The 144179-nt window shown below is 41.7% G+C and overlaps 4 protein-coding genes across 7 annotated transcripts in view; 2 read left to right on the top strand and 2 right to left on the bottom strand.

Moving 5' to 3' along the window:
- Positions 1–50772: 50772 nt before the first annotated feature.
- Positions 50773–53391, bottom strand: med31 (mediator complex subunit 31). The gene is made up of 4 exons (XM_056262356.1): positions 53267–53391; positions 52936–53010; positions 52616–52712; positions 50773–51305 (listed from the first exon to the last, which is right to left on the bottom strand). Exons 1-4 carry the CDS (start codon positions 53286–53288, stop codon positions 51089–51091), a joined length of 411 nt encoding a protein of 136 aa, XP_056118331.1. The 5' UTR covers positions 53289–53391; the 3' UTR covers positions 50773–51088.
- Positions 53392–54995: 1604 nt separating this feature from the next.
- slc13a5a (solute carrier family 13 member 5a) lies at positions 54996–107131 on the bottom strand. 2 transcript variants are annotated; one of them, XM_056262163.1, is made up of 12 exons: positions 106912–107129; positions 97195–97323; positions 96802–96938; positions 96537–96724; positions 83538–83721; positions 83295–83417; positions 82983–83195; positions 81746–81852; positions 74255–74376; positions 71955–72116; positions 55665–55802; positions 54996–55451 (listed from the first exon to the last, which is right to left on the bottom strand). In XM_056262163.1, exons 1-12 carry the CDS (start codon positions 107017–107019, stop codon positions 55326–55328), a joined length of 1737 nt encoding a protein of 578 aa, XP_056118138.1. In that variant the 5' UTR covers positions 107020–107129; the 3' UTR covers positions 54996–55325. The 2 variants fall into 2 exon arrangements, with proteins under 2 accessions (XP_056118138.1, XP_056118139.1); XM_056262164.1 differs by lacking the exons at positions 54996–55451; positions 55665–55802 and adding an exon at positions 62227–62655 and having other exon boundaries at positions 106912–107131.
- A 6370-nt stretch (positions 107132–113501) lies between these two features.
- serpinf2a (serpin peptidase inhibitor, clade F (alpha-2 antiplasmin, pigment epithelium derived factor), member 2a) lies at positions 113502–128256 on the top strand. 2 transcript variants are annotated; one of them, XM_056262159.1, is made up of 8 exons: positions 113502–113529; positions 115103–115174; positions 115312–115504; positions 115858–116001; positions 116161–116349; positions 126854–126996; positions 127119–127317; positions 127488–128256. In XM_056262159.1, exons 1-8 carry the CDS (start codon positions 113527–113529, stop codon positions 127931–127933), a joined length of 1389 nt encoding a protein of 462 aa, XP_056118134.1. In that variant the 5' UTR covers positions 113502–113526; the 3' UTR covers positions 127934–128256. The 2 variants fall into 2 exon arrangements, with proteins under 2 accessions (XP_056118134.1, XP_056118135.1); XM_056262160.1 differs by lacking the exon at positions 113502–113529 and adding an exon at positions 113960–114067.
- Positions 128257–138795: 10539 nt separating this feature from the next.
- serpinf1 (serpin peptidase inhibitor, clade F (alpha-2 antiplasmin, pigment epithelium derived factor), member 1) overlaps positions 138796–144179 on the top strand; it is a 15489-nt gene continuing 10105 nt past the window's right edge. The window contains exons 1-6 of one of the 2 annotated variants that reach the window (XM_056262162.1): positions 138796–138930; positions 139929–139992; positions 140074–140263; positions 140398–140553; positions 141151–141354; positions 141666–141805. In XM_056262162.1, the coding sequence (XP_056118137.1) occupies positions 139930–139992; positions 140074–140263; positions 140398–140553; positions 141151–141354; positions 141666–141805 (753 nt within the window). In that variant the 5' untranslated portion in view covers positions 138796–138930; position 139929. Of the gene's footprint in view, positions 138931–139270; positions 139308–139928; positions 139993–140073; positions 140264–140397; positions 140554–141150; positions 141355–141665; positions 141806–144179 lie in introns of those variants that run through there. The other variant, XM_056262161.1, reaches the window with a different exon arrangement.

The following is a 144179-nucleotide window of genomic DNA, read 5'->3' as shown; positions in this document are numbered from 1 at the left end:
TCGGGCCATCCCTAATGTCTACCCTATCAGCACAAGTGGAAGCATATATATGTTCTCTGTCAACTCACCTAAACATTCCTTGACAGTTCCAGCATCCCTCCACCACCCCGACTCCTCACTCCTGGCTTATTTTCACAGTCAGGAATACGGGGGGAGTACTCTGGGTTCGGGCCGCATACCGAGCCCGGAGCCCTCTCCTCGGACAGCACGCCAAACATGCATTTTATTCTATCTGACTTATTTGTAAGTGTGAACTCGTGAATATTTAACCTTAAAACTCACTTTAACACCTACATGCTTAATGATCTTCAAGGGAAACGACTGTTAAATGACTGCTGATTTCTGCAGTTATACCTTCTTTTCTGTGTTTTCTAATTTCACAGAAAGAATCTGTAAAGTATTACGTAATATTTTAAGTAAAATTACACATAACACTGTAAAAATACAGACAATTTCCTTTAAAAAAATGTAAAATTGATGTGAAACCAAAATACAAGAAATTACCTGTAAATTTAATAGTGGACCTTTAAATTACAGCAAAGATCTGTAAAATATATATATATATTTTTTTTTTTTACAGTGTGGTCAAATCTGCAGTCCACAGCAGGACTAAGGTTTGTCCATACAGGCTATCAGGCTGGGCATCTTTCTCCTGTTTTTTTTTTTTTTTCAGAGTCAGTAGAAAGGTCTCTTCAGTGTCCTAAGTTATGGGAACTGTGACCTTAATTGTCTACTGCCTGTAAACTATTAGTGTCTTAAGGACTGTTCCTGTGACGTAGAGGCTGAGGCGGTCGGATCCATGTGCAGTAATTTATTGATACAGGTAAGCCAACAAAGGAAAGCAGTCATAAAACTCAGAAGCCCGTGGCAAGGGCAGCAGCAAACTCAAACACAGCACACTGGTTAGGGCAATCCAAGAAACGTACGTCAAAACAGGCAAAGGTCAGGGGCTCGCAGCATAGGTTCAAAAACGAGTTCAGAGTCCAAGTCAAAATATCAGAGTAATACGAGAAAACGAGCTAAAGACAGCATGTAGGTAAAACAAGACTTCACAAATGAACAATGAACAGAGCAGACCAGATAAAGGGGGGCTAAGGGTACACAGGTGATACTGATGCAATGATGGGGTGGTTAATCAGGGGATAATGAGCAGGGAAAGATAAAGGGAAATTAAGTCCTAATACGCAGGAGAGAGGGATCTGGTGAAACCAGGAGGCGGCGTCGTCGAGCGTTCTGTGACAGAAAAGCAGCAGTTAATGTGGGGTCCAGGATATCCTGAGACCTGACCCAGGAGCGTTCCTCGGGACCGTACCCCTCCCAGTCGATAAGGTATTGTAACACCCCGCCGTGACGTCTGGAGTTCAGGACCTCTCGCACCCGGAAAGCCTCCGCACCGTCCACCTCAATGGGGGGAGTCTGCACAGGAGCGATCTCCTCCCAGCTCCTCTCTCTCCTGGGGGCGACAGCGGGTCTGAAAAGGGACACATGAAATGTAAGTGAGATCTTGTAATGAGCAGGAAGAGCCAAACGAAAAGAAACTGGTGTTATCTGACGAAGAATCTTAAATGGTCCGACGAAACGAGGAGACAGTTTCCTCGGGAGCTTGAGACGGAGATCTCGCGCAGAAAGCCACACCCACTGGCCGGGTCGATACCTGGGACCCCCACGCCTCCTCCGATCTGCCTGATGCTGATAATGGCGGACGGCACGCTGCAAGTGAATGTGAGCAGCATCCCAGGTGGCCTCGCTGCGCCGGAGCCATGCATCTACTGCTGGGAGGTCGGACGGCTCCCCGGCCCACGGGAAGAGTGGAGGCTGGAAACCTAAAACACATTTAAAAGGAGTTAGACCAGTGGCAGGCTTTAACAGGGAATTCTGGGCATACTCCGCCCAGGCCAGAAAGCGACTCCAGTCCTGCTGATTCTGGTGGCAGTACGTTCTCAGAAATCGAATCAGATCTTGGTTTAAACGTTCAACCTGCCCATTGGCCTGAGGATGGTAACCAGACGTTAGACTGACATTGATATTGAGCTTGGAACACAACTCTCTCCAGACACGGGAGGTAAACTGGGGACCGCGGTCAGTGACAATGTCCTCGGGCAAACCAAAGAGACGAAACACCTGGTTGAACAGAGCCTCAGCAGTTTGTAAGGCCGTGGGCAGGCCGGTCAGGGGTATGAAACGGCAGGACTTAGAGAAACGGTCTACCACGGAGAGGATAGTAGTAAACCCCTGTGAGGGAGGCAGATCCGTAACAAAATCCACTGCTATGTGCGACCAGGGGCGTTGTGGTACTGGCAGAGGTTGTAACAGTCTAGCGGGCTTGAGATGGGAGGATTTAACAGTGTTACAAACAGAGCATTGATGAACAAACTTTATGATATCAGACTGGAGTGACACCCACCAAAAGCGATTGGTAACTAGCTGTATAGTAGCCGCGATACCTGGATGACCCGCGCTGGGGGTGCAGTGAACCCACTGAAGCACACGGTGGCAGAGCCCTGGAGGAACGAAGAGACGGCCAGCGGGACATTCAGGTGGAGCGGGATGACTACTTAGAGACGCAGTGATTTCAGAGATGATGTCCCATTGGACCGGAGCCACGATTAGAGTAGTGGGAACAATGGGTTCAGGTTTAGATTTCTCACAAGGACCGTCAAACTGGCGGGACAGGGCGTCAGCTTTGCCATTCTGGGAGCCCGGCCTGTAGGTGATCTTAAAATCGAATCTTGAAAAGAACAGGGACCAGCGAGCCTGGCGAGCATTCAGACGTTTAGCTGACCTGATGTACTCAAGATTCCTGTGATCAGTGAGCACTGTGAAAGGCTGACGAGCTCCCTCCAGCCAGTGCCTCCACTCCTCAAAGGCGGTCTTCATGGCCAACAGTTCGCGATCCCCCACGTCGTAATTGCGCTCAGCAGAATTAAGCTTGCGATAGTAGAAGGCACATGGGAACATTTTCACCGGATCTCCATACCGCTGAGATAGGATAGCCCCCACTCCTGTGTTCGATGCATCCACTTCAATGATGAACTCCCTCTCAGGATCCGGGTGACGGAGAATAGGCGCGGAAGTGAATCTTTCCTTGAGCTGAGCAAAGGCCGCAGTACAATCCGCTGTCCATACCCCCCCCCCCCCCCCCCCCCTCGAAGCAGAGATGTGAGAGGGGCTGCAATCACACTGAAACTGCGGATGAATCTGCGGTAAAAGTTAGCAAAGCCCAAAAAGCGCTGCAGCTCCTTAACTGAAGAAGGTTGGGACCAATTCACCACGGCTCTGACCTTGCTGTAATCCATTAGGACTCCGTCTGCACTGATGATATAGCCCAGAAAGGAGATACGTGTCTGGTGAAACTCGCACTTGGAGAGCTTGGCATAGAGCTGGTTATCGATCAGGCGCTTGAGGACCGCACGGACATCCTGGACATGCTCTTCAAGGGAATCAGAATAAATCAAAATATCATCAATGTAGACGATAACTCTCTGATGTAACATATCCCGGAAAATGTCATTTACAAAAGCTTGAAAAACGGAAGGACTGTTTGAAAGGCCGAACGGCATTACCCGATATTCGTAGTGCCCGGATGTAGTAGAAAACACCATTTTCCACTCGTCACCACTCCGTATGCGAATCAAGTTGTATGCGTTGATCCTTGTATGCGTTGATCCTGATCCTTTCCTCCCGCAGAATGTTCAAACACCTCCCTAAATTGGGTTAGAAACTCATTATAAGAGGGGAAAGAGAGCTGACCTCCATACCAGAGTGCAGTAGCCCACTCCAAAACCCGGCCGGTGAGTAGAGAGCACATAAAGGAAACGCGGCTCTCATCAGTGGAGAAGGACTGTGTCTGCTGGTCAAAATACAAGCTGCACTGCAACAAAAATCACTTACAGGTAGAGGGTGAGCCATCAAATTTCTCCGGAAGGGATAATTTGGGGTGGTTTGAATTGTTACCCACGGCAGGTGGAACGGGAGCAGATGCAGCTGGACTCGGAGCTTGACTATCAGCCGCGCTCGGCGGGGATAGTGCTAGGACTGATCTCACAAGCTCCTCGGTGAGATTTGTCAATTTTACCAACTGTTGCTGATGGGCGGCCAGTACACTTGCTTGAGTGGATACCTCGGAGGCCAATCGAAGGAAATCTGCTGGATCCTGTTGTAGTGAAGTCTTCTGTGACGTAGAGGCTGAGGCGGTCGGATCCATGTGCAGTAACAAAGGAAAGCAGTCATAAAACTCAGAAGCCCGTGGCAAGGGCAGCAGCAAACTCAAACACAGCACACTGGTTAGGGCAATCCAAGAAACCTACGTCAAAACAGGCAAAGGTCAGGGGCTGGCAGCATAGGTTCAAAAACGAGTTCAGAGTCCAAGTCAAAATATCAGAGTAATACGAGAAAACGAGCTAGAGATAGCGTGTAGGTAAAACAAGACTTCACAAATGAACAATGAACAGAGCAGACCAGATAAAGGGGAGCTAAGGGTACACAGGTGATACTGATGCAATGATGGGGTGGTTAATCAGGAGATAATGAGCAGGGAAGGATAAAGGGAAATGAAGTCCTAATACGCAGGAGAGAGGGATCTGGTGAAAAGGAGGAGGCGTCGTCGAGCGTTCTGTGACAGTTCCACATGTGCATGTGCAATAATTGTTTATGGTTCAATGAACAAGCATAAAAAACATTGTTCAAACCCTTTCCAATAAAGATCTGTAGCTTATTTGGATTTTTACAAAATTATCTTTAAAATACAGTAGGCTATCCTGAAAAAGGGACTTTAAAACTATAAAACTATAAAAAGGGAGTTCTCTTACGAGAGGTTCTCTCGTACTGCGTAATATCTTACGCTAGGGGGAAAACCTCTTTTCCTCGAGATATTGAAGCCAAAAAATTATCCTTAATTTTGTATTAATGCAAAACGCATTGCAACAGCAAGCAGACATAGGCAAGGCGGCTTAGCGCGCCTATTGGCTGGCCTGTGGCAATTGCAGCAGCCTATCCAGAGAGGCCATTCAGTGACAGTCCAATGAGGGCGCTTCGCGCCCATTGCGTCACGCTGCCGCCGTAACGGGCATGGCCTAGCCTTATAAATACGGCTCGATGGGCTGATATACTCTGATTTTCATCTCTTCAGCGAAGCGTTCGCACCGCTGGATCCAGAGTGAGAAGCCGCGCCGTCGAAACAGCTTTCTGCGGGACGAGCCTCTGCAACTGAAGTCGCTGGCCTTCACCTCGCCGCCTTCAGCCGCCGTTCCTGCTACGCTATCCGGCGTACTATATATCCTTTACTCTGCTCTGTATGTGTGTGTGTGTGTGTTCGCCCCGCGACTCACTATCATCTAAAAGAGCCGCGTCTTTTTAAAGATGCCATCCTCCTGTGGCTCATGCCGAGCCCCACTCAGCGACGGGGACCGCCACGTGATATGCGTTTCCCGCCTGGGAGAGGATCGTGCAGCTCTCGCGCTCGCCGACGGCGGGTGCCCTCACTGCGAGCTATTGCCTATGGTGACTCCCAGGACTCGCCTGGCATTTTTCAGCGAGACTGCACTTCCACCCGCTACAATGCCGCGCCGTAAAGGCACCGTACTCAGCGGGTCCCCGAGCCTTCTCCAGCCCGTGAAAGCTCGCCGGTTCGCCCGCCAGCTTCACCGGCTTCACTCGAGTCGCTCACTGACGGATAACGGCCGCCGCGCGCCGCCGCTTCCGCCATTCATGACGACGAGATAGCTGCATCTGTAGAGAAGGCCAGCTGCTCTATCCTGGCGTCGGACAGTGAGGATTGGGCGAGCTCTGTGGACCTCCCCTCCTTCTGTCCGCGAGTCTTCAGGGAAACGGGCCAGCATCAAGACCGCGGCTAGCTTTCTCTACGTTATAAGTAAACGCCCCCCATGGGCGTGCGTCATCGGCAAAATGAGGAAAGAGTGTGTTTTAGTCCCGCCGAGGCCGGACTAATTTCCATTTCTTAAACATGTCTCAGCTCCTCTTAGTTTGAGCGGCTGTAAATGTCAATATTGCAGCAACGAGCCTGTTGTATAACACGCACGCCTGCAAATAAACGCCGACACACACAAAACGCTGACGCTCTCTTATCTGCTCGAGTTAATGTTGTTCCCCCTGTGGCTCAGTGGCGGAACTCAAAGCCTTCGTGTGAGAGACCCGTGTTCGATCCCGGCTCTCGCAGCAGATACAAATTTAGTCTCGCCGCGGCCAGACATCCACCGAACTTTTTGCTCGTTCAGTTCCAGAAAATGCGACTGTTCCAGTGTATTTTGCAGTAAACAAGCCGGTACCACGGCCCGCTTGCCTGCACACAAATGCCGTTTCCACGGCGACCCAGAAAAATAATTTAAGCATTGTATTTTCTGGTATTCCGGCCACAGCCGATGGTGTTATGAGTGTAATAAAATGCCCACAGCCCAGTGTTCATTTCTACACACAAACACAGCCCGCAACGGTACAGGGCTCGCACAAATGAAATCGACACATGTCAATTGTGCATTAAATGTAGTGAATGTGCCCACAACCCAGTGCCCACAAACACTACACACTGCATGTACCACGGTTTCTGTAAAACGAAACCAACACAAGTCTTCCTAGCCTCCTAGGGAAATGCCGGTGTTTCAGTCTCGCCGCGGCCTGACTTCCACCGAAACTTTTCGCTCGTTTAGTTCCAGAAAATGCGACTGTTCCAGTGTATTTTGCAGTAAGTAAGCCGGTACCCGCTTGCCTGCACACAAATGCCGTTTCCACGGTGACCCAGATAAATCACATAAGCAGTGTATTTTCTGGTATTCCGGCCACAGCCGATGGTGTTGGGTGTAATAAAAATGCCCACAACCCAGTGCTCATTTCTACACACAAACACAGCCCGCAAAAATGCAGGGCTCGCACAAACAAAATCGCCTCATGTCGATTGTGCAAATGTAGTGAATGTGCCCACGTCTCAGTGCCCACAAACAATACACACCACATGTCCCACGGTTTCTGTAAAAACGAAACCAACACACATTCAGTCAGCTCAGGCCGACGGTGTTTTCAGTGCAGTAAATGTGCCCGCTGCCCCGCGCCCACATTCACTCACAGACATGTTAAGCCCCACGGGGCTCGCCCCGCTCTCTCTCTCCCTCAGCAAACTGCTATAAGGGATTTGAGCGCGCCCAGGGTGCCCGTCACGATCGGCGTGCCCCCGCCTCACACACTGTAAACACAGTGTCTGCGTCAGTGTTGTAGTCGAGTCACCAACTGTCGAGTCCGAGTCGAGTCTCGAGTCCCAGTGTTCGAGTCCGAGTCCAAGTCCGAGTCACCAAAGAAGAGTCCGAGTCGAGTCCGAGTCGAGTCACCATTACCTGAGTTCAAGTCCGAGTCGAGTCTCGAGTCCCGTGTTCGAGTCCGAGTCGAAATTATATACACTTAAGCCAAATCAAGCAACATTTTTCAGGCACTCTTTCTTGCAGCTAGAAATGTGTTTGATATCACTAGAATTGCCTTTGACCTTATCAAATCATTGTCAACTAGCTGTGGCACGATTATTTATTTAATTGTTTAAATACATTTTTGGATGATCAGTCAACTGGAATGGATAAAGAAAACAAAAAAGAAAGCCTAATTGGACAGAGGAGGAGAAATGCATTCTTCTTGACGAATATGGTAAAAGAAAAACAATTTTGAAATTTTGAAAAGCAAACTAAATCCCAATGTAACTGCGGCAAAAAAAAACTCAGAAAATACAGTGCTATAAGCAGTTGTAACTCCGCAGAAAAAGAGTGGTTGCGATGTGTGACATAGTCAAGGTTGCCGTCTAGTTTGTTGGCTAAAATAAACATAATTGTGTTATATTGTATGATAAGCGGGATTAAGCGCTGAGCGCGTCCGATTTTGGCTCAGCGCCAGCCATAGCACGAAAGCACAGTTTAAATCTGGTACCTTTAAATGTCACGTCACTGTACATTCGCTCCTTAGTGGTCCGCTCAGCTGCTGCAAAGCGTGCCAAAATCAAAATTGCTGATTAGATGTAGAGGAACTTATCTAGTGTTAAATGAGTGTTACGTTAACTCTCTCACGAGAATGCAGCGTAAAGTGAGTGACGTCAGTGAGTGTGTTGTCAAGCAAAGAGAGCGAGCGGTAGCAGTGTCTGTGAGGGAAAAAATAGATCACGGCCGGTCTTGGACCCCGAAACAGGAAAAGTGTAACATCTTATATCATTTTTTTATAACCTATTTAGTCAGAAACAATGTCATTCATTTGATAAATGCTCAAGTCCGATTTTATATATTCTCGAGTCCGAGTCCAAGTATAGTCATCAGTCCGCGAGTCCGAGTCGAGTCACGAGTCCAGAGCATGGAGTCTCGAGTCGGACTCGAGTCCAGAGAATAAGGACTCGAGTCGGACTCGAGTCCAAGTCCAGGACTCGAGTACTCCATCACTGGTCTGCGTTACAGCACGCCGGAGCTCCCTTGCCGTCACTATGTTACGGCCAGAGCCCAAATCTCATTCTACCCCTAGCTATTCACGCGAAAGTGTGGGCACAGCTTCCCGGGGTATCAGAATGGGTGCTGAACACTATAAAAAGAGGCTATTCGGTACAGTTCGCTCGACGCCCCCGCCGTTACATGGCGCGCGTCAAATCCACGGTGAAAACAGAAGTAGCACATCTACTTTGAGCCGAAATAGCGACACTATTGAGCAAAGGGGCATTAGAGCCCGGATCTCAAGCACAGAGCGAAGGGGGTCTGTAGAGCAGATATTTCCTGGTACCAAAGAAAGACGGGGGTCTCAGACCCTTTTTAGATCTAAGACATCTGAACAGAGCACTTATTAAACGCCAGTTCAGAATCCTCACAACCAGCAAAATCCTCGCGCAGATTTGCCAAGGGGACTGGTTTATGTCAATAGATCTGAAGGACGCATATTTCCAGACACAAATAGCGTCACGTCACAGGCGATTTTTGAGATTTGCCTTCGAGGGCCAGGCATATCAATACACAATCCTACCGTTCGGCCTGTCCCTTGCACCCCGTACATTTACAATGTGCATGGACGCGGCGCTCGCGCCTCTGAGACTTCAGGGCATGCGAGTCTTGAACTATTTGGGCAATTGGCTGATTCTAGCTCGATCTCGTTCAAAGCTCATAGAACACAGGACCATGCTACTCGAACACCTCGAGAATCTTGGTCTCACAGTCAACTGGGCGAACAGTTCGGCGTTTCCCAGCCAGGAAATATCCTTTCTGGGCACAGAGCTGAACTCGCTGTTAATGACAGCACGACTATCGCCAGAGCGCAGACTGAACATTCAGCGCTTTGCGAAATCCTTCCACTGCGGCACTATAGTCCCGCTCAGGAGGTTTCAGAAAATGCTGGGCCTCACGGCCTCAGCGTCATCAACACTCCAGCTGGGTCTGCTTCGCATGCGCCCACTGCAGTGGTGGCTGAAAGCACGAGTGCCGCCTCGAGCTTGGGCCTCCGGTCAGTTTCGCCTCTGGGTCAATCAGGAATGCGTCTCAGCCCTGAAACCTTGGGAGGCGAACGACTGGTAGGGTGTAAACCTGGGGACTTCCTCGAGTGTGCAGGTAGTGTCCACGGACGCCTCCACCTCGGGATGGGGAGCGCTGCTCGAGGGCAGACCGTTCTTCGGCCAGTGGTCAGAACGGGGGAAGCTCCTACACATAAACTGTCTAGAAATTATGGAAGTCAATCTCGCGCTGAGGCGCTTCTGTCCCCGAATAAAAGGCCATCACGTCCTAGTCCGCTCGGACAACATGTCAGTGGTGGCCTACATAAATCGCCAGGGCGGTGTCAGATCCCGAAACCGTTGCAGGTTAACGGAACGGCTCCTGGTATGTGCCCAGGACAATTTTTGCTCACTGAGAGCAGCACATGTGCCTGGTCACCTGAACTTGGGACCAGACAGATTGTCCAGGAACAATGTTCCAGCAGGGGAATGGTCTCTGCACCCGCAGACGATCCTTCTGCTATGGGAGACATTCGGCAGAGCGCAGGTAGACCTGTTCGCGTCTCAAGAGAACGCTCAATGCCCGAAGTTTTTCTCCAAGAGCAGGGAAGCGCTGGCCCACGTCTGGCCCCGCTGCCCCCTCTGTGCTTTTCCCCCCATTTCGCTCCTGCCTCAGGTGTTGGAACGAATAAGGGAAAACGGATGCTCAGTGCTCCTTGTGGCGCCGCTCTGGACATACCAAGCACAGTTTCCAGTCCTGATGCAGCTGACGAGCACTGCCCCATGGCGTATACCGATGAGGAAGGACCTCCTCTCTCAAGCCAGGGGTTCAATCTGGCATCCCTACCCGGAGCAATGGTCCCTGCACGCATGGGCCATCAACGGGCACCCGCAAACCTCCCCGAGGGAGTGCTGAACACGATCACACAGGCTAGAGCACCGTCTACTAGGCGACTCTATGCCTCAAAATGGTCGGTGTTTTCTGGATGGTGCAAAGCCCATGACCTTTCACCTCCAGACTGCAGGGTCAAGGAAGTTCTTTCCTTCCTTCAAGAGCTAATGGATAAGGGCAGAACCCCATCCACGCTCAAAGTATATGTGGCGGCCATAGCTGCGTTCACAGAACCTGCTACTGGCCGATCACTGGGAAGAAATGATCTGGTCATCCGCTTCCTTAACCCTCTGGGGTCCAAGGTGTTTTTGGGGTCCTTGAGATGTTTTGACATACTCTGACATTTGTGCTTTTTTCAGTTGCTTATAAACATATTACTGGCAAAGGTGTAATTACACTCTATTTAGCACAAACAGGGCTACCATAATGTGTTATCAACATGTATGTACATTTTTGTATTTTTGAGAGAATATTGTTTATGCGTGGTTATTGAAAAAACTAAAACTTAAAGTTTCTGAAATAAGGCCACAAAACACATACTAAATATCTGTCCACAAGACTTTTGACTAATGGATGTTGTGGCCTAGAGTTTTTTCTTCAAAATGATCTGAAAATCATCCTGCCTTATTATTCACATAAAACAATAGATTGGTTTAAATTTAAAAATGACACTTTTTGTTTGGAAAGGCAATATGCGCAGGGGTGTGACCTGCTGTGATTCACACCTGAGAAGACAATGGGCCCGCATAATGAGCGCATAATGGGGCTGCATACTAATGACCCTTTCATTCAGGTGTGTCACTGAGCCACAAGAATGCAATGACAATATATATATATATATATATATATATATATATATATATATATGCCTATATAATACAAAATTGGTTCACAGTTCCAATTATTTATTTATTTTTCAAATTGTGCTTGCAAATTGTATAATATCAAATGTAAAAATTTATAGTAATTGTGCAGTTAATTATCATACTGTTTTTACAGAAAGTTTGGGAATGTATCCCAAATGTGTCACTAATAAAACACAATACAAATAATTTAAAGAGGAGGCTTATATTGAGCTTTTAAGATTTACCTAAGATTTATTTATATGTAGCCTACATATATTTTTGCCATTTTAATAAAAAGGTTACAATTACAACAACAATTAAAATTTAACTATATTTCAAATGTAATCTTTCTTTGTATTATATACTAAAGTATACATTTTATCATACATATTTCACAGTTGCGGATTAATTAGTTTGAATATAGCTTACAATCGAACAAATACTATAATAACATCTTAGCAAACAAGCTTATTTGATGTGGCAGTATTTTACAGTAAAAACGACATCTTGTCTTTCATATGTAACATATCGTTTTTATGATTAGGACATATAAATGTTAATTTGCAGTTTAATACGTTGCTTATACAAAAATATTTTATTTCAACATATTTCAGTCGATTTTTACTCATCTCAGTATTGGAATATAGTTAGGTAAAAGCTGTTCATTCATTCACACACAAAAACGCGATTCAAACAGTCTTTTTGTTTACAGACACTATTCCATTTCGCGATTAGCACAAAGCACTTGAAAATAAAGAATGTACCTATTCCTCGGCTGGATCCGTTGCTCCTCCAAATGAAACTACCTGTAGCCTACTTCTGAGGTATTTTTTTCCAGGATTATTATTAAGATAGTACTATTATTCCTCACAGCGTCGTAAATCTGAGTCTCTTTCGGTGGTTATCCAGCTGATGTGGGCGTGGATCGCCTCAGAGCATTTGTGTTTGAATAGAGCGCGCGCTCCGTGGGCGTGGTCAAATTAACTTTAATGAGCTGAGACGGGAACGACTATCATCTCTCTCTTTTCGTACAGATTACATAAAATGAGAAATTTTTTTTAAAATATAAATTACTTCATTTAAAAGAAGATAATTCAGGCTTCATGCCTGTGTGCCTGTATACCTGTTTGACTGAGTATTTGCAGAGTTACAGATGATTTTTCGGACGCGTTTCAGAATGGACTTCACTGACAGAGAGAACGCAGAACGCGCATCATGTTTATTTTTCTTTATTAGGCGAAAAGCACAACACTTTGTTTTTATTATGAGGTTCCACAAAAAAAATACAAACTTAACAGGATCGAATGATGTACAACACTTATATGTAAGATCAAAATTAACAGAGTAATTTGAGTCTCTTTTGCACTGATAAGGAAAAAAGTGAGCTGGTATCGCCGGCGAGACCGCCGACCCCAGAGAGTTAAAGGAGCTAAGAGGCTGAATCCTCCCAGACCCCCCTCAGTCCCCACATGGGACCTTTCCACGGTTCTGGAAGCCATGAAAGGTGCCCCATTCGAGCCAATCCGCTCGTCGGATATGAAACACCTGTCATTCAAAACAGCGTTTCTCATCGCTTCAGTGAAGCGCGTAGGGGATCTGCAAGCGCTCTCTGTGAGCGTGACATGTCTGGAATTTGGGCCAAATGACTCAAAAGTCATACTCAAACCGAGACATGGATATGTTCCCAAGTCTCTCAATACACCGTTCAGAGCCCAGGTTATCTCCCTGTCCGCTCTGCCGGTTTGTAGCGAGGAAAGGGACGTGAGCTTCCTTTTGCCCAGTCAGGGCATTAAGAGCTTATGTGTCTCGCTCGTCAGCTTTCAGACAGACTGAGCAGCTTTTCGTTTCATTCAGCGGGCGTAATAAAGGAACAAACGCTTCGAAACAAAGCCTATCCAGATGGATAGTCGATGCCATAGCGCTGGCATACGCGTCATTGGGCCTCGAGTGCCCTATAGGCGTTAAAGAGCATTCCACGAGGGGTATGGCCTCGTCGTGGGCTTGGTCTAGCGGAGTTACACTTCAAGATATCTGTATGGCGGCAGGCTGGGCCTCCCCGTCTACATTTATCAGGTTCTATAACCTGGAAGTACCCGCCTTACAGGCCAAGCTGTTGTCGGTTAAATAAGTATTATCTGCCCCGATCTTCGGCTCAGAATGCTGCATTCGCTTGAGCACGGCTCACGGCCGACTAAAGCTAACATGGGCAACTAGACCTGTGATTTTTTTGCACAGTTCAGGCTGAATGCTTCACCCTGGCTGTGTGGAACACTTAAGTGACTAGCTCCCTTAGGATGCTAAATGTTATTGAGAATGATGCTTCCAGCCTCTCTTCTCGGACTCTGTGTGAGTCCCTGGTGATTGTGCACTATATGAGCCCCGGGCACATGCCCTTGGGACTTTGGTGTCGGATCCCAGCGCGCACGGCATTTTGCATTGTGTTCTCCTAGTGTAAGATATTACGCAGTACGAGAGAACCTCTCGTAAGAGAACGTACTCGGTTACTAACGTAACCTCGGTTCTCTCTAGAGAGGGAACGAGTACTGCGTATCTTGCCGTGCATGCAGTACGCTGGTTCGCTTCAGCAATGAAAACCAGAGTATATCAGCCCATCAAGCCGTATTTATAAGGCTAGGCCACGCCCGTTACGGCGGGAGCGTGATGCAATGGGCGTGAAGCGCCCTCATTGGACTGTCACTGAATGGCCTCTCTCGATAGGCTGCTGCAATTGCCACAGGCCAGCCAATAGGCGCGCTAAGCCGCCTTGCCTATGTCTGCTTGCTGTTGCATTGCGTTTTGCATTAATACAAAATTAAGGATAATTTTTTGGCTTCAATATCTCGAGGAAAAGAGGTTTTCCCCCTAGTGTAAGTTATTACGCAGTACTCGTTCCCCCTCTAGAGAGAACCGAGGTTTCGTTAGTAACCGAGTACGTTATACAGTATGTGTGTTTGTGTGTGGATGATGAAAAATGGCCCACCTCTTGAGTCGCTTTTTTCCAGTCTAGTTTGTAAATGAGGATGATGAAGAACAATGACTGTAGGAAGACACACTCCAAAAAAAAACAATCCAAAGACATAACACCAGAGAGAATAGACGTGAGGAGATTGATGGACGTGTTTAGTGTGGCACTTGAGTTTATTGGCTCAGTTACAGTAAAATAGTGTACAGCATTGAGCAGTTGTGTCGTTACAAACAGCATCAGAAAGAACATACAGAAATATTTTATGACATCTACTAAAGTATGTAAAGAAGCTGCATTCACATTTAGAAAAAAAAAATTGTGTTCTAAAATTATCAGGGCAGCATTCAGTCTTACAAATTCCAGATTACTATTTTCAATATTTCACAATTATGAAATAGCTTTAATATAGCCAGACACTTTCTTACCAATTATGACCATATTGAGAGCAAACATCAGAGACACTCCAATTGGGAATCCCACAAAAATAATGTCCCACAATGTTACAAAGATCACCAAACAGCTGCTTTCCTGCACCTCTGACAATGCCACCTTTAATAGCCTACAATCAAAACACATTTGGGTGATTATCAAAAGGAAAATATCAAGATATATTCACAATATTTGTGAAATACAAATAGCAGGCCACTTACTCAACTCAACTCAACTCAGATTTATTTATATAGCACCACTAAAAACTAAAAGTGTTACAAAAAGAAGCTTTAGGTTTCTTTTTTAATTCATGTATCTATAAAGAGGTTTAAAATCAATATACTTACGGAAGTGGCATCAAATAGATAAAAAAAAGCCATACATGATCATGACCTGTGAAACTCTGAGGAGAATTTCCCTGCAATATAGAGAGATAATGAGACCAGTTATAATGCCATTCTCCATAATTTGATCCTGATTTAAAGAAAAACGCTGACATAAAATACAAAAACTGTACACAACATAATTCAACAGTCACATGTGTTAAATGTTTTTAGAATAAAAAAAATATAGATAATATAGATAATATAGATAATAAAATTCCCATGTGGACTACTATGCATTGTTCAACAGTAACTTTCTCTGGTAACTTAGTCATCTCTGCTAAAGATGTATCCAATAATGTTGTTAGTACCTCCAATTATTGTTGCAATCACACAGGAAACAAGTACTACAGCAGCAAAGAAAAGAAACATATGAGTAACAATAATTTCAGTGATTATCATTTCATGTTTCATTTAGACAATAATGGATTTAACACCCTGATATCTTATATCAACAGGTTTCCAAAAAAAAAAGACATGTTCATCATCAGTTAAAGCTGTTGGCATGACAACATACGTCCACAGACTAAAGACACTTGGCTTGTTTAGTGTTTCCAGCTCCAAGAGCATTTCCCACCCTCACACTTGCTGCCACTGCAAATCCCAGTGGAAACTGAATGACAAAGAGAAAACAATGACTTGTGTTCAAATGCTACCCAACTCAACTCAAGAGTCAACTCAATGTAAAAAAAAAAAGATCTCTCAATTTATCCAGACTAATCCTAATACACCTCCATTCAAACAGTTGGCATGTTTTTTTTAAGTGTTTTTGAAAGAAGTCACTTAAGCTCACCAAGACTGCATTTATTTGAAATACAGTATACAAAAATACAATAAAAACTTAAGTTTTTAAGTTGAAATAGGTGGACTTTATTTTACAGGGTGTGCAATATTATTGCAATTTGAAAATGACATGTTCCTTTTCAAGGGGACTCAATGTTGTGTCAGAAGGTTGACGCTTTGGAAATGTATGTGTGGAATATCACTCCAATCTTATTGGCCAATCATAGTCTCGTGATAAATGATTGTGCATCCCGGAAGCTATAACTCCAGGACCAAACATTATCAGCTTACGTGTCTTCAGTAAGTCTTCCTCTGTGTTAATTTTGAGTGTTATTTGGTGTTGTTTGTCACTATTTAATTAATGGCGAATAAGCAGCAGTTTAAGATTCCCTGCCCATGCTACATTACGGGAGGTGACACGCTCTGTTTGTGTTCTGCTTGGGAGCGAAGCATTCACAGTCAGCTCTCGAGGCGGCTGACTGTGTTCATTGTGAAAGGCTACCGCTGAGAATGCTCTTCTCCCGTGTGGCTCTCTTTGAGAAAAGAGGGCAGGCAAGTGCCCGAACACGGGTATGGGGCGATGCTTAGGATTGATGAGACACTTGCAAGTTATCTCTCCTCTGAGTCTGCATCGTCCCTAAAGGCTTTGACGCTACCCGCAAAGCCATGTAGAACTACTTTGTTTTTGGTGGGTAAAGCCTATGTGGCATCAAATCCGGCAGGGGCATGTCTGCCCACTAAGGCTTTGCTACAGACATGTCAGGCCAGTCTGCTTAGGGACTTGGATGAAGGCGAGGGGAGGGGCCCTGATGCTAATAAAAAGCTGGGCTGGGCTGATGCTAATTTAGCTCTCTGCACTGATTGTGATTATATTGGCTGGTTTCATAAAAGTTGATAAAATTGACAGGGTATCTTTGCTTGGTGGATTTGGAAACAAGTCTTGTCTATTTCGAAACGTAATCGTGTGCATCTCTGATGATTGTATTGTCCGTGTGTTAAAAAAAAACATAGATTAAACACACTCGCAACAGACACGTAGGCCTACACCCCAAAGCGGAGGCGTTATAGCATTGCCAGCGGCACAGAGCGGAGTTTTGCCGCTGTAGTGGACACGCACCGTCAGGTCTATGGGCGATGCAAGGCGCTGCTGACGCGAGCCCCGAGGCTAGAAAGCTCTTGCCCGTTCTAGAAAGGATACGAATGTACTTTTCGGATGTAGGTAACAATATTAAACAATGTATATATTTCTTTCATTTGATTGGTTCAACCGCCACCCATCCGAATTTAATTAAAATATAATTTTTCGTCACGCCATCTGCCCGATCCGCGGAGTCCGAGGCTGTAACCGCCAACCGCGCATCTCTACATGATATGCTTGGGGTTGACACTAAACTCCAAGAAGAGTGTGCTTTATGGATTGATAGCACGCTATATTGATGTGGGACTCAACTACGATCCAGGCACGTCTGTCTCCTGTTCATATCTAGTTGATTCTTACGGCTGTAGGCAGAATCAAGCTAGGCAAAGCTATCACTGGAAAACAGTTTCAGAGACTGTTGGAACTCATGGCAGCTGCATCCAACGTGATTACTTCGGGGCTTCTTCACACAAGACTATTGTAGTGATGCCTCAAGACTAAGGTGTTTTCACAAGACCAAGGGGTTACATGCGGATGCCTTGGTTCCTTGGTTCTTGGTTCAAGGCCTTGTGCTGGGGGCATCCTGTCATCAGAAAACACTAACGACAGACACTCTAAAAACTCTATAAACACTAAAAAACACAGGGTTAAAAACAACCCAATTTGGAAAGGACAGAACACATGTTGGGTTAATTTTACCCAGCAAATTGGGTTGTTTATTTAACCCAGCATAATGGGTTGATTTAATCCAGCATAGTTGATTCATTTTTACTATTCATTTTTACTTCATACATGAATTAATGTCTACGGATTAACTTAAATCCTCTAAACCTTTAAAAAATACTCAATACAACCACTGGCTTGCATGATAATTCCTTTATTTTCAATCATATTTTACAGTATAGTATATCTTAAATAATGTTTAATACAAATTGCCAACATTTAAGCTCGTTTAACAAATATTATATGTAAAAATCAAACATAGCTGTTGTTGAACTTACTAGTAATTGAAGTGTAATCGACCAGTCTCTGTAGTTCCATTTCCACCGTAACGTGCTGGATCTCATGCCGGCTCTTGTGTCATGTTCAGCGGGGGAACTTCTAACTTCAGACCGTGGTCCTGAGTTTCACTCGTAGCCGAAATATGCGGCAACTGGCTCCATAACCTGGCCATAAACAAATAGTGTACAGTTCTGAGAACATATTTTAATATCTGTAGGGTATCTGGACTGTGTCAGTTGGGACTCATTCAAATCCTACATGTAAAAAGCTTTTAACATTTGACGCGCGTCTTGTAATTCACCAGCGAGCGCCAGAAAGTCTGTTCCTAATGGCGTTTATTGACACTTTCAAAGCGAACGTGAGTGAAAACAAAAACATCCATAAAACAAGCGATGAGCCAGCATCACACAGACGTTATAATCTCAAAACCTTCCCCCTTTCCGGCAAGAAGGAACGTTGTAGTTTTCCTCCCATAGAGCATAATATTATAAAGAAAAAGCTTAACGTCAATGCAGTAAGACGGTGATATTTAAACTCAATAGCCAATACACCTTATTGAACATGCAACGCGCGATTGCACGTTAAGCGTTTTATTATGGTTTTCTATGGGTGTTGTTCATAATCTCATGTTATCTGTTTACCTCTATAAAGTATGCTTTATTAATAGGGTGGGCCTATATTATTGTGTACTAAATTTGGTGCTTCAATATCACTCTCATTAAGAGTCTTAAATGCGGAAGAACGCTTGATTATGCTGCCGTTGTCTGTTTTAGCAGAATACTGCCATCTAGTGGTAGAAGGTTTTCTCAGACAGCTGTGTGTGGATCGTGCAAGGCGAAACCCGCGAAATGAAAGTCTCAAAATTCAAATGAATCAAATAGGATCGACTCAGAAACGAGTCAATGAATGCACGCGTGTCACCTGATCCACAACTGCACATCTTGTTGCATGCACAAATTCTGGCCTACATTAATACAAAATCGAGGTTTTGTATTAACAACTATGTCTCTATTTGTACAAAATGCTGCACATTCATGTGATTTTGGATTTTGCACACACAAGTTGTATTGTATTAGTTTAAATGTAGTGAAGCACATTTGTGAATTTGTCAAATAGATGGGTATTGTGCACACATTAATAAATAGCACCAGGCCTATTCATTTGTAGTTGTTTGTGTGTGGGTTGTGAAATGCTTAAAAACCGCGAAAAGAAAGTCTCAAAATCCAAATGAATCAAATGAGATCGACAAAGAAAAGACGTCAATGAATGCACGCGTGTCACCTGATCCACACATGCACATCTTCTGTGTTGCATGCGCAAATTATGATACACTAATACAAAGGAAACCATTTGTATTCACAAAAATGTCTCTGTTTGTACAAATTGCTTCACATTCATTCAATTTAGAATTTTGCACACGCAAGTTGAAAGGCATGGATAAAACATTTCTGCAACATGTATCAAGTTCATTGATAAGTGTGCTTGCACGTGTTAATCATTTTGATACTATAATCATCTCATAATTTTCCATGTCAATGAATTTGCCCAGAGAGGCGGAGTCGCGGGCGCGACCATTTGAAACGTGACTTGAATCTGACGAATCTGATTGGACAATGACTCATAATGTCTAGAACACTGAAAACTACTTTTGCTGTGATAGAATTTGTAAAAAAAAAAATCCTCTTTCTCCCAGTTGGTAGTGCGTCGCCCAAATCGCCCCTATACACCATCCGCCCCTGGCTTTGAGCAATTGCGCACAACGTTTAATTTCAGCGGCTCTGATTTCCTAAGATACTTCCAGTTACGGGATTTCGCTAGGACCCACTCCCCTCAATTCCCTCAAATCCCACCCCCTAGTGGCATAGATCTAATTATTAAGGCTGAGACTTTATCCAAAGGCCATATTTCTTACTTCTATAACCTACTTTCCCCATCTTCTGATTCTGTTGTCAATAAAATTAGGACCAGCTGGGAGAACGAACTGCAGATTTCCTTGTCGGATGACTTTTGGGAAAAAGCCTTGCGAGCAGTCAATTCTTCCTCCAGCTGTGCTAGGTTTAGTCTTATTCAATTTAAAGTGGTACATAGGATTCACTTTAGCAAGGCCAGGCTTGCCAAGATTTATCCGGGTGGCCCGGATGAGGGATGTAATAGATGTTCTCAGACCCCTATGTTCTGGTCATGCCCCAAATTGTTAAACTTTTGGCAGTTATATTTTGATGCAATCTCAAAGATTTTGTTGCTGAGGATCTGTCCTTCCCCCCCATATAGCGATTTTTGGCAGGTCTCCGGACGGACTCAAATTGACAACAATTCAAACAAATGTTATTGCCTTTACCTCTCTAATTGCTCGTCGGAAAATTCTAACTCTATGGAAGTCACCCTTACCACCGCCGTTTAAAGCCTGGTTATGTGATGCATTGTTTTTTTTTTAACTTGAAAAGATAAAGTTTACTCTCAGAGGCTCAACTGATAAATTTTATTCTCATTGGAAACCACTAATAAATTATGTAAACCAACTTTCCGTTAGGGAAATGTCACTGTAGTGGCGTATTTGGTATCTGTCTGCATAGGTTCCTACCTCGTCATACCTCACTGTCTGCCCACCAAGCTACTTTATATGGGAAATTGAACCAGAACCCTCAGGATTCCTGCTGATCCATGAATCCTAGCAACCTGGCACAGAGTCCTGGGTGTCGGCAACTTCCCCCTTTTTTTATATATTTAAATTTTTTTTTTTTTTTTTACTTATTTGGTTTATTTGTTTATCTAACTGGCTAGGGAGGGAGGGGGGGGGGCTGTGGGGGAGGGAACCATAAAATGACTTAATTGTTCATTCTAAAATTGTTCATTCATTAAATGGAGACTTATATTGTATCATGTTGCAAATATTGTTTGAACGCTGTATCCAATAAAATATATTAAAAAAAATAATGCAATCCCTGGGTTGTTATGTCTGACCCACGATCTGGGTAACACAAGAAAACTACCCAAAACACTGGGTTGTTACGTCTGACCCAGAAGCTGGGTAACAAAAAAAGACCCAAATATCCTAAAAAATTACCCCCCAAAAATGACCCAAAAAGGCTCAACCCAGGATTTGGGTAGAAAAAATAAGCAAAGATTTTTTAGAGTGTAACCCTCATATCCTGTTAAGAATGACTTTGCCGTAAATGTACAGTCCCAGAAACCCAATGATGAGAAACAGCCGGTGGTATAAAAATAACCAAAAAGGACCATCTTTGTTGATTCCAGCAGAACAATCCTATCAAATAAACAGATTTATATCCTTTAAAAGACTCACGAAGAGACTTGCGGTGGAAAATAGGGACTTTAACATAAAACACAACAATATTCATCATATGTGTCCAATATTGTTATGACATGAAAGAAAATCAATTAACTAAATACAGATAGTTTGCAAACCTGCCAAGAATCCACCAATCTCATATGTCCACCACTCCACACAAAGCATAAGCATGCTGGGAAGAGCCAAGCGAATGAAGGCGCCCCATTCCTACAGACAGTCACGAGACCAGCCTAATGGAATGGAAATGGAAAAGGAAATGGAATGGAAATTGTTTTATTTGAAATCGGGACAATGCACAAATAAACATTAAACTTATTAAACAAGAGAGTATGTCTTGGGCCAGGTTATAGCAACAATTGCTAATTTCCACCTCTAGTCCCTGGGCAGGTATGACAAATTTAAAAAATAACTATTTTAAAATAAATATTTCACAGGATTATGGATAAAGTGATGTCCATTGTAATTACAAACAAACAGATTAGCAAAACAGAAACAGGCAGGCCATCAGCCCATTTACTCTCTGTATCACCCCTCCCCTAGCCTGGGAAAACCCAGACAACTTCCGGCAAATTTAGATTTGCTCTGAAAGTTAGTCTGGCAAAGAGCTCATTCAAACCCATTTCCAATCCTTCGAAATCGAGGCACCAATCAGAAACATTGGGGCGGGCTTTACACGATGACGACAGCGCTGTGATTTTGAAGCAGATTTTGTAGCCTACATTACAAAAATGGATGCCGCCGTCGAACATCACTCGTTCGAATCAGCTATCGCGTCTGTTTTAAGCGATTTGAACTTTTCCTTTTTGTTAAAAACCGAGCAAAGAACAACACTCGGAGATTCTCCGCCGCTCTGCATATGTCATCTCCTTCATCGCTCTGATTGGTTTTAGGTCTATCCGCGACGTCCGTTGGTGACGCCCCTCTGGAAATGATTTGTCCATAGCCGCGTTTCCATTACAGATTTGAGCAAAACTTTTGCGATTTTTTCTAAATATCGATAAAAAACTATTGCGAAATGACGGCGTTTCCATTAACCGATGTTATGCGACTTTGGACGTTTGTAGGTTTATACTAAGCACATGTGAATAGACGTGCAGCCACCGCACAATACATTATTATTATTAATGGAAGGAGACGTGGTGTGTTATCCAAGCATTAATGGTAAGGAAAGACCCTAATACTGTGAACGGCACATGAGGTGTTTCTGTGTGTTTCTCCCTCATGCTCCAAGGTCTTGATTGTGGCATTTCTTTGAGGTTTAGAATCCAGTATTCCTGCAATTCTTTTTTCTTTTATGAATTTAATAAAGAACTTTGTCTCGTATTCTGTCCAAACGGTCCGTGTACTTTTGCGTCCATTTATTTTTCCTTTTTTAACCCGTAGCCTAATTGAAAAACGAAAAATTAACGGTTGTTGTATTTTTAAAGCGCAAAGTTGAACAACAAATTTTCAATTTGAACTGTAGCCTACTACACACCAAATGCTGCGCAAAAAAATAAATATAGACGAATTTTCAGATTTTTGTTTATGACTTTTTGCCCCTTTATTAAACATTTAAAATATTCACAAATTAATATGAAAAAAACGTTGATTTTACTGGTTTTCTAAGGCCAAATTAGAACCCGATGATATTTTTCCCGCAGTGCTGAATAAGAAGAGCCATGTCTCTGGAACCATAGCCTACAGAGAGGTGATTTATAGGTGATTATAGGCTAATGATATAACGAGGCATTTTAATTGTTTATTAATAAACTAGTGTTAGTGCCGACTGCAAACATATTTTCATCTCCACTGTAAAGCGGATGCGCCTTTAGAGAGAAATGCACCTTTCATATGGATTAGCCTACATAATCAGAAGGTATTTGCTTTCGATTTGAATTTGTTCGTTTAAAAGTGGACATTTCAAGCTTTAGCCTACATAGGCTATATTTTGTTTCAGTTCATTTCTGAGACATGTTCCAGTTCACGGAGATCATGAAAGCGCGCCTGATTGTTTTCTTTTATTTTGCAAAAGAAGAACGTTTTCTTGTTATTGTGAGTTTACACAAATAAAAGTAGTTGCGGATTATGTATTATTATTTTCTGTATGACCATAAATGATAGAGTATTTTAAGTTGTTTCCACTGTTGACAGGAAAATGCAAGTGTTCGCGCCCGCGCCTCCGTCATGCAGTGCGCGCTCCACACTTCGCACAAACCCTAGGATATACGTCAAAATCTTGTGTTTATTTGTGATAATCTTAGCCCTGTATTATTATTGTCTAACCTGTATTATGAATGACATTTGACTAGGCTATAATAATTATGATTATTATTATTTGCGTTTATAACTATAAATGACTTCACTTAAGACAGTAATATGTTTATCATAAAATAATTGATGAATGTATTATTTTTATATAACCTATTACAATTTTGGAAAATGAGTTTGTGTTATATTTCTTTTTTTGTATGAGAAGTCTTTTTTTGCTATTCTATTATAGCCTACTGAGCCCCCCCCCCCCCCCCCCCCCCAAAGTCCAAAAAAAGGACTTTAAAGATACAAGTAGCGGGCTAAATGTAGTTTTTTAGAAAATTCAAGAAATTACAAAGAACTGATATTTACAAATCTACAAATCTAACCCTGAGATAGGGAACGAGTATTGCGTAGCTATACGCAGTGGGGGAAACTCCTTTTCCTCGATTTACTGAAGCCTATATGTAAAACGCATTTGCAGCTGCACAGCTAACACACTGAGCGTCTGACCCGCTCATAGGCTGTGCTGCAGCAACTGCACATCCAATGGCGCGGGCGAATCTGACGCACGACCAATGAGCTAGCCCAACGTCAGAGCCCGTCGAGGGGGCGTGGCCCAGCCTATATAGACCCCCGAATTCGCCATTATAGCAGGTTTATACGACTGAAGCGACAACTTCACTAGTTACCATAGTGCGGCCGGCTACGCAATACTCGTTCCCTATCTCAGGGAACTGAGGTTACGATAGTAACCGAGTAGTTCCCTTTCGAACGGTCACTTCGTATTGCGTAGCTATACGCAGTGGGGACACCATGCAAAACGCCGCACCCTGAGTAACTGGTTGCCCTGCTCCTCAGGACCCCTGAGCTAACAGAACAAGCCAGAACCCAATAACATATGCATATACATGTATATATAACAGACCAGACACAGTCGGGTCTGAATAATATATATATAAGTCAGTAACAACTAACAGAATATACTAACAAAACCAGACACCGTCGGGATTATTAGTATAACCTTACTACCGGCCGAAGCGGGTTTATATAATATGTATGTGATTATGCACAGTAATTTTTGTAGATAAGACCGGCCACTGTCAGGTCTCAATCATACCGAAAGCACCTTCGCCTGTAGGGAAGGTACCTCCATATTATAGAACTTCATAAATGTGGAAGGCGAGGACCAGCCGGCCGCATCACAAATATCTTGAATGGGAAAACCAGATGACCAAGCCCACGACGAGGCCATACCTCTGGTCGAATGGGCCTTGACACCTATGGGGCAAACCTGGCCCACTGCGGTGTAAGCCAAAGAGATGTGTTACGGCCAGCTCGTTTTGACCGCACATAAAGGGATACAAGTACAAGAAAATTACTTGCAAGAAGTTTTATTAGCTTACAACAAAAGTGTAAATAACTTAAGTTAACAAAGTCTAGGGTTCAAAATCATAAGGGGACAAAATCATAATCCAGATGGGAAATAAGAAAAGGTTGGTAAGGTCTGTAAACAAATATAAATGTCGCAAAACAAGTGACTCCTCCAGAGGCTGCCAATCCCCTGGACGAAGTGGTGTGGAGAGGGTAGGATCCAAGGTTTTATCCTCTCCACAATCAAACCGAAAGCAGGTAACAGGAGTGTGCAATCTCCCACGCCCTCCTGAAGAACACCGCCCCCAGCAGGCGAGCAAGGGAAACGCAGGGTCGTAACACCTCCCTACAAAAAAAAAAGATTCGGCAACGAATCTAAAACAAAAACAAAGGGAAAAGACAGTTAAGCACTACCCAGAACAAACACAATAAAAGTTCTGGTGCTCTAGAGGTATGTCGTCTTCTCTTCATTCCTCAACACCTCTGGGCCCTAGAGATGCAAAGAAAAGAATGGACAATACAAAAATTATGTTACACTCTAGACAGTGCGTCAGCTATAACGTTGTCTTTTCCTCGAATATGTTTGATCTCGAGATGGAAAGGTTGTAAGATAAGACTCCATCGCATGAGTCGCTGATTTCTATTTCTCATCCGATTCAAAAAGACCAAAGGATTATGATCCGTATAGATAATAATCGGTGCAGAAATTGATCCTAGATATATTTCAAAATGTTGAACAGCCAACACTAGAGCAAGAGCTTCTTTCTCAATGGTAGAATATACCTGTTGATGTCGGTTAAGTTTCTTAGAAAAATAACTTACAGGATGTTGAACCTGGTTCGAGTCCTCCTGCAGGAGAACAGCACCCGTACCACAAGCACTTGCATCTATTGCAAGAATAAAAGGCTTGGCAAAGTTTGGAGCTGTTAAAACAGGGGCACATGCCAGCAAAGCCTTGCAATTTTCGAAAGCTTGCTGACAAGGTTCAGTCCACTGGAAAGACAACTTCGGACTCAATAAATCAGTAAGAGGTGAAACTACATTGGCAAAATTTTCGCAAAAACTCCGATAATATCCCACCATTCCAAGGAACCGTCGGAGTTCACGACGAGTGGTGGGAGCGGGAAAATTACAGATAGCTTCGACCTTAGTCTCAATGGGTCTTACACAACCATTTCCCACTATCTTACCTAAATAGGTAACGATTGCCTTCGCGAATTCGGACTTAGCGAGATTAACCGTAAGATTAGCTTTGGCTAAACGAGAAAACAGTTCTTTGATCTGGTCAAGATGTTCAGACCAAGATGAACTATACAACACAATGTCGTCAAGATATGCCTCACATCCTGACATTCCATACAGTATACGGTTTACGAGTCGCTGAAAAGTCGCAGGTGCATTTCGAACCCCGAAAGGCATAACCGTATACTGTAGGAAAGCATCAGGCGTAACGAAAGCAGATAATTCTTTCGCCCGACTAGTCAAAGGCACCTGCCAATACCCCTTCAAGAGGTCGAATTTGCTGACATAACAGGCAGAGCCAACATGATCGACGCAATCATCAATTCGAGGTAACGGGAAGCAGTCCGGCTTTGTCACAGAGTTGAGTTTTCGATAATCTGTGCAAAAGCGATATGATCCATCAGGTTTATTTACTAAAACACAAGGGGAACTCCACGAACTAAAACTACATTCAGCCAGATCATGAGCAAGTAGATAGTTCACCTCTTGTTTCAGCAAATCTCTTTTAAAAGGATTGACTCGATATGCGTTCTGTTTAACAGGACACGAGGCTCCTACGTCGATATCATGTTCTATGATAGAAGTACGACCAGGAACATCACGGAAAAGAGAGGGAAATGACATCACCAACTCAGTGACATCACTCCTCTCCTTCTCTGTCAAATAAGATAGATGAGAGGACAGGTTAAAAAGAATCTCTGAGTTTTTCAGTCGCCCGTCAACTTTTTCTCGAGAAAGAAAACCCTCGTCCTCATCAGCATTCTCCAAAGAATCTCCACTCGTTTTGTGTGAGAGAGGAGATGATTCTGAAAGAGAGTCACAAAGGTTTACCACATTGACAGAACGAACAGGAGCTGTATACAATTTCAACAGGTTACTGTGACAAACTTGTACTTTTTTCCTCCGGTCAGGAGTATTCAACAGATAATTGTTATCAGAAAGACGTTTAACTACACTGTAGGGGCCTGTAAATTTAGCTTGAAACGGATTAGCAGGTAGGTACAGCAAAGCAAGTACTTGATCACCCACCTGAAATTCTCTTAACTTAGCTTTCCTGTCAAAGCGTTGTCGCATCTTTAGTTGAGTCTTACTCAACTTCTTTTTAGCGAGAGCTCTTGCCTCATATAATCTACGCCGAAATCCGCTCACATAATCCGAAAGGTTTTCAGACAGTCTAGGTAAACGCCACTCCTCAGCTAACACAGCCGTAGGTCCTCTCACCACATGTCCGAACACCAATTCATTCGGGCTAAACCCAAGACTTTCTTGAATTACCTCACGTATCGCTAACAACATCCATGGCAGACCTTCCTCCCAATCTGCATCGAGTTCCACACAATATGACCTTAAAAGGGACTTCAGGGTTTGATGAAACCTCTCAAGGACTCCTTGACTCTGCGGATGATAAGCGCTAGAAATATTGTGATTTACTCGAAGTTGACGCAGGGCTTTTGAGAACTGTTTCGACATGAAGTTTGAACCTTGATCGGACTGAATGACTTTAGGAATTCCAAAGGTCGACATGAAATTAGTGAGAGCCTTCAAGACAGATTTTGTGGTGATGGACCTTAACGGATAAGCAGCCGGATAACGAGTAGTCTGACACATAACGGTTAGAAGGTATTGGTGACCAGTCTTAGACCGGGGCAAAGGACCAACACAGTCAACTACCAGATGTTCAAAAGGAGCGGACACGACGGAAATAGGTTGCAACGGAGCAACAGGAACTTTTTGGTTTGGCTTACCGGTGATCTGGCATGTATGACAAGATCGAATATGTTTTGCCACATCCCGTTTCACCTTAGGCCAATAGAACTGTCGCAAGACTCGATCGTACGTTTTACGAACTCCTGTATGACCAGAAAGTCCTTGATGAGCCAAATGCAACACAGAATCCCTCATTATAAAAGGAACCACAATCTGATTTTTAGGTTCTTGAAAAACATCTTTATGCAGGACCACTTTCCGACAAAGCAGACCATCATCAAGAAAGTACGAAGAGGAGAGAGGATCAGAACATTTCTTAAGCTCTACTTCAGAGAATAAAGTTTTAAGACTGTCGTCGCTCTGTTGAGCTCTAATCAAATCCTCTCGAGACATCTGGAACAAAGAAGTCAGAGAACAATCATCAACATCAGAGAGATCAACATTGGTTTTCTCAAGAGTGGACAGAACCTCTGATGTATCGTTAGATTCATGTCGCAACACTGTCGACTCTCTCTGGTCAGAAGACAACGAAGAACAGGACTTCAGATCTCTCGGCTCAGGACATTTAGACACATCTGATCCGGAATCACCTGTATGAACAGTATAGAAGAAGGTATCATGCAGTGGAACTTCAACTTGACTTTCAGATAATGGTTTAGCCATTGATCGAGTAACTGCACATGCTGGAAACAAATCAGGAAATTCTTTGCCATTTCCCACATCAGATTTCCTAGGTGTAGATGCTATTATGGGTGGAGCTGCCACATCACTCCGTCCCCAAACATTCCCACCAGCTAAATCATTTCCCAGAATGAATGTAATCCCAGGCACTGGCAGTGCAGCACGAACACCAACTACTACTTCACCAGATACAACGGCAGATGAAAGATGGATGCGATGCAAAGGCACTTCAACGAACCTCATCTCAAAACCTCGCACTAGTACATGAGTTCCAGTAGCGGTTTCAGAAGTCAAGGGTAAAATTCCCTCTAACAGAAACGACTGCGCAGCCCCTGTATCTCGAAGAAGACGCACTGGCACCGTTTCATTTGAACCAGGCAATGACACATTTCCCTCAGTGATAAAGGGTGTATAATCAACAGAAGTTATACCCTGATTAGCAGATTTATCACTGAAATCAGATAAATGACAATCTTTCTCACCACAAATGTCAACAGTAACTGGTAAGGTAGAAACCAAAGCAACAGATTTCGACAATCTCTCTTTCTTCTTGAGTATCAGACAGTCAGATATTTTATGACCAGGCTTTTTACAATAAAAGCAAACCATGTCTCGTGAGAGTACAGGTTTACTAAAATATTCAGCATCTGTCGACTTAATATTCCTACTCAACACAGGAGACTTTGTCTTAGGTTGAAAACAAGACTTAGACTTACTCATATTGTTGGTTTTAAGACCGACTGAACTGAATGACCCATGATGGGTTAACACAAATTCATCAGCCATGATAGCAGCTTCAGAAAGTGTATTCACCTTATGTTCAGTGAGATGTGTAGCTACAACATGAGGAACACAATGTTTGAACTCCTCTAAGAGTACTAATTCCCTTAACTGCTCTTTAGTTGTAACTTTCATTGAAGTGCACCAACGATCAAATAAGTTCTCTTTTTCTCTTGCAAATTCAACATGAGTACATTCATCAGCTTTACTCAAATTCCTAAATTTCTGACGATATGCCTCAGGCACGAGTTCATATGCATGTAACACAGCAGATTTCACAACATCATACTCACCACTCTGTTCCAATGAGAGTGCTGAATAAACTTCCTGAGCTTTACCTGTGAACACACACTGTAATAATAAAGTCCAAAAGCTTTTCGGCCATTTCATGGATAAAGCAACACGTTCAAAGTGATAGAAATATTTATCCACTTCCTTTTCAGAAAATGGCGGCACTAACCTCATATTTCTGTGAACATCAAACACAGGTTCACCTGCATTCGCATGCTGTTGTGGAACAGGAGGCACATTCGCTTGTGAAGCTTCAGCTGTCTTTGCTGCTAATTCTAACTCCAACTTTTTTATCTCAAATGCTCTCTCGTCACGTTCCCTCTCTAACTGAAGCGTTCTCTCTTCACGTTCCTTCTCTAACTGAAGCGTTCTCTCTTCTAAATCAAGCTCCATTCTTCGCATAGCTAACTGATGATTTAATTTTCTCTCTTCGAATTCTCTCTCTACCGCTCGCTCTTTCATAGCGCGATCATCACGTTCAGCACGAATTTTCGCGGCATCTAAACACAATTGCTTCTCTTGCAAAGACAATTCTGGAAATTTCGTCTCACTTTCACTATAAACCTCAGCAGGAGTAGACACAAACGATTCACTAGGAGTAATTAACTCAGTGCTTACCTCTATAACTCCTCTATCAACAAGTGACCGCTTCAGAGTAGTCACCATTGTTTCCTTCAGCCTCTTCTCTTGAGAAGTAAAATCGACACTGAAGCGTTCGGCGATTTGCACCAACTGCTCCTTTGTACAACTCTCAAGCAAAGCTTCTGATGGACACGCAAAGAAATCTTCTATCACCGAAGACATTTTGTTCGTATATGTATACGCACAATCACAAAACGAGACCACTAACTACCACACGTGAAACGCTGTTTACCCGAAATACAACTCCCATAAGCCACTACTTCAAAACACTACGTCACTGTATTACGCAACGCATGCTCGTTCAAAAAACTTCTAAAGACTTCCCACAAGTCAAAACACAGTGTACGCGCGAAAATAAACCGCACTATACACAAAAGCGACAAATTATCCTCATTTATTTTTGCAAAATGGATTTACCATTTATAATATGAGAAAACTCCAGCTCCTAACTCAGAAAAACACTAACTAAATCCTACCTGGTCTTCAGAGATGTACCGGGCTCGAGGCGACATTAAACGCTGAACTCCGCGACAATCAGTCAAACTGAAAGTCCGGAAGCGTACCCCCTACAGAGAGTTAATCTCCACCCAGGATAACCTCCAAAAACAAGAAAGGCAAAATAACAAAACAAAACAACAAACAGTGCTCCGACGGAAGGATTGTATTCACAATCCAGCTGGAAACACTCTAACTCACCAGAGTTCTCATTTATAAAGGAATCCATTCACAAAAACATACACACATACAACCCATACTTACCAACGTTTCCTACCCCCATAGGATCGCGGACGAGACTCCCAATTTATGTTACGGCCAGCTCGTTTTGACCGCACATAAAGGGATACAAGTACAAGAAAATTACTTGCAAGAAGTTTTATTAGCTTACAACAAAAGTGTAAATAACTTAAGTTAACAAAGTCTAGGGTTCAAAATCATAAGGGGACAAAATCATAATCCAGATGGGAAATAAGAAAAGGTTGGTAAGGTCTGTAAACAAATATAAATGTCGCAAAACAAGTGACTCCTCCAGAGGCTGCCAATCCCCTGGACGAAGTGGTGTGGAGAGGGTAGGATCCAAGGTTTTATCCTCTCCACAATCAAACCGAAAGCAGGTAACAGGAGTGTGCAATCTCCCACGCCCTCCTGAAGAACACCGCCCCCAGCAGGCGAGCAAGGGAAACGCAGGGTCGTAACAGATGGCATCCACTATCCATCTAGACAGTCTTTGCTTAGTGACTGGATCAACCTTAGATCGGCCCCCAAAGCAGACAAACAGCTGTTCTGATTGTCTAAAAGACGCAGAACGCTCCAAATAGATTCTCAACGCCCTGACAGGGCAGAGAAGATTAACCTCCCCATCCTCGGCAGAAGGGGGAAGGGCTAATAGCGTAATAACTTGTGCTCTAAACGGCGTTGAGAGCACCTTGGGTACATAACCATGCCTGGGTTTGAGAATGACTCTGGAGTCATCCAATCCAAGCTCCAAACATGCAGGACTCACTGAGAGGGCCTGCAGATCTCCCACTCGCTTGATAGATGCCAATGCCAACAGGAGAGCAGTCTTTAGCGAAAGTGGTTTTAGATCAACCGACTGGAGCGGCTCAAAAGGTGGTCCCCTCAGGGCCCTAAGGACCGTGGAGAGGTCCCAAGGCGGCACCGAAGGGGGCCTGGAGGGGTTAATCCTCCTAGCACCCTTTAGAAACTTTACCACCAGGTCATTCCTTCCTAGTGATTGGCCAGCCACCAGAGCATGATGCGCTGCGATGGCTGCCACATACACTTTGAGCGTGGACGGGGTGCGGCCCGCGTCCAGTAGCTCCTGCAGGAAGGAGAGCACCACCGAAACCTCACATGACTCCGGGTCAATACAATTTCTCGAGCACCAGCTGGAAAAACCCGACCACTTTAAAGCATAAAGGCGCCGAGTAGACGGGGCCCTTGCTTCAGAGATAGTGCTTAAGACCCTGTCAGGAAGGTCCCCGGATACCCGTTTAGGGGCCACACATGGAGGGCCCATAAATCGGGTCGGGGATGCCACATCGTTCCGTTGGCCTGTGTGAGGAGATCCTTCCTCATCGGAACAGGCCAGGGGGTCGTGTCTGACAACTGAACCAGTTCCGGAAACCAAGGTCTGGATTTTCAGAGAGGAGCCACCAGAAGGACTGGGCATCCGCTCTCCCTGACCCGCTCGATAACCTGTGGGATCATCGAGACGGGGGGAAACGCGTAAAGGGGGCGGCTGGGCCAGAGATGAGCCAGCGCATCCCTGTTTTCCGAGAAAAACACCCTGCAGTGGGTGTTGGCTCTCGAGGCAAAAAGGTCGACTTCGGCCTTGCCGAACCTCTCCCATATTAGTCTGACCGTCTGAGGGTTCAGGGATCACTCGCCTAGGGGAGTGTTGCCCCTTGAGAGCATATCCGCGCCCACATTCTGGACGCCCGGGACATGCGCTGCTCTCAGAGAGCTCAGATTGGCTTGTGCCCACATGAGGAGGTCCCTCGCCATAGCGTACAGGTTGCCTGACCTGATGCCACCCTGGCGATTTATGTAGGCCACCACAGACACGTTGTCTGTACGGACCAAGACGTGGTGACCCCTGAGGTTTGACAGAAAAGCTTTCAGGGCCAAACCAACTGCTTTCATTTCCAGACAGTTGATATGTAAGCTCTGCTCCGTGCTCGACCAGAGGCCGGAGGCAGGCTTGCCCTCGTGCAGCGCTCCTCAACCCATGTTGGATGCATCTGTAAAAACCACTTTCCTCCTGGAAACTATCCCCATGGTCACCCCCTTGCGGTACCAGTCCTGAGCAAACACCCCTGATTCACCATAATGCGCAGGCTGCCTGACTGCCATGCATGGGTTGGCACACGGCGTTTCAGCCAGTGCTGCAGCGGGCGCATGTGCAGTAATCCCATGTGGAGTACTGATGATGCAGCTGCCATTAGACCAAGCAGTCTCTGAAACCTCTTCAGAGGCGCGCGCTCGCGCGCCCTGAATGCGGCTACCAGTGTCTGCACAGAGAGCGCGCGCTCTTGAGTGAGCCGCGCTTTCATTGTCACCGAGTCTAAAACCGTGCCCAGAAAGACCACAGTCTGGCTGGGGTTCAGTTCGCTTTTGGCAACATTGATTGTGAGACCCAGGCACTTTAAATGACTGAGAATCAAATCCCTGTGAACTATTAGTTCGTCTCTCGACTGCGCTAGCACCAGCCAGTCGTCGAGATAATTCAGCACACGCACTCCCTGGCTTTTCAGCGGGGAGAGCGCTGCATCCATACATTTCGTGAATGTACGGGGTTCCAGAGCCAGACCGAATGGCAGAACGGTGTATTGATATGCCCTCCCCTCGAAGGCGAATCTCAAAAATGGCCTGTGACGAGGGTCGATCTGAATATGAAAGTATGCATCTTTCAGATCCATTGAAACATTCCCCCGGGCGAACCTGCGCGAGAATTTGTTTGAGTGTTAACATTTTGAAAGGCCGTCTCATGAGAGCCCTGTTCAAAAGCCTCAGATCTAGTATGGGTCTGAGCCCGCCGTCTTTCTTTGGAATTAGAAAATAGCGGCTGTAAAACCCCGAATACATTAGCGCGGGAGGGACTGACTCTATCGCTCCTTTTGCTAATAATTCCTGAACTTCGGTGCGAAGAACGTGATTCACGCTGCTTCTCACTGATGTCTCGATAACCGCCTGGAATTTCGGGGGTCTGCGAGCGAATTGGAGCGAGTAGCCTCGCTTTATAGTGTTTATGACCCAACTTGACACACCAGGGATGGCTTGCCAGGCCATCACTCGTGTGGCTAGGGCGTGACACACTGAATGGGGGGGACAGCCTAACATAGGGGGACCTGATACCCTTATAATGTGATTTGTGCACATACTGAGTGTTTGACTGACTGTATAGGCTTTTGCCCGGGGGGAAGTCAGTGTTACAACAGGGCGGGGGCCGCCTAGTGAAGGGGGACCGTGAACCCGTGTGTTGTGATTGTGAAAGACGCGCAGACGTTTGTTTGCAGAGACGCGCTCACTGCTGCGGGCCTGTTTACAATAATTAAATCCCCAGCCGCCTGAACTGAACAGGGAGCTGTGGGAAGTTTTGCTGGTTTCTTCGAGGGTGGTCCGGCAAGCGCGAGACACGAGCCCTCTCTCTTTCCCCTCCGTGCTAGGACGACTTCGGAGGCGCCTGGTCGGCCACGGTGCTGGGTCGAGGGCCTTGACGCCTGGGGAGCGGGTAGCGCTTCGCGGGCCTTGACTGGCGCTGGCTATCAGCCGCAGGGCGGGGCTGAGAGGCCTGTTTCGCCGGCTTGGCTGGATGAGGCGAAGGCGGCGGCTTGGGCTTGCTGGACGCGGAGCTCGAACGTTTCGGCAGGAAGTGTCGCATGGCCTGGGACGCTTTCTGTGCCTCCGTGTACCTCTCCTGAGAATCCCTTCACCGCCGGGCCGAAGAGACCGGAGCTGGACACCGGGGCGTCGAGAAACCTCGTTTTGTCGGCCTCCTTGATTTCGGTGAGGTTAAGCCACAGATGGCGCTCGAGCACGACCAAACTAGCCATATTTCTGCCGATGGCCTGTGCTGTAGACTTAGTAGCACGCAGCGCTAAGTCCGTAGCACTCCTCAGGTCCCGAAAGGTCTCCGGGTCCGGGCCAGCCTCGTCTATGGACCGGAGGAGTTTGGCCTGGTAGACCTGCAACACGGCCATCGTGTGCAGGGCCGATGCAGCCTGACCGGAGGCGGCGTACGCGCGTCCAGCGAGGGCTGAGGTGTTACGGCAGGGTTTGTTGGGATGAGCGGCTCTAGCTCGCCAGCTAGCTGCAGTGTTCGGGCAAAGATGAGCTGCCACGGCCTCTTCGAGGGGCGGCAAAGACTCATAACCCTTTTCCGCTGCGCCATCCACGGAGGAGAGCGTCGCGGAAACTGCGGATCCCACACGTGCTGAGTATGGAGCGCGCCAGGCCTTGGTTAGCTCCTCGTGGACCTCGGGGAAAAATGGCGCCGGTTTGTGACGCGGGGCCTGCTGGCGCCCCTCCAGAAACCATCCATCCAGCCGACTACGAGGCGGCTCCTCGGGCGAGGCCCACTCGAGGTCGAGGTCCGCGACGGCCTTCGTCAGGATCCGAAGCATTTCGGCGTACGAGTTCGTCCTGGTCGCTAATCCACTGGCCACCGATTGAGAAGCGGTGACGGGGTCGAGAGAGCCCGGCCACTCGTCCTCAGAAGCGGCGATGGATAGGCTGTTGTCGCGCTCGAGAGATCCGCCGAAGGAGACGAGGCCCGCCACGTGTGTGGGGGGGGGGGGGGGCGCTGGTCTCCTGCGAACAGGACCGGTGATGGCGTTTGAGTCGGAGAAAGTGAAGCACGCGGGGACGCGGCCGGCGTGCGTTCACAAATCTCCATACCCTCCGGTTGCCGTTAGCTGCGACGCTTCTTCTTCCTCGGAATGGAAAGCGTGGTTGAAGCGGCCTCGCCGTCCCGGGAGAGAGCTAGCCGATTGCGCAGCACGGAGATAGGCATGCTGTCGCAGGCCTCACATCCGCCGGCAGAGAGAGCATTCTCTGCGTGGTCGACACCCAGGCAGGAAATGCAGCTCGTGTGCTGGTCTGCCTCGTGCAGACGGCCTCCGCACGTGGCGCAGGATGAACGAGGCATACTGAAAAGAATTCACAAAATAATAATGCAAAGGATATAGGATGTCGCCGGATAGCCACAGGTGAGACGGCGTCAGGAGACAATCGACGTGCAGGCGAAGTCTGCTGAAGAGAAGCTCGCTCAGGCTGAAAGGCTTGTTCGACGGCGAATACACAGTAAAAAGCTCAGGGACATGTGTACTGTCGCTGAAGGAGTAAAATCTGCTATAATGGCGAATTCGGGGGTCTATATAGGCTGGGCCACGCCCCCTCTACGGGCTCTGACGTTGGGCTAGCTCATTGGTCGTGCGTCAGATTCGCCCGCGCCATTGGATGTGCAGTTGCTGCAGCACAGCCTATGAGCGGGTCAGACGCTCAGTGTGCTAGCTGTGCAGCTGCAAATGCGTTTTACATATAGGCTTCAGTAAATCGAGGAAAAGGAGTTTCCCCCACTGCGTATAGCTACGCAATACGAAGTGACCGTTCGAAAGGGAACTGAGAGCGCGGATTAGGATATCGTGGGTATAGGCCTACAGTTTATTAATCCGTGGGCACGATTTGTTAAACTGATCGAGGGAACAGTTTGTAGGCTACTCAACCGTGAGTAGGCCTACGGTTTATAAACTTGAGGGGACGGATTGCAAAACCGTCGCCACAGATTTTTTTTCATTTAGGCTATTTTATTTTTTCACAGACGCTCCATATTATCTAAATGTTCCGGGTCAAAATGAAATGCAGAAATCAAATTTCGCAAAGTTGTAGGCCTATGTCAATTAGGCCTATTTGATTTTCAATTAAATAAGCAATAGGCTATAAGGAAAATAAGTTTGTATGTGAATATTTTTTCGGATATACAAAAAAAACTGTGTCATCAGCATACATAACAATATTTATGCCCTTGCAGACCGAAGGCAGGTCATTAATATATAAGGAACACAATAGAGGCCCTAAAATTGACCCCTTGAGTTCCTGCGCCGGTAAAAGCAGCACACTTCGCCGGTCTAGGGATGTCAAGATCAGCCGTTTGGTAAATGTCCAAAGACCTCGGTCCAGGATTTGAGTGGACATCCCCGCACAAAAGGAGGATTGCGCAAAGGACGATGGCTGGGCCTAGCTTTGTTGACACAGATGTTGTAGAGTGTCCATGCAGCAGTGTCCATGCAGCTCACTTTGCACACACCTCGCTCGACCTTCATCCAGGATATTTGAGTATAGGATATATGTTCCATTTATTTGCACACATTGTTTTCGATTTATCAAGTAAGATTTTATCCAATTTTGGACAATTAGAAATATCGTATTTGACCAGTTTGTGTATCAGTACCTCATGGTTAACTGTATCAAAGGCTTTGCGTAAATCTAAGAAGACTGCTCCCACCACTCCTCCTTGATCTAAGCTAATTTTAATTTCCTCAAGGAAGTAGCAGCATGCAGTTAGAATTGTTTTTTCCTGAAACCAAATTGCATTGGATGGAAAAAAGACTTAGAGTTCAGAGACTTGTGCGAGACAGTGCGAGACTTGGGATCAAAGGTAGACAAGATTCAGGGTGAGACGCGACAGATGAAGAAAGATCTAAACATGTGCACAACAGAGCAGCAAAGCCTCACGTTGAAAATCGCGGAGTTAGAAGACAAGTCTCGCCGTAATAATGTGCGTTTGGTGGGACTGCCGCAGGGCCGGGAAGGGGATGATCCAATAGGATTCCTTCAAAAGATGCTCCCTATCTGGATACCCGTGCTGAAGAAGAAAGGACCGATCGAGATCGACCGCGCGCACAGAATCTACGGCTCCGGTAAATCCCGCACTTTGATCTTTCGCGTGCTACATTACCAGGACCGGCAGGCGATTCTCCAGGGAGCCAGGGAAGTGACGAAAACCGAACCAATTCGTGACCAGGAGTTCCTACTGCGTTTCTTCGCTGATTACAGCGGGTTTACCTCCCGTAGACGACAGGCCTTCAGAAGTATTCAAAAGGAATTGCACACGCTTGGAATTCAAAACTTCCTGATATACCCAGGCATCCTTCGTGTCAGTTTTGGTGGTAATCAACACTCATTTGATTCAGTTAAAAAAGCAGAGGAATTCTTAGTGGAAGCGCGTAATGCCCCTGGATCGGGTGCCAGACGTAAACTGTCCTTTTATGGGCCAGCGCCACCTCCAGAGTCTATGGGTGAGTAAAACGAGTCATCCATGAATCGGTTAGGAGTGAGTACTCTGGTAATGTACAGTGCAAGTAACGATTCATTTCAGAGGAATCCTGTTATTTATTTAGTTTATTTTTTTCCGGCTAAATCCGTCAAACATTTATATATTATTTCATTTATTTTATACATATGGCTGTCACTACTGTTTATACTATACTCTATGTTATACTACATACTTCATGTTCAATGGAAGAGGTTGGTTGACGTTCTGGTGAACGGCGGTGGATGTTGTCACGGGCCCTTATAACGTTGGGGGATTTTGCGGTCTCTGATAGGTTTTTTTTTGTTCATTTTATTCCTATTTATCTCTTACAATGTTTTAGTTTTGTCACAGGTCAAGCAGATAAATTTTGGGTTTGCAAAACATATTAAAATTTGCATCATTTTTTGATTAGATTATGGATAAATTAAAAATTATATCACTCAATGTAAGATGACTTAACAGTCCGAATAAGCGAGCCAAATTCTTGATCTACTTGCGCAGGAAAGCAACTGATATCGCTCTAATTCAGGAAACTCATCTAAAGAGAGCAGACGTTCCGAGATTACAGAACAAATTTTATAGAGTTGCAGCCTTTTCTACTGATAACACTAAAACTAAAGGTACAATTGTTTTGATTTCTCGTAACTGTAACCTCAAAATTGACAGTGAAAGTCAAGATCAATCTGGCAGGCTTGCATACCGGTATTTTTGTACAAACATTAAGGGGAACAAAATAGCATTTGTATCAATCTATGCCCCTACAATATTTGAGGCAATTTTTTTTCCACATGTAACTAATCACTTGCTTTCACTGATAGACTATTCTCTGATTATCGGAGGGAATATGAATGCGGTGATAGACCCTGTATTGGATAGATCTTCCTCCTGCAGTCAAGTTCAGCTTAATTCCTCGACTGCGCTTAATGATCTTGTAAAAGCGCTGAATTTGGTCGATGTTTGGAGATCTGGGAACCCCTTGAGTAGAAACTATACCTTTTTCTCGAAACGGCATCTCTCTTATTCAAGAATAGACCATTTACTGTGCTCCAAGGAACTTCTGAACTATTTTGACCAGACAATGATACTACCAGCTATTCTTGCAGATCACAATTCTTTAATGGCAGAATTTGAATGTGCTCCATCTGTTGAAAGATCTCCGCGGTGGTGTTTTAATATCTCTCTTTTACAGAACAACCAGTTCGATAAAGACTTCAAAGCCGGTCTGTCTGAATTTCTGTCATTTAATATTGGTTCGGTTGAAGACCCCATATTTGTCTGGTAAGCTACGAAAGGTTTTATCAAAGATTTCTCTACAGCCTTTGCCACTAATTTAAAAAAGACGCAGAATCAGAGAATTGACCTTTTAGAGCAGAATTTGTGATTCACAGAACCAGACAGACCTATTACTTCAGTGGTGCTAGACCTAGCAAACTTCTAGCCTTAAGATTGAAGCAAAATCAGGCGAAAGGACTGGTTAGGAATAGCAGAGAAATTAACTCCTCATTTTCTGATTTCTTTTCTAAACTCTATACATCCGAACTTAATCCCACAGGTCCAAGTTGTACTGCCTTTTTGCAGTCTCTTACTCTACCTCGACTTAGTCATGAGAAAGCTGATTTTTTAGGACAGCCAGTTACATTGGAGGAACTTAAAGGGGCATTACAAGGTGCTAAGAAAGGCAAAGCGCCAGGCTTAGACGGGATCCCGGCAGAATTATTTCTTAAATATTTTGATCTACTCGGCCCTGTCTTCCTGACAGCCATCCACGCGGCAGTAGAGGTTGGAGCCTTTCACCCACAGATGAATACGACACTTATATCGCTGATACCCAAAAAAGGGAAAGATCATTCGGATTGTGCAAACTACAGACCCATTAGTTTGCTTAACACCGATATAAAAATGTATGCCAGAATTCAAGGCGTTTGACAGGCTGGAGTGGGACTACCTCTGGTCTGTTTTGGATGTGTATGGCTTTGGCAAAGGCTTCGTAAACATGATAAGAGTTTTATATAGAAACCCCACAGCCTCTGTTATGACAAATGGAGTACATTCTCTGCCGTTTAATTTACAGCGAGGAACAAGACAAGGGTGCCCTTTATACCCAATGCTATTTGACCTGTCATTCGAGCCCCTAGCCCAACTGATAAGACAGGAAAATGTCTGTTCAATTTCAGTTAACTCTTGCAAACAACATTTATCACTCTTTGCAGAGGATATTTTACTGTTTATTTCGGATCTTCAAGTTTCACTTCCCCAGATACTGAAGGTATTTGAAAAGTTCAGTATGCTTTCTGGGTACAAAATTAATTGGGATAAATCCTCTTTGCTTCCACTTAATACTATGGCTAAGAAAGTTAGACTACCATGCAATATTTCCATACAAACTTCAATAAGTTACTTAGGCATTGTTGTTCATCCCTCTCTCCATGGTATACCAGATGCCAACTATCTACAAATTCTAACTAGGGTTGAACAAGATCTCCAAAAATGGACCTCGTTGCCACTATCATTACACGCTAGAATAGCAAGTGTTAAAATGAATGTTTTGCCACAAATCAATTTTCTCAGTTCCATGATTCCGTTACCTGCACCTAAATTTTTTTGGCACAAACTCAATTCTAAAATTCGTAAATTCATCTGGATTGGCAAGCAACCCAGATTGAAATTTGAAACACTGCAGCGGGCAAAACATAATGGAGGATTAGCGCTTCCGAACTTCGAACTGTATTATAGGGCCTCTCAAATTAAATTCATTAAGGATTGGCTCAACCCGCTCTCTAGGGTTCCTTGGAGAGCGATAGAGGAGAGCTTAGCCGGCAAACACAGGCTACAAGATATACTGTTCTCTGGGCTAAACAACAAGCAATGTATGCAAGCTTTTGGTCCAATCATGGCCAACACAGTAGTCAATTTTAAACTTATGGAAAAATGTATTCATTATTTGCATATTTGGCACACCCATACACCCATTTGGTATAATAATAATATCCGTTCGGGAGGTACACCCTTTTTCTCTAGAGAAAGGATGCAGAAGGGCATTTATACATTGAAAGATATTGCTGGTCCTAAACGCATGTTTTTATATTTGCGCCTAAGGTTGGCCATGAAGGCCTATGGGGTGCTGGGGTGAAACACTTTCCACACACCCGATCATTGCTTGGTTTGAGTTGTCCTCTTCTAGTCACTTCACTTCACGGATGTATGGGAAGGCCTTAGAGGCTACAGCAGATCGCCTAGCTATACAGCACACATGGGAAAGAGACTATGAACAAGAGGAGGGTGTCACGGACTGGGGAAGAGTATGGCAGAACATTTTTACTTCATCTAGGAATCCTAATCACCAACTGATTCATTATAACTTCTGTCACATAACTTATTGGACCCCACTCAAAAGACATCGTATTGACTCCTCCTTCAGTCCCCTTTGTGATAAATGTCCTGACCAACACATTGGATCCTTTTTCCATATGATGTGGGAATGTGAAAAGGTTAAAAAAATTTGGATTGAGGTATGTGCTTGTTACGTAACACAGGAGAAGGATGCAATAGCAAAAACGCTTTATTAGAGGTAAGTATTTAACTGGTCAGAGTCACAAAAACACAGCAGGAGAGGAATGGAGGATCGGGCAGGATCCAGCGCTGATGTAGAGTGACGCAGGGACCTCGGTGAACAACCAGTGCAGTGCTCCCAGTCCAGTGAAGATGATCCGTGAGTGAAGTGAATCCATGGAAGTGCGAGGAACTCGAAGAAGAACGAAGACGAACAGGGAAATCCACAGGAGGCCAACAATACTCAGGAACAGGAACACACCGGGAGAACAACGATCTGACAACATGAGACACCAGTTACTGAACATATAAAGGGTAAAACAGATTGAAGCCAGCTGGCGCTGCTGATCATTGCTGATCAGTGACCACGCCCACAATTACACACACACACACACACACACACACACACACAGCAGCACGCAAGACGAGAGAGAGACAATGAATTCATACACCGTGACAGTGCTATCTTATCGAAAATCATTGAATATCCGAGACCGGTGATCCCCTCTGTATTATTACTGAATGAAGATTCTTCTAAACTGCAAAAAATTGTCTGGCTGGCCGGTTTAACATCTGCAAAAAAACTCATAGCTCAACACTGGCTCCCACCACATACCCTGGATGTATTCAAGTGGCTGATTCAACTTCGGGACTTTATAATGTTAGAAATATCCACAGCTCGGGTGAACTCAGCACAAATCTCAACATTAAAAATCTGGACTATAGCTTCTGAGAAGGTTTCCAAGTATATTGTGCAAAGCAATGATCAGGACTCAGATTGAATACCCTAACACTTTATCCCACGTGTGTTTTTTTTTATTATTATTTTTTTTAAAATGTTTTTATGTTTTATCATTCCTGTGGATGTTTTTCTGTTGACTTATCTATCCATTATGTACCCCATTGTAAAGAGACCGCGGGGCGGGGTGTGAGGGGAGGGAGGGATTGGTAGGTGGGTAGTTGATTTCATCTGTGTTTTCCTGTTCTCATTCTGGCATGTTCATTGTCAAAAATGAAAAATAAAATGGCTTAAAGGGGTCATATAATGCCATTTTTGTACAAGCTAATATGATTCTTTATAGTCTAAATTAAAACTTTGTAATATACTTTAATGAAAAATTATCATTAGTATTGTAAGAAAACACTTATTTTTCCTGGTCAAAAACAGCTCTGTTTTCAGCACGCCGTTTCAGTTGCATATGACTATAAATGATCATGAGCTTTGCCCACTCCGCCCCTCTGTTCTGTGCATACACCGTTTGTAACACAATAACCATAACGCGTTGTTCATTATAGACGTGGGATTATGAATTATATTGAGAACGTCGTACATAGAAAACATGCCGTAATGTACCCTGAGTGTAAACCTTAGACGCATTCATTGTGAAGCGTGCAGCTAGCGATTTGCAAAGATTAATGTAAATATTAAAGGTTAATAAAACGTTACACTCACTTCAGTTGTTCTGGAGGTTCAGCAGGAACATGAATAGTTGCTACCGATCCTTTTTTCATGAGCAGCTTCTTAGCAAAACCAGCTTTATACTGACCCTCCTTTATAAAGCAGTCTAGTGTGAAATGATTCGCGCAAACATGAGAGCATTGACGTTGATCGTGGGGAATATTCCCTTCGAAAACAAACTCAGCCACTGCATCTTCAGCGGTTCGGATTTAGGAACATTAAAATGACTGCTGTGTTCCTTATTGCACCCAAGAACAGAACACCACAATCGCTTAGACGCCATTCTGCTCATAGAAAGTGCTCCAGCATATCAACAATGACCGTGCCGGTCCGCGCGGACTATTATTGACAGCTCGCTCACGAGCGAGGGCGGGTCTGTGTTGAGACGCTGCTGTCAATCAACAGTCGTGGGAGGGGCGTCCGACCGTGTGACGTCACGGTCGAACGTCTTGATTTGAGACAGGGGAAAACATATAAGGAGATTAAAAAAAAACTCTAGCAGGATTTTTATCATTTTATGATGGTTGTGTACAGGCACTGCCAACACACATTTCAGTACAATCAACATGTCAAAGTGCATGTACCATTATATGACCCCTTTAAAAAAAAAAAAAAAAACAGGTGCATCACCAAAGTAACATGGTGTAAGGACGTATTGATTTTAACAGTTTTTATATCGTCGAGGCACCCAAGTTTCATGTCGTATTTTATGATAATCTGGCGGTCTCCCAGTATGGTTTAGGAGAGGTAAGACAGCAGTACCTGCCACTCTGCTGCCATCTTGACTTTCCATTCAGAAAATCCGTTCCGTAATGGTGTGTGCGAGGCAGACAAATATCAGCAGGATACGTGGGGCAAATACAATTTCAGATAATAAAAAAAACACAGACTAATTAACAACAAAATTAAATTAAGACAATTTTATTATATTACTCATGTCGTATAAGATGACAGCAATTGAATATGAGGAAACTAGTCATGTGGACTGTTCAATAAAACTAGTAAATTCAAAAAGGTGTGCTATCAGGCATTTTTAGGATGCAGAACGAGTAAACAGACCTCTGCAAAACTGAACAGCAGAGACTCACCATCCCAGGTGTCTTTATGCAGGCCCATACATTGGATGCACACACAGAGAACCACGACCAAGGAATACTGGGAAATTGCATTCGCAGCAGCAGATCCTCTGTGAACAAATCAGGATAACACACAAATATGAGGTGAATGAAGAAAACAAGAAAACATGGTCTCTAAACATGAGATAAACCGAATCTAGACAGGTTCTTACGCCACACCAAGATCAAGCTTATGAAGGAAGATGCAGTTTATTAAAGCGTTGAGGATGTTCCCTGCTACTCCTGTGACGACCTGAGGCCAAATAATACCCTAAACAAATATACAAACAAAAACAGATCCTCAGCCTCACAGCAATATATACTCAAACAGCAGAGCATGGCGCTAGCAAGTTCATGAGTTTGATTCCCGAGGAAAGCATAAAATCATTAAGTGTCCAACTTAGATATAAGTTGCAAATGTATAAATGTAAGAACTTCAACAAAATGGAGGTAACCTGATTCAGAAGATACAATCCCTGCAGCTGATACATAAATACAGCCTGAATATAAAATAGGAAATAAGGAAAAGGTTGTTGGAAAATGGTAGGAAAACTGAAAAAAAAATAATAATAATAAAAATAAAAGACTGTCATTATTTACTCACTCTCATGTCATTCCGAACCTGTTTTTTTTTTCATGCATTTCTTTTTCTTTGTTGTGGAATTTAAGTTATTCACTGAAAACCATATAGGTTTAATGTAGCATTAGCTTTGAATAGATGATGATAGAATTTTCTTCTTTTTTTGTGTGAATTTTAAATGTCCCTTTAAAGACTTTCTAAATGTTTTTAAAGATGTTACTTAAGCTCACCAAGGCTGCACATTGTGAAATATTATTACTATTTCATCATTACATTGCATCATTACTCCAGTCTTTAGTCACATGATCCTTCAGAAATCATTCTAATACTGATTTGGTGCTCGAGAAACATTTCTTGTAATTATCAATGTTGAAAACTGTTGTGCTGCTTAATATTGTTGTGGAAACCATTATGCATTTTTAAAGAATTCTTTGATGAATCGAAATTTCAAAAGAGCAGCATTTATTTGAAATATAAATAGTTTGTAACATTTGAAATGTCTTTACTCTCATTGGAATCAATGTAATGTGTCCTCCTTGGTGAATAAAAGTGTTAATTTCTTTCCAAAAAAAACTTACTGACCCCAAACTTTTAAACGGTAGTCTACATCCCAGAAAGTTTAATACTAGTGTTAGATAAACAACAAGATAGTAATATTCGAGATAAGCTCCTGAAGCTACAAAAGCTTTTGAATGTTTGTCTAAGTGGTATACTGTTTTTATATATATATATATATATATATATATATATATATATATATATATATATATATATAAAGTTACAGTGTTTGCAGAGAGAGAGAAACAGAAACAGAAACAATCACACACAGTTAAAGGAACTCCACAGACACTGGCTTTAGGTCCATGTGACTGCCACATGTCACTGCCACAATGTTGACAACAGACTTTATCAGCACAGCACTCAGGTAAGTTTTGCTAAACAGAACTATAACTTAATGTGTGTTGAATGTGTCAGACCTGGCCACAGTGGGACTCTGCCGGACAGCCAGCAGGATCGGCTCTGTGTTAATGAGAAGTGCCCAGCAGGGGAAACAGGCCAACAGGAGGATGAGAATCCCTCTCTGCAGTATCACACCCACCCGCTTCAGATTATTACCCCCAAACGTCTGCAGGACACAATTCACTTAAAATGACAACTGAGCACAAATGACACTTACATTACTGAACATTGACTATCATACCTGAGAGATGAGTGTATCGCATACAGACGCCAATCCAGATCCGATGGAGATGCCAGACACATTAATAACCTGTGAGCAAAAGGGACACATTTATAAAGGCGATGGGTGTTTTAATGAATGCCGCTATAATGAAGTTATTTTGCGAACTCACAACAATAGCCAGAGCCACACCGGCCAGTTCAGTTTTCCCCAAGTGTCCACAGAACACAGTGCTGATGAAGCTGATCAGAAAGATCATCAGCTGAGATATAAATTGCATTAAGAGGAGAAACATTCAACAGTATAATAACAGCTAAAGTTTTGCCAAGTTAAAATTCATTACATAAACTTAAATTGACTCTACACTGCATCTTTAAGGGATAGTTCACCCAAACATGAACATGAAGTACTCACTCTCATCTCGTTCCTAACTTGTAAGACTTTCATTCATCTTCAGAACACAAATTAAGATATTTTTAAAGAAATCTGAGAGCTTTCTATCCCTCCATTGACCGTACGCAACTACCACTTTGACGCTTCAAAAAGTTCATAAAGAGCTCATAAAACTAATCCATATGAATTGAGTTGTTTAGTCCAAATTTTCTGAAGACTCGATCGCTTGATATAATGAACCGATTTAATTTAGGCTTTTATTCACATTTAAAACTCGATCGCTTGATTTAATAAACAGATTTAAATTAGGCTTTTATTCACATTTAAACATTGATCAGCAAACATAAACAGAAGCTCAATCGAACTGCTTGACGCAGGTTCAAACCTCTAGCAAAAGCTCAAACGTGCTGCGTAACATGAGAATGAACCTTATTGGTTCTTTAAGAGGCTTTTTATATTTAAAAAAAATAATTAATATACATATTTATATTGTATGTGTGTGTGTGTATGTGTTATTTGTTTGGCTCAATAAAGTTCTTAAGGTGCAGTTAAATAAAATGCTGAATAATTGTATTTTTCATCCAATTGATTTAGATCACACTGAGTAACTCTTAAACTTTTGACAAAGTCAATTTAATAAACTCACCACTGGTCCAGCCAGTTTTAGCAGCTCTATAATTTCTTCTTCTTACTGGCAAAAAACACCTGAGTTTTCTTCGAAATTCAGTAACAATCCGTGAACTTGAAGTCGACTGAGCATCATTGCTTCTCGTGTTTTGGGTATTCATTTATCTGAGTTTCTGTGTTAATACTGTCCGTTTCCATTACTGAAGCATGTCCCCTGTAATCACAAAGCATTAACTTTTACTTTGTTAACCATAAATCTAATACATCTGGATACAAAAAATACATTCAATAAAAATAATAATAATAATAATATATAAATATATATACCTTAAAGGACTACTAGGCAGACCTTTCAAGAAAAACACTTTGGAAACTGTCAGACATTAGCTTCTTCCTTGTGTAGTACAAAAGGTTATAACAGCAGTCACTGCAGGTCAGGTTTCATTAAAGGAACCCCAAAATAACATCCACTAAACACTAAAAGCTCCCTATACACTCGTAGCAGGCAATGCTGATAGTCATGTGAGCTGGTAGTTACATTTGCATTATGAAAACCTTGCAGTGCAGATAACATACATTTTACTGTAGGACTTTTATATCTAGGACGCTTTTGTATCTAGAGATCAAGCACTCATGTATTCACTGAAAAAATGGTAACATCTAAATTAACTGGTCTTATTCAAGATATCATATTATTTAACATCACCGAACCAACATGTGTTAAATCAGATAGAAATAGTTTTTTAAGGTCAGGTTCAGGTTATCTCTTTTTACAGTGTAAGACATAAAGGAAATGTACATTGAGGCACCTTTTTAGTAGTTTAATCATATGCTGTGCATATTTAGTTTTATAAATGTAAAGGAAAAAGTGAACAACATGGTCAAATCAAAGCAGTTTCCAGAGCTGATGTCAAGAGTCCAAGCTGGACACTATAATATTGAATATTATAATTAAATGTATTGTTCCAAAAGGGTAAAGCTGAACTGTAATTGATGAAAAAAGGCCCCTAAATGATAATATATTCAGTAGGGGTGTCCCCGACTAAGGATTTTCATAGTCGAATCAGATTCGTCAAGTCCTGCCTATAGTCGACTAATAGTCGAATCATGTGTGTGGTGTTGGGGAGGGGGCGGGGCTTTAACATTTTAAAGCCGCGATGTACAGAACATCACACAAAGATATAGAAGAAAATGTATAAAAACATTTTGGATCAATAAAACTAAGAAATAACATAAAAAACTGCAGAAAGGCCACACTGCAGATAGGATTTGCATTTCACATGCAAATCAAATTAAATCGGCTGAATTGCCTGTACGAGCATGCTCTACAGCGCAACATCGATGCACTGAAAAATAATCAACAATTAAGAACACAATATACATTTATAATAAATAAAAATACAAAACGAAATAAGTCAGAATCAAGTCACAAGAAGCAGAACAAATGTGTGCAAAATGCCTAAAGTGCAGGGGAACAAATATTCAAAACACAAGTCACAACAAATAGTTAAATTAGATCACCCTGAGTGATCAATTAATAAAATAAAAATAAAGAAATTATTAAAATAACGAAAGTATGGCCAGGATTGTCAACTTTGTCTTTTTAACTGCAGAAACAACAATAAACGCTAAACTGGAGCGGCAGTCTTTTTAGCTAAACGTGTTCACAGTATCCAAAAATCAAATTAGAACCGGCTGAAATGTTTTGAAATCACTTGTACCCATACCTGATCGAAAAAACAAAATCCAGTCTTTCACTCGGCCTGTGTCCGTTTGAGTCTTTTCAAATTGTGTGCGCGGATAAAATACATTCTAAAACGCTTAAACGCTGTGCTTCATCTCAGCAGCCACTGGAGGTCTTTCTTCCACCCTCTTTCAAGTTTGTAAAAGGCCTGTTGTGTTGGTTACACTCAAGAATGTGAGGTTCTTGTGGTCATGTAACATAATCCTGACATGGTCCTATGAATATTACTGATGTTCATATGTAAAATGTTAAGGAGTTCAGGGGACAGAGGCTCTGTCAGATCATATTAAAGGGATAGTTTACCCATTTACTCATTTACTCTCACACAAGCTTCCAAACCTGAACGAGTTTCTTTCTTCAGCTGTATGCAAAAGAAGATATTTTGAAGAATGCGTGTAACCAAACATGGCATGGTCCCTACTGACTTCCATAGTGTTCCATAGTATTTATAAAATTATAAACAACTAGAAACGTTCAAGTTTCAAAATGTAACCATTTCAGCAACTCTTCTTAGTAACACTTTACATTAAGCTCACATTTGTCAACATTATTAAATGCATTAGCTAACATGAACAGTGAGGATTATTTTTTAATTCATTTATTAATCTTATAACACTTCATAGTACACGTACTTACAAATCATTAATAATCTATGAGTTCATAGTTAATTCATAGTTAATACATTGCAATCACTATATTGTTAAAATATCAGGCTATATACAAATAGTGAGTTCTTCATTCATTGTCACTGTAATTAAAATAACTATTATTGTTTAATCAGCTTGTAGTAGAGGAATTGTTAATTGGTTATTAGGAGTAAATAGTTCTCACTTTAGCTTAAGCCACGGAAAATGTCATTAATTAAGTGCTTTAAACCAACCTTTACTAGGCATTAATTGCATTAATCTTCAGTGTTCATTAAAATGTTTACAAAAAGACACACACACACACACACCCGCTAACAAACAAACACACACACACTTTAGTTTAGGGTCCAAATCTCGCTATTATCTGGTTGAGTTTTAGCATGCATATTACTAGGATTTTGGCTGTTTATTAGTACTCATAAAGCACATATTAATGTCTTATTCTGCATGCCCATATTCTACATCCCTTAATCCTACCCAATGCCTAAACTAAACAACTACCATACTAACTATTAATAAGCAGTAATTAGGAGTTTATTGAGGCAAAAGTCATAGTTAATAGTTAGTTAATAGCGAGAATTGGACCTTAAACTAAAGTGTGACCATTTATTTAAGGAACACTTAATAATAATAATGCAATTAATACCTAATAAAGGTTGGTTCAAAGCACTTAATGAATGACATTTTTTTTTTTCATTTTCCATGCCTTAATCTAAAGAGAGAACTATTTACAGTTATTAAGTTAACAAAACATAAAATAACATTATCTAACTTTACATGAGCTAATTAAACAATAATTGTGTTAATTACAGTGACAATGAATGAAGAACTCACTCTTTGTATATAGCCTATTATTAATATATTAACAATGTAGAGACTATTAATTATCTATAAACTAATAGTTTGTAAATGATTTTTAAGAACTGTATAACTATATACTTATAAATAGTTACCGCTAATCTTTGTTAATGTTAGTAAAAAAAAACAATTCTTAATTGTTATTCATGTTAGTTCACAGTGCACTTACCAGTAAACAAATGCACTTTTGGTTTTAAAAACCTATTGGTAAATGGTGGAATTAACATTAACTAATAATATTATTACATGCTGTAGAATTATTCTTCATTGTTATTTCATGTTAACTAAGTGTTACCGGTAATACTGTACAGTAAGTTTTAATTTGTTAACAGTTACCATATTAACTATTATGAACTAACAATGAGCAACACATTTGTTACAGTATTTATTAATCTTTCTTAATGTTATGTAAAAAAAAAAAAAAAAACAGTCGTTCATTGTTTGTTCATGTTAGTTCACACAGTGCATTAACTAATTTTTAACAAATACAAGTTTTTAATGTATTAGTAAATGTTGAGATTAACATGAACTAAAATTAATAAAATCCTGTTGAAGTATGTTCATCGATTCTTAGTTCATGTTAAAGTAGTTAACTAATGAAAACTTTCTTGGAAACTATTATCACCATGTTATCTTTTTTGTTTTTTTTGTTAAGATAAAGTAATACAATGAAGTAATACAAATCTTTATTTTGGATTTGGGTTTCTGTTTTTGTCCAAAATGCATACATATACATAATACAAATATTTATAAGATAAAGCATGTGGCAGGTGGAGCTAGAAACTGTAAGACAAGACATACTGCTCGACGACAATCTATTTCACTCTGCCCTTACCTTCTTTTGAAGCTATTTTACCTTTCTCTCCAGTCGTATATAAACAGACACAACATTAGGAATTTGGGATAAAGCCCGTTTGAAAATGATTTTTTACAAAAATGCTCCAGTGAAAGAGTAACTGGCAGCAGGAGCATGTTAACTGCCTCATTTGGAGGTGGTGTTGCCATGGGATGGAGCCTGTGGCTGCTGTTGCTGCTGCTGCTCCACGAGCGCTTGCTGTAAGCGCGTGCGCTTCCGTGAGTAATGCTGCCAGTGTAGGATCTGCTGTTCGTCTATGAACTTGGCACACTGCGCATTCACCAGCTCCTTTCGGAAGTGCTCATACTGCAACAGCTCTAACATGTGCAGACAATGAGGATATCTAAGGGGAAAAAGATTAAGATTTAAACTACATGAGTCTAATATGTCAATCACATAATCACCATGAGAGGAAAATTAATTTATTGAGAATCATTGGAGAATCGACTGTGTAGATTTATACTCCGCTGCCCCTACAGAACACACCATTGTGAAATGTACCATCAACTGTCCTGGCTGACCCCACCAGATAGAAGGCGTTTTCATTGGTTACAATTTATTTTTAAATGTATTTATATGGATTACCCTGCTTATTTAAAACAGTATTTAATTCCATTTAGGTCATCTCATAACTTGCGTCATAATAACCAAATTTATTTTCTCATTCCTCAGATCAATAAAGAAATAAGATATGCATTTCAATATAAAGCACCATACGAATGGAATAACCTTCCAAATTCAATTCACTCTTTAACTTCTTTTTCAATATTTAAGGATCACCTAGCTCAATATCTTTTGAATATATGTAATTGATTTTTATTTTTTTTGACTGGAGTCATTGTAACCTATTTTTGGCATAGTACATACATTTTTGTCTGTATATGAGTTTATTTGTGTCTAGATGTGTGTTTTGGTACATATTATATGTGTTTACTTTGTTTAGGGATGAGTGCGTCACCTTTAGAGAGTCTTGGATGAGTGAATGTCTTGTTTGTTTTGGTTTTGTTTATATATTTCTGTATTTACCATTATTGTAAAGTATGTTGTTTTTTTCTTATTGTGTATTTTTTTTTTTTTATTCTGTTTTTTTTTTTTTTTTTTATGTCATGTCATATTTGACACGTGTTGTAAGGTCAGTATTTGTATCTAGATTCGAGGACCCCCTCGAAAAAGAGATGGTTCATCTCAAGGGGTTATTCCTCCTCAATAAAATAAATGTAAAATAATATAGATGAGATCTGTTGGGGAAAGTTACATTTAAAAGTAATGCGTTACAATATTGCGTTACTCCCTAAAAAGGTAACTAATTACATGTAAAGTAATGTTAAATTATTTGCGTTACTTTATCCCTCCATCTGACTGAGGCTCAAGCTCTTCCAGCCTATATAACATACAACTTCCTTTTCTTTTAAAAACACATTTTAAATATTTTTTTATATTCTGACCACTTGGAATATGCCGTTTTTTTTTTTTATTAAGTTGATAGTGGTTTTTTTTTTTTACTTTTGTACTTTTTGTCTGTTCCCATACATGCATGAGTGTCTACATCATGGAGAAGACACATTACTTTAATCGTGTGTGTGTGTGTGTGTGTGTGTGTATATATATATGTGTAATATTAGATCAGTAAAAAATTTACAGCGTAAGACTTACTTCAGGAATTTAGCATATTCTGGTTCTTTCCAGTAAAGTAGATACTTCAAGTAATTGACAAAAGGCTTCTCTCTCAGGTAACCTCGTTGAGCCAGAACTGCAGGATAAAAAGCAGGATGTTATGACATTTTTAAATGCACAAAGCATGTGGGGAAAAAAGCATTTATAAGACATATCTACGAAATTGAACCATAGAAACAAAATTAGCTTAGATTCAGTGATTCAAACTGCTATAGATGAACCAATAACTGAAATATATGAATCACTGTAACAAAGTATTTAAAATATAAGCTTGTAACAATGTCAATGTTTGTTCTTACAGTTCAGATAGTTTGGGTTCGCTAGGCACTGAACAAACTCCAACTCCAGCTGGAAACGGTTTCTTGCCTGCTCCTCTGCGAAAGTATGATTTTAAAAGGTTATTATTATTTATATAAGGTTATTTTATTATTATAAAAAAAGCTTGAACGAAAATGCAACATATTTCAGTACAACCACCCCACGTATGAATTTATTTTCGCATAATGTAAATGGCATACGATACACCTATTTAATAAACTATTGTCACAATCAAATCAAACTCGTTTGCAGTCGTGCGAAAGAATATTAGTGAAATAACACGTTCATAGTCAACGTCAACAAATTACAAACCTGTTTCCATAATCCCAGCCATGACAGACGACGGGAGAGAAAACTATGTTGAAATATCTTGAAAATGTCTATATTTAAACGGATCTATAGAGAGATTACTAAACCAAAATATGCCGTTTTTGTTTGGGAAGATCTACGGAGACGCCATATTTACCAGAAAACCAGTGCGGGTGTCGTAAAATTTTCCGTCGTTCTTTCTTCTTCTATGGATTTATTGGCGGGTTGCATACCAACTTTATGGTGCATACCGCCACCACCTGTGCTGGAGTGTGAAGTGATTTCAGTCTAGATGTGTGTTAAAAGATGTCTATATTCTATTCCAACCACTATGCTTAATTAATTTTAAAACTGATCTTACAATTAATTTCAATTGCAAATGAGACCAGACAGTACTTTGAAGCTGCAAGTAGGGAGAAAAACATGGTATGGCTAATGGCTATCGTCGATGAATTTAAACATTAACATTACAGACAACTTAAACTGCTAACTCTTAGTTAACCATTAATATATTCTGTCAAACAAAGTTGCGAAGATGTCAGTCACAGATTTGATGAAATAATGTAATTTGTGTAGCAAATGGAACATAGATATAATGGAATAGGTCATGCGTATTTACACTTTCATGACGTAATCGAAACCTACTACAGCGCATGCGTGTTCAAACGTGAACTACGCAACGAATAATCAGTCTCTCAAACAGGCCTAACTACATTACAATAATAGCATTGTTTATCCTCCAGCTCGCTTTTTTTGTGCTCCTGTGTTTGGAGATGTGAAATGGCGTAAAGCTTGTTGAACAGTGAATAAATTATATTTTAATAACAAAGTAAAATAAGTCTCTTTTAAAATAATAATCCAGTAAAAAAAAAAAAAAAGAAAGTAGGCTACTGGAACGCGTAAAATTATATATTGATAACTCTTGTTATTTCTGTAAAGATGAAAAGCAAACTATAAAAAAAAACAATAAAAAAAAAACATTGCATACTCAAGTTTAATTTTTTTCATTTGCATTGTATGGTCTGAAAACTGAATTGTGAAGCGTTACACGGACCTGAAATGTTCCCCTATTTTTAATTTTCCTCTTGACAATAGATGTCACTAAATCTCATTTGAGCACATTTCTTGAATGGCAATGCTTTTTCTAATTTTAATACTTCATCTGGTCATCACTCATCAATATCCATTAGGACTTTACCAGGCATTGTAGATTTAATGTGATTACATTTAATGCAGTTCATTTTTGACCAACACAATTTGTATATAAAATATTTATTTTATGGGTAATGGGGAACAGAAGCTTATTTCAATACTCACAGAAATATAACATATAATAGCAAATATGTTTCGATTTCTACTGTTTCCTCATATGTCCAAACAATCTGGATGAAACATCATAATCTTCTATGCTTAACTTGTTACAAATTACCTTTAAACATTTTTTTTAAAGTGACATATACCCCATCTTCCCCTACTAAAACCAATGTTAATTTACGTATGTGTTCCTTTATAAATATCCCTAAAATGTCCTTAACATAATGTAAATTTGATTTAAAAACACAAAAGTATACTGATTTAAAACATTATGCAGGTAAAGGAACAAACAGTGTAAATGTATTAGTAGAAATATGAAAAAAAAACTGTATTTTAATTTGCATTATTAAATTTACATTGCAATAGTGAGTTTTAATGAATCTTGAATAATCACACTGTTCTGTCAAAACTGCCCTGCATGTGTACACAGTTGTCCACTGTTTAGATATCTGTGTTTAAAAATCCACATGGTATTTATATGATTCTAGCCTTTTGGCTTTCCACATATTCTATTGAAGCTGCTTTTCAAGCAACTTTATTATATGATTTCATTATGAATTTATACAAATTTATATTAAAAAACAACAACTGAACTGCACAGTCACAGCACAAGTGATGACACACACTATCATCTCCAGTGAAACCAGCCACTGGCTCGGACCCTGCCTGGCCTCCTCCGTTGGAAACATGGTGAGAATAGTGCTGAATGGTGCAGTTTGACAGCAGACAGAAGGAGTGGCTCAGTCTCTCACACATCTGTAGTGTTTGCCCAGCTGGGAAAGGTGTCTAAACTGAAGATAGCTCTGCCCCAGCTGTTTATGGCTAAGGTAATGGAGAGGATGCCGATGATATTCATGACAATCCCTGTCCTGGCCTGCGGACAAAAGCGAATATTTGGATAACCGACATTAATGGTTCTACATTCACATCAATAATGTTTTTCCAATTTTATTTCTTCATTTCATTTAATCCAATTGCCAAAGCATTCCATTTGCTTCAGATATCGCTGTGCATTTTGGATTTAATCATTTACAGTTGTGTGACGGTTCATTTAAAAACATTTTTTTTATTAATGGCTAACACTCACCATGTCAGACACTTTCAGGTATCCGTATGAGAAGACTATGGCGTTTGGAGGGGTGGCCACTGGCAGCATGAAGGCAAAAGATGCACTGAGGGTGCAGGGGATCATGACATACAGAGGGTTGATATGTATAGACTGGGACTGAAAACAAAACAAAAAAACAATGAATAAGACCAGCTTATTTTACTGAGACATATGGAATTGGATTTAATGCTATGTATTTAGTCCCTTAGAAATATATTCGAATAATAATTAAATATAGGCCTATGTATAGTAATAATGAGAAAATACATAGGTAGAATAGTTAAAATTATGTATTTAGCTGCACTCCGACCAGTCCGACACAGCAACATCGGCTCAACAGTCAGTAGCATATTATTGCAGTAGGCCTAGTTATTTTTCAGACAAGTTTTGAAGTTTTTCTGTGCATGTTATATCAGAGTTCTAGCTTCCTGTGTTTAGTAGTGATGGGAAACAAAACATTTCGAAACTTTGAATCAATTGAACCAATTTTCACAAAACGATTTTCTGTTTAAGCACTCGGAAACGCCACACACTGGTGACCCCTGCTGGTCAGAACAGTGTGAATGCAACAAAAACAACTAAATCATGCATTAACAACAACAACAACAACAACAACAACAAAAAAACACCTTTTACAAACCAAATACAAATGTTTTATTAAAAGTATAATCTATTAAATGCAATTAACAAATCATATAATGACCTTAAATATGAAATGTCTTTATAATATGTGTTATTTCATCAAAGTCCCCCTGTAGTCAATCATGTTATCCTTTAAAACTCATCTATGATCACCAAAATGACATATTTTGTGTATGCGGATCTATGAATATGCAAATTAGCCCCACCCCCACTCAATCTTCTTCCAGTATTGTCTAAAGTTTTAGAGAAGATTGTCTCAGGACAACTTGTGCACTATCTTGAGACAAATCAGTATCTGAGTCCTCTGCAATTTGGATTCAGGCACAACCATTCCACAGGATCCGCTACTTGTTTATTAACTGAAAACACTAAACAATCACTTGATAAGGGAAATGTAGTTGGTGCAGTATTTTTAGATTTAAAAAAGGCATTTGACACAGTAAATCACAACACCTTAATTTCAAAATTAGCTAAGTTCAATTTATCCAAACAGTCATTGTGCTGGTTTGATTCATATTTAAAAGGCCGTGAACAGTGTGTTGTGATTAATAATGTGAGATCCACTTTTCTTAAAATCAAAACAGGGATTCCTCAAGGCACGATCTTGGGACCCATACTCTTCAGTCTCTACATTAATGACTTGCCAGATGTAGTATGTCCAGATATAGGTCTACAGATGTATGCAGATGACACAGTGGTATATGCATCTGGTAATACCTATATTTCTGTGGCTGACAAACTAATTGCTAACTTAGAAAAAATATCATCTTGGCTGACCTCATCTTGTTTAACCTTAAACACCAAAAAAACAAACTCTGTCTGCTTTTCCATTAAAAAACTACCTCTAACACAACTTTTGAACGTAAAAATTAATGGGGAACTTATTGAACAAGTACCTGAAGTGACAACGCATTCTCATCCCAAAGCGTAATATTTTGACTCTTTTGCCAAAGCGTCTATATCCAACGCATATGGCACCCTTTAGCGTCAATATAACACGCTTCGGTTTTGGGTAGGTTTAGGTCTGGGGTAGTGTTAGGGTTAGACCACTAGGAGGCGCCATATATCTGCGTCTCATATGACGCTATACCCTGCTCCTGGAGAGCTACTGTCCTGCAGATTTTAGTTCCAACCCCAATCAAACACACCTGGACCAGCTAATCAAGCTGTTCAGGGTTACTTGATAATTACATGCATGTGTGTTGGAACAGGGTTGGATCTGAAGTCTGCAGGACAGTAGCCCTCCAGGAGCAGGGTTGGTGATCCCTGCGCTAAAGGGTACCTTGTGCGTTGGATATAGACGCTTTGGCAAAAGAGTCAGTAGTACCTCGGAATAATTATAGACTATCAGTTGAACTTTAAAAGTCATATTAAGAAAATCTGTAAAACCATTAAGGCCAACTTGAGCTGTTTTATGATGATAAGAAACTGCTTGACTCTTGACTGTGCTTTTATTTTTTTTAATTCTATGATTCTAACACACATATCTTATGGCTTAACCACATGGTCTCAAGCTCATCAGTCATCAATCAAAACCATAGAGTGTCTTTATAACCGTGCCTTGAAAGTTCTGGACAAGAAGAGAATAAGGTACCATCACTGCCAAATTCAAAGCAAATATAAGATTTTAAGTTTTGCTAATTTTATTTCCCTGCATCTGGTTAAACTGGTCTTCAAATGCTTAAATGACGCTGCTCCACCACCGCTTTGGAAAACAATAACAAGACAGCAAAGTAGTACTAGATCAATCACCCGTTCAGTGTCAAAAGGCAACTGTAGGATCCCTTTTCGAAGAACATCATTTGCCCAGGCTGCTTTTTCAGTTAAAGGGGCAAAATTATGGAATTCTCTGCCAGACCATTTGAAATGTATCCCAACAATAGCCTCCTTAAAAAAAAAAATACAAAATCGTGGTTAATTCAGGAACAATATTGCTCTCATACTTAGTATTTACACTTTGCTATCTCTGTATATTTTCTGTCCTTTTTTATAATTTTTTTATATTTTTTAATTGTAATTTTCTTCTCATCTTTTTAATAATGTTAAACTGTATTTTTGATCAAAAAGCCCTACTAGGGACAAGTGTCGTGAATTAGCTTTAGCTAAAAACACTATGATACATACATCAGATGACTGTTAAAGTTGATCTATGTTATTTGTGTCTGTCCCTATCTAAATAAACTATTAAATAAAAAATAAAATAAAAAGCTCAGAGATCCAATCGTTGACGATCATACGTTGACGTGATTGGTTACAAGGGGCCCGTTTCAATAAGGAGGTTCAACCAACTCTGAGTTAAAACTTGAACTCTGAGTTGACTTACCCTGAGATGGGAAACTCTGAGTTTTCGGTTACAGAACAGCTGAAATGAGTAAGTTCAATCAACTCTAAGTTGACTGACTCTGAGTTAAGCGCGTTCACCACAACTATAAAAAGCCATTATCAATGGAGCGCAGATATTATGAGTCACCATGGTAACAGCGCCAGACAAAAAGAGGTCTGTATATTTCTCACCAGCAGTACGCAAACAATTTTTTTTAAGCAACACGGCAGCAGTGGCGATCGAGAGAGTTAGTTTGGGAGAAAATAGTTGCTCGAGTCATTGCGTAAGTTTACATTTTAATTACTGTTATACAGTGTTGGGTGTAATTAGTTTAGTTTATTAAAGGGATTACTCTTAATTCTTCTGTAGCCTAATATAAAGTTAAATATGATGTCATTGCATTAAATACTGCATAGAACAATTCTGTATAAAACAATAGTCGATTTAACATAACATTTTTAAAAGGTATATTTTTAATGTTACCTTCTCCCTCTACACACTTTGGTCAATTCAAGAATAATTCATGCAATTGTATATTGTTAATTTGAAAGCATTAAAAGTGCAGTTTTGTCTCTTTTTGTATTGTTCAAGTGGTTGAGGTTGATATGGGATTTATAAAGTAATTAGTAATAAGTAGACCAACACTTTCTAGAGATAATTATTACATTAATCTAATTACACTGTTGAAGATGTCATTTGTAGTTAGTAATTAATAACTATTTTAGAGTAACTTACCCAACTGTTATCAGAGGTGAAACTGGAAGAACAGTATGTTATTCAACCTAATTTTAATTGCAGGCATTAAAAGAACATGGCAGCAGCTGAAAATGAAATATTAAAACATAATTCAATCAGGTAAGCCTTGAGCATATCATGGATGTAGGGTACCTGACTTTACAAACATTTGACATATTAAATAACTAAATAGCATCCAGTGTTTAGCAGTGCAAAAGCATTTTTGACACATTTTTGACCCTTTAACACAATCAAATATTCATTCTCATTTGACTTCTTCTCAGCCAACAGAAAGAAGGAAGAGGCTCACAAAGATGGAGATGAAGATGCAGAGCAGATAGAGATGAAGATGCAGAGGAGATGAAGATGCAGAGGAGATGAAGATGCAGAGGAGATGAAGATGCAGACAGGAGATGGAGATGAAGATGCAGATGGAGATGCAGAGCAGATGAAGATGAAGATGCAGAGGAGATGGAGATGAAGATGCAGATGGAGATGAAGATGCAGAGGAGATGGAGATGAAGATGCAGATGGAAATGCAGAGCAGATGGAGATGAAGATGCAGAGGAGATGGAGATGGCCCTGAGCCTGAATGCTGGAAGGCCAATGGCTGAGGGACTTCATCAGAGCCAGTCACTCCCGAAGATTCAATTGCCTTCATAAAATGTATAAGAGGTCTACATATGTATTATTTTTTATATAGGCTGTTTTTGATACTTCCATATATTTTACTTTGGGTTGGTTTTTTTGTTGCTTCAAACCGATTCTTATGGTAATATCTGTCTTTTGGAGCCTCCTGTCCCAACAGAACCCCAGACAGTTGTAAATACTCAATACACCAGAAATTATGACAAATAGTATTATAAAATGTGCTAAATCAAATGCTCATCTTCACAGGACGATGGGGATGAAGAAACAGTTTCTGCTGCCACAGAGAGCCCTACTAGGAAATGTTAATATTGTCTACACATCAAACAATCTACACATTCAAATTTCTTCACATTATTTATGTAGAGTAGCCTATAGAATCTAAGTTTATTTCTAAGTATAAACGGATATTCTTATCTCTCTTCGTCACCAGAGTGTGGAAGAACAGCAGGAGGAAGGTCCATCAACTTCTGGTGCATACATGATGTAACTCTAATCTACTGTATTTTCAGTTGCCAGTTGAGAAGTTATATAGACTTCATCTTATTAAAAAAAATGGAAAAAAACAGCAATGAATAAATGTACCAAAAGAATGAATGAGGTGTTTAAACACCGCTTTCTCTTTAAAAAAGGGGAGGAGACCGAAATAAACTCTGGGTTTACTGAAGTAAACCTGCTCCCGACCAGCTTAGGTTCACAGAGTAAGTTACCATGGTAACTGACTCTGAGTATAAGTTACCTCTCTTTCAGAAACGGGCTTGACTTACTCTGCTTTCTCAGGTTTGACTTACCTCCCATTCTGAAACAGAAAACCCAGAGTTTCCCTCATTTCAGGGTTAACATACTCAGAGTTTTCACTTAACCTCCTTTCTGAAACAGGCCCAAGGTGTGACGTCAGAAACACCAGTGATTTCAAACTGCGTTTTTAAGACTCTCTTTGGTTCCCTGCAGATTTAAGGACTCAGCAATGGTCTTTACACATGGTTTGTCTAAACACCACAAAGATAAACAATACTAAAACCTTGATTTTCACCACAGGGGGACTTTAAATTGTAGGGATTGGTCTATGGTGAGCTTGGTTAATCTGGCCAATAAGAGACCAACTAAAACTCTTCCTTTTTATTATACAAATGTGTAATTGAAAATTGATAAAAAAAAAAAAAAAAAAAAAAAAAAAAAACACATAGACAGAAATAGCATCCACTAGTGGCGAACAATTGAAATGTATCTATCATATCATTTAGTTCCTGTTTCCTTGGTTGCCCTGGTTTCTGTATGTAGTTGCTGACTGGTTCGTCGCCTAGTCTTGAGTCTTTGTTATCTCTGTGAATTATATTGTTTATTAAAAAAAAGCTGCAAAAATTTCCATGTCTACACTTTCTTCCTGCCTGAATGTAACAGCATACTTTTAAATAGAACATTTAATTTACAATAAAATAAAATCATTTCTTTATTGCCAAGTTTGCTCAAACAAACAAGAAGCTTTCAATTCGGCCTGTATAATCGGCCAATAGCTTGTTTTCATATGACGTCACGCCACTGCGTTGCCATGGCGCGAAATGCAAATGGAGGGCAGGAAGTGATTTGCTGTATTTAGAAAGCACTATAACAAACTCAAAATGCCTATGTTTTGCGTCGTTTATGGTTACTTAAATCGGTCAAACCACGATGAGTTTTTATCGTGTACCAAAAGTTGTTGTTCATAAGGGGGGAAAATGCAAGAAATTGACCGAAAAACTCTGGAAAAACGGCTTGCAAACCTACGTCTGCGGTCGGGAGGAGCCGAATGGGAAAATACCCGTGTGTGCAGTGATCACTTCGTCAAAGGTGAGTTAATACAACTTAAGTGGCTATGTTTGTGTAACGTGTAACGTTTCCGAACTTTGTAAAGTCAAAGTATGTCTGTAAGACGAGGTAGTTGCTGATATCTACCGCCTCGATAGCAGGAAAATCTTTCAATTCAGTTGAAAAATCGCTCCTCTTCATAACGTAAGGATCACGTCCAACATATATTTGATTTTTTGTTTATATCTTTCTCTTGTAATAGCGTGTAAAGTAGTACAGTACGGACTTTCCTCCATCTCGTCCATTGCGCTCTTCACTCCCTGCCCTCCATCTGAATTTCGCGCGTCATCATAATCACGTGACTGAAACCCAGCTATTGCAGACAGGCCGATGCAGTTCAGGAAATATATTCGAAAAGTCATTATTGTTGATAGTCGTTATTGTATCAAAAAACCTTCTACTTTCTACAGTGATCTGGCTCTGTTCTCAAAGCTCAGTTGTGTTGCAGGTAACAGAGGAGAATGAACAATGCTGGCACACACAGAGGACCGTCTGCGTATCTGCCTTCAGCAACGAGTGAATTAGCGAGGAGTTGAAAGCCCTCGATCTTCCCCCAATGCCAGTTCTTTCTCATTCTTCTTTTCTCTTTCTTTTTCTCAACCTGACAACAATGACACATCTCCATGGTTCTCCCATATGAGCCACTTCAGCTTACAAATCCCTCCATTCACAGGCTCTCTTGCATAGGCTAATTCATGAGAAGAGGGCAGGAAGTGCCAACTGCACAGCAAGAGACAAGAAAGGTGAAACCCAGTGAGAGATTTATGGAGGAAGAAGCTGTGCTTATTAAAAGAAACCTTCACAATTAAGCAACTTGTTCATTTATCTCTGGTATAATATAAATGGCAGATAAACAAATAAATCTTTAATTCCCTTTAAAATCCAACGTGAATGCAACATGTGAGTTTGAAAAAATGTAGTTATATCTCTATTGCAAAATCAACATGAAACAAACGTTAATAATATTTCAATCAGTGATTCAGATCTATACATTGGACACACCAGCTAAATAAATACAATTAAGTTGCTATTAATGACTACACATCCACACACATACACACACACACAGCCATTCAAAATTTGAAGTCCGTAAGTTTTTTTTTTTATTCAGTATAAAATGTAATTTTGTCCTGGCAATGTTGAATTTTCAGAAGCCATTACTCCACTCAAAAGAACAGCATTTATTTGAAATAGAATTTTTGTAAAAGTCTTTAGAGTAATGGTTAAATCAAATTAATGTCCTTGCCAAATAAAAGTATTAATTAAAATGACTTAAAATGTATTAATTAATTACTTAAAATATTCCTGACCACAAAAAAAATAAAAAAAAATAAAAAAATGCTTAAAAGCCCACTGAAGTGCCTTGAAACACACAGCATTATTCAATGTGTTGATGTAATTTCCACTAAAACAGGAAGACGGGGACGGGACATATCGAGCAGCTCCTCCTCTTTTTAAAAATAGCCAATAGCGTTTTGTTTGCATCACAGAGCCACTGAGCTCGGTAAAGCCGCACTCGGTAAAGCCGCAGCTCGGCACTTACATTACATTTCCCATACAATTCAGTGCATTTACAGTACATCAAAATCAACACATTGGAATGCAACTTTACCCATTCAGGTAGCACACACACACGCATGCACGCACGCACGCACGCACGCACGCACGCACGCACGCACGCACGCACGCACGCACGCACGCACGCACGCACACACACACACACACACACACACACACACACACACACACACACACACTCACTCACTCACTCACATTGAAATGTAACTTTTTTTAACACTAGGATTTTCTTTTAACATACATACATATACAGTGGCATTTGGCCAACATTACACACTATATCACACTACAATTCACTGTTCAAACATTGAAACTTTCAGACAATGAATTAACTTTATGTAAGTTGCATGTAGTCATTTTCTTGCATACACATGGCATGTTCACATCAGTGGTCAGTACCTTATTCAGATGATGACTTGCATTGGATGGAGTCCACCAGGGATGCATAGTACGGGCAATAGCTACTCATAGCCAGTCTAAGACAGGCCTCCAAATGATCGTCGGTCAGGGTGGAGCGGTATTTGGATTTGATAAATTTCATATGTGAAAAGGTTGATTCGCACAAGTAAGTAGACCCAAACATTGCAGTCAGTGATGTTGCACATTTTCTCATGTTGGGATACTTTTCTTCTGTGAGTAAACTCCAGAATTGTTCATGGGCTCTAGACTTCAAGTTAATATCCGCTTGTAGTGTCAAGATCTCATCTTCAACTTCAGCAGAACTGAGCTGAAACATTGTTGCGATTTTGGAAGCGAGGACATTGACCTCAGCATTCTCCAGAAAAGGGAAGCACATAAACGTGGCAACTGGCTCGAGTAGGGCGAAGTCTTGAAATCTCCTGTCAAAGTCTGACAGGACGGTGTCAATCTGTTCTGCATAACATGCACTGTCAATCTCTGTTAAGTCCTTCCCTTGATTATTCAGCTCAGATGCAAGGTTTCTAAAGTTCCCCAGATCATGGCGTTGGATCTTTGAACAAAGCAGTTTAAGTTTTCCCTTAAAGGCGTTCACTGTGCTTATCATATCGATCACGATTTTGTCTTTGCCCTGTAATTCCACGTTCAGCTCATTGAGCAAGATCAGTTAAAAACGCCAAATCAAGCAGCCAACGATCATCAAGTTGCGTGTATTCCGCATGTTTGTTGTCATGTAGGAACTGCTTTACCTCGGGAAGGAGATCGCGGAATCGTTGCAGGAATTTCCCCATACTCAACCACCTTACCTCCGTGTGAAGCAGTAGGTCTGAGTGGTCGCTGCCAGTCTCCTCAAGATGCAAGCGGAACAGTCGTCTTTGAAGAGATCTAGCACGGATAGAGCAGGCTACTTTGTTTGCTATGTCCATAATTTCTTTCATCTTCAACATTTTCGCACACAACGCCTTGTTGGTGTATGATACAATGATAACTTAAAAAATCAGGAAACGCTTCATCCTCTTGGCATTTGGCAACAAATCCATTAGAGCGGCCGATCATGGAAGGCGCACCGTCGGTGGTGATTCACACTAATTTACACACTGGAATCTTATTCTTGTCGATAAAGTGTTTGAATATCTCAAAGGTGTCATCCCCTCGTGTGTGTGCGTTCATATGCAGAACTGCTAAAAGTTCCTCTTTTGCAGTCATGTCGTGGAAGACCATTCGAATAAAAATGCACAATTGGGCTTTGTCTGTGTTGTCCGTAGACTCGTCCATCTGTAGCGAGAAGCACTCGCAACAGTCAATGTCCTTAGCAAGCTGCTGCACTAAGTTGTCGCCCATCATTTCGCATCGCCTGGTCACTGTATTTCTTGTCAACTGAACAGCTTTGACTGCAGACATTATTTCTGTTTTGTTCGTAAAGTCTTTAAATAAAGAATCCACAGCCTCAATGAAGGCTTCCTTCACCATTACTCCATCCTGGAAAGACTTTTTGTGCCTAACGATCGTCTGACTCACCCGGAACGATGCCTCTGTTGCGGCCTTCGCTTTCGCTGTTGGCCGAGTGAAAAGAGATTGCTGTCCAAGAAGCTGAGACTTCAACTCTCTCACCTTTCTCTTTCTCAATTCACTGCTTGGAGGAAAGTCTGTATCAAAGGTTCGATGAACCATTCTAAAGTGTCTCTCTACATTCCCCTTCTTTGGAAGTGCAAAGCTGGATCGACAGATCAGACAGACACACTTTGAGTATGACATCGTAAATAAGAAGTCATCTTTCCCATTCCTGATGGAAATGGTAAGTCTTTGCTTTTTTAAATTATTTTACTCCCTCATTCATTGTGGTATAATTTTTGTTTGTCTACAGATAATAAACGAGCAATAGCGAAAAGCAACGGTAAAACGATAGCAATGGCGCATTTCTGTAGTCGACTGTCGAGATCAGCTCTACAGAATCTTTGGTAGATATGTTTATGGTTGTTATAATAATGTAACGTAGTGTAAAAAACTTTCTAGCAACCAGCAGACTGGCCTGTCTACACGTCAATCAGCGGGCACATGGTAATATAATGACATGATAGGATGGATTGCTTTTCTGAAAAGGAGCGTTTTTTTCTTCTTTTTTTTTACTTTTATTTTAGTTCTGTGAGCTACCATCATTGGCTCTGCGATCGACCAGTCAATCGCGATCGACGTATTGCGCACTCATGGTGTAGTAGGTTGGAAATTCTACATGCTTAGTTTTATGTAAACAGACAAGAAATGTGTAGAAAGATGTATGTGTATTTCATGCTAGTGTTACCGTTCATGTTAGCAGAAATATAATGTAATGTGTTAATAGGTGTGTTGGGTTATATTATTTTGTTACATATTAGTATTTTGAGCTAAATCAATTTTGATTATGTGGAAGATCTGTTCAATTATTTTGATGTCATATGTACTTATTTTCTGTAAGGGAGAATGCTTTACATATTGTATATTGTCAGTTGGTTATGTCATTTTTTGTTTATTTGTGAAATGTTTAGTATTACCGTAAAACTTCAAATAATAGCCGAGTCCCAAATAGACGCCTGTCTCTTTTACACGCCTGGTGTGGCTGCAGGTTTGGGTAAATAAAGGCCGGTCTCAAATGGAGGCCTGGTCTGTTTTTTTAGTTTCGGGTTGTATTTAATCCTCTCAAACCGTCAGATCGTCCGCTTTTTGGCGGTCGCCAAAGCAAATGTTTGTCCCTCCAAAGCCTTTTTTGATCGATGAGTGATGCAGAATAGAATGACTGCTGCGCCTGACAGGGCGCGTTACGATCAGGGAGAGAGGGAGAGAGAGAGAGAGCGAGAGAGCGCAACGGCCGCGCGCACGCACTCTCACGTCTTCAAACAACAAGATGTCTTGCTCTCTCTCCCTCGCGCATATTAAAATCAATTGACGCGATAGTAAAAGGTCGGAAGACCGCAGTTTCACGTGAATAAGAGACAGGCCTATACACTCAATGAACAACATCTCAACACTAAATTATAAAGGCCTGTCTCATATAGACGCCTGTCTCAAATACAAGCCGGTGAAGTTCTATGATTTGGTATAATAAAAGCCCGGGCTACTATTTGAAGTTTTACAGTAGTTTAACATGCACTTTAAGTTGAGATTTGAAGATAATGTGGCTGGGACTGTATGTGACAGAAATAAACGAGCTCTGGCTTGAGAAAGACGCTAAATTTGGTTCTCTCTCTATTAATCCACAGTGGCTACACCGTGCTTCCTAGCCTGTGTAACCTTTGCTGCCGGTCCAGATTACCCCTAGCTCTGGCGCCGGTAACAATTGGGGGCTCGTCCGGGATCTAGCGTCATTGCCTGGTGAGGTGGGTGCGAAAAGGACGAGAACATGTGTCCAAAGCTTCAGGGAAGGCTGCAATCCAGTGCATCATCCAGAGAGCTGAGGCCACCTGTGTCACGTCATAATGGCCACTGTCACCACACGGCGGGCGCTGGTATTTAAGATCCAAAGACACTTTCCCACTTGAGTGCAGGTCAGCTACTGACAGTTGCCAGTTCAGTTGATGACGGCGGTGTAACTCGCGACCTTGATGACCTGAGTGAACCAGAACTGTATGACCTGATTGTTGACTACTTAAAAAGTGAGAAATTGAGTTCCTCCTCGATGACATGCTGAGGGACCTGCTGGACACAGACAATGGAGTGGGTGGAGCTAGCCAGGCTGCCCCTCTTGAGGAGGAAGATGCAACATCGCACCAGCAGGGGCGCTCCACTCTACCTCATTCCGACCTCGACCAAACAGACACATCCTTTGTCAGTGAGAGTTCCAGACATCTGACTGCATTTAGTACACCCTGGGGGCTATACGAGTGGATCCGCCTCCCATTTGGCCTTACCAACGCCCCGGCTGCCTTTCAAAGGTGCATGGAGGGAGTCTAAGGGATGACTGCTGCTCTCCATACTAGGATGACGTGCTTTGCTTTTCTAGGACCTTTCAGGGCCACGTTGAAGACCTGAGGCAGGTGCTCTGCCGCCTGTGAGAACATGGTGTTAAACTCCGCCCTAAGAAATGTGAACAATTTAAAAGTCAAGTCAGGTATGTAGGGCGCCTAGTGACCAGTGAAGGTGTCCAGATAAATCCTAAAGACATCGAGGCAGTCCAGCATTTGAGGGACAGAGAGCCGAAGAATGTAGGATAAGTCAGAGCCCTCCTAGGATTTCTAGGCTATTATAGAACCTTCATACAGGACTATTCTGGGATAGCCATGCCACTTTTTCAGTTACTGGGAAGTCCTACAGAGTCTAGCCAGAAAGTGCTGTCACACTTGGTTGACATGCTGATAAGTCCACCCATCCTGGCCTACCCAGATTTTGATTCACCCTTCGTCCTTCACACCGACGCATCAAATGAAGGTTTGGGGGCGGTGCTCTATCAACAGCAGGGAAAGGAACTCTGTGTCATTGCCTATGGTTCGAGGACACTGACGCCAGCTGAGAAAAACTACTATCTCCATTCCGGCAAGCTCGAGTTCCTCGCATTGAAGTGGGCAATTTGCGATAAATTTAGAGATTACCTCTATTACGCACCAACCTTCACGGTATACACGGATAATAACCCCCTTACTTACATCTTGAGTACCGCCAAGTTGAACGCAGTTGGACATCGTTGGGTGGGCGAATTAGCTGACTTCCATTTCACCATAAGATACCGGCCAGGAAAATCAAATACAGATGCTGATACCCTGTCACGATATCCAGTGCAACTTCACGACCACATCAAAGAGTACACAGAAACAATGCCCCCAGATGTAGTCTCTGCTATCTGGCAAGGGGACAAAGCCATGAGGGACAGTGACGTGCCATGGGTGGCGGCGTTGCAGCTGCATGCTGATGCTGATGCTGATGACACATCTCATGAAGCCATTCCAGTTATCACTCCAGAAAATGTTAGAGCTGCTCAGAAGGAAGATGCTCCAATCTGTGAGGTGATAAACTTGAAAAAAAAGAGGATGGAATCCAAATGATAAAGACAAGAGACAAATGGGGCGAGGGACACGCAGACTAATCCATGAATGGAACAGACTTATACTTGATAAAGGAATTTTGTACAGGCAGATAGGACAACGGAAACAGTTGGTCCTCCCCAGTAAGCTGAAGTCAACCGTGCTGAAACATCTGCATGACGACATGGGGCATGTTGGCGCAGATAAAGTCATCCATTTGGCGAGAGAAATATTTTATTGGCATTTCATGCAACGTGAAATTGAAAAACTACGTCATTAGTCAGTGCCAGTGTGTCAAACAGAAGCGGCCTTGTATCCCAGAAAGAGCACCTATGGGTTCAATAACAACCAGTGCCCCCTTTGAGCTCATCTCTGTGGACTATCTCCATCTTGAACAAAGTAAATGTGGCTACGAGTATATCTTAGTCCTGATCGATCACTTTACTCGCTTTGCACAAGCCTACCAGACCAAGAACAAGTCCGGCAGAACAGCAGCTGAGAAGATCTTTTATGACTTCATTCCACGCTTCGGGTACCCTGAAAAGCTACATCATGACCAGGGCCAGGAGTTCGAGAACAGCCTTTTCCAGAGACTTCAGCAGCTGGCAGGAATTGCTCATTCTCGAACCACCCCCTATCACCCGCAGGGGAATCCCGTTGAGCGTCTTAACAGGACACTTCTACAGATGTTCCGCACACTGCAAGAAGAGAAAAAGGCTGAATGGAAGGACCACCTACCCCACATAGTCTATGCGTACAACTGTACAAGACACGAGGGAGCAGCCTATTCACCGTTCTTTCTTCTATATGGGAGAGCTCCCTGCTTGCCTGTGGATTTGCTCTTCGACTTAAAGCCTGAACAAGAGCCACAGTCCAGACAACAGTATGCACAGAAATGGGCTTCTCGCATGCAGTAGGCATACAAGATCGCCTCAGATAACAGTGAAAAGTGCTCAGCTAAGGGGAAGAAGTACTATAATCGGCATGTTAAAGGCATTGTGCTTCAGCCTGGAGATTGGGTGCTTGTCAGAAATCTGTCAGAAAGGGGTGGCCCTGGTAAACTTTGTGCATACTAGGAGAAGAGAATCCATTGTGTTGTTGAAAAGATCGGAGACGGACCTGTGTACAGAGTTCAGGCAGAGACAGGGGATCGAACCCTTTGTGTCCTCCATCGTAACCTTCTGCTACCTGTTAATGATTTGCCCTTAGAACAAGATGAGCAGAGTCAGCGTGCACCCAAGAAAAGACAAAAACAGAGAGACAATCAGACAAACAACAGTGAGACAGTAGAGCAGGAGTCTGAACATTATGATGAAGAGGAGGAATACACATATTGCCTCAGGACCATACCTGTGTATGGAAGGAGTAGGATCAAACCCCAGATGCCCCAGTCTAAACCAAACAATGGACTGAGTACTGTAGCTTCAGAGTTCCAACCAACGAGACAAGCAACAGAGACAGCTCAAATGCAGCAGCCAGATGAACAGTGCCTGACACAGTGCAGAGGCCAGTACCTACTGCCACGCTGGCTCAGCAGAGCAGGATGTAATGTGAATGCCTTATAAAATGTTCTGTAGTATTGTAAGATGATTTCGAGATGTGTGTACAGTGTGTAGTAAGGTTCGTTTTGTAGCTAACTGCTCCGACGAGCGTCGTCACGTTAAGAAGTTTTTTCATGAACTTCAGTCTCACACGGTAGTTTTTGTAAGTGTGAGTAATTAATATTAACATTCTGCAACAGACGGAAATGTGTTCTAAACGTTGTTAAGAGTTTTAGCCAGCCAGTAGTGAGTGAATGGTCAGGGGAAAGATACCATATTCAAACTAGTTCACATCGCTGGTCACGCTAGTGTGTCGTGGTACCGCCATATTGTTACGTGCTGCGGTTAAGTGCAAGTGGAAGAGAGAGTTACGTTCAAGAAATGTGTAGAAAGATGTATGTGTATTTCATGCTAGTGTTACCGTTCATGTTAGCAGAAATATAATGTAATGTGTTAATAGGTGTGTTGGGTTATATTATTTTGTTACATATTAGTATTTTGAGCTAAATCAATTTTGATTATGTGGAAGATCTGTTCAATTATTTTGATGTCATATGTACTTATTTTCTGTAAGGGAGAATGCTTTATATATTGTATATTGTCAGTTGGTTATGTCATTTGTTGTTTATTTGTGAAATGTTTAGTATTAGTTTAACATGCATTTTAAGTTGAGATGTGAAGATAATGTGGCTGTGACTGTATGTGACAGAAATAAACGAGCTCTGGCTTGAGCAAGACGCTAACTTTGGTTCTCTCTCTATTAATCCACAGTGGCTACACCGTGCTTCCTAGCCTGTGTAACCTTTTCTGCCGGACCGGTCCAGATTACCCCTAGGTCTGGGGCCGGTAACATTCGCGCTGTGGCGATTCGCGTGACACATAGTGAAACCAGACCTCATTCGCTCCAATGGAAAGCATATTTACACTGTCAGAATCGTTCCCTATCCCCTGTAAAAAGTGCACTGTAGAAAAGGTAGTAAATGTGTGAACAACTGACCGATTTCAGCTGCAGCTTCAGTGTCTATTTATAGGGGAAGGGACGCTTCAGATTCTAGAGAGCATTTCATTGGGCAGCAAATCTGATGAGACTCTGAAGTGCAGCGTTATATGTCATCAAAACCATTGATCCACATTGACTGATGTGAGACTGTACGTTTTGAATGCTTAAATCTTCTAAATGCGAATTTTGTCACTGTTTTGGAGCACACTAGCTAATAGATGACAGTTAGGCTAACATATTTATACTAAAAGACATTAAAAAAAAAATCATGGGGACTTTAAAACAAAACTGACCAGTGATCTTAGACTTTTTGGCCTAAACTGAATGTCAGTACTTAGTTATTGGAGAGAAAAAAAATGAGAAAAAGTCATGCAAACTGGTTGTGGTCAGAAGTTTGTCAGACATTTCCATAAATGCCTGCAGACTTTCTTTCCATTTTATTGACTGCGTCCTGTGCACCTTTCTGCGACTACAAAGGTGTATGAGGAGCATGCATTTATTTATTTGTGAGCTTCACAGTTTAAGAATATAGAATATTAGATGCGTACGTACCATAGATGCGAGTATAGGCAGAAATAATGTTGCTGTGGCAACATTGCTGGTGCATTCAGTGAAGGTAGCTATCATCAGACACACGACAATGGCAATCGCCCAGGGAGGAATACTCTGAAGAGGCGACAACTGATCTCCAAGCCATTTTGACAGCCCTGAGACCTGAGCATTGACCCAGATAAAAGTAAACAAAAACAGAAGGCATGACGATTGAAGCTGACATTTTATATGGTGTTTAATTAAGAACTGCAGGTTATCTTTAGTCTTTCTCATCTCCTCTCATTGAAGCATTATGTGTTGGCTTTCAAGCAGCTCCCTGTTAAACCACTAAGATATGGGTGATATGACCAAAATATTTACCACGATATAAGTAATTTTCAACCACATTAAGGAACAACATCACAATAAAGTGATCCTGCCTGAAATCAGAGATGTTACTAATTGAAATAAAAGCCATACTGATTTTTCTCTACACTGTTGAGTAAATGACTGCAAATTGCATTTGGAAAATGTTAATCTTGGATCAGTCTCTTTACCAACTGGATTTTTTTTTTTTTTTATCACCAAAGACAAATTGTTGTCTCTTTATTGATAGTGTTCGAGAATTGTACACTCTTGGTTAGAACAAAACCATCACATAAATCTCTGTTCACACTTTATATTAGGTGTCTTTAACTACTACATTTTCATTTATTAATTTTGCAGACGCTTTTATCCATTCCAAAGTGACTTACAAATGAGGAATACAGCAAGGGATTCACCATAAAGAGGCAAATACAAGAGAGTGCTCATAATACAAAGTTTCAGACATTGCTTAAAGTAGCAAGAGCAAGAATAGGGAGGGATTCAAGGAAAGTGCAAGCATACATTTATTTTATGATGAGTGATAATTCACCCAAAAATAAAAATTACCCCTATGATTTACTCACCCTCTAGCCATCCTAGGTGTATATGACTATCTTCTTTCAGACAAACACAATAAGTAAAAAAAAAATGGAATTGCTCTTCCAAGCTTTATAATGTAGTGAATGGCGGTGCTAATTTTGAAGTCCAAAAAAGTGCATCCATCCATCATAAAAGTAATCCATAAGACTCCATGGGGTCAATAAAGTCCTTCTGAAGCAAAGCGATGGTTTTTGTATGAAAAATATCCATATTCAAAACTTTATAAACTAAAATAACTAGCTTCCAACAGACGGCCTATGCAAGCTGACTTACGACAAAAGAACCCCTGACACGATGTATGACGTAGGATGTAGGAGTAGCGTAAGCTTTGACATCTCTTGCGGTTCAAACAATTAGGGCTGGGCAACAAACTCAAGTTCCTCTTCTATTAGATCGAAATCCTCTGACATTTCTCTATAAAAAATTTCGTTTTAAACTTCTAATTTGTGACCTGTGTTTTGCTCTATCCTCTGTGCTTCCACGTTCATCGGTATGTCATGCGTCAGGTCAGAGGTCACTCTTTCGTCGTAAATCGATGCGTACGGCCGTCTGTCGGAAGCTAGTCATTTTAGTTTATAAAGTTTTTAATATGGATATTTTTCTTAAACAAAAACGCATCGCTTCGCTTTAGAAGGCCTTTATTAACCCCCGGAGCCATGTGGAGTATTTTTATGATGGATGGATGTACTTTTTTGGACTTCAAAATCTCATCCTCCATTCACTCCCATTATAAAGCTTGGAAGAGCCGAGACATTTTTTTAATAACTCCAATTGTATTCATCTGAAAAAAGAAAGTCATATACACCTAGGATGGCTTGAGGTTAAGTAAATTTTCATTTTGGGGTGAACTATTCCTTTAAGTCAAGGAAGAGATGAGTTTTCAGCTGTCTTTTGAATATTGTCAGGGATTCTGCATTACGGATGAATTACAGAATTAATTACAGATTTCATTACATGCAGGTATTTATTAAATATAAGTACAATGTTCAAACACGTATGTAGACAATAAATGCATTGTATCAAATTATTAATTTAAAATGTTAATATACTGTATAGTAGTTAAAGAGACTTAATATACTATGAGAACAAATCTAATAAATACTTTTGAACATCAGACTTTTTTTTTTAGGAATCGTTAAGCCTTTTGCATTAAACAAAAGCAATATTTTAATATTTTAATAGAACAATACAGACCATACTATAAATACAACATACTAGATCAAAATTTTGGAAGAACATTATTATTGTCATATTGCCCAACCCTAAAACTTGCTCTGTGGTAAAGCACTAAGGGCTATACAAATATACTCTCAATCAAATACACAAAGACAGATTTTGAAAAGCATATGTTGTACCTCACTGCCCTTAGCCAGGGCAAAGCCTCCTCCCAGCAGCAGGATGATGCTCCAGGGCATCTTCTTCTGTGCCACATTCCATGTCAGCAAAGCTGGAGTCGGGCCACTGTCTTGCTGGGGCACTGACATAGACCACAGTCATATTTATTTATTAACTTTTTTTCATTGACTTTTTTATAATAATAATAATAAAAAAATAAAAATAAAAAAAAAATCAACAAATTCTCAACAGCACTCTACTTAATGTCATTAAAATACAGAAAAGACATGATTATTTTGCAGCAACAACAACAGCAGGGGGAGGGGGGGGAGGGGGGGGGGGGTATTCAGATAATGTGGAAAAACAAGATTTGAACAATGATACCAACAAATATTAATATATATATACCGGTATATATACAACCCGAATTCCGGAAAAGTTGGGACGTTTTTTAAATTTGAATAAAATTAAAACTATACGACTTTCAAATCACATGAGCCAATATTTTGTTCACAATAGAACATAGACAATATAACAAATGTTTAAAATGAGAAAATTTACACTTTTATCCAATAAATGAGCCCATTTCAAATTTGATGCCTGCTACAGGTCTCAAAATAGTTGGGACGGGGGCACGTTTACCATGGTGTAATATCCCCTCTGCTTTTCAAAACAGTTTGAAGACGTCTGGGCATCGAGTTTATGAGTGTCTGGAGTTTTGGTGTTGGAATTTGGTCCCATTCTTGCCTTATATATGTAACGTAAGAACTACGGAAGCAATTGCAAGTAACAATATTTATTGGCAAACTCGGAACACAGTCCACAGACAGGCAAGGTTGAAAACTCAGTACACGATCCACAGACAGGCAGGTAAGTGGCGCAGGGACTCGATGGTCAGATGGATACAGTGCAGGTGAAGTGAGGTGACGATCAACAAGACGAATCCAGAACATCCACAGGGAACAGACAGGAACAACGAAGGATACTGGAACGTAGAGGGATCAAACACCGGACATCACAAACAACGATCTGACAATGGAGATGAGAAATGGGTGAGATTAAATAGACCGGGATGATAGACTGCAGCTGGTGATGAGTGATTACTGAATGAGCTCTGATGAGCAGCCACGCCCCTCTAATCAGCACACACACACATGTAACAACAGAAACACGAGACATGAATGAGACATAGGATTTACCCACCGTGACAGTACCCCCTTCCCTAGGAACGCCTCCTGGCGTTCCCAGACTCCCTTACCTGTCGATTGTAATCATCGATAAGGGAGTGATCCAGAATGTCTCTAGCTGGCACCCAACTTCTCTCCTCCGGACCGTAACCTTCCCAGTCCACCAAGTACTGTAATCCGTGTCCCCTCCGTCTCGAGTCCAGAATACGATTAACCGAATATGTGGATTCCCCATCTACGAGGCGCGGCGGGGGGGGGGGAACCGGGACTGGCGGATTAAAGCGAGCATAAAAGACGGGCTTAATTTTGGAAACATGAAAGACGGGATGGATTCTCCTGTACACTGGAGAAAGATTCAGGCGGACTGTCACCGGGCTAATGATTTTGGTGACAGCAAACGGGCCAATGAATTTAGGTGCAAGATTATTCGAAACGGAACGGAGAGGAATATCCTTGGTAGAAAGCCACACTTTAGAACCGACGACGTATACGGGAGGCTTCCGCCGGCGGCGATCGGCTTTGGCCTTGGTGCGCGCCCCCACTTGGAGTAGAGTCTCACGGGCTCTCGTCCAAGTGCGATGACACCTCTGGACGAAGGCGTGGGCGGAGGGGACCGCGACTTCGGATTCCAGACTAGGAAAAATTGGTGGCTGGTAACCTACACTACACTCAAATGGTGATAGGCCCGTGGATGACACTGGCAACGTATTGTGGGCGTACTCCACCATAGAAAGTTGCTGACTCCACGAGGAAGGATTCTTGGACACTAAACATCGCAACGTTCGTTCCAAATCCTGGTTGGCTCGCTCAGTTTGACCATTGCTCTGGGGATGGAACCCAGAGGACAGACTCACAGTCGCCCCCAGAAGTTTACAAAACTCTCTCCAAAATTTGGATACAAATTGGGGTCCTCTGTCAGAAACCACGTCTGTCGGGAGGCCATGAATCCGAAAGACGTGGTCAACGACAATGACCGCTGTCTCCTTGGCTGAGGGTAATTTGGGCAAGGGAATGAAATGGGCCGCCTTCGAGAACCGGTCCACCACGGTCAAAACTACCGTGTGACCCTGGGAGGGTGGGAGGGCGGTAATAAAATCTAGTGCGATATGGGACCAGGGTCTCGAAGGCACCGGCAGTGGTTGGAGTAACCCGTCCGGAGATCGATTGGAAGTTTTACCTGTGGCACAAACTGAGCAAGCCAATACAAAACTGCGAACATCACAAGCCATGAGAGGCCACCAGAATCGTTGCTTGACTAAAAACATAGTACGATTGACTCCTGGGTAACAAGCCACATTGGAACAGTGACCCCACTGAATAACGCTGGACCGTAAACTCTCCGGCACAAACAACCGGTTCGGTGGGCAACGAGTCGGAGGCGTTACCCCTTCTAAGGCCTTCTTGACCTTCGATTCGACCTCCCATGTGAGTGTAGAGATGAATAGATTCTCAGGTAAAATGCACTCGGGAGTAGACGGGCGATCGGAACGGTCAAAAATGCGCGATAAAGAATCGGGTTTGATGTTTTTGGAACCCGGGCGGTACGAGAGAGTAAAGTCAAAACGTCCGAAAAAAAGAGCCCACCGAGCCTGCCTGGAATTGAGTCTTTTAGCCGTACGAATGTATTCCAAATTCTTGTGATCGGTCCAGACGATAAAAGGTACCCCCGACCCTTCTAACCAGTGGCGCCACTCTTCCAATGCTAACTTGACTGCCAACAACTCTCTGTTGCCAATGTCATAATTGCTTTCGGCAGGGGACAAACGATGGGAAAAAAACGCGCAAGGGTGCATCTTGTCATCTGAAGGAGAGCGCTGGGATAACACTGCACCTACCCCCACCTCTGACGCATCGACCTCCACCACGAACTGACGTGATGGATCAGGGGTTATCAGGATGGGAGCTGAAACGAAGCAGCTCTTCAGTTTGGCAAACGCAGCTTCTGCTGCGTCTGACCACCTGAACGTCGTTCTGGGGGAGGTCAAGGCAGTCAGAGGCGCGGCTAGTATGCTGAAATTGCGAATAAAACGGCGGTAAAAATTGGCGAACCCCAGAAACCTCAGTAGGGCCTTACGGGAATCAGGACTTGGCCAATTTACCACAGCCTTAACCTTGTCAGGATCCATGCGCATTCCCTCAACCGAGATGATGTGACCTAGGAAAGGAACAGACTGTGCATGAAACACGCATTTCTCCGCCTTGACAAAATGCCCATTCTCTAACAACCTCTGAAGCACCTGTCGTACGTGTTGCACGTGTTCCTGGAGAGACGATGAAAAAATCAATATATCATCCAGGTAGACATACATGAATTGATCGATCATGTCTCGCAACACGTCATTGACAAGTGCTTGGAAGACCGCTGGGCTATTGGACAAGCCGAAAGGCATGACCAAATATTCAAAGTGCCCCCTAGGGGTGTTAAATGCGGTCTTCCATTCATCCCCCTCCCTAATGCGGACCAAATGATAAGCATTTCTTAAATCCAATTTCGTGAAGACGGATGCTCCTTGCAACCTCTCGAAAGCTGAAGACATCAATGGCAAAGGATATGTATTCTTTACCGTGATGTTGTTCAGCCCCCGGTAATCAATACAAGGTCGCAACGATCCATCCTTCTTCCCCACAAAAAAGAACCCCGCCCCCGCAGGAGAAGAGGAAGGGCGGATGAACCCTGTTGCTAGAGAATCAGAAATGTATTTCTCCATGACCTCTCTCTCTGGGACAGAGAGTGAATATAATTTGCCCTTAGGCGGAGACGTACCTGGCAATAATTCTATAGCACAGTCATAGGGACGATGTGGAGGGAGAGAATCAGCCCGAGACTTACTGAACACCTCCTTCAGATCCCGATACTCTGTGGGCACGTTAGATAAATCCACTGTCTCCTCCTGTAACACATGAACAGAAACAGACGGACAAGCAGAGACAAGACAGGACTTATGACAAAAGCTGCTCCAAGCCGCTACGGATTTGAGTTGCCAGTCTATTTTGGGATTGTGACGAGTGAGCCATGGGTGACCAAGAACTATGGGTGCAAGCTGAGTGTCCAGGATGTAGAATGAGATGGTTTCTGAGTGATTGCCTGATGTGGTGAGGATGATATCTTCAGTAACCAGAGATATGGTGGGGAGTTTCTGACCGTTGAGGGCGTGCACTGCAATCTGATGGGTGAGTGGTTTGAGGGGAACTTGGTGCTTGAGTGCAAAGTTGTGATCCATGAAGTTACCTTCGGCGCCCGAGTCCAGAAGTGCATGACAATCGTGACGGTGGTTGGACCATTGGAGTCTAACCGGAAAGGAGAGTCGATGTCGATGAGGTCTTCTCGGCGGAGATCCCACCCGATAGTAGCCTCATACTTACTACCGGGCTGGGCCTTTTAACGGGCAGTTGTAGGCAAAGTGTCCCGCTCCTCCACAGTACAAGCAAAGGCCCTGGGATCTCCGCCTTTCCCTCTCCTCCCGGGAAAGCCGGGCTCGACCTACCTGCATGGGCTCGGGATCGTAGACGGGGCTGACCGCGTCCCCACCTCCAGCACGGTGACCCTCCGATTCCGCCGAAGAACGGTAGTTGGGTCCTCTTCGCTCCACACGAGACAGTCTGGCGTCCACTCTCAGTGCTAGCGCGATTAAATCGTTGAGTTTCGGTGGTAAGTCCATGGCATAAATCTCCTTTTGGACGCGGTCAGCCAACCCATGCAGGAACATATCCCACTGCGCCTCCTCGTTCCATTGGCTCTCCGCCGCCAGGGTCCGAAACTCGATCGAGTAGTCCGACACGGATCGATGTCCTTGACGTAACTCGGCCAGCAATCTGGCCGCTTCTCTGCCTCCCAAGGCACGGTCGAAGACCCGTTTCATTTCGTCGGAGAGCGCTTGGAACGAGGTGCAGCAGTCTTCCTGGTTTTCCCACACCGCCGTTCCCCATAGTGCCGCTCTCCCAGTCAGCAGCGTTAGCACAAAACCCACTTTAGTTCTTTCCTCCCGGAAGGTTCTGGGCTGGAGAGAGAAATGCATGGAGCATCTAGTTAGGAAAGCTCGACAAAAATTGGGTTCACCTGAGTATGTCTCTGGGGCTGGTAATCGTGGTTCCGACTGGGAGGGGTCCACTGGTGGTATTTGGGGAATCGGAGGTGGGACCGGCGCAGCGGGAATACGCAGCTGTTGGACTTGCTGGGTGAGCCCGGACACCTGCGCCACTAACGCCTGAACAGCACGAGCGGTGTCGTTGATATTTCTCTCTTGATTCTCCATCCGCCGTCTGCTGTTATTGACGAAATCCTCCAACGTCTCAGGATTGTCACTCGCTGCTTCCATTTCTGGTCAGATCGTTCTGTAACGTAAGAACTACGGAAGCAATTGCAAGTAACAATATTTATTGGAAAACTCAGAACACAGTCCACAGACAGGCAAGGTTGAAAACTCAGTACACGATCCACAGACAGGCAGGTAAGTGGCGCAGGGACTCGATGGTCAGATGGATACAGTGCAGGTGAAGTGAGGTGACGATCAACAAGACGAATCCAGAACATCCACAGGGAACAGACAGGAACAACGAAGGATACTGGAACGTAGAGGGATCAAACACCGGACATCACAAACAACGATCTGACAATGGAGATGATAAATGGGTGAGATTAAATAGACCGGGATGATAGACTGCAGCTGGTGATGAGTGATTACTGAATGAGCTCTGATGAGCAGCCACGCCCCTCTAATCAGCACACACACACATGTAACAACAGAAACACGAGACATGAATGAGACATAGGATTTACCCACCGTGACAATATAGGTTTCCAGCTGCTGAAGTGTTCGTGGTCGTCTTTGACGCATTTTTCGTTTAATGATGCGCCAAATGTTCTCTATAGGTGAAAGGACTGCAGGCAGGCCAATTCAACACCCGGACTCTTCTACGATGTAGCCATGCAGTTGTAATAGCTGCAGTAGGTGGTTTTACATTGTCCTGCTGAAATACACAAGGCCTTCCCTGAAATAGACGTCGTCTGGAGGGGAGCAAGGATGGGCAACTTCGGTCCTGGAGGGCCACTCTCCTACAGAGTTTAGCTTCAACCCTAATCAAACACACCTGAACAAGCTAATCAAGGTCTTCAGGAGTACTAGAAAGTTACAGACAGGTGATTTTTTCAGGGTTGGAGCTAAACTCTGTAGGACAGTGGCCCTCCAGGACCGAAGTTGCCCATCCAGCTTTCAGCATTCATAGTGCCTTCCAAAACATGCAAGCTGCCCATACTGTATGCACTTATTCACCCCCATACCATCAGAGATGCTGGCTTTTGAACTGAACGCTGATAACACGATGGAAGGTCTCCCTCTTCTTTTGCCCGGAGGACAAGATTTCCAACAAGAATGTCAAATTTGTACTCGTCGGACCATAGAATACTTTTCCACTTTGAAATAGTCCATTTTAAATGAGCCTTGGCCCACAGGACACGACGGCGCTTCTGGACCATGTTCACATATGGCTTCCTTTTTGCATGATAGAGCTTTAGTTGGCATCTGCAGATGGCACGGCGGATTGTGTTTACCGACAGTGGTTTCTGGAAGTATTCCTGGGCCTATTTAGTAATGTCATTCACACAATCATGCCGATGAGTGATGCAGTGTCGTCTGAGGGCCCGAAGACCACGGGCATCCAATAAAGGTCTTCGGCCTTGTCCCTTACGCACAGAGATTTCTCCAGTTTCTCTGAATCTTTTGATGATGTTGTGCACTGTAGATGATGAGATTTGCAAAGCCTTTGCAATTTGACGTTGAGGAACATTGTTTTTAAAGTGTTACACAATCTTTTTACGCACTCTTTCACAGATTGGAGAGCCTCTGCCCATCTTTACTTCTGAGAGACTCTACCTCTCTAAGACGTCCCTTTTATAGCTAATCATGTTACAGACCTGATATAAATGAACTTAATTAGTTGCTAGGTGTTCTCCCACCTGAATCCTTTCTAATTTTTTTTGCTTTTTCAACCATTTGTTGCCCCCGTCCCAACTATTTTGAGACCTGTAGCAGGCATCAAATTTGAAATGAGCTCATTTAGTGGATAAAAGTGTAAAATGTCTCAGTTTAAACATTTGTTATGTTATCTATGTTCTATTGTGAGTAAAATATTGGCTCATGTGATTTGAAAGTCTTATAGTTTTCATTTTATTCAAATTTAAAAAACGTCCCAACTTTTCCGGAATTCGGGTTGTATATATATATATATATATATATATATATATATATAGCTATCAATTAAGTTATACTATCTACACTATAGCTTAATAGTCAAAAAAGACATCAGCTAAGCAGGTGTTAAACTGACCTGTGTCAAAGCTCTGTGCTCTCCAGAAGCACAAACGCGGAGGTTTAGAGGGGAAAACAAAAAGCAGGGCAGCTACAAACACCGCCACTGTGGCATCTGTCACAAACCTGCACAGAGGAGAGCCATGAGGTTGAACAAGGGGTTAGAGGTCATAACACAACAGATAATTTAAAAGTGTTTGTGTGCAGATTCTATTATGTTCTGTTCTTTTTTGGTTCAGACCTTTCACCTAGAGAGAATCTCAGTTCACATTTTTAAATCCTTAAAATCCTAGCATGTGACTGTCATCAGGAAATGTACACAAATGTTGTTTGCAATGTGGGGCAACTCCATTCACATTTTTGCTGGACATTTGACCTACAAATAAAGGTACACGCCACAGCTGATAACAGGAGAACACGCTGTGTGTGTTAACCAATGGTTCAAATTGACAACTGAAATTTACATTACTTCGTTTGATTTTAGAGGCATTTTGCCCATAGACCTGAGGTCATTCTGGAATGGATGTTAATGTTTTTTCAACATTATGTCTATTTTGTCATGTTTTTGTTCAGTTTGGAGGATCCTTAAAACAAAGTTTGTTTACCCTCAAACGGTATCAGAGGACATTTCATTTCACAGTGCACAAAATATGTAATTGTGTTTCATTGCAATTAATGATAAGCAGGGTTTGATAGAAAATCAAGCCACATTGTAAAGTGATGTTACTTCGCAAAAGTATTATTATTTTACAATGTTCTGTAGAAAATGAGAATGGCGTCCTTGCAAATGTTGCCTCAACAAAAATAGGCATAGTTTTAACGGTAAGAGACTGTAAAAATGCCACAGTAAAAACCTGTTAATTGGTTAACAGTACGTTTTTACATTAGCTTGTAAAAAAAAGCTACTTGTGATGAGCTTTGATTCTACATCTGGCTTTCTCATTAACATCTCATTACCATGTTTTGGTGGTTGTTAGTATATTATAAAGGTACAAAACAGAATTGACTACTTCAGTAGGTTGGTATTTAAAATTACAAGTTAATACACACAGACATGCACGCGCGCACACACACACACAAGCTAAAATTGCTTAAAAAACATACTAAAATCTGCATTCCTCAGCATGGTTTGAGGTATCATTCATATTTGTAACACAAGATACTCATGATGAGCAATAGTATTAGTTATGCTTGCCTTAGCAAACACCACTAAAATGGTTTCTGTGTCTTATCAATGATAGTGTTTTTATCCTTACTCTTTTTCAGCATTGAAAAAGTTTGTTGCCCAGCCAGCCACAAAGCCTGGCTCACGAGTGAACCAAAGCACCACCAGGAGGATGAAGAGGGCAAGGACACTCAGCTCCCCAAAGGTCATGGGCCCAAGACTCCGGTGCTCCTCTTTGATTACATTATAGGCAGCAATCTCCTTCTCTGTCTTCACCGTCCCACAGCCCCATGTCTTTCTGAAGCTTCATTTACACAATAAATGTTAGAATAACCTACTGTATATTATATGATAGCATAAGCATGATCCAGCTGAGTTTAATTCATTAGGAAATGACACTCACTTTAAACCCAGAAATACAATCTGTAGCCACAGCCAGGCCAGTATGAGCATGATGATCATGTTGGGGAAGGCAAATCCAAACCATGATGCAAAGTTTATGATGTCAGGGTTGTCTGGGAATAGTCTGTAGGTCAAACAAATGTTGATTTAATATGCTTATTAAAAAAATAAGTAAGAGGTCAGAATGTAATATGGTATGTTTCTCTCATGCCTAGGTGAAAAAGCTCTAATGTGAGGTACCTACTGGTTCATCTGTCCCATAAGAACGAGGTTTGGTCCAGTGCCTGTGAGCGTGGCTGTCCCACCAATGCTGGCTGCGTAGCACACACATAGCGTCAGGCCTTTACACATCTTTAGTTTTTCTTCTGCGTCTCGAGAATGCTCTTCTGGGTCGGATTCAATTGAGAAGCTGTGGCCATTCAGAACCACTGAGCACAATAAAACAGAAGTTTCGGTACAATTTGAAACCTTTACATCTCGCCTGTACAAAACATGAATAAGCCATTGAACTGCGCTGAGAAACTTTACAATGTTAAATATTTTTAAATGATACCAGTCAATTTTGGCAGCCCTAAAATATTAAAAATAAAACATTTTAGGGTTACACATGTAACCCCGGTTCTGTGGAAAAGACCATTGAGAGGATTAAGAGCGCTGTAGCGCTTAACGTCTTTTGGGACTTTTATTATGAAAGTGCGACGTGCACGAGCCCGGAAGCTAATAATCCCTCACGGAGCGAAGCATATCACCTCAGATATCAGTTCGCATGCACGGGCGCTGGAGAAGACGAATAACATTGGTTATTGGCCTCGGATCGAGTGTAGGCTATATTGTGCTGCTGTGCGTCTTATAAGAGTGAGTATAGGAATCCTACTGTTTGCTGATCTACGTTCGTTGTGATTTTATGATGCAATGTTGCAGTTAACGTCCGTGTGGGCCATGGCACGATGCCAATTCGCCCGTGTTATACCTCATAACTGTCGTCAGTGTTCATAGATGATGTTTATAATGTTTAATAACTCATGTTGATAAATAATAACCACAAAACGATGGATGATATAATTGTGAGTTATATAAGTAACATAATGCTTGTCAGTATGACGTTATATCTTGTGTTCATGCATGGTTCATGTATGAGGGGAGGAGTCAAATAGTTTGTGTATTAATGCTATGATAATGTGGCATATGTAACGGAGCTAACGTAGTCATTTGTAATAGCGTTGCTGTTATTAGAGTGCTGTTCTTTGTCTTTTACAGGGAAACCACATCAAAATACCAGCACAATTCATGTTACACTCCCGTCAAATCAAGACTTAACACCTACTCATTAAGCTAACAACATTACTTCATCTTTTCTTCCACCTGTGCCTTTTGTGCCCACATCCCAATTATTGATTGCTCGCTTGACATTCTTCCACACTTCGTAACAACTGTTAATTCCTCAGAATTCCGGAAACAACCTGCTTTTGCCAGAGAAGGCCCAGATAATTCACTGTCACCCATAAAGCCCAAAGGGCCTATTGCAGACCAAAGCCGCCTCCTCCGTCACTGGACGTTCAGTAGGGTCTATGTTAGTGGTTGACTCCCCCCTCTGATGTTCATCTTGATATCCTTGTCATAATAAACCAGTTCAAGTTGATCACTTGTATCTCTGTTGTGTTCTGACCGACACACCTAGTACACTGCTAAACACACCTGAAACCAGTCCTTATCATATATCAAGGTAGTCTTCACTACACTTGTGGTCCTTCGAGCCGGATAGCAGCTGTGCTGGGAGCATGGAACAGAGAGAGGAAGCATCGTGGGCCCCATCCTCTAGGCCCAGACGGCACTTAAGGCAGCCATTGTATTTGAGGGATTATGAGGTCAGTGCAGTGCGACCAAAGATAAGTGGCCCACCACATGTCAGCCCGGTACCACACACGCCTAGAGGGGATGAGTGGAGTTCGCAGCCTCATGTGAAGTGGAGTAGGCTCCCCAATGCACAGGACGATTATTCCACAAGCCTTGAGGAGAGCATTAACATCCCAAGCCTAGGATGGCCACATACCCCTATGCCCTACACGGAGGATGAACCGAGCAGGCTACACGGAGAGAGCATGCAGTACAGTTTCGCCTCACCACATGATAACAGAAGGGAATCGCGTGAGTTAACAGCCTCAGCCAGAGTGCTAGGAGCAGCGCAGCAGGATCCGCCCTCAGAGCCATGGCCGGTGCCACCCCTTCCATTACCGGGTGACTCATTAGTGCTTGAGGAAGAGGAGTATGAAGAGGGATTGCCACCTCCACCATGGCCTTCGCATGACTTTCCTCCACCGCCTGTGGCTGCCGAGGAGCAGCGGGTGGTTACCGTCATAGACCGAATGATGAGCGAGTTACAGCTAATGAGGGACAGTATGACTTCCAGCGTCACAGCCCACACTCGACCACAGTCTACCCCTTGTAGCTGGAACCACCCTCAGCCTAAACAAGGTCCCGAACAGCACCACACCCGGTCCTACACCCCGGGGCCAGCACCCTACATGCCCATCTCACGTCCGCAGCCCAGTATGTATCGCACTGATGCGGAATCCTCAACTCAGTACCCAGCCAGGCCTGATCCGAGCCAACTACACCCTGCTCGAGGCAGACAGTTCTCGCCAGCCTCAGTGACTCTGGGAGGAGGAGAGTACAGGGGGCCAGCGCCAAGAATTCCTTTCTTTGTCCGTAAGGATCCGATGGAGTTCTCTCGGCTTAAACTAGCCCTAGCAAACCTGCTACCTGCCGATGCTACAGAGCTTTTTAAGTATCAGATTCTGGTGGATCACATGAAACTTGAAGAGGCCTGTCTCTTTGCTGACTCCTTCATTAACTCGCCTAGGCCATACTCTGACACCATGGCAGCCTTGACAGAGAAGTTCGGCCAGCCGCACCATGTAGCCTTGCAGAGGATAGCTGCAGTGATGGATTCGTCTGAGATCAGAAGAGGAGATGTAGCTGCCTTTGAGAGGTTCTCTCTGCATGTACAGTCACTCGTGGGTATGTTACAGACACTGGGCCCAGATGGAGAAGTTGAGCTAAGGTGTGGCTCACATGTGGCTAGACTTCTCACCAAGCTTCCGATGAAGATGAGAGCGAACTTCAGGCGTCAGATGTTCCATCGTCCTGGACACACTCATACGCTGTTCGACCTGGCAGAATGGCTTCGATACGAGTCTTGGTGCCAAGGGTACGACAACCCTTCAGACATCCGTATCCAAGGGCTGGCAGGATACCGAGCCGATAAGCGACGCGGCAAGCCAGCAGCTACAGTGCTACACGGAGCAGAGGGCTATTCGTCTAACCGAGCAACCAGACAAGAGAGTCAGAGCACATCTACAGCCAGATGGAAGAGCAAAGCAAAACCCTACTGTCCATACTGTGAGGGTACAGAACACTTCTTAAATAAGTGTCCTGATATTCAGAAACTCACCAGGGAGGAGGTCATAGTGTGGATCCGAGTCAATAGGAGATGTTGGAGATGTGGGAGGGCACATCAAGCGGCCCAATGTGACCTCAAGAAGCTTTGTGATGTGTGCCAAGGAAAACATCTGAAAGTTCTGCATGACGCCAACGTACGCTCTAAGGCTGGGCAGCCAAAGGCTGAAAGTTGTCTGGTAAGTACCGGTACAGAAATTCTTTACCTGGACAGACCATCGGCCCACTCTCGTGTTCTGTTGAAAGTCGTCAGAGTTCTCCTGCGCAATAGAGACAGGACACTAGACACTTACGCAATTCATGACGATGGTTCCGAGCGCACAATGCTCCTCCCCGAGGCAGTTGATAAATTAGGCCTGCAGAAGAAGCCTGAGGATCTTGCTCTCCGCACGATTAGGCAGGAAGTCCAAACTCTGAAGGGTGCTGCTGTCTCGTTCAAAATCTCATCCTCTACTAATCCCAAGGGAGTATTTCGGATAGTGGAGGCCTTCACCTCTCAACGCTTGGGTCTAGCGGACCACTCCTACCCCATCGTCAGCTTGAAAAGGAAGTACAAGCACCTGGCAGATCTCCCCCTCGAGGCATTCGATCGCGTTAAGCCACTTGTATTAATTGGTGCAGACTACCCCCATCTGCTTAACCCTATCGAGCCGGTGAAGATGGGCCCTCCTGGAGGTCCGGCAGCCATTCACACGAGACTGGGATGGACGCTTCAAGGACCCGCACACCTTACCCAGTGGGCATCGAGCACCCAGCAGTGTCTTTTCACAAGTGTCTCACCTCAGACAACAGAGCTGATGCAGAATGTGGAGATGCTCTGGAAGATGGACACACTGCCATACCAGAGCTGTAAACTAGTAATGAGGTCGAAGCAGGATAAGGAAGCGGTGGAGCTCCTAGAAGCCAAGACAAGGCGAGTACAGGTGGCAGGTATCCACAGATATGCCACGCCCCTGCTACGGATGCGAGACATTCCCCCGCTCCAAGCTCCTAAGGAAGCTGTCCTACCCAGCCTCAGAAGTCTGGAGAGACGCTTGGCCCGGGACCCCCTGCGAGCCGACGAGTACTGTGGAGCAATTCGCAAGTTGGTGGAAACTGGAGCGGTTAGGAAGATTGACTTAAGGGAAGCCTCACCCACAGAGGAGTCGTGGTATATACCTCACCACTTAGTGAGCCATAACGGAAAGAGTCGTTTGGTCTTTAACTGCTCCTTCCAATTCCGAGGTCGATGCCTTAATGATACCCTCCTTCCTGGACCAACATTGGGAGCCTCTCTTCTGGGCGTTTTACTGCGCTTTAGGGAACATGCGGTAGCAGTCAGTGGTGATATCAGAGGCATGTTTCACCAGGTTCAGCTCTTACCAGAAGATCGGTCGCTCCTCAGGTTTATCTGGAGGGACATGAAGCGAAACAATCCCCCTGATGTCTTCGAGTGGCAGGTCTTACCGTTTGGCACTGCGTGTTCACCGTGTTGCGCTACCTTCGCTCTCCAAATGCATGCAAGGGAACATGGAGGGCCAGGGGAAAGGGTCAAGCATTCAGTGGAACACTGTTTCTACGTGGACAATTGTCTTCAGAGCGTGCACACAGCGGATGAAGCTAAGGAGCTGGTTGACCGGCTCAGGGAAGTGCTAGCATCTGGAGGATTTGAGATCAGACAGTGGGCCTGCAACATACCTGATGTCCTCAGGCACCTACCTGCAGAGGCGAGGTCCGGCAGTATGGAGCGATGGCTTTCGCACGAGGAACCTGGACATTCAGAACCTGCCCTCGGACTCAGCTGGCACTGGGAGACTGACACCTTAGGCTACAAGAGCCGGCCTCTGGAGTATGGAGCACTCACAATGAGAAACGTTTACAAGGTGCTGGCCCGACAATATGACCCCCTGGGATTCATTGCACCTTACACGACCCGCGCCAAAATGATCGTCCAGAGCATGTGGGACAAGCCGCGTGACTGGGATGACCCACTTATCCCTCAAGATCTGCAGAAGGCATGGAAGGAGTGGGAATCAGAGTTACACCTGCTGTCACGCATCTCATTATCCCGACACTATGCCTCGGCCCAAGCCGATCAGATGGTTGCTTCTAGACAGATCCACGTGTTCAGCGACGCCTCTGAAAGGGCATACGGATCAGTCTCTTATCTGAGAACAGAGGATACCCAGGGACGGGTTTACTTGGCATTTCTGGTGGCTAGATCCCCGACGGCAACATTCCATTCCCCGTCTCGAGCTCTGTGGTGCCTTGACAGCTGCCCAGTTGGCCAAGACGTTAGAGAGAGAACTGACGCTGAAGACAGATCAGACAATCCTCTGGAGCGATTCGACAACAGTGTTAACCTGGTTACAGTCGGAGTCATGTCGCTTCAAAGTCTTCGTGGGTACACGTGTCTCTGAGATCCAGGAGCTAACAGGAGAGAGTACCTGGCGCTATGTCGACTCCGCACAAAACCCGGCAGATGATGTGACTCGTGGGAAGACATTGTCAGAATTGGCAATGCCTAATCGCTGGAGCCAAGGACCGACCTTCCTCCTTAAGGGACCTGATGAATGGCCATCCTCACCGGGAGGGGCACCAGTAGAGGATGTCACGGAGTACAATAAATCTGCTTCATGTGGAGTGGTATCTAAAGCAGATAGACATGAGATTCAACTGGCCCAACCATACGGGTCCTGGAAGGATATGGTTGAGGCCGTAGCGCAGGAGGTAAGTGGGGCGGCAGACCGTGATGAGTCCGTGATAGCGGAAGACTACCGGCAGGCTGAGATGACTATCTACCGAAGAGTTCAGGCTGAGTGCTTTCCGGAGGAGTTGCGTCACCTAAAGGCCGGGAAGACAGTACTTCGAAGTAGTCGTCTTCTTGCCCTGTCCCCGGAGCTGGACCCCGACGAGGGAATCATACGAGTTGGAGGAAGACTCAGACGTGCTGAATGGTTAGACCCCGCATTCAAACATCCTATTGTCCTGGACTCTTTGCATCCAGTAACGAAACTCCTTATCCAGGATTATGATGCACGCCTCTGTCATCCGGGTCCCGAGCGAGTATTCGCAGAGATGCGCCGGGTCTTCTGGATTCTCCGTGGCAGGGAGGCAGTTCGGAGGGTGCAACACCAGTGCAAGGAGTGCCGGAGATGGAAATCTAAGCCGTTGATCCCGAAGATGGCTGACTTACCCGTAGCCCGTCTACGCTTATACAAACCGCCGTATTACTCTGCGGGTGTCGACTGCTTCGGGCCCTTTCAAGTTAAAATGGGACGTCGCTCAGAGAAGAGATGGGGCATCATCTATAAGTGTCTGACTACACGGGCTGTGCATCTGGATATCCTGCACAGTATGGACGCAGACTCCTTCTTGATGAGCCTCAGGCGGTTCATCGCTCGCAGAGGGACTCCAGCTGAACTCTATTCCGACCAGGGTACAAACTTTAAGGCAGGGGAGAAGGAGCTCCGTGAGTCTTTTAACAGCATGTCTCCCAACCTCCAACGACTCCTAGCCAAGCAGAAGATTGATTTCCACTTTAACCCCCCTGCAGCTCCTCACTTCGGGGGAACATGGGAGAGGGAGATCAGGTCTGTCAAGACTGCACTGTACACCGTCATAGGAGTTCAACCTATCTCGGAGGAGGTACTACATACTACCTTACTGGAGGTGGAGGCAATACTGAATACCAAACCTTTGGGCTATACCTCATCCAGTGCAGCTGACTTGGACGCTGTGACTCCTAATGTCCTCTTGATGGGGCGGCTTGATGGAGCACTACCTTCAGTTGTCTACCCTAAGAGCGAGGGACTAAGCCGGCGGAGATGGCGACACAGCCAGGTTTTGGCAGATCACTTCTGGGCACGGTTCATCAGGTGCTACCTGCCAACCCTCCAATGCAGGCAGAAGTGGCATGGTGCCCCAGTTGATCTTACAGTAGATTCAGTAGTCCTGTTGATGAACCCCCAGTTCCCCAGAGCACTTTGGCCAGTGGGCAAAGTGGTTAAAGTACATCCGAGTGCGGATGGTCATGTGCGGTCCGCGGACGTACAAATCAAAGACAAAGTATATACCCGGCCAGTTGCTCGGCTTATTACTCTTCCCGTCATCCCAGATGGTGAGGAGTATGAGGAGTGCCCTCAGGTGGCTTCAAATTAGGATGAGTCTTTTACATGAGCAAATTGCACGCAATTTGGGGGCGGCTGTGGAAAAGACCATTGAGAGGATTAAGAGCGCTGTAGCGCTTAACGTCTTTTGGGACTTTTATTATGAAAGTGCGACGTGCACGAGCCCGGAAGCTAATAATCCCTCACGGAGCGAAGCATATCACCTCAGATATCAGTTCGCATGCACGGGCACTGGAGAAGACGAATAACATTGGTTATTGGCCTCGGATCGAGTGTAGGCTATATTGTGCTGCTGTGCGTCTTATAAGAGTGAGTATAGGAATCCTACTGTTTGCTGATCTACGTTCGTTGTGATTTTATGATGCAATGTTGCAGTTAACGTCCGTGTGGGCCATGGCACGATGCCAATTCGCCCGTGTTATACCTCATAACTGTCGTCAGTGTTCATAGATGATGTTTATAATGTTTAATAACTCATGTTGATAAATAATAACCACAAAACGATGGATGATATAATTGTGAGTTATATAAGTAACATAATGCTTGTCAGTATGACGTTATATCTTGTGTTCATGCATGGTTCATGTATGAGGGGAGGAGTCAAATAGTTTGTGTATTAATGCTATGATAATGTGGCATATGTAACGGAGCTAACGTAGTCATTTGTAATAGCGTTGCTGTTATTAGAGTGCTGTTCTTTGTCTTTTACAGGGAAACCACATCAAAATACCAGCACAATTCATGTTACACTCCCGTCAAATCAAGACTTAACACCTACTCATTAACCCTCTGGGGACCAGAAACGCGCCGGCGCGTTTTGCTCGTTTTTTTTTCACATAGCAGAAAAATAGACTTAAAGTACTACCATCATTTCTGTTCATATAGAGTTAAGAAATATGAGAAAATAATCTGTTAAATGTCTACTTTTTTATGTGCCCACATACAATCGAAATAAAATATTGTGCTTTTGTAAAATAAAGAAAATAAACAGGGTGTGCGTTCTGCCTCTCGGGTGAACTTTTTTTCTGGAGCACGTCTCTAATCTTCAACACAACTCAGCTAATACTATTCACCCAGCCATAAGGAATATATCTTTTAAATCATTTGAGTTTGTACTTTTAAATGATCCGATTCAAAACTAAAATTATTATTCTCCGTTTATGTCATCTATATAAAAAGAGAGACGTATCAGCCCATCTCATTATCGTTCTCTCAGCTGATTATCTCTGGTAATGTGACACGCCCACAGAGAGCACGCGCTATTCAAAGGCAAATATGTGAAGCAACACATTGAGACGCGTTAACGCCCATAAACTCTGAAAACACACATTATTTTTTAGTCAGATTAATCTACTGTCGTCTTGCGCGGCTGTATGAGGAACAATCCTGGGACATTTACCACTGGGTTTATTTCGAGGATGAACAGATTCAGCTGAGAAGTAAGTGTTTTTTGCAAGTGCTTTGTTCTAATCGCGATATAGAATAACGTAGTGTCTGTAAACGGAAAAATAGCATACTGTTAAATGTGAATCATGTTTGTGTGTGTGTGTGTGTGTGTGTGTGTGTGAATGAATGAATGAATGAATGAACGCACAGATACGCACTGTTACAGACTAAATAACAGACAACATTTCGTTGACTCGTTTTGGATAAAGTTTTTACTCTAAAATAGACATCAAATAAGCTTTTTTTAGGAGTTTCTGCTCATATGTTAAATATATAGTATGTTTTGTCAATAAACTAATCAACTAAGATGTTATGGTGTTTGTTCAAGCTATATCAAAATAATGAATCCTCAACAATGTTTAATAACTCATGTTGATAAATAATAACCACAAAACGATGGATGATATAATTGTGAGTTATATAAGTAACATAATGCTTGTCAGTATGACGTTATATCTTGTGTTCATGCATGGTTCATGTATGAGGGGAGGAGTCAAATAGTTTGTGTATTATTTGCTATGATAATGTGGCATATGTAACGGAGCTAACGTAGTCATTTGTAATAGCGTTGCTGTTATTAGAGTGCTGTTCTTTGTCTTTTACAGGGAAACCACATCAAAATACCAGCACAATTCATGTTACACTCCCGTCAAATCAAGACTTAACACCTACTCATTAACCCTCTGGGGACCAGAAACGCGCCGGCGCGTTTTGCTCGTTTTTTTTTCACATAGCAGAAAAATAGACTTAAAGTACTACCATCATTTCTGTTCATATAGAGTTAAGAAATATGAGAAAATAATCTGTTAAATGTCTACTTTTTTATGTGCCCACATACAATCGAAATAAAATATTGTGCTTTGTAAAATAAAGAAAATAAACAGGGTGTGCGTTCTGCCTCTCGGGTGAACTTTTTTTCTGGAGCACGTCTCTAATCTTCAACACAACTCAGCTAATACTATTCACCCAGCCATAAGGAATATATCTTTTAAATCATTTGAGTTTGTACTTTTAAATGATCCGATTCAAAACTAAAATTATTATTCTCCGTTTATGTCATCTATATAAAAAGAGAGACGTATCAGCCCATCTCATTATCGTTCTCTCAGCTGATTATCTCTGGTAATGTGACACGCCCACAGAGAGCACGCGCTATTCAAACGCAAATATGTGAAGCAACACATTGAGACGCGTTAACGCCCATAAACTCTGAAAACACACATTATTTTTTAGTCAGATTAATCTACTGTCGTCTTGCGCGGCTGTATGAGGAACAATCCTGGGACATTTACCACTGGGTTTATTTCGAGGATGAACAGATTCAGCTGAGAAGTAAGTGTTTTTTGCAAGTGCTTTGTTCTAATCGCGATATAGAATAACGTAGTGTCTGTAAACGGAAAAATAGCATACTGTTAAATGTGAATCATGTTTGTGTGTGTGTGTGTGTGTGTGTGTGTGTGTGTGTGTGTGTGTGAATGAATGAATGAATGAATGAACGCACAGATACGCACTGTTACAGACTAAATAACAGACAACATTTCGTTGACTCGTTTTGGATAAAGTTTTTACTCTAAAATAGACATCAAATAAGCTTTTTTTAGGAGTTTCTGCTCATATGTTAAATATGTTTTGTCAATAAACTAATCAACTAAGATGTTATGGTGTTTGTTCAAGCTATATCAAAATAATGAATCCTCAACTTTGAAATATGTATGATCAAACTAAGACATTTATGGAGAAATTTTTTTCTTTTCAAGATGTTTCCAACTCTAACTTTGAACTTTGAACTGAAATAAAACCATGTCTATATGGTGAAGGGTGTGTGATAGAAGTGTCCAGACGTATGCACCCTGTATTTTCCTTATATAAATCCAAACAATCTAAAAGCCATTCTTTTTTAAATCTCCTCATTCTTTGTGCAAGGCTCCTGTAATGATATGGCCTGATAGCACCTAATAGGGCCATTATGGGAGGGTCTTTGTCTTTCTCAGGTGTGGAATGCCACACATATTAATGAGAGATCAAGCCTCCTGCATAAAGCTTTCTCAAACAAAACACGTCATTAAAAGTGTAAAAGACTTTATTGACTTATCTGAATGAGTAGTCAGGATGATTCTCACATAGTTTTGGAGCAAATATTCTAGGCTATGTGATACAATTTTCAAAAGTCTTGTGAAGAAATAATCAATATGTGTTTTGTGGTCTTATTTCAGCAACTTTCATTTTTATTTTTTTCAATAACCACGCATAAACATTATTCTATTAAAAATACAAACATGTACATACATGTTGCTCAGATCTCATGGTAGCCAAGTTTGTGCTATATAGAGTGAATTTACACCTTTGCCATTAACATGTTTATAAATAACTGAAAAAAGCACAAATGTCAGTGCATGTCAAAACATCCCAAGGGCCCCAAAAACACTCTGGTCCCCAGAGGGTTAAGCTAACAACATTACTTCATCTTTTCTTCCACCTGTGCCTTTTGTGCCCACATCCCAATTATTGATTGCTCGCTTGACATTCTTCCACACTTCGTAACAACTGTTAATTCCTCAGAATTCCGGAAACAACCTGCTTTTGCCAGAGAAGGCCCAGATAATTCACTGTCACCCATAAAGCCCAAAGGGCCTATTGCAGACCAAAGCCGCCTCCTCCGTCACTGGACGTTCAGTAGGGTGTATGTTAGTGGTTGACTCCCCCCTCTGATGTTCATCTTGATATCCTTGTCATAATAAACCAGTTCAAGTTGATCACTTGTATCTCTGTCGTGTTCTGACCGACACACCTAGTACACTGCTAAACACACCTGAAACCAGTCCTTATCATATATCAAGGTAGTCTTCACTACAGGTTCCCTGAGAAAGCATGTGTGAATTAACGCCACATTTATTGGTCGACGGCAGTCCGATGATGTCAAATGGAGCCTGACTGTGCGTTCACACCGGACGCGAATAGCGCGTCAAATTCGCGTCTACCGCGTCTAGTTTGACACTTGACCACTTTGTGTTAATTTGCGCGTCAAGAGTGAAACTGAAGTTTGAAGCGAAATTTACGCGCGTCGGATTCGAAACCTGTTGGCGGCCTTCTTTTTTATTTTGATCGAGCATTCATCGGGAGAGTCACCGCTCTGTATTTGCTCTGGAGAGCAGAACAGCGACGTAGGGATCATCGTCGCCGTATTTGTTTCCACCAGACCCTTCGGAGGCGAACCCAGTTTGGCGAGTTTTACCATTGCTCGCTCCAGGAGCTGCGCCTGGATGACGGCCGCTTTCAGCGATACTTCCGCCTGTCCCGCGCCCAGTTTGATGACCTGTTGTCCCGCATCGGAGCGAGGATCACCCTCGCCCTCACCCACCTAATATGTCATTTATTTTTGTGTTGATGATAAATGCAGCAGCAAGCAGCTAGGCTCCTGATTGGTTAACGCGGCGCGAATTGACGCCAAAGTTCAGATTTTTCAACTCGGTCGGCAGACGCGAATTCGATGCTAAGTCAGTTGATGCTATGGGAATGTTAATACCCACTGTACGCCATGCTGACCAAAGACTGCCTGTGCGCTGTGAAGTTCACCAAGCACAATATTGCCAGGCTTAAGCGCTGAATGACTCGATGGGCCTCGACCCAGAGAAACCTAAATGCGTCAGCAACCAATTAGGACCCATCCTGTGACACTACAGCCTTGTTCCCTAGAAAGCTCAGTATTATAGGCATTAGGAAAAAGCCCCATAGCCTCCATGCTTAACCGTTAATGAAACGGGGACTCCTGCATTAGACCAGTGCGAGCCACAGCTACATAGGGATAGGGAGTCGCTCTCAGCAATTCTACGTACTGTATAATCAATCCAGACCTGAACACAAGCCTAAGGGAGCTGCGATAACCCACTACATTATATCAGTCTGCTCTTATTTCTCACAGCCAACTGCTTAACACCTCCAGCTGTGCTGGAGGGAGGACAACCGAAGAGTGAAGGGGTCGCATCATCTCACCACAACCACTAGTGTTATTTTAGTATCATACTATTATATTTGTTTTTAATATGTATTATATCTGTTATATATATATATATATATAACAGATATAATACATATTAATAACAAATATAATAGTATGATACTAAAATAACACTAATTAGAACCCCACATCAGATAAAAAGTGCATACAATCTTCACTATTTATGTCTGAACTGGGTAGTCATATATCTTCAAGATATATTAAGATTATTTCTCACCCTGGGTTTCATTTGGTTTCTCAGTATTTTTCTCTTCATTCTCTGGAATGGAGGTCTGCTCTTGTTCTGCTGTGCTGTTGAGCTGCTCGAGCACAGCTTGAACGATAGGCACCATCATGGCTGTTGTGGCCGTGTTACTGATCCACATGGAGAGGAAGGCCGTTACTCCCATGAAGCCCAGCATCAGCCTGCAGAAAGGCAGAAGAGGTATTACTGAGACTGCTGTTTTAAATGAGCATATTCCCAGAAAATTTTAATTGCTTACAGAGCTGGTCGTACGCCCACGATGAGCAACACCCGGAGTGCGATTCTCTTGTGTAGGTTCCAGTGTTCAACAGCTACAGCCACCATCAGCCCACCTAGAAACAGCATGTTGGTGTCCTTTAGGTACTGCATACATACCTATCATACAGATATATAAAGTTTGAGTCACATACATAATGAAACAGCAAAAAAAAAAAAAAAAAAAAAAAAAAAAACATCTATATGAAGATCTTCATTCCTTTAGGATTAAGATTATAAAAGTATGATGAAGAAAAATAACGAGTAAAAATTAGTGATGTATAGTTAAAAAGAAAGATATACGTTAAGGTAGGAGACATTACTGAAGGTAAAGTCAGTTATGCTAATAGGATGGTTAATAGGACCTGAAACCTACATCTTTGGACTCCATGATTCTGAAGAGCGGAAAGAGCACAGCAGGCAGGAGAGCAGTGATAGCCAGTGGAAGCACCTCTGTACACCAGTACACTGCCATCAGTGCAACTACATAGGCACATCCAGCCTCCTGCAGATGAAAAACAGAACACAGCCAGGAGTATGAATATATGAAACATTCAAAAGTTTGGAGTAATTCCGTTTATATTAACACTGAAGACTGGATAAATGGCTGCTAAAAATTCAGCTTTGCCATCACAGGAATAAATAACTTTTTAAAACATATTAAAATAGAAAAAAAGTAGTTTTAAATTGTTATAATATTTTGCAATATTACTGTTTTACTGTGTTTTAGATAACATAAATGCAGCCTTGGTGAGCAAGCATACAGTAGTGCACTGTAAAAAAAAATGCCAGGAATTTACAGGATTAAAAAGTATTATTTTACAATAAATTACTGTAGTCAGAAATTTACAGTTAAATGAATCATGCTGGGTAATTTTCTTATTAATTAGTGTTAATCAACAGCAAAATGATGCTGACATCACAGTAATTTACTGCTTTTGTTTTACTGTGAATTCACATTATAAAGTTGTCTTTAACCATGCCACTGTAAGAAATTATATTGCTTAGTGCTGTAATTGTTTTGAAGTCACCATAATGGTGATTAGTGTTCCATTTGCTTTGGATCTTGGACCTTGTAAATTCAGATTCAGATTTCTAGCCAAGTCAGAAGTGTGACAAATGAAAACATTTGTTAAAACAATGGCAAGCTAGAATATAAAATAAGCTAATTGCCTGTTTTTAGGTTAGTCAAATTATACTATTATTAACATTATTTCAGCATAATAATTTATCAATATCTTACTTCAAATTCATTATTGTTTGTAGATGGATATATTTCAATAGTAAAGCAGCTGCTGAGATTTAGGCTATCTTTGAAAGGTGTGACATTATCTTGCAACACAATTTTTTTTTCTTCCATCACAATGATGCACAGACATCAATACTCGACAAACAAAACACAACAATGGTAACACTCAACAATTAATAATAACATTACAAAATAAACAAACACAAACTGTTAAAAGTTAACCAAAAATAAGTTAAACAGATAAAACCAACAAGAATCAAGAAACTCCACCGCATAATCTATTCATGCCGCACTGCATGCTGGGTACCTTCATAGTACATATACACTGTAGAAATACAGTATGATATTGTAGATTTTATAGTGCAGTTAGATTAAGAGAAGTCCTACTGTGGATTACTGTGAAAGTAATTATTAACCTCCCTGGTATAAAAAAAAAAAAATTTGAAGTATACTTGCAGCCAGACTAATTTAGTAAACTTCAAGTGTGTTAATGATTAGTTAACTTGAAGTGTGCTATTTTAAAACAACTAATTTTGAACTAAGTATATTTTAGTTGTAATTAAATTACAACCTTGATGTTGATATTTAACAAATAAAGCATAACATTAAGCATAATGTTAAGCATAACCATAAAGCATAACTTATTATACTTAGTAATTACTTAGTATACTTTAAGTATATGCCTGAGACTAAATATCTGCTTGATTAGTGATATTAAAGTGTACTCTATTTGTGTTACAAGTACATTACAAATTAAATACGAATGTCTTCGAAACATACAAGCAATATACCATAAGTGTATTTATATATATATATATATATATATATATATATACATTTTTTTTTTTAAGATTTCATTTTGGCGTTTTTGCCTTTTTATTAGGATAGGACAGTAGATAGACAGGAAGAGAGAGAGGAGAAGGGATCGGGAAAGGTCCACGAGCCAGGACTCAAACTCGGGTCTCCCAGAGCACAACGGCGCTAAATGTCGGCACACTTGCCCACGAGGCTATCGACGCCTATAAGTGTGTTATATTTGAGAAATGCTCAGTAATACTCAGTATACCTTTGGCTTATTCCAAATACTGCAAATTGTCTACTCTGTCTTCAATAACAAAATGCACATTAATTAACAAATAATACTTAGCTATACTTCGTACTAAATACTATTGTATACTATGTATTTTGAAAGTATACTTTCAATGCATTGTTACAATTATCATTTCCAGCACACAGTTAAAATATACCTAAAATATATTTTTAATAAAGTGCAAATAAATACACTTTTAAAAAACAAACTGAATTTTTACCTCAAGTATAAAATATATGTTTATAAAATATACTAAAGTGCAATTATTTTAAAGTGTGTTAAAAGTTGTATTGTGAAGTAAAAGCATGATGCTAATATACTTTTAATATATTTAACGATAGTACAATTTTTGTTAGTATATTTGTAACTAACATTTTTCTATTGAAATTCCTTTTTTTAATTCCCTTTTTCTATTGAAAAAGGGAATATATTTCAAATACAATAAAGTATACTTTTTTTCACTAGGGCTGGAATATACTGTAATTTCACACAAAAAAATGTAACAGTGTGGCCAAAAGTGATGTCTGGAGGGGATATTTGGTTTAATGACCCTACAAGTTTGAATAAACCATCAAAATATGAGGGAAATATTTTATATATAAGTGAAGAACACAACAATAAACTTGGTTAAGGTACTTGTCTAACAAAATTATTTACCGATAAAAAGGCAAACTACAGCTATGTTTTTGCGTTTGTTCATAATTTCTTTGTATTAAAGCCTGGCCTAAAATTATGTCCCCACAATTTGGCATGTTTCACTCCATTATTACAAATAAAACAATTGACTCCAAGTGCAACTACAAAATATGCTTACAAAATCTTTAACAATTTTGTATTAATATTTGAATAATCGGTGAATATGCCAATTTACATAAAGGCTGGACATCACTTTTAGCCTGTATATCTAACAGTTTATATTCATATTTGAAGGGAGTACCTCGCAATTGGATCATTATATTTGGGTGTCCTTAATATGAAAAACAAACACATCTGGAATAAGGAACTTATCCAAACACTGTTAAACTTTTCATCAAGGTAATACAAAATTGTAATGTGCAACTGTCGGCATTGTTTTATGGATTTCTACATGTAGCCTACTTGGATGCTATATGCTTTGACTTAAGAAGGGCCTGAGGTGCAAAGTTCCTTTCATTACTCAGTCACTCAGAAACACTCTACTGCAAAAAGATCTGATAACAATCAGACAAGTGTCAAAATAATGCTATAAAGACCTTAACATATTACACATGATCTAATTATGAAACATTGCTACTGAGATGAGACTACATTGTGACATAGGCTGTTGTGATTAGGCTATATGACCTGCATGCTGTTGCTGAATGATAACTTTTTTACTTTTTTTAACATTTTGTTACTGTTGGTGCTGTTTTTAATTAAGTGATTGTGTGAAAATAATCATGTTTATAAAGTAACTAAATAAGGTTGGTCTACCATTTTTTTTTTCTAAACTAAAAAGTGAACATGTGCAGTTGTTGCTGTAAGGAGGTATTTCTACCTATACATTTGAATTGTGTGGTTGTAACCTAATTCAATCAGGTTTATAACGTTAAAACAAGGGAATGCTGTTTTAATTTAATTGAGTTACATTGACCCAATGTTCAATTTCCAATAAAGCTCCGGAAGGACACATTCGACACATGCGCACTACGACTGAACACCAGACCTAGTATATAGTCGTGGCAGCTACAGGACATCTGCTCTGAAGGACAAAGAAGAAGAAAAGGTTTGTGTTTGGCTGCTCCTTGCTGACCGGCGAATTTTGCTTCAATGAGAAATTGTGATTTGGGGTTATTATACACATTATGTTGCATCAAAGTGAAAATCACAATTGAGATTATAAAACAAACATACTTCAAGTAAATTGTTCAATTTAATGAATTAAAATTAGCTAAAGTAACACCATTTAACATTTTGTCACAACTTAATTTAAATGTGTTCAATCCACGTAATCTATTTTACTTCATTAATTTGTGTTAAAACTACATGAATAATTTTTGTTGACACAACTAACTGGGCTTCGTTTCCCAAAAGCATATAAGCCTAAGTAGAGCTTAGCTCATGGTGCTTTTGAGAAATGCAGCCCTGGCAGTGGATCTGTAGTTCCCAGCAAGCTTTGGAAAAGGACTGCATTAGGAGAATAAATTTAGGGATTAAGTGTTATTTTATGTGTTTTTCAGTAAAGGGAAAGATGTTTCCCTTTAAGTTTATGTTAATGTTTAATGTTCAGTAATGTTGGACATTTAAATGAGTTTCTAATAGGCCTATTGAATGTTGTGGTTACCATTGTGCTGAAGAGTAGCCTAGCGTATGTGTTTAGGCTAGGCACTCAAGTCTTTAACACTTATTATATATGACACCTGTCCATGCTTAGTGGATCCATTTAAATTGTGTGTATTATAATAATTGATAGTACATATTTGATATTTAAGCCTATATGTAAATTAAAGGGGTAGTTGATTATGATTTATTTTCTAACTAGTTAGTGTGTAATGTTGCTGTTTAATGTTAGTGTGTAATGTTGCATCCATTAACAACATCTGCAAAGTTACAATGCTCAAAGTTCAAAGCAAAGGGAGATATTTTCTTTTAAAGAAATTGCTTTTTAAGGACTACAACAAACGGCTGGTAGGGACCACACGAGCTTCCTCCCGGGTAAAGGCGGGCATACACTGTGCGATGTCTGTGTGATTTCAGCAAGGTTACCTACTCGCACTGAACAAGTAGATCGCATGCGATGTAAAGCCAAAGCTCAGGATTTACGTGCTCACACTATATGGTCCGAACGTCGAGCTGCGACTTGACTACTCACACTAGGCTTAGGCTATTATAATTAATTTGCCACGCAATAATTTCATAGCACATCACAGCATAACCAACGCGCTGTGAGGATAATAAAAGATTACATAGAAGCTGCTCCTCATTGACAATTATCTAAAACATTTAGGTCGATTACAATGAATTATAGGCATATAATTCAAATTATCAACCGTCTATAATATGTCCGAACACTGCAATAATTAGTCATCAATGAAAATTAAAAACAGCTTTGTAAAATGTCTACTCAGACGGAATACTTTATAAACTGAACTCTGTTTATTAGCTTGCTTATAGAGCTGGTAAGTCCCGCCCCTTCCGCTTACCCCGCTGGACCTCTAGGTTAAAAAATCGTCAATGCAAGTGAATGAGAGAAATTAATTATTTTCTAATCCCTTTTGAATTTTGCAATGAATGTGAACATATGTTGTCTGTTAATTTTTTATATAATTTTTAGTGTAAAGAATGCTACAATTTAGCGGGTAGAATTTTCATGCGGTTAGACTTTGTGTGAGAGCACTTTGTGGACTACAACTCTTCGCTGCTTTCGACGCTTTTGATATACGTCACCACCACTAGCACACGGATCCCGCTAAACATGCCTGTGTCTTTGGTCCACTTCATGGTGAGATTTGGGTACAAAACACACAGGCATCTCGATCTAATTCCTTAGATTATCGCACCGTGATTTGTGGAGGGAAAATGTGTTATGCGGTGACGTCACATATGCGACGTGAAGTCTTTCTCGTTATGTTTATTCCACAACTGCTAGCCAAAGAATCATACAATATACTGTCAAACTCGTTACATGAGAAATTATATAAAAAATTCACAGACAACATATGTTCACATTCATGGCACAATTCAAACGGGATCAGAAAATAATTATTTTCTCTCATTCACTTGCATTGACGCTTTTTCAACCTAGAGGTCCACTTGGAGTTTTACGTATGGGCGGGGGACTTACCAGCTCTATACAGCTCCCAGTCACCAGTATCCTAGCCTGGTCTCCGTCTCCCGCCACCTTCTGCGCATGCGCCGTATGGTAACCAGTATGGTGGCTACAGAGGCACATTCAACTACAAGCGAGCATTGGGTGAATGCTCTACAAGCTTCATTTCAAAAACATTGTTTCAAATTAATAAAAGAGGCACGGTGTAGATACATCGCAGGTGGCTAGGAAGACGTGGGTAATATATGGTTAATTCATTTTGCAACACGAACTGGAGGTAAGCAACAGTAATTTGTAGCTAGTTTGAGCTACAGAACTTAAAGATCTCCCTCTTTTCGTTTTCTTTCTTGCTGCAAATGAAATGGTTAAACTTCTGTTTTCGCGCAGGCGCGGTGAGGGAAAAAAACACTGAGTTTAGGGCAATTGGTTCGTAGCTTTGCTTCAACTGTGCGATATAGTCAAGACTCACGAGGAGCGACCAAAATTTCTAACATGCCAGAAATTCATCCAAACATCCGATTGCCGGTCTGGAGAGGCTAATCGCCTCTCGTTTCTCCCTGTACACTGCACGACAAACGACGCACGACAAAGCTGAAAATCGGCCCGACCCCGTAAAAGAGTCGCATGAGTCAGAAAATCTCACAGTGTGGGCTATGCCCGCCTTTAGTGACATCACGAACCCTAAAATGTACATAAACCCCGCCCCCAGGAACGTGATTTATTATCATGACAGAATATGCTAATCAATGACTAGAAGATAACTACAAATAAGCTACATAAATTCATCAACTAACCATTCAGAAATGTCCTGTTGCATTCTACTTGTTGTCACTTCTTCTTACACGAACCCGGCAAGAGCATGTCAAACCTGTAGGTGGTAGTGTAACGAGAGGCTCAAGCCCACGTTAGCCAATCGAACGAATCAATTTGCAAGGTCGCACTTTTTACGCAGGTGCAAGTTCTGTCACGTTACGTCGGCTGCCTAAAACTCAGTTTTCTCAGTTTAGGCCTACATGCAAACGTGCAAACGAAGTTTTCCAAAATCTCGACTCTGGCCGGAGTTTTTAGAAAGAATAGTTTTCAGAGGCGAATTCTCCGTTTGCGTGTTAACGAAGGGCACTAACGAAGGGCACATCTGTTCATCATTGTCCGACTCCGGTTTGAACATAAAAGGCTACAAGTTTTTAAAATTTTCAGTTCATGTCTGTGTGAGTTAAAGGAGAACTCCGGTGCAAAATGAACCTCGGGTGTAATAACAGACAGACTAGAAGTACAGACTAAATCGTTCCCTGAGATTTGTTTTCATGATAATCGAATGTAAAGAGTTTTATCTCTAAAAACAGTTTAGCTTATAACGCTAGTATATTGGCATAGAGTAAGCAAAAAGAGATCGCTAGTTAATACCACTAACAAGGCTCAAATTAGCCCCACACTAACACGGCAGCATAATGAGGGTCCTTACATGCAAACCGAAGCATTGAGAACTTTGTAAGTGTACAGACAGTTTAATAAGAAGATACTTTACACAGACAGTACAGTTAGCGCATACAGACAGGAGCCATCTTGGAAAACAGTCTCGACCAATCGAACCACGAGGGTGAGCGAACAGTACGTGTAGATATTGAAGATAAGATAAATTATATTTATTTTTTTATTTTCTCTGTTGCGTTAAGTGCTTCTCTTATGCGCTCAGTGCTTTCTTCCGGAAACAACGGACCATATGAGATTCCAAGTCACAGTTCAGCTCACGTATCACCGTGTTCGTGGTTTGACTGATCGAGACTGTTTTCCAAGATGGCTCCTGTCTGTATGCGCTAACTGTACTGTCTGTGTAAAGTATCTTCTTATTAAACTCTCTGTACACTTACAAAGTTCTCAATGCTTCGGTTTGCATGTACGGACCCTCATTATGCTGCCGTGTTAGTGTGGGGCTAATTTGAGCCTTGTTAGTGGTATTAAAGGGTAACTAAACCCCTGGTCAGAGCCTGACTCCACCCACTGGCAATATTTGAAAAATGCTGGAAAAGTGGGCAGAGCCCAGCGGAGATAGAGGGGACGAACTGAGACCGCAGTGAGGGATTGATTGACAGCTGCTGTCAAACTCGCAAGACGGCAAATTGTATTTGAATGAAACGAGAGAGCGCGTCCGTTGTGATGCATGGATTTGCACTGTGTTTATAATGCGTTGCTATTGACGACGGTCAGAAGGAAATGCCACAGAATAGAATCTTGCCTTAAAAAGTGCATAGAGCTGCTTGTTTTCTTTGTTGTTTGTTGATTTTCAAATATAAAACTATCCTGGGGTGCGTTTCCCGAAAGCATCGTTAGCCAACTATGGTCGCAAATTCCGTCGTTACCAATAGAGTTCAATGGGATTTGCGACCAACTTGCGACCATAGTTGGCTAACGATGCTTTCGGGAAATGCACCCCTGATCGTTTTCATTACTCGTAATTCCAACTCCTGACTCGCTACAGTAGTTTTGACGGAACCAGATGCTTTTATACCAGGGGCTGCCAAGGGCGTGGTGAGCTCGCACCAAGGGCGTGACAGAGTTACGTCAGAGAGTATCCTACGTCAGAGAGTACCCCTACTGCAGGAGCTTTCCGTTTAACCTGAAGAGGGCAGCACTCATACGTTTTTACACCATATATTTGAAAATTAAAATACTTTATACCCAAATGTCAAAAAATGTACTCGAATCAAAGAACAGCATTTATGAAGCTCCATTCTTACAGTTCATTAACTAAAAAAAGTTGTTTCAGTGTTTAGTTACCCTTTAACTAGCGATTTCCTTTTGCTTACTCTATGCCAATATACTAGCGTTATAAGCTAAACTGTTTTTAGAGATAAAACTCTTTACATTCGATTATCATGAAAACAAATCGCAGGGAACGATTTAGTCTGTACCAATGTGTTATTACACCCGAGGTTCATTTTGCGCTGGAGTTCTCCTTTAAAAGGACACAAGCTCCGCCCTCTGTTCCGGGAGCATCATCTCATTTGCATTTAAAGGGACAGACACACACACACACAAGAAAACGGTTCGTTTTTGCTCACCCTCAAAAAGTGACAATTTTAACATGCTATATAAAAATATCTGTGAGGTATTGTGAGCTAAAACTTCACATACACACTCTGGGGACACCAAAGACTTATTTTACATCTTTTGAAAAGGGCATTATACCACCCCTTTAAATTAAAAACTAAGTTGGACCAACATATATATATTTTTTATTGACTAACATAATGAAGCTAAATATGCTAGTATAAGTTAATTTGACCTTAACCAACTAAATTGTGTTGACCCAACTAAACTGATTTATTTTGAATGAACTAAATTAAATTGTGTGGAAAAAAATGTATTCAGTTAAATTAACTAAGGGTAATTCATTATTTTTTTAGTGTATTTACATCAAGGTGGATCATCATATAAAACAAAAAAAGATGATATCAAACTTTGTTTTTTTCAGGTTGGTTGAATTCAGTTATAATAATCTTAAATCATGTAGGCCTATTTCATTTCAACAAGACCAGTTATTGTAGATGTTATCACATAAAGTCTACATTTTCTAAGTAGACCTGTCAAAAAAATTTTAGTGAGACGTTCTTATAATGATTTGTTAGTACAAAAAAAAACTTTTGACAGTAAAGGGTTAAGACAAATATAGGGCATTGTGTGTTTGTGGTGAAGGAATGTGTCGCCCCCAGTGTTATGCATGGTCTCGTACCCTTGCTCGCAAGGCACAGAGAAATCCGACTGAAAGAACCTCGAAAGATGCGTAAAAAGTCCAACTCAGGGTCTTTCTCGACTCTCTTTCGCATGTTTTAGACACGCTTGACTGTCAAATCAAATCACTCACTGGCCAGTGAGAACGACACAGCATTTATATTTATGGATCTTCAGCTTTTCAGTTAATCACATTTTTGCCTATTTAAAACTACATGCATCATACAATTAGCCTCACCTTTGTTCCAATGACAAGTGGCAAAGGAAGGAGAAGGAATGGGGTGCAAAAGAGAATCAGTCCATTTTTCATCCTCCATATAAGGTTCAGAATATGTGAAGCCATCATTAGGCCTGTGGGTTTAGGATAACTTAACAAAGAAAAGTCCAAACGGGAGGAAAGTAGGCAAAACTTCTGTGTACTGATCTGTGGACAGTGCAGGGGATCGCGCGCGCTCTCTCTCTTTCTCTCTGTCTTTCTCATTCACACACACGCGCGCACACACACACACACACACACACACACACACACACACACTGGAGCGCATAATTATGCGCGTGCGAGGTTTGTACCGGTCCTCAATTCTTAAATATTAACCTATGAATTTCATCACCAAAGTTTCGTCAACATACCTTACTTGTCAGAGTCAATCAATCGCATGCAGGTCTGGTTTATTCAATATACCTGACAAACGATTTAGAGAGGAATCTTATGTCTTGGTCAGTCATCCAAATTACACATTAAAAATATAGCTATTTTCTGTCTTCTCAACAGATTCATGTAGGACCCTCAGGGACCAGGCTCTAAACAGCAGATAGATATATGCTCTTAAGTGCTTCTTCTTCTATCTTTAACATCTCCTTTACTTTTCACAAATCCCAAAATTCATGATTGATATTTCTCACAAAGTAAGCGAACACAGCCCGAATGAACTAGGAAAGTGAGATTGGATGGGGGAGCACAAGAAGAAGCTCTTATCTGAATAGAGTTGAATGACAGGGAGATAAACAGAGCTGCCTTTGCTGAAACTCTACACAGAACCAGCAGGGAGTCAGACTCACAGACCTGCTGAGATACTGACAATAGTTCTCTGTGAGAGGGAAAGGATGAGGTTTCCTCAAGTCAGTGACTTGTGGGAAATCCTGATGAACCCAAGTTTTGTGTTTCAGGTGAACTTTTTGCTGCTGCTAGGCTGTAAAAACAATAAAATAAAGTGAAACATCAATAACAAGACTGATCAACAGTCATAAAGGGATTTCTTATTTATGATACAGCCAAATTATGTAATAAAAGAAAGTTAAAAGTGGTGGATCAAACTCGACTTTGGACAGTTTTAATGTATTCCCCAATGGTCACAAATGCATACAAGAACATCTTCATGTTTTATAGATTTACAGCATGGAATTGTGAAATATTTAACAGACAAAACAAAGACAATACAAAGTACACAATAATGTCAAAGGAACACTAAACCAAATCCAAGTCTCGTTTGGGATAGTGACAGCTTGGTGGAACAATCTATTGGTCATTCTTCTTGTCAGTATTTTTCATCTGGTCTATAACTGGAACTTGTATAGTGTATAATGTTTTTTATACTCCTATTCAGTTCTAATTGGACTCAAATTAATTAATTCAGAATATAGAATTGTATCTAAAACTGGAATTTGAAGTATTGGAATTAAATTGAACTAACAATTACAACTGAATATGTACCCAAAAAAGTATAAGTTTTAAAGTAGAAAAAGACCCAGCTGACAAAAATATGTTCTAAGAACGTTTTGCTAATGTTACCATGAAGAAAATGTTAAATTTCTCTAAATGTTAAAATTTTTAAATGTAATATATATATATATATATATATATATATATATATATATATATATATATATATATATATATATATATAGGTTATGCAAACGTTAAGGGAACACTCCATCTTATCATTTCGCAAATGTAATTTGAACATTACTTTTGAATGTTCTCTGAACATTCTCAAAGAAGCATTAACAATTTTAAAAAACGTTAGGCGAACATCCAACTAAATGTTTCAGGTAAAAATCTTCCATAAACGATTTTTGAGAACTTTTTGAAAACATTCTTAAAGACCAGATAACTTTGAACAAAAAAATAGTTGACGTTACTGTAAGTAAATTAGTTTATAACTTTGAGAGAACCTTTCCACAAAGTTCTGAGAAAGTTCCCTGTTAGTGTCCACACACCATCCACTCAGCCTTCAGCACCAGATCCGCCCACTCGTTCATCATCACCGGAATTCTAATCACCTGCACCTGTTCACCCTCATCAGCCTCACCATATCAAGCCTGCACTCCCTCCAGTTCACTATCTGGTCTTGTCACACGTTACACAGACTCTTCCTGCTCTCACCAGAGATTCCCAGCATTCCCGTACCTGATCTTCGTCTTCATCCTCATCTTCTTCAGTAGTCTGAAGTCTGCAGTCTTCGGATCCTCATAACCTCCCTGTGTCTTCGTTTCTCGATCTACATCATCCTCAACCTCACTTCCTTCATCTTCATTTGCGTTACAGTCAGCTAAGTCCTACGTGTCATCTACAATCCTTCACCTGTTGTGTTCTGTTTTGCTCCCACTCTGTCAATAAACTCTTGATAATAAAAAAAATATTTTACATCCACCATCTGTTCCCTTCTGTGTCATGGCAGTTAGCTAGGAGAGTTTGAAGGTTTTACAGAATTTATTGCAGGCCCGGTTCTATAATTACATTAATCTTGCAATAATTTATCAGATTTTTATTTAAATCATGATTCATAAGTTATTGATTGAATTCAAAAGCAATTTTTGCAAATTCAGAATGATTCAATACAACGCATTTAACAGATTTTTAAAATACTTTCTCATAATGTGTCTGAGCAAGAAAAAGAAACTACTAGTACGATGCGTCGACAGGCCGTGGTGGAATGTTGGGTTCAGAGGTTGGAGGCGGAGCCAGGGGATCCTCTGGTTTAGGCGGAGATGGTGGCCTGAAGCACCGAAGCGGATCCACACACTTCAATGCAGGAGATGAAGAGGGGCAGAAGGTTACCAGAGGAGGCGGGGCTGAGGAACTGGCAGTTTGAGGAGGCAGGATCACAGGAGATACAGGGCTGGACGGAACCAGCGGGGTAACAGGCAGTTAGGGGCTGGATAGAACCAGCGGGGAAACAGGCAGGTCAGGGCTGGACGGAACCAGCGGGGGAAACAGAAGAGTCAGGAGAAACAGGTGAATTACCTCCTCAAACAATAGTCCAAAAAATGTTCCAGCAACCATAGTTATCCCGTCCACCACGGTGAGGTTGTGGGCGGGCCTTTCCTCTAAGCTCTCAAACTCCACTAACACTCCCTCGGCAGCACACAATGTAGCGGGCTCACGCACCTGGTCAGATACACCTTGTGGATCAGGCTCTGGGGCGATGACTCCTTCCGTCCTGTCTTCAGGCTCGGGCTCGTCAATCGTGGCAGGCTGAAGTCCACGGTTTGCAGTGTGCTCTCGTGTCTCCACTGTGCTGGTCGTCGGTACAGATGGCTGGTCTCTGGAAGTAGAGTGGGGCTGGTGTGGTCCACTGCCAGGCTGATGGTGAACGGAGAGGCGTTGTTCAGCACCAGCACCCACTCCACGAATGCGGTGAAGTCATCCCTCGGACCGCCCGCTGGAATGCGTGCTTTGGACCGCATGCTAATGCTGGCGTGGCGGTCTCCCTGCTCCAAGCAGAGAAGCTGGACGGCGGGTAGGTTACAATATAACGAGCAGGTGTGATGACTCAAATGAGTGTCCATGACAACTGATGACTGGCAGGAAACTAGGAACAAGAGTGTTGGATCCAGGGTGGTACTGACGGCAGATGAGATTTCAGAGCGATTCAGAGAGATTTTCAGGAGACGGCCATGAGGGAGACGATCCACAGCGATATTGATAGAGGGAGGAGCCAATGTGGTAATTTGAGCCTGACCGACTGAGGTGATGGCAGGGAGATGGTGAGGCCCAGGCGCCGTCCAATGGACCGAGAGACCCAGCGACCTCACTGGACCTGGAGAACAAGGCGGAGTACCAGCAATGAGAGGCCGAGGTGAAGCTAGTGGGCCGTAGGACTGAGGCGATGCCGGTGTGAGTGAGGACCGCGGTGCAGCCTGAGAGATGGAGGAGCCAGATGGAGCCGTAGAAGTGGAGGGATGGAGCGCCCCCGGAAGTGTGTGGCGATGGTGGAGCAACAACTGACCAGGGCGTAGCCGGTGGGACGAAGGAGCCTGGTGGAGCTGAAGGGATGACAGACCCAGGTGGAGCCGAGGTGGCGAGGAGCCAGAGCGGAGCCAACTGGTCGACGATCCGAGGTGGAGCTGAGGGCTCAGAGGGACGCGGTGAAGCCATGGAATCATCATGCCATGTCGGAGCTGGTGACTGAGAACCCCAAGATGGATCCGGGTTGCATGGCGGAGCCGAATGGCTGAAGGAATCCAGCAAAGGTGGGGCAGAGGGAATGGCTGGCTACAGTGGAGCGAACAGGAGAGGAAGGTTGGGTGTGAGACAGACTTAGGGATAGACAGGGATGTTGGCGACAAAGACAACACTGTGCTGGACAGAACCAGTGGTGATAAAGAGACGTTAGTGCAGGAGCGGACCAGTGACAGAGAAGGTTCGTGGGTGGGCTGGGTGGGCAGGGTGGGAAGAACTACCGCCATATTCCAGTCTATTAGCCATTCTTCCTCTTCCAGCTCCACTAAAACTCCCAAAGGCAGGAATGAAATGGCCGGCTCACACACTTAAGACGGGACCCTCAGGCATGTCTTTACGAGTCGGACTTTGCAGCTGGCACTGACTCCGTTACAGGCTTAGACCCAGGCATGATGTCCGTCCCAGGTAATGTCTGGGTCTCTCAGTCTGAGGTAGGCTCTTGTTCCTTATCCGCTGTGGGCATGGTCTCTTTGTCTGTCTCTGGGGTGGTGATGGATGGTACGTGGGGCTGGACGCTGCTGGCGGGATCCTCTTCTACCTCGCCTACAGTAAAAAAAATATCCGTAGACCCAGAGGGTAAAGTTAATTCGGTCAGCGTCCAGCAGGAATTTCCCCCTGCATCACCAGCCAGATCTCATCGTCCAGTCTGATACCAAACCCCTCCATGAGCACGATGACATTGCAATGGGCAAGGAGGCAGTATTCTGTAAAGTTGTAAGTCTAAAGATGAAGAGGAGAGGCAGAGAAAATCAAATATAAGTCCTTATTTAAATAAAGTAAAACAAAGTAAACTCAGGTAATCCAATGGGAAGAGACAGTAATGAGACTGCGTGTAGAACACAACACACAAACAATATACCAGACACCTGAAAGGACATCCTATTTAAGTTCCTCTTTGTGCTCCTTTCCAGCCCGTTCTCATCCTTTGGCGTCATATAGGTGACGCCATATGACATTTTAACGAAATGTCCAAAGCGTCACATGTATGACGCCAAAGGATGAGAACGGGCTGGAAAGGAGCACAAAGAGGAACTTAAATACACAGTGATAATGACAATATAATGAACAGGTGTAATGATTGAATAAGTGTCCATGACAACTGATGACTGGCGGGAAACAAGGAGCAAAGGAAACACAGGAAACAGGTAACTGATAAATTCAAATTAAAAGTCCATGAAAACAAAACTAAACACACAGATTGTGACAACTTGAAAAACAAAACAAAGAGTGCAATATGCCGCTGAAATATTTTGCTAAAATATTAGCTAAAATATCAGCAAAGCTGAGCAAAACTATTCCATATTTCACTAGAAAAAATACATAATTTTTTATTTTTATGATTTTTCATGACCTGGAAATCACAATGTTAAAATTCCCTGAGATTTTCCAGGACCAGTGTATCACTGTATCAATGGTTTGGACGTTTTGACTAGTGACTAGAGTACATTATGAGACAGCTGTCATTTGCTCATGTGACAGTCAGTTGCCATCCTGAGACGACAATATGTAATGTGTACAAGCATGTAAGTACTCTGTGAAAAAAATATTTTACGAAGATATAAATAAAAGAAAGATTATTGGAGTATGTTTTACTACTTCAGTCTTTTAACTTCAAAAAATGAATTGGAAAAAAAATTATTCAACATGTAACTTGGTGGTTATTTGTAAAAAATAAAAAATAAACAAGTAGTCTATACTAATGAGCTGATGAGTTGTTTTAGGTGTGTTAGATGAGGAAGAAATTCAAAATGTGCAGTGGTTATATACAGAAGATATATAGACAATGGTTCCCACAGTCTTCAGATATCTATTTGTTTAGCTGTGGCGCCCTCTAGACTCCTAAGTAGTGCATAACATTTCCAATGTCCTCATTTTACTATTCTAAAGCATCTAGCTAAAATCACACAGCTATTGGGCATTAGTGCTATTGGACATAAGTTACACTACTGTTGTATGGTGGGTTCTGGAAGTGACCTGTTGATGAACATTGTTCATTTAAGTATCAATGACGGATCATTAAGATTCTCTCATTTATTTTGTATACTGTAATATTATATATTTAAAATGGTACATAAATATGTTTGTGATAATTTCAAGATCTTGTTAATTGTGATCATTGATATAACTACCAAAAGTTATGAATATTTTAATAACCATTAATGACTTTTTGCAGGTTGAGGCCTTGTTCTAGATTAGTATGGTGGGCATTGAGTCTAATGGGGCGGGAGTAAGAATTCAAGGTTTTGTGTAGGTGGACAGCTGGAACAGTACAGGGTGCACTGGACAAATAAAGTCCATTTGAGGGTTTTGAAACTACTTGCAAACATTACAAATTCTAGTAGTACAATTGTGATTGAAGGGTTTAATAACATCCTGGAAACTTTGCAATAAATGGTTTGTCACTTTAAAGTATTAGATACATATAATTACACAAAAGATTATCAAAGTTAGCTAGAGATAATCTATTTATATAAGTTTGATCATTAAATAATTGTTGTTTGTTATTTTTTATGGTCAGGGAATTAACAAGTATTTTAGTGCAATGCCTTTTCTTAGTTCATTCTTTTGATATAATTGAAAATAGGATTATTTTTAATATTGTTTATGTCCTTGGACACAACCTCATTTAACAAACAACTAAATAATTGTTTGTTCTTCCTTTTTAGTTTTTAGTTTTTTTGGTGATATAACAGTTTTGGATTTCTATCACAAACTGAATAATCTCTATTTTGGTCGTGATATGGTGGGATCCTTGACCCAGGATCACATATATTAATATTTACATTTAAAACTAAATGGTGACAGAAGTCAGTGGATGATGAAACATTAACCAGCAGCACAGTGTCTGCGAGCATTCTACTCCTGTCATCTGTTCTGGATCTACATCATTCACTCTCCCTGTATTTATCACCACTTTCCTGTCAAAATTGTAGTAAGTTTATCTTTTTTTTAATAAGTTATCAATTGACTAAATTGTTCATCGTCATCTGTGGCTTATCTCATAAATAATCTGAAACACAGGCGTGCAAGAAACAAGCTATGATAAATGTGGAAGTCTGTTTTTGCATAGCAAATTTTGAAAATTATCTCAAATCACATAATTTAAATATAATAATTTATACATTATATGAATTCCATCATAAAGTGTCAACAAAAGGTTTCAAATTTGTATATTTTAATGTGTAGCACGTATAATCGTATGCTTTTTATGTGTTGACATTCAAATATTTTTGAAAATAGTCTAAGACTACTGACACTGAATTAAACATAAACATTGACACTTTTTTGAATTTTGCAAGCAAACAGAAAACATCATATTTTATATAAAAATTATATAGTATTATTTTATAGTATAAAATATTATATTATTAAACATTTTGTACACTGCAGTAAATACCAGGATTTCCATAAGTTACTTGTTAAAATAAAATACTCTTTTTTTTTTACTGCTTGCTTTGGCATTTTTTCTATTTACTCTTGTGATGTGCCATGTGTGTTTTTGTCTCTGAGAAAATTTTAAAGGGTTGTAAAAAAAAAGCACTTGGCATGCAAATTCAACAATGGTAACAAGGAGCAAAATGTGTAATTTGCATCCACATTTATTCATGTCGCAGAGCATGACGAAAACCTAAATAACTATAAATCTGTAATTACAAGAAATGACTAAATATATATTGCATAATGTTGCTATATCGCAATAAACATTCATGGTATACAGTTGTCCTTTAGTATATCTTTTTTAATTCTTTTACATCCTTTTTGTAAAATTTTAATGTTACATTACAATGTATGGGGTGAGATCTTTACCTTTGTACATATTTGGCTGTCCCTGGATACTTTGTGTAGAGCTGGAATCACATACTGTACAATGATGTTCTAATGACATACTGTGCAATAGCATGTTACTAATTATTGTGGAGTAAAAACATCTGAAGATATTTGATCTGATCTGTTCTGTGTCTTCCAGGCCAAAAATAAGAACATGAAGCACTGCCTTTTAGTGCTTATATTGCTCTGTTTCTGTAGGTTTGGACTGATGGTAAGAAACTTTCTGAGATATTAAATTATTCGCTAAATCTTGCTCATCCACATTGTTTGTTTCAAAAATTCCGCTCTAGTTCTTTTAAAAAGCACACAGTCTTTTTACAATATTTTTTGGCCCTCTCTTCAATCCAGGCTTCTAATGAAACAGACGATGGCAAAGGGAATTGCAATGATGCCTTAAGCCTGGAGGCTCAACGAGCAGTTGGTGGTGCAGTGGCTAAACTAGGATTGGCACTTTTAGAAAAACTACAGCCTGGGTCTGAACAACCGAATATAATCATATCACCTCTGAGTATTTCTCTTGCACTTGCTGAGCTTGCTTTAGGTGAGCATATACAAACACAAACAAATCATTGCCAACCATGCAAAGGGGGATTTTATAAATGTTGTGTTGTTTTATGCTCAGTTCAGTTCTCTTTATTGTCATTCAAACATGTTAAACATGAAGGAACGAAACTCGTTTCCCAGGTCCAGCAGCGTAAATACAGAATAAATAACAATTACAATTCTAAGATAGACCCTATATAAAACGTATAAAACATAAACCTATATAAAACATTTAAATAGTCTTAACCATAATAAACAAATCAAAAACCAAAAAAACATAATTAACCCAGACATCATTAAAGTGCCTTGTGCAGTTATGTGTGTGTGTGTGTGTTCATTTAAAATCATTAGGTGCAAGGAACAAGACAGAAGAGAAGTTGTTGGAAATCCTTCAGGCAAAAGAGCTGCAGAATTTTCATGAAAACTTAAGCTGTCTCCAAGAACAACTAACTGCCAAGGCTGTCAAGATGGCTTCTCGTCTCTACCTCATACCAGGTGAAAAACTGATGGTTTGATCAAGCTAAACCTGACGTTACTGGAAGATTATTTTGAGCTTGAGGTTCAGAACAAACCATGTGCTGATGTAATATGTAAGTTTTGTTGGGGTTACTTGTGCTTTTTGTAGATTCTGTAGTTGCTTTTGTCTTTGAGAAGGTTTCAGGGTGAACCAGGACTTTGTGGACAGAGCTATGAACCTGTACAAATCCGAACCTGCACATTTGACCTCCATTGAAGAAGTCAATCGATGGGTGGAGGGAGCCACCAAAGGTCACATAACCAACTTTATATCCAGTCTTCCACCTAATGTTGCTCTAATGTTGATTAACGCCATTCATTTTAAAGGTTGGTCTGCATTTAAGCTGTCATAACTTAGATAAAATATATAACAGAAGGATCAATAACATAATGCTCATTATTGTCCAGATTTTTTAAAAAATTATTATTATTAGAAATACATAAAAAAATAAATACAGTGACTTGAATACACAAATTCTATGATGAGCATGTTTTTAATTTCAGGGTTAAAATTAAAAGTATTTTTTGGAGAATGTAAAATATCAGGGTGATAAAACTGTCCTGAAAATGCCTCTTTAAAAGAATGAAATTCTTGAAAAGAAACCTTATAGTAGTTTCATCAAATTTGTTAATTGTTATTATTAATACTTCTCAAAACTTACGATACGTATGAAGTAATATGTCATTGTATAAAATAATACTTTTGAAATTATTTTTTGATGATTAAAATGTGCACACTCACATGTATTTAAGGTGTAAGGAAAATGTGTTCCCTTTTGAGGGAACTTAGATGCTGCGTCATTGCATTGATGCTATGGGAACGCCTTAAGTGCGCACCGGTGTCTGAAGCAAGTGTGAAATCACTCCAAACCTATTGGCTTACAGAGGTCAGGTGAGAAAGCGTAGTGAACCATCAAAACCATAAAAGGGCAAGTACGTCACGAATGAGAGTCAGACATCTGTGCCCCATGGTTCGGGTTCCATGTTTACCGAAGCAGTGCGGCAGCTTTGATCATGAGGATTGCAGGTTGAATTGGTTAAGCTGAGCTTGAGATGGTTGTGTTCCCCTTTCTCTTGCTCTGTCTCCCAACTCTGTGTCCCATTTTGGATCTGGAAGCTCTGCGAATTCTTCCGATCCAAATAATGATCTATTAATAAAATGAAAAAATAAATGTAACGTGTGCCATCATTCCTTTGCTATAACGCTCACAATGTGTGTGACAAGCAAAAAGTTCAGGAGCGATCTGTGAATGACATTTCCCATTGTGTACATATGGGCACAATGTTGAGTTTCAGATTTAGCTCCGCTCCCGTTTGACTTTCTTCCCGAGGGGGGCTCAAGAGCAGGGGTTTCACTCTTGTGACCATCTGCGAGCCATAAGGGTTACGCGCCACGCTTGGGAGGGTTGCCGTTGCAGGATTATCACGGTGGATGCCTCTTTTGCATCCAGCTCATGATCTCTTGCAGGGCCATCATCTCGTATGGCATTCAATTGCCTGGAAGATGAGGGCCATAACAATGGAATCGCTAGGGATCGATAGGCCATTTCTAAGGGACTACCATGTGTTGTTCCTGTTGGCCCCTGTTCAGGTTGGTGCAGCAGTACCTGCTCTGGACCAAGAACAGACTGCTCTCACTTGGGGCAGTCTATATTCCAGGCAGTGAGGGAGTACTCGAGTCCTGACTCGAGACTCTACTCTCTGGACTTGTGACTTGACTTGGACTCACGGACTGATGACTCATACTTGGACTCGGAATCGAGGATATATAAAATCGGACTTGAGCATTCATCAAATGAATGACGTTGGATGAAGTTTCTGACTAAATAGGTTATACAAATTTGATATAAGATGTTACACTTTTCCTGTTTCGGGCTCCAAGACCGGCCGGGATCTCTTTTTTCCCCTCACAGCCAGACATACGCTTCTCAGTCGGACACTGTTAACACTCGCTCTCCTTGCTTGACAACACACTCACTGACGTCACTCACTTAACCCTGCATTCATGCATGATTCGCGGGCTCCCTACTACATGTTCACATTTGGAAAATGATGCGCCCTGGATCGTGAAGTTCGCCTACAAGGATTTTACATCCAATACTGGAAAGAGTTTTGTTCAGGTTACGTTTAGTAACATGTAGTAACGTTTATTTGTTTACTTTATAACGTTACTTACCTTAACTTTAAGGTAATCGTTTTTGCGTTTTGAACGATGTTGTAATTTGTAGTAATGTAATATACCGTTAATGTTACCCAACAAGCATAAACTACTTGTCAACGTAGCACATTGTAGTAACATTAAGCTGGATGGATTGATATTTAAATATATCAATATATTAGGTCGTTGCTATATTTGTAATGAAGACTATCTTATATTCTGGTGGAAAGTGAGCAGTCACAAGACATCCGGTCAGAGACGTATATCTCTTTAATGGGTTGTAATTTGCAGCCACATTTAAACAGTAGTGGTTCTAAATGAAATAGAAATAACAATATTTAAATTATAACATATTCAAGATAACTTTTACGCAGGAGTTTACTGTGGCACCCCCTCCACACCCACGGAGGGATCCGTCTCCAGAGCACTGACTGTTTCCGTCTCCAGAGTACTGACTGTTGCCATGCAAACTACAGTTCCCAGAATGCATCTCTCCTGGACTGATCACACACACCTGCTCTTCACTGATTACACTCACACCTGCACTTCATTCCCACACACATAATCACGCTCTCGCTATCACTTAGTGCGAAGTATTGTTTTGCCCAGGCTAACATTCTGAGCAATTATCTACGTGTTCTGTTCTACATGTAAAGTCTGGACCCTGGGGGATTCCAGCTCATAGATTATGTTCTCTTAACTGAAGTTGTTGATATCATTCTTAATGCTAGGTCTCCCTCTACTAGGTGACTTTATGCTCATAAATGGCATATCTTTTCATCGTGGTGTGAACAGTGTCATCAACCCAGTTGACTGCCCAATTGGTTCAGTACTGGAGTTTCTTCAAGAGCATTTCTTAGCAGGACTGACCCCTGCTACCCTAAAGGTGTATGTGGCCACTATTTTGACTTGGGACATTTACATTGATGGAGCTTCGGGGAGGAAGCATGTCCTGGTTCCTGTGCGGTGCCAGCGAGATCGGATCTCTCTATTGTTTTAGAAGGGTTGTCGGATACTCCCTTTGGAGTCAGCCTCAGAGAAGCTTCTGACTCTTAAAGGGTTAGTTCACCCCAAAATGAAAATTATGTCAGTAATTACTCACCCTCATGTTGTTCCAAACCCGTAAGACTTTCGTTCATCTTCGGAACACAAATTAAGATATTTTTGATTAAATCTGAGAGCTGGATCACTCCTCCATAGGCTTCTTAAGGGATCGAAACTGGCCGGCCCAAAAGTTATGAAAGACATCGTTAAAATAGTCCACGTGATTACAGTGGCTCAATCTTAAGTTTATCAAGCGACGAGAATACTTTTTGTGCGCAAAAAACAAACAAAAATAATGACTTTATTCAACTATTCATTTCCTCCTCTGTGAGCCATGATATTTCACGTAGTGAAACTACGCAAAGCTTCTAGGTTGTACGTCACACGCATCACACACATGACCAGCGTCGGCCAATAGTGAGCCTACTTGTGACGTGCAACCTAGAAGCTTTGCGTAGTTTCACTACGTGAAATCTTATGGCCCACAGAGAAGGAAATGAATAGTTGAATAAAGCCATTATTTTTGTTGGTTTTTTGCTCACATAAAGTATTCTCGTCACTTGATAAACTTAAGGTTGAGCCACTGTACTGCCCTACTAAGGCAAAAGACCTTAACTCGCTAGAGTGTGGAACTGAGAAAAATGACTTTAAAGATTTTTAGTTGTCCCGCCAAATTAATTATAGGTAGGACACTGAAAAACTGGCAATTAGATGTTTAAGAAATGCAAATTATCTACATAACAAAATTTTGAGCTCAAACTTGACTTTTGACCACTATTTTAAAGTTACTGTACTCTGCCTTTGTATTGTCAGCAAAAAGTGAGAAGTCATGCCAAGGCAAAAGGCAGTAACTTCCACATTATCAATATTTGGTTGCTGATCACCATTAACAAAATCATTATAGTAACACCTGTATAAAATCTAGTGATCATGGCATTTATTTTGTATGATTTACAATTACCTAGCCTTCAAGTTATTGTGCTTTGGTTGCATTCTGGTGGCCCTATTAATACATTAGACATCACAAAATACCTCCATAGCGGTAAAGACTAAAGAGTATCTTCAAGTGGTACCGAGTGGCATAAGAATTGCTAAACACGCGTTATAATGTAATGTAATGATCACGATAAAACAGATCCTCGCGCACATTCGACCCGGACACTGGTTTATAGCGGTGGATCTGAAAGACGCATACTTTCACAGGCGTTTACCGAGATTCGTGTTCGAAGGTGTCACGCTCCGTTCACGAAAAGTAGCCTATGCAGTGCTTTACCCCTTAGGACTCAGTAGGGAGCGCGTTCTGGACTACTTGGACCACTAATGCATTTATAGCACAACCTTCTGTGTTCTGCGTCTCTTCAGTATGCGTTGGTTTCAGCTGTCTGCCCTATTATTGTGCGTGCACTTCGCTTGTCCCGCGGATTGATTCCGGACGCTGTGTTATGTATGCATGCTTTTAACAGATGTTCTGATGTTGTATGCACCAGCACTTCTTGCTTCATTATGTTGTATGCGCCAATATACCCTTGTTGCTTCATTATTATCACTCTGTGATATATTAGTCTCGCGTCGGCTCGACCGAGTTCAAGGCGGAGCTGAAGGCGCCGGCGAAGTTTTGGCACTCTGCCAGCTAGATGCATGATTGTTTCAACTAGGTCCGGTACCCGAACTGGGTGAGGCGGGGCTTTAGTTCTTTGTTGTATTGACCTGCTTCGGCATGTGTAACATTTTTCTGTCAACTCTGCATATATCCTTGGCGATCGATATCGCACGTTTGTCGATGGAGCGGGTTAAGAGCATAGGCTACTAAATGTTCTGACCGCATTAGTGCAGGACAAAGCTCTTAGGACATCAGAAGTTACAGGGACGGATGGTAGCTGTACAAAGTACACAGGCTCATCGTAATTTCAATTTTAATGGAGAGTAAAACAAAGGCAGAACACCGTATAATCTGATAGGTAGCATTATTTGATAGAACGCTAGCACCGTAACTTCATATTGACGCGCGGCTAAACAAAGGCAGAGTGCCGTAACTCAATATGAGCATTCCAAAACTAAGCCATAACTGAGCCGTAACTGGTGTTACGGTGTTCTGCCTTGGTTTCTCATGGGCTTTTGGAAGTTACGGCTAAGACAAAACATTATTTTCTCGAAAAAACGACGGAATTGACTCAAGATACTTATCCACATGATAAAGGAGGTCTTGAATGTGCCAAAAATATCAATAACTCATTTTCGACCAAAAACGAAGTTAAGGTCTTTTGCCTTTGCACGGCAGTGTAGTCACGTGGACTATTTTAACGATGTCTTTCATAACTTTTGGGCCGGCCAGTTTCGATCCCTTAAGAAGCCGATTGAGGAGTGATCCAGCTCTCAGATTTAATCAAAAATATCTTAAAGGAGCACTTCACCCATTTCAACATTAATCTTTATTGAAAGTGGGTCATATATGTAGTCGAAATGTAAAAGAAATTTTGAATTTGGTGCCCTCTTGACCGAGAAAAGACAGAAAATAACTTTTGGGGCGCATTTGTATGTAAGACAACAACTCCCACAATGCACCACATTGCCCAGCTCCGCAAGCCACTCCCACTAATCCAGAACAGCAGCGCAAACATCACAAATCACTCTTCCGTCTACATGGCTAACGTTAGCTGCCACCAGAGTTAGAAATTCATTTCACACAAAATTTATAGTCAGTTGGCTGTGGCGAGCAGGACGAGGGCGAGGGACGTGAGAGGACGGCGCGAGGCCGGTGGCGTGAGTGATAAGGAGGAGCGACGACAGGGCAGATCGAGAGAGGAACAGGCCTGATTTTATGTTGTGATTTGTTTCTGTTGTGTGTGGCCAACAGTGAGGGGCTGCTGGCTTATACTTTTGTTTTGTATTTGTTTATTTTACTATTAAAATGTTTAAATGTTTGCCGGTTCCCGCCTCATTCTTCCCACAACAACGAACCCCGTTACATTGGCAAACTAATTAGTGAATTACTCCTCGTTTGTATTTCTTTCTATATATATATGGTGAATTATTGCATAATACCTGGATGTTCAGTCAGAACATATGCGGTGCGAAACTAGGATGGTTCACATCACAACACAAACATCCGTGTGCTCGTCTGATTCAGAGATTTCGTCCAGGAGAAATTGCCATCGTTGAAATTCTCTGCAGCAGACGGACTTTATCTGTGTCTGTAGCGCACAGCGAGAGCACAGGCACCAGCAGTCCTCCCAGCTCGAGCCAGTCCGGGCTCCTCGTCCGCGACAGGCAGCCGCTGTCATGTGGATGGAGGAACGAACCCATGCGCAGACAGCAAATAACTCAAAAGGGGTTTAATGATGACAAAACAGAAAACAAAACCCACGATGGGGCAAAACAGGACTGGAGGTAGACTAAGACACGATGACAAACGAAGACTCTGACTTGACAGGAAACAAACTCACAATTCTCAATAAACAGGTTTCAGACAAAATACTCACAGAGAATAACTCACAATGTTTGACAATGTACCGACCCAGGACAGCAAACACAAGGGGATTAAATAGGGAGACACTAATGACAAAGACAGGTGAAGCTGACTAGACAAGGACAGGTGAAACTGACTAGACAATAATGACGAGACGAGGATAACAAGGGGGCGGGGTAACATAACGAGACAACACAAGCACATGGCACAAAACACAAGACCATGTGCTTGCACACAAAACATGGGTCTGTCATGATCCTGCCTCAAGACTAGAGAAAAGAAATGACAAGAGGGCAGAATCATGACAGAACCCCCACCTTAAGGAGCGGCTACCAGACGCTCCAAAAGAGGACATCAAACACGAGACATGACAGACTGGGAAACAGACACAAACCAACAAAACATGACAAATAAAAGCAACGGCATACAAGAATACACAATAATGGGGTTGGGATGCATCAATAAAAATAACAAACAAGGGAGGGGGGGCGGGGGAACAAGAAAGTTCATAGGTGGTAGACCAGGGAGGGTGGGAGGGCTGGGGGTCTTGGGTTTACGGGATGAGGGCTTGGGAGGAGGATTCCGGGCGGACTTGGGTGGAGGCACTCGAGGAGAAGCCATAGGGGAACCAGACTGAGACAGGGTGACACGTGGAGAAACGCTGGGGGAACTTGACTGGGACAAGGAAGGAGACAGCACAGGACAGGAGACAGGGTGAGAAGTAATCGACTCAGATGTAGTGCTCATAAAAAACTCAGAAGCGCTCTCCTGTGCAGTACTCTCAGGAGCTGGAGCAGCGAGCTCGGAAACAGCTCTCTCAGAAGATAGCTCAGGAAACGTTCTCTCAGCAGCAGGTGCTGGGACCGCCTTCACAGCGGCGGGCTCTGTGTCTGCAGCGGGCTCTGTGTCTGCAGCGGGCTCTGTGTCTGCAGCGGGCTCTGTGTCTGCAGCGGGCTCTGTGTCTGCAGCGGGCTCTGTGTCTGCAGCGGGCTCTGTGTCTGCAGCGGGCTCTGTGTCTGCAGCGGGCTCTGTGTCTGCAGCGGGCTCTGTGTCTGCAGCGGGCTCTGTGTCTGCAGCGGGCTCTGTGTCTGCAGCGGGCTCTGTGTCTGCAGCGGGCTCTGTGTCTGCAGCGGGCTCTGTGTCTGCAGCGGGCTCTGTGTCTGCAGCGGGCTCTGTGTCTGCAGCGGGCTCTGTGTCTGCAGCGGGCTCTGTGTCTGCAGCGGGCTCTGTGTCTGCAGCGGGCTCTGTGTCTGCAGCGGGCTCTGTGTCTGCAGCGGGCTCTGTGTCTGCAGCGGGCTCTGTGTCTGCAGCGGGCTCTGTGTCTGCAGCGGGCTCTGTGTCTGCAGCGGGCTCTGTGTCTGCAGCGGGCTCTGTGTCTGCAGCGGGCTCTGTGTCTGCAGCGGGCTCTGTGTCTGCAGCGGGCTCTGTGTCTGCAGCGGGCTCTGTGTCTGCAGCGGGCTCTGTGACTGCAGCGGGCTCTGTGACTGCAGCGGGCTCTGTGACTGCAGCGGGCTCTGTGACTGCAGCGGGCTCTGTGACTGCAGCGGGCGAAGAACGGGAGGCTCCCCTCTTCCTCCTCTTTCTCCTAGGTCGAGAAGCTGAGACGGGTTGGGGAAGCTCAGCGGAAACCACCGCAGCTACAGCAGGCTCTGCGGAGGAGGACTCTGACGCCGACTCCCACGACAGCCGTCTTCCTCGTTTACCATGAAGATCAAAAGGGGTGGACGGAGCTCTTGGAGTCATGGAAGAGTCCACCGGGCTTCCAAACATCGCGACCCCTATCCGGAGACCCTCAGGGATAACCGGCAGTCGAGCAGAAGGTGAAGACGATGACTCATAACGACCACCGCCCCTACTGCGGCCTCCACGGGTCCCACGAAATATGGCCAGACGGGTTCCCTCAAACGAACGTCCTAACATACTCTTGGCCCGTTCTTCTGTTAGCTAGTTATGGTCGGTACATTCTGTCATGTGGATGGAGGAACGAACCCATGCGCAGACAGCAAATAACTCAAAAGGGGTTTAATGATGACAAAACAGAAAACAAAACCCACGATGGGGCAAAACAGGACTGGAGGTAGACTAAGACACGATGACAAACGAAGACTCTGACTTGACAGGAAACAAACTCACAATTCTCAATAAACAGGTTTCAGACAAAATACTCACAGAGAATAACTCACAATGTTTGACAATGTACCGACCCAGGACAGCAAACACAAGGGGATTAAATAGGGAGACACTAATGACAAAGACAGGTGAAGCTGACTAGACAAGGACAGGTGAAACTGACTAGACAATAATGACGAGACGAGGATAACAAGGGGGCGGGGTAACATAACGAGACAACACAAGCACATGGCACAAAACACAAGACCATGTGCTTGCACACAAAACATGGGTCTGTCATGATCCTGCCTCAAGACTAGAGAAAAGAAATGACAAGAGGGCAGAATCATGACAGCCGCCTCCTGTTCCTCCATCAGCCTCAGCTGCTCTTCACTATATTGCGGCTCGTAAAGATAGCCACGAACACCGGATTCGAGTAGCAGAATTTCCAAATCCTCTTCTTCCATATCATGTTTAGTTTCTTCCGTCATTGTCGTAGCTTCCTATCTCCACAGTGCTTTTTAGCTTAGCTTCCAAACAAGATGGCTGATATTGCTTTCTGTATCTGCAAGTGAAGTCCCACCCACTGATCTGTAATAGGTCTGTAGCGTGAGTGGGTCCCACACCCTGAATAAATGATGCGCTTGTGTTTGTAGTCTCTACACTTTTCAATGAAATGTGACTTCCTGCTTATTGTGACGCAAAATGACGATTTTTACGTCACAATAAGCAGGAAGTAAAACACTTAAATCCTTATTTCTCCCATCTCAGGGAAAAATAAAGGAAAAATCCACGACCATTATAATATATGACCGGGTTTCTAACAATACAAAGCTTAATGCAAATGGGTGAAGTGTCCCTTTAATTTGTGTTCCGAAGATGAACGAAAGTCTTGCGGGGTTGGAATAACATGAGGGTGAGTAATTACTGACAGAATTTTCATTTTGGGGTGATCTAACCCTTTAAGGTGGCTCGGCTAGTAGCTTTAACTTCTCTTTAGAGGGTAGGAGATTTGCAGAACCTGTCAGTTGCCTCCTCCTGTCTTGATTCTGCCCATGGGCTGGACTACATTCCAAAATTGCTTTCATCACTATTTCATCCTATTGTTCTTCAAGCCTTCTCTCCTCCACCATTTGACTCATCAGTGCAGGAGAGATTGAATGGATTGTGTCCATTCCGTTCCCTTATTACTTATGTCCACCAGTCAGGCCAGTTGCATCATCAATGGTTTGTCTGCTTTGGGGAGTGGTTTCAGATGTGGATTCTATCGCCTCTAGGAATCAGACCCCATTCTACTCGTGTGGATGTGAATGCGACCCCAGGATCTCAAGTCTTTTAGGGCTGATTCTTTCTGTAACAACAGTTTTGTGCTTTTGTATACTTTTCACAACCTGGGGTGCAGGCATCCTCTTACTATGACGGCATTGGTATTAATGTTCCCAAATCGTAAATGTAATGATACAGCATCGAAGTTCCCTTTGAAAGGGAATGTCTAAGGTTTATGTATGTAACCCGATTCCATGAGATGGGAACGAGACACTGCATCATGTTGCCATTTTTCAAATACTCCTGCGTGGCTTATTCAGACAATTAGAATCTGGGGATTCCATGACGTAGATACACTTTTATGGTCTTGCACTATACTTTGTCACCTGACCTCCATCGGCCAATAGGATTTGAGTGATTTCAAACATGGTTCAGACCCCGGCTCATGCTGAAGCCATTCCCACAGTGCCAACGCAATGATACAGTGTCTTGTTCCCATCTCAGGAACAGGGTAACATACGTAACCCTGAGACATTATTACTTTTTACCTTGATGGTTACACCACATGACATTTTACAGTCATTAAAGTTTGACTTTTTATAAGTTTTTAAAAGCCATATGAAACAATGTCTGAGAACTTGGCAGATGTTTAAAATATTTTTATTTTATTTTAAGATACTATTATTATTCATTGACCCCATAAATTAAAAAGAAGTAAGTGGAAATGTTGGAGGAGGATTTCAGCTTCATGTTCAAAATAAGCTAAATAAGCATGTCTTTTCTCTTAGGAGAGTGGCAATCCCGTTTTGATTCCAAGTTCACTGTGAAGGATATCTTTTACATTGACAAAAAAACCTCGGTAAAAGTGGACATGATGATGGGATCCAAATATCCACTCAGCATGTTTGTAGATAGAGAAGACGGCACACAGGTAATCTAGCTGTTTTGTAATTTTGTATCGTAATTCGAATGGATAAGTATTTTGTTTTAAATTTAGCCAAAAGCCTGTAGATAGAGACTTTTGATTTGGTTTTATATTCATACTGCCTTTAGGTTGCAAGGTTTCCTTTTCAAGGAAATATGAGTCTTCTGGTGGTAATGCCAATGCCTGGAAATCTGTCAAACGCGGCTGCCAAGCTCAACATATCGGACCTGTATAAACAGTTTCAAAGTGAGAAGTCCATGCATGTGAAACTACCCAAATTCAAACTTGAGTTCAAGCAGGATCTGCAACAAGCACTCACAAGCATGGGTAAGATAAAAACGAGCTAAACCTACATGTTCTCGATTGACATTTGGTAAAATCTGCCCTTATAAGGCGATGTCCTTTGGTCCACATGAAGTCGATCAATGTTGTTGTGAAGTGAGGGTTAATAATTCAGTCAAACAGAACTGTCACCCACACTCATCTATTTCATTTAGGTCTGGGTTTGCTGTTTACTGGGCCTGATTTATCCAGAATCTCACCAGGTGCATTAGTGGTTTCGGGTGTACAACATGCCTCAAGCATGGAACTGAGCGAGGAGGGGGCTGAAGCTTCAGCTGCGACCGCTGTTACTCTAGTACGTACCGTTCCTACTTTTGCAGTCAACATGCCGTTCATCTTCGCATTGGTGGATGATGCCTCTTACACGCCTCTCTTCCTGGGTATTGTTACCAACCCTAACCCTGGAGCAACAACGGAACAAAGTGATGACCCAAAAACTGAAACTGAAAGCAGCATGAAGCCAAGCAAAGTCCCCCTGAGCGATGGGACTCTAAATGATGGTCCACATAGGGAAAATATGCTAAGTTACATGTTAAATATGTGGAAGGACACAGTTCCTCAGCAGTTCCTTGGACATCAGGAGATGGAGGATGGGAACTAATGAGAGGATGGATCTGTCCATATTACAGAACATATTTTGACAACTGTAATGTGAAATGCAGGGTGTTGCTGTTCATGGCCTGCCCTATGATTGATGGATGCCATTTTGAGTTTGAATGAAACATGTGGCTGTTCAATGGCATCTACCCTGACTAAGGTTTATGTAAGGGATAATGTATAGTCATTCGGTCACTACTGCAAAACAACCTCAGACAGGGTGAACAGGAGCCCAACATGGGTTCATTTTGAAATAATGATTGATTGACTACATTTTCTCAGGTATTGCATGGCTATTTGCCAAATAAAATAAATATATGGACATGAAAAATTGATTTGAGCTGAAATTATTTTATAGTGTGTTGACGCTGGCAAACGGCCATTATTTTGAAATATTTTTCCACTAGTGCCACAATTGACCAATCAGAATCAAGTATTCTAGGGACCTGTGTAAATGTAAACCAGGGTCATGTTCAAGTTCAAAACGGTGCGCAACGTTTTGCTACGGTTTCCGGGTTGAACGTCATGTTTCCTGGAAATGGCGTGCACCGGTGTGCAACGGGGTTTGAGATACGTTTTCTCTTTTTGGTGGGTGTGTCACAGTGTCAGAACTGCAGTCCAATCAGCAGCAACATGTATAAAGCACGCGGTATTAAAGTGAACTCGCACAATGGGTTCAAGGAAAGTAATTTTCAAATGTGTTCGATGCAGCTCGGTATACGCAACAACTGAGGATATTAGAAGACATGTTTGTCGTATGTTTTATTGTAAAAATATAGGATATCAACATAATGATGTAGTTGTTTAAATTTTTAGCTTCATTGCAAGTGTATGACATTTGGTATAGAAATAAACAATGGTAATTAAGTGCTTTTCCTAAAAATGAGAAAGAAAATACAGGGTATTAAAACAGTATGAACTACAAATAAAGTCAGTATGTGAGGCTAAATAGATGAGTTTTAGTCTGAATTAGTTAAGACGTGTGCTTCAATTTCAGTTTCCACAAATCCCTTCACTCGATTGGGATGTTCTCTTGCAGTGAGGTGATGTCTTAAAGAGGCTAGGCACTGAGTTATGAAAGCCAGATTACCTGATTTATTGTTTAGGCTAATAATATGTAATAACAGTAAACATTACGGACAAGCGCAGCATAACAAGAAATGTACAAATCAGGATGTACACTCACCGGCCACTTTATTAGGTACCCCATGCTAGTAACGGGTTGGACCCCCTTTTGCCTTCAGAACTGCCTCAATTCTTCGTGGCATAGATTCAACAAGGTGCTGGAAGCATTCCTCAGGGAGTTTGGTCCATATTGACATGATGGCATCACACAGTTGCCGCAGATTTGTCGGCTGCACATCCATGATGCGAATCTCCCGTTCCACCACATCCCAAAGATGCTCTATTGGGTTGAGATCTGGTGACTGTGGAGGCCATTTTAGTACAGTGAACTCATTGTCATGTTCAAGAAACCAATTTGAAATGATTAGAGCTTTGAGACATGGTGGAAGTAGCCATCAGAGGATGGGTACATGGTGGCCATAAAGGGATGGACATGGTCAGAAACAATGCTCAGGTAGGCCGTGGCATTTAAACGATGCCCAATTGGCACTAAGGGGCCTAAAGTGTGCCAGGAAAACATCCCCCACACCATTACACCACCACCACCAGCCTGCACAGTGGTAACAAGGCATGATGGTTCCATGTTCTCATTCTGTTTACGCCAAATTCTGACTCTAACATCTGAATGTCTCAACAGAAATCGAGACTCATCAGACCAGGCAACATTTTTCCAGTCTTCAACTGTTCAATTTTGGTGAGCTCTTGCAAATTGTAGCCTCTTTTTCCTATTTGTAGTGGAGATGAGTGGTACCCGGTGGAGTCTTCTGCTGTTGTAGCCCATCCGCCTCAAGGTTGTGCGTGTTGTGGCTTCACAAATGCTTTGCTGCATACCTCGGTTGTAACGAGTGGTTATTTCAGTCACTGTTGCCCTTCTATCAGCTCGAACCAGTCTGGCCATTCTCCTCTGACCTCTGGCATCAACAAGGCATTTCCGCCCACAGAACTGCCGCTCACTGGATGTTTTTTCTTTTTCGGACCATTCTCTGTAAACCCTAGAGATGGTTGTGCGTGAAAATCCCAGTAGATTAGCAGTTTCTGAAATACTCAGACCAGCCCTTCTGGCACCAACAATCATGCCACGTTCAAAGTCACTCAAATCAACTTTCTTCCCCATACTGATGCTCGGTTTGAACTGCAGGAGATTGTCTTGACCATGTCTACATGCCTAAATGCACTGAGTTGCCGCCATGTGATTGGCTGCTAAGAAATTAAGTGTTAACGAGCAGTTGGACAGGTGTACCTAATAAAGTGGCCGGTGAGTGTATATCGTGTACTCTTACAGTCTCTCTCTCTCTCTCTCTCTCTCTCTCTCTCTCTCTCTCTCTCTCTCTCTCTCTCTCTCTCTCTCTCTCTCTCTCTCTCTCTCTCTCTCACACACACACACGCACACATACATACATACATATACATAGGTATAGGTCACAGCGGCCAATTATGTTTGTCAGTCAGCAAAAGTAAAATCACACACTGCTCAATTGAATATCAAGGCAAATGGCTTGCATTAATTCAACCACATTTATCAATTCATATTAAGCCCAAAATAGTTTTGACTCACCAATCGGTAGATAGGTCTTTACTCCCGCATCGCGATCGGGAGTTTTGTCGAGTTGATGTCAATAGCGCGCGCTCTCCGTAGGCATAAACGCCGGCGCGTTTGTCGACCCCAGAGGATTAATTTTAGCCTAACCATAAATTGCGATTAAAATATACATGATCACTCACATCAAGACGCCACTGCGGTGGTGAGGTCCATGCAGGAGGAGCAGCGTTTGGCACTGTCGCTTTTCAGCGCGAGCTGTGTGGAGAAGCCCATCTCCGTTACCATCCTGATCGCACTGTACTAAATACAGATAAATATACGCTAACTTGAAGCTATCCTAACTGGTGCAATACTATGCTCCTATGCTTCTAACAATACTACATTATAACAACTATGCTAATTACTTAAGCTGTACGAAATAATCTTATAAAAATAAATGCTATGATAAATATAGATGCTAAAATACTCTATCCTGATCGTTTTCTCCTGACTCGCTAGTGGTTTGTTTTGATGAAACAAGATGTTTTTATACTGTCAAGGGCGTGGTAGCTCGTACCAAGGGCGTGGTGAGCTGGAAGCTGCCTACGTCACCATCAACCGTATACATCACGAACAACCGCAAACATCCAATAGGAAAATTCAACTGCAGTAGCCACCGTTCAACCTGAAGAGGGCAGCACTCAGACATTTTTGGACCATATATTGTAGAATTAAAACACTTTTTACCCAAATGTCAAAAAAGATACTCGAATCAATGAACAGCACTAATAAAGCCCCATTCTTACAGATCATTAACTAAAAAAAGTTGGTTTAGGGTTTAGTTACCCTTTAAAGCTTCTGAACTCTTGCATTGTGTAGGCAGTAACGTTAGTCACTGATACCATAAACAAACCAGGTAATTAACTATGTCAGCATATGTGAAAGGTGGTAGTGCTTTGGGTCTTTCGTCCATTCTGTAGCAGGTCGTACGGGTCCATGTTGATGTCAAGTAGTTTCTCTAAATAACGCTGCTTGGTGTTGTTATTTAGTCTCTCCCGATAGAGCCCCTTTCCTTTTGCTTCCGCCTTCTTCATTTATTCCCAAGAAACTGTGCCTTATCGCAAAAATGCAAACAAATATCAAGCTGCTCTCTCTCTCTGTCGCTATTTCTCTCGGTCTCACGGTCGAAGTAACCATGATAACGGATAGCGTATCCTATGGCGAATCCTTCCCACAATGCAACGCGGAGTGATACGCGTGACGTCACCTTCTCATTCTCAATAGTTGCAACTCTTCCGTCATCAGGGCGGTTCAAGATGGCGCTCTAGGAAGACGTAAGTTGATGTGCTCTGCAAACTCAAATAGTTTTAGTGACTTTTAGTGCAGTCAGAAAAAGAGGTTATTATTTTCCCTACACTATACACCTATTAGTTGGTATTTGTTACCTTACTAGAAAGTATGGGCAAGTCCGAAAAAAGAAAAAACAAGTCGAATGTTTCGCAGAAGAATGCTAATCCTGCTACTGCTAACAATAGTGAAACGCAGCACGTTTCCAGTGTTCCTGGTGCAGTGAATATGCATGACTATGTCAAGACAGACCTGGATGCAGTTTCTGGCGATTTCATGTTGTGTGAGGAGGAATTTCCTGCACTTTTAGATACGCCTTGCAAATCCCCTGCAGCCAAACAACGGAAGACGGACATTGCTGATGTCCTCTCTCAACTCGGAGCACTCTCGCAATTGATAAACAGCCGGTCTGACTCCCTGGAAAAATTGATAGGAGAAAATACACGTGCCATTACTAGTATGAAAGAGGTGATAAACGAAAACACCAAGCAAATCACTAGTGTCAAGGAAGCCATCGAATTTATGAGCGAAGAAGTGAACAGTCTGAAACTCAAATATGGAGTGGTGGAGGCCAAAGTGGGCAAAGTGGATCATGCTACTAATGAGCAAGAAAGAAGACTAGCACACCTGGAAAGTTATTCGCGACGCTGGAATTTAAGAATCCACGGAGTCCCTGAGAAGGAGAGAGAAGATGTTAGGCAACGGATAACATAATGTGTAGGCAGTGTCAACATCTGCTGACACAGCTGGATCATCCAGCTGTGTCAGCAACTCATGCCAGAAGACAAAGATAAACTTACGAACGCTATTGATACTGTGCACCGGCTTGGTCGCAAAGAACCGAATAAGACCAGAGGAATTATTTGTCAATTTGCCTCGCGTTTCTTTCTCGACGCTGTGTGGCGTGCAGCGAAGGAGTCTGCCTTTCTCAGGGAAAATGGCCTGAAAATATCTGAGGACCTATCTCCAGCAGATAAAGAGAGGAGGAACAAACTTTGGCCGGTAGTGGAAAAAGCAAGACAAAATAACAAACGTGCTTACTTTATTGGAGGTAGGGCATTTGTAGAAGGAGTCGAAATACTCCCTCCAGCCTGAATCTTTAAGTTGCTGACATGGTTGAAGCCTTTTTCTAACTTGCACTGATCCTGAGGGCTAACGAAAGTCTGTTGAATCTCGAGATTGTTGCCTGCCTTAAGTTGTATTACTTTATTTATACAAAAAAATAAAAGAAAAAATAGTTTAGACCAATTTGTACTTTTAACGAATATATCACTTGCACTTTAAGTTAATTTATATAGGCCTAGTTATGTTAATTTAATGCTAATTCAACTTTTTTGATGTTTTCTTTTGGATTGAAGGCATAATCTCAGGAATTTGTTACTCATGGATGAAAACAAATAAGGAAGCTAAATCAAGTTCTAGTATTATAGCATCTGCGCTGAAGAAATAAGATTTGTACTATACGAGTTAAGATTATTTATGTTCTATGAAGATTGAATTCTAAATTCTGATTTGCACTATATATTTGTACTAGTATAGAGTTTGCTGTTCTCATCATTGCTTTGTTTGTATATCTCACACTTTCAGAGACCAGTTCAATCTACATCTATAGCATTTAATAGGCTATAGCTTATTTTTTTTTTTCTTATTTATGTCTCTTTCTATAGTTTCTTTTAATACTAGAGGGTTAAGAAACATTACAAAAAGGAAAGCGATTTTTCTATTTCTTGACTTGCAGTTTAAATCTGACTTTTGTTTTTTGCAAGAATGCCATTCAACTAAAGAGGATTTTGTTTTCTGGAAATCTCAGTGGGGATCTGATTTATGGATGGCTCATGGAACAAGTAACTCAGCTGGTGTTTGTATTCTTAAAAACCGCTTTAATGGGAAGATATTATGTTCTGTATGTGATCCAGGTGGTCGCTATATTTGCCTTGTTTTGGATATTTCAAATGTAATAGGTATTATTGTCAATGTTTACGGTTTTAATCAACATAAAAGCAACGAAAAACTTTTTGATCAAGTGGAAGAACATGTGTTAAAATTGCTTACTAAATACCCAAATTCTTTTTTAGTTTTTGGAGGGGATTTTAATGTGGTCTTGGATAACATCTTAGACAGATGGCCTCCAAAGTCACCTGATAACTCAAATGTATACTTAAAGAGGTTTATGCAACGATTTTCTTTACACGACAGTTGGAGAGAAACACATCCTTCTCAAAAAACATTTACTTGGAGCAATAATTCTCTATCGAACCAGTCTCGTATTGATATGTGGCTTACCTCTAGAGGTTTAAATCATGTATCCTCTAATATTACTCCATCGCCTCTCTCTGATCACCAATGCATATCCATACTCATTCCTCTTTCAGATACTGATAATTTGCAAAGATTTACCTCCTATTGGAAGTTGAACAATTCACTGCTTAAATTCAAGGAAGTAAAAGATCAAATTAATTATATAATCACTAGCTATTGGGAAAAAGCAAATAAGGAAAATCATTTTTGCAATAACTGGGAACTAGTGAAATATGAAATTGGTAAATTCATACGTAATTTTGGTAGTAACTTGGCTAAAAAGAAAAACAATGATGAGAGTAATATAATATGTAAAATTTCAAATTTTCTATCTAAAATGGTTCTATCTGATGCTGAAAAGGTTGAGCTTACTCATCTTCAAAAAGCGTTGGATGAGGTTTATAAACAAAAAGCCGAAGGGGCATTTGTTAGATCACGGAAAAAATGGATAGAGGAAGGTGAGCAGAATTCTTCTTATTTCTTTAGATTGGAAAGACAACAAATGGAAAAAAATCAGATTGAAAAGCTTATGATTGATGGAAATCTTTGTGAAGACCAAAAAGCTATTGCAAATTTTTGTGCCAAATTTTATCGTGAGTTATACACTTCTAAATTTAGCAAACAACATGCTCATATCTTTTTTGAGTCCTTATCTTCTGTTAATCAATTAGGTAACGCTGATCAAACCTTTTGTGACTCCCCCATTACCTTAAAAGAAATAGAGGAAGCAATTAAATCTCTAAAAACAAATAAATCCCCTGGTACAGACGGTCTAACGTCAGAATTCTATCATGTATTCAGTGAAAATATAGCTCCTTTTTTATTAAATGTCTTTAAGGAAAGCATATACAATTCGTCTCTCCCTCCTACTTTATGCCAAGGGTTGATCACTTTAATTCCCAAATCAAATAAAAATATTACTTTCATAGATAATTGGCGTCCAATTACATTATTAAACAATGATTATAAAATACTTGCTTTAGTATTAGCCAAAAGATTAAAAGGAGTATTACATTCAATTATTGATGAAACACAATCTGGCTTTATGCTAAATAGACACATATCTAACAACATAAGGTTAATATTGGACATTTTAGATTACTCTGATATAATTAATAACGATAGCTTCATTCTTTTCTTAGACTATTACAAAGCGTTTGATACTTTAGAACACAATTTTCTATTTCAAGCACTTAAAAAAATAGGATTTGGTGACTCATTTTGTAAGATGGTGAAAATGTTGTATATAAATGGAAATAGTTCTATTAAACTAAAAAGTGGTACTTCTCCCAGATTTTTCCTTGATCGTGGTGTTCGACAGGGATGTCCAGTGTCTCCTTATTTATTTTTAATTGCAGTACAATTTCTTAATTTGCATATCAAAAGGAGCAATCTAAAAGGCATAACTGTTGGAACTACAAATTTAATCATTAGTCAGTTAGCTGATGACACAGCGCTGTTTTTAGAAGATTCTTCTCAAATCCCTATAGCCCTAAATATCCATGATTCATTTTCTAAAGCCTAAGTCTGAATACAGATAAATGTGAATTATTTCCCATAAAAAATAGTAGTGTTTCCGCAATAAACAGCATAGCTGTTAAAAGCTCTGTTAAATATCTTGGTATAGAAATAACTAAAGATAAAAATAGATGTGCAACAAATTTTACTCCGATTATTGATAAAACAAAGAAAAAACTGAACTGCTGGCTTCAAAGAGATCTGTCTATTAAAGGAAGAATTTTGCTCACCAAGGCTGAGGGGCTTTCACGTCTTTCTTATGCTGCCCAATCTCTGTATGTTGATAAGACCACAGCTAAAGTGATTGATAGAGTTCTGACAGATTTCGTCTGGAAAAATAAAATCCACTATATGAAGAAATCAGTGATTCTAAACTATTATAACAAAGGTGGATTAAATTTGATTGATTTTAACTCTTTAAATTATACTTTCAAAATAAATTGGCTTAATCGGTATTTGAAAAATCAAGACTCCATCTGGAATATCTTCCCACAACAAGTGTTTTCATATATTGGGGGGTTGAGATTTTTATTGATGTGCAATTACAACATATCAAAAATTCCTATCAAACTTTCAAATTTCCATCAACAGGTACTTTTGGCATGGGCTTTAATATATAAACACAATTTTTCCCCTCATAATTTTCTTATTTGGAATAATCAATATATCTTATATAAAAATAGATCTTTATTTTATGATAATTGGTTTATTAATGGTTTATTTTTAGTCCGTCAGCTTTTTAACAAACAAGGTTTCTTAATGACATACACAGAGTTTCTTTCAGAATACAATATACCAGTTACTCCCAAAGAATTTGCTGTAGTTATGGGAGCTATACCAACAGGGATCTGTATCCTCTTTAAAAATTGTCCTTACTCTCCTACAATAATTAGTACTCTTCCTGAGCCAGATAAAACTCCAATTGGTAAAATATGTTTTTCAGGAAAAAAAGATAGAAATAATAAAGTTAGATCCCTCTTTCTTGTAGATATAGTTTCTGTTTCTCCTGTAATTTCATACTGGAGTAGATTATTTAAAAATTTGAATTGGGAAAAGTGTGACGATCTGCGGCTGGAGTGCCCGCTTGAGCCTCTGGGGGGCACTCCTTCCTAGTTTATTGTTTCCATCATGTTTTTCCCTGGACTGATTATGGTTGATTTCATGCACCTGTGTTTGATTATCTTGTTTAGCGCACCTGTCTTTAGCCTGAGTTTTCCCTTGGTTCATTGCTCAGTATTGTATGTGTCTCACTGCATCCTAAGCGTTTTCCTAGTTCCTTAGTGTTTCCTAGTTTCACGGTTCCTGGACTCCCTGCCTGTTTCTGGTCTTCCCGTTTGCCTCATCCTTGCATTATATGTTTGCTGATTTGGACTGCTTACCTGGTTTTGACCTCTGCCTGTTCTCTCGTACCTGTTTCTGGATTGTCCTCTCAATAAAGCCTGCATTTGGATCACCACTGTCTGTTTCCACCGATGACAAAAAGATTTGGTCCTTACCACAAAAATATTTTTTAACAAATAAAGTAAAAGAAGTGTCCTTCAAAATATTAAATACATTTTACCCTGCTAAATATTTCATGATTAAATATAAAAGTAATATTGACACAAGATGCTCATTTTGCCAAGTTCATAAACTGTTTATCATTTATTTTGGTCATGTTTCTATACTAAACAACTATGGGAAAGTATTGGCAAGTTTATTAAAGATAATATCCAGCAAGATATATCAGTAACCTTTAAAGACATTATTTTTGGATACTTTGACTTTGATCCCGATAAAAAAAACCCTGCTTTGTAACCAATTTAATTTATTTTATTGGGAAATTCTATATCCATAAATGTAAATTCTCCAACAACAAACCAATTTTTATAGTTTTTTTGAAAGAATTTGAAATGTACCTTAACACGATCTCATCCTCAGTAAATAGAGGGAATGCATTAACGTCACTTTCCCGCCGGAACACGCCCCCCTCAGCGGGACTGAGTGGCAAAAGAGCTGCTGCGTGACTGGAGTTAATAGGGGAAACTGCGAAAACGCGAGTAAAACAAACTATTATCAGTTTAAACTAAAAGTTGGACTCGATGTAGTGTTCCTTACAACTTATCAAAGATCCAGTGATCCATGGATTGACATGCAGCCAGGAATCGTGTTTCCTGACATATATGTGCCTGATTTCGACGCTGGGGAAATAAATTAAGAAAATTAGCCTGTAAACGTTTTATATAAATACAATATAGATAGGTCTAAATCCGAGTGATCACTTACATTAATGTTATACTGTATATCATCATATCGTCCAGCCCTAAAACTTGTATAGTTTTGTGTCAGTGTTTATTTAAAAACATCAAATTATGCAGAATATAGTCTGTTCTGTAGCTTTTTGCAGTCTGTAAAAATATACAGTACCTCAGATTTCTGGTCAAATCTAGTTGTACAGTCAATTGCAAAGCTCTTTCCCGTTTTAGATGTGTTTTGTGAGATTTTCACGGCGTTCACGCTGAAAACAAATGCTGCCGCTCAGTCTTTTTGCCACTTGTGGGCGTGACTGCATTCACTCCGGCCGACGGTGACGTCATGCGCATACCCTCTATAAGAAAGCAATAAAAACACTTTTATTTTGTAATGACTTTAATTTGGTTAGACCTACTCTAAATTTTGTATAGAATATCTTGCCCTCTTGACCCTCATTTTATTTATTTTATTATTTTTTTCATTCTTTCTTTTTTTTTCTCTCTTTCTTTCTTCTTCTTTGTTTTAGATAGTTACACACTTGTGTTAAGATGACTCTGTACATATTGTTGTCATATTTTGTACAGATATGTTTGCAATTTTGTAACATAATTGTATGCTATGATTGTCATCTTTGTTTGTTTGTAAGCATAAAAAAAAAAAAAAAAAAAAAAAAAAAAAAAAAACCTCTTCCGTCATCAGAACTGATATTTTCTTTCGTTGTCACATGTTGTCTACGATCAGTACGAATCCGAACAAATCTTTTGGTGAACGGAAAAGATTCGAGACTCCAGTCAATCCTCACCACTATCTCCTCAGAAGTTTCAGACCACCTTCTAGCGTCAGCAAAGGGCGGGATTCTGGGATTCTTCACTGAAACACTGCTGATGCATCTGCTCGAGCACAGTTGACAAAGACAGCTGTGAGCTGAAATCTGCACGAGACGACAGCGAAGTAGAAAACAGGTCAGACCATTTTCAAAATCAATACGTGTTGTAATCTTAGAAACACAGTTATTTCATACTACATGTATTATTATTATTTATTTATGTTTAAGCGACAGAGTTCTCTTCTTTAATAGGACTGTTCTGGCTGTTTGTAAATTCATCATATTGTATTATAAACAAAACATCTCGTTTGATTTTGGGGATAGGAATCTACTATAAAAAAAAGTGTGTAACAAAACTGCTATAGCCTATAATTTCCATATCTTTCCTTCTAAAGTTTTTTCCCCCTCCTAATGATTATTATTTATTTATTTTTTGCTGCATGCAAAGTTTCACAAATATGTCTTTTTCAGATTGTAGGTGTGGAATGTGAAGCTCAGCCCAGTGGATATGGAGTAACGCTCAGCTTTTTTACTGCGTGGCAGATGCAGTGAGGGAGCCATTTAGATGAATGTGAAAATATTAGTGTTAGGATTTTTTTTTTCCATTGATGAGCAAGAACTCAGCAAGAAAGTTTAATGGCAACCAGATGTGCTGAAGGAACGTGGGGAAGTTTTAGGCCTTGTTGGGAACTGCTGCAGGAACAATTCTTGAACCTGTTCCTAAAGTTAAAAGTTTTATGCAAAGGATGTGGTGTTAACTTATATTTTCCATTTTATTGAAAATGTTTGGGGATCATATATCATAAATCATATAGATCATAAAAAATTAATTTAGACCAAACAATTTTAGGAATAAAGAAAGATTATTTTGAATGGATCTATATAGTATTAAGTAGATGATATTTATTATTGTTATTCGGTCATTCTGTTTATAACACAAATCAGTTTATCTAATCCCAGTTTTTTTATGTATTGCTATACTGGTGGTAAAAAAAAAATGTTATTAAGAGGTTGGTGTCAAGATATATATATATTTTTTCAGATGATAAGCAACAAGATCTGCAGGTTTTTCATCTGTCACAAAACATGGAGTTGCCATCACTGATTCACAGCTTCTATCTTTGTATTTATTAGGATGAGGAAGGTAGTCCTGCTGTTTGGTTTATGGAGTCTTCTCTCCCTCTCACATGCTCAGTTGGTAAGTAGTACTTCATGAGTCCTCAGATGCTTTCTCTTCTTATGTCATTCCACTGTCTGTATCTGTCCAATCCTGCTACAGACAGATAGAGAGGAGCCTGAAGGTGAGGAAGAGGTGGTTGAACTTTTTACCACACCACGCACCAAGCTGGCTGCCGCAACCTCTGATTTTGGCTACAACCTGTTCCGTCAGCTGGCAGCACGTGACCCCAAGGCCAGCGTCTTCCTGTCTCCCACGAGTATCTCAGCAGCATTCACGCAGCTTTCAATGGGTGAGGCTCTGCTCTACTATGGAAGGTTATGCTTTTCTTGCTGTGGGGCCAATCACCCAATTTTTAAGGCTTGAATTAAGCAAGCTTAAATTCTTAAATTAAAGAGTTCTTAAATCTGGTATTATCTGTCATAGGGGCATCTGAACGAGCAGAGAAACAGATTTACAGGGCCCTCCGCTATCACACTCTGCAAGACAGTCAGCTCCATGACACGCTAAGAGACCTTCTCTCCTCACTCAGGGCACCTGCCAAGGGCTTCATGTCAGCAGAACGGATCCTTTTGGCTAGAAGTGGGAGTTTGTCATTTTGAAATGGGTGTATTTGCGTGTGTTCAAGAGTATGACAGCATTTTGGTGCCACGTAAACAAAAAAAAATCTAAGATTACGAGAATTAAGTCATAATATTTTTAGAACAAAGTTAAAATTACACAAATAAAGCAATATGGGAATAAAATCGTAGCGATACAAGATTAAAGTCATACTTTGAAAATTAAGTCATAGCATTGTGAGTTTGAAGTCGTAATATTTTGAGAATATAGTCAAACTTATTAGATCAAAGTCATAGAAATACAAGAATTGTATTCACGTAAGTCTTATCAATATGAAATTTAAGTTATTTGAAATTAATATTTTGAGAATAAAGAAAAAATCATAAAAAGTTAAACCATTGTGAGATTCAAGTCAAAATTACGAGAACAAAGTTGTACCAATACGACAATAAAGTATTCAATTTATTTATTCTTTATTCTCATAATTTTTACTTTATTCTCAAAAAATTATGACATAACTCTTGGAATCTTATTTTTTTTTTATGTGACCCTAAAGTGCTGTTGTACAAGAGAAAGAGAAGAGCTGTACATCTGTTCTTTCATCCCTGTGTGTTTCAGAACTCCGTCTCAGGCTGGAATACCTCAACAGTGTAGAGAAGCAATATGGGGTCCGGCCTCAAACTCTTGCCGGTGGAGCGCGGGACCTCAAGATTGTTAATGATTGGTTTAAACAGCAGACTGGCGGAAAAGTGGATCAAGTTGTTCCTTCCCCTCTTTCTCGTAAAACAGCTGTGCTACCTGTGGGAGCAGCCTCCTTCAATGGTAAATGGCCTCTGATTCTTTCTCCTGCTATTTTATATGTCTCATAGAGTATGTACTTTAACAGAGACAGTATAAGGGGGAGGAGATAGAACACTTATAGCAAAATGAATGTGAGCAGAAAATGTGCAATGCATTTTAACTTGGCCAACCTGAAAAAAAATTACACTTTTTTAATTGAGAGCTAATGGTTTATTGTGATATTGCTGTGACATTTAAAATGTTATTGAAGATTAATCTTCACTAAGTGTTTGAGATTTATGTCAAAATCTCCCAGCAGTGATTTGAGTGCTTTTTATTGACTCTTTTTGCAGGTAAATGGATAACTAGGTTCAGCAAAGCTAATAAGTTGGAGAACTTCCAAAGAGATGGAGAAGCGCCAACTCTCATTCCCATGATGGAGCAGGAGAATTACCCAGTGAAGATGGGTATTGACCCTGACCTTGGTTGCACGGTATCAGTACCTGTTGTATTATGCATGTACACATGTCAGTGGTTGGTGGAGCAGTGATCAAAAAAGGGCAGGATCTAAGCACAGCATTTCTTTTATTAAACACAAACTCAAAATAACAAGATACTCAGAAAACTCTGGACTAGAAAAACATGAACAGAACAACCAACAATATCCGACAAGAACAGACAATGAACTGAACAAAACACAAGGCTTAAAGGGGTCATATAATGGTACATGCACTTTTACAAGTTGATTGTACTGAAATGTGTGTTGGCAGTGCCTGTACACAACCATTATATAATGATAAAAATCCATCCAGTGTTTATTTTTTTAATATGTTATGTTTATGTTTAAATATGTCCATATGTTTTCCCCTGTCTCAAATCGAGCCGTTCGACCGTGTGACGTCACACGGTCGGACGCCCCTCCCACAATTGTTAATTGACAGCAGCGTTTCAACACAGACCCGCCCTGAGCGAGCTGTCATCATAGTCCGCCATTGTTGATAGGCTTGAGCAGAATGGCGTCTAAGTGATTGGGGTGTTCTGTTCTTGGGTGTAATAACGAACACAGCTGTCGTTTTGATGTTCCTAAATCCGAGTTTTGTTTTCGAAGGGAATATTCCCCACGATCAACGTCATTGCTTTCATGTTTGCGCGAATCATTTCTCACCAGACTGCTTTATAAACGAGGGTCAGTATAAAGCTGGTTTTGCTAAGAAGCTGCTCCTGAAAAAAAGAATCGGTACCAACTATTCGTGTTCCTGCTGAACCTCCAGAAGAAGTGATTGTAAAGTTTTATTAACCTTTTTATTAATCTTTGCAAATCGCTACCGAGGTTTACACTCAGGGGGAATGATGAATAAGGTTTACACTCAGGGTACATTACGGCATGTTTTCTATGTACGACATTCTCATATAATTTCTCAATATAATTCATAATCCCACGTTTATAATGAACAACGCGTTATGGTTATTGTGTTATTACAAACTGTGTATGCAGGTGTTAAAGTTAACGTGGTAACACTACACTAACGTCTCGGTTACGTATGTAACCCTAGTTCCCTGATAGGGAACGAGACGCTGCGTCAAACGCTGTGGGAACGCCCCTGCGTTGTGCGTCATGAAGCACGTATGGAATCAGCCCAATGGAGAGACGGAACGTCATAGGCGGGTGACGTCATCGACCAGGAAACTATAAAGCACCCCAAAAACACAAGCGCATCAGCTTCTGATAGGCCTGAAGGAGCGCTTAACGGGAATGCCGGGAGTATGGCAGAACGACGCAGCGTCTCGTTCCCTATCAGGGAACTAGGGTTACATACGTAACCGAGACGTTCCCTTTCAAGGGAACTTCGAGCTGCGTCAAACGCTGTGGGAACGCGAATACCCACGTCGCCATAGGAGCAAGTGACCGTCATGTGAGATCTAGCGCACAGCGGACGAGAGCACCTGCACGGTGAAGACCATCCAGTCGCATCACAAACCTCACTCAGGGACACTCCTGACAATAAAGCTTTGGATGCAGCCATACTCCTAGTAGAGCGGGCTCGTACAGCCAAAGGTGAAGGCTGACCAGCCGACTCATAAGCACGTGAGATAGCCTCGACCACCCACTTGCTCATTCTCTATTTAGACGCAGGACACCCTTTCCTGGGTGGCCCAAAACATACAAATAAATGTTCTGATTTCCTCCACAGGGCAGCTCTGTGGACATAAGCGTCTAACGCCCTCACTGGGCAGAGCAAATTAAGTTTCTCCTGGTCTGACGACGGAAATGGAGGAGGACAGAAAGCCTGCAGAACTGTAGGTCTAACAACATTAGTAGGGACCTTAGGAACATAACCTGGCCTAGGGTATAGAAAAGCCTTAACCATACCAGGCGAAAATTCCAGGCATGAACTGCTGGCCTCAGCCTCAAAGTGCCACGAAGGAAACGAGTTATAAGCGGGTGTCTCCCAAGAAAAACTCCACTGAAAGGGACGTGGTAAGCAACCAGTGCCGCCACATACACCTTTAGTGTGGAGGGGGATAACCCTGTGGAGAAACGCTCCTGCAGGAATTCCAGCACTGCACCCACTGGGCAGTTAACTGGGTCCTACAGGTGTTCTCCATACCAAGAAGTAAAAAGTTTTCACTTCAAAGGCATATAGCTTCCTCGTGGATGGAGCTCTGGAGTGAAGGATGGTCTCAACAACCTCGGTTGAGAGACCGGAATCTAAGAGCTGGGCCCCCTCAGAGGCCAAGCCCACAGTTTCCATACCTCTGGGCGGGGGGTGAAATATCATGCCGCCCGCCTGAGAGAGTAGATCCCTCCTGACCGGGAGCTTCAAAGGAGAGCCGTCCAGGAGAGAAACCAGGTCCGCAAACCATAC

Source organism: Rhinichthys klamathensis, unplaced genomic scaffold (genome assembly GCF_029890125.1).
Source record: "Rhinichthys klamathensis goyatoka isolate OS25496 unplaced genomic scaffold, OSU_Roscu_1.1 h1tg000191l_1, whole genome shotgun sequence".
Taxonomy (NCBI): domain Eukaryota; kingdom Metazoa; phylum Chordata; class Actinopteri; order Cypriniformes; family Leuciscidae; genus Rhinichthys; species Rhinichthys klamathensis.
The sequence above is the reverse complement of the archived record's forward strand: the minus strand, read 5'-3'. Positions and strand labels throughout refer to the sequence as shown.

Bases quoted from the DNA above. Each gene is read 5' to 3' on its own strand.
- med31 (XM_056262356.1), bottom strand. From the start codon at position 53,288: ATGGCTGGGATTATGGAAACAG. The intron at 53,011-53,266 runs GTTTGTAATTTG...ATACTTTCGCAG, and splicing joins GGCTGGGATTATGGAAACAG to AGGAGCAGGCAAGAAACCGT. The intron at 51,306-52,615 runs GTAAGTCTTACG...TTTTCCCCTTAG, and splicing joins GAATATGCTAAATTCCTGAA to ATATCCTCATTGTCTGCACA.
- slc13a5a (XM_056262163.1), bottom strand. From the start codon at position 107,019: ATGATGGCTTCACATATTCTGAACCTTATATGGAGGATGAAAAATGGA. The intron at 83,418-83,537 runs GTAGGTACCTCA...TTTGACCTACAG, and splicing joins CTTATGGGACAGATGAACCA to ACTATTCCCAGACAACCCTG. The intron at 83,196-83,294 runs GTGAGTGTCATT...GTGTAAATGAAG, and splicing joins ATTGTATTTCTGGGTTTAAA to CTTCAGAAAGACATGGGGCT.
- serpinf2a (XM_056262159.1), top strand. The intron at 115,175-115,311 runs GTAAGAAACTTT...TCTTCAATCCAG, and splicing joins TCTGTAGGTTTGGACTGATG to GCTTCTAATGAAACAGACGA. The intron at 127,318-127,487 runs GTAAGATAAAAA...TATTTCATTTAG, and splicing joins ACAAGCACTCACAAGCATGG to GTCTGGGTTTGCTGTTTACT.